We start from the raw sequence: 144,179 nt of genomic DNA, 5'->3' as shown, positions 1-144,179 counted from the left end.
AACCATCTGGACAGCTCTCGCGTTGGCTCGAGATCCTCCAGGACTTTGCGTTCACTGTCATTTACCGCAAGGGGATTCAACACGGGAACGCCGACGGGTTGTCGCGACTGCCGAACAATGGGCGCTGTGCTTGTTTTTTGGGTGCGGGGCGTTGTAGGCAGCCTGACGGGGTACCGCCCCCATCCCTTGCGGCCGCGGCCGGGGATGGGGTCGGGGACCACGGGGCTCCCTCCACGCAAGTTCCGCAGGACGCATTGCTGGGCCTCGGGTTGGACGACTGGGGACGTCTTCAGATGGAAGACGTCTCCCTCCTCAAATTGAGACGCCGCGCTAGGGATGCCGAGGGTCACAGGGGGCAGGGGGGCCCCGTATCATATGTCATCCGGGAAGGCGTCCTCATGCATTGGGATGGGGGGTCCCAATCCCACACATTGGTGGTGCCCACCTCCCTGCGGGGGCGACTTGTGTGGGAAACCCACAGTCGCCTCTTGCACTTGGGTGTTCAGAAAACACTAGCTAAAATCCAATTGGAATTTTTCTGGCCGGGCATGGCAAACGATGTGGCTGACCTTGTGCAAGGTTGCACAGAATGTGCACGGCGGAAACCACCTGCTAGGCCGTCCTGCCCGCCGCTCCAATCCATTAAAGTTTCCCGGGTCAATGAGATCGTCGCATTGGATATTTTGGGTCCGTTTCCCGCTACTCCTCGGGGTAATAAGTACCTTTTGGTTGGGGTCGAATATTTTACCCGATGGGCCATGGCCTGGCCACTCCCCAACCAGTCTGCAGCAGCCATTACAGAGGCCTTTTTCCAGGGCTACGTCCTGGACAAGGGTGCTCCCGAACGCCTGCTGACCGACCAAGGGAAAAATTTCTCTTCCACCCTGTTGCGGGATGTGTGCAACCTGCTAGGGACACACAAAATTCGCACCTCGCCATATCACCCCCAGACTGACGGTATGGTCGAGCGATTACATAGGACACTTACCTCCATGCTAAGCCACCAGGTGTCTGAGTCACAGACTGATTGGGATCTCCACATACCTGGTGTCTTGGCCGCCTATAGAATGGCGCCCCATGCTGCCACGGGGTACTCGCCATTCTATCTAATGTATGGTAGGGAGGTTTGCCCCCCAATCGACGTACAATTGCACATTAAACAGCCCGCACCTAAGGCTAAGATTGCCGACCACATCCGTGCTAATGTGCGTCGTCTCGTAGATGCCCGGGAGGCTGCTCAAAATAACTCAGAAGCCCGTCAGCTTGCCAACGAGCGGTTGCGGAATCTCCGCACATCCCGCCACGTTTGGGTAGAAGGGGACCGCGCCTGGCTCCACTGCCCGCAGGTACCATTGGCTACTTCCTCAAAACTGCTTAAGCCTTGGAGAGGGCCGGTTGTTATTATTCGCGTTCTCCGCCCGCAGTGTGTCAGGATCCAGCATGGCAAGCGACGTTGGTTCGTGCACCCGTCACGTCTAAAACCTTACATTCAACCCTACACACCTCCTTCACATCTCCGGGGCCGAGAGCGCGACATGTCTGACGAGTCGCGCCGCGATGATGCTGCTTCTAACTCTCGGGCAGGTCCCGCTGCCCCGCCCTCAGGTGCCTTGGGAATGAAATCCGCCACGGCCGACCCAGCGGGAACAAGCTTGCCCGCGGGATCAGCGACCCAGGACACAAGCGCAACAGCGGGTCGTCGGTCCCCTCCTGCCTCCGTCGCGACCGATGGACCTGCCACTCGGACTCGCTCAAAACTCAAACGATTTTCATGACCCCCGCCCACGAACTCTCGTCCCAACGCGACGCCACTCACTTTTCCATCATGTATAGTGGGCGATTGGGGCGTGCGTTCATCCTGCATATATGTGTTTATACAGTGTTGTTCTGCATCGGTGACCACAGGAGGGGGAGAGGCGCTTTCTTCTCATTTTTTTTTCTTGATTTGTCACACACTCATTCTGATGGTTAACAAATAATTTCTTGTACAATTGTATTTTTTTTGACAGCCGGGTCGGCTGGAGGCTACGTAGAGGGGGGTAATGTAGTGACATAAGAAGGGAGGGGCTGCTGGGGGCTCTGGGTTCCCAGGTGGGTCCAGACGCTTAAGCCTCTGGGCGCCAGGCGTTGAGTTCCCAGGGGGTCCAGACGCTTAATCCCCTTGGCGCCGCCAAAGGGGGGGGCTGTGTGTGCTCTGTGGGATATCTGGGGGCGCACACGGCCCCACCCCTCGTTGTACCAGGCATAAAAGGAGAGCTCCCTGGACGATCGGGGCCCAGTTGTAACTCAAGACCCAAGACCCACGACCAGCCATCTGAAGACCCGGGGATGCTGTGAGAGCCAGCGCTGGGACTCTGGAACTCCCGACTCTACGACCTTGTGAGGGCGAGTTCCGGAGCGTAGCCAGAGTAGAGTATCTAGGCTGTGTAGCTAGGCTGTGTACCTAGGCTGTAACAGAGTATCAGGACTGTTGGACTGTTGGACTGTTGGACTGTTGGAGTGTTGTATTGTAATAAAGAAGTTACCTCTACAAGTGTCTCCGGAACCTGTTACACTGGCATTAGTGGCACATGAATTTAACTTTCAAGTGGTTAAGCTTTACTAATCCGTGGAGGTTAGGATTATGATTATTGCAGTGAGATTAGCTTAGGCAATGTCTTAATGGCCCACTTATACAGACGGCATCTGAGGACGAGGAGGCTCATGGGACAACCTGCATATGTTTATTAACTGCAACGCCATTCGTAGGACAACCAATTAGGAGTACTGTACAGTTATTTGCATACTTTTTTTCTTCATATTTAAGACCTCGTGTAGAGAAGGATATTTTATATGGCTGTATTCAGAATGAGGACCGTGGAAATTATCAATCTCTGGGCACTCGAGCGCGAGAGTGAGAGCTGTATGGTAATCCTAGAGCCTCGGGGCAATATTTGCAATTTTGATGTCCTAATGGAAAGCCACTGTGTGCACTTTAGCATTAAATAACATGATCACTCTCATCATGGACAGAGCTTTAGTTTTACACTCTGACCCTAGGCTATAGCTGCATTTCTAAATAAATGGCTGAATAGAATATATGGGCATACCACGGATAAAATAACTTTTTACATTTCAGCTTTGGGGCATAACAATGACCTCATAAATTTGTGTATAGTAATTGAAAAAGTGTCTGAGGCAATGTTCTTGACTGTATGTTGTTTTGTATACTGCACAACGGGTCACCAGTAACCACCGTGTCTATAAATTACATCTTGCCCATGGGGCAAACCGCTTATTTTTGGTGCTATCCACGAATTCCCAAAGGTGTAGCATTTAAGCATTTCAAGTAGTGGTTAGCGCTGCGCTGCACTACAAACCCGGCGACCCGGGTTTCATTCCCACTCACGGCCAACACCAGTGACGATTATCTCAACCGGTCCTGGGCCTCCCCTATGTCGACTCAACCGCAAATGAGTACCTGGTACAATGTCTAAAAATCGGCACTAGGTACTGGCGGAGCCAGTGGGGGGGGGGTGGTAGCACGTGCCCCCCCAATGATCCGATCGAAATCCCTAATTTCGATCGAATCATTGGGGTTTATTAGTAATAGATCGGCATTTTGCGACCCCCACTGCCACTGTTTATTATTATGTGCCAGGGATTATATGAGATGATAGGACAATAGTCTGAGTCCATAATTGGCAATACGTAACGGCAAAGCAGTTATAAGTGACTCACAGAATTGTGCGCAGTTGCGTATACAGTACACGACTTCCCTGAAGGCATTCACCTTCAGTGAGCGCGATGGCGATCACACACGGCTCGATTTCGACCGTCGATCGATGGCTGCGCCATCGCCACACACGCGTCGAATAAAAAGCAAGGGACAAGTCTTTACTTACTTACAACTCCTATCATTTTTCATTGCTGGAGGGGTTGCCCCCCCTACCTGAAAATCCTGGCTCCGCCATTGCCACTAGGGAAACAAAGGCGGCCAGGCGTGGTGTTGGTCACCCACCCCCTCCCATGTTGTCTCGGCCTTCATTGGTGCTCATCAACAACACTAGCTCCTAGAGTCTGTTAAGGCTATACGGGGGATCTTTGTCCTTGTGGCATGCGTGCGTGGCATACGCTAGAGCAGGGGTTGGCAACCTGCTGCTCTTTGGCTGCCCCTGTGCGGGCAGTTTTTATTTTTTAAACTGAATTTACTTTATTCGGCTCTTTTTAACACTCTAAAGCATGGGCCGGCAAACCTGCGGCTCTGGAGCCGCATGCCAGCGGCTCTTTAAGTACCGCCGTTGCTTCGTGACATCATTATTTATTTAGGGACCACCACCGTCTCCCGTATTTGCATTTGCATTGTGCGGCTCTTGAAATATTTAGTTGTTTTTTTGTTACCGGCGAAGATATTACCAACCCCCCTGCACTAGAGCAGTGGTCGTCGATCCCACCAAAACATTTGATTTCAAATTTTCGATTTCAAAATAAAATGATTTTTTTTACTTCTGCCTACGAAACGTTCGAAAAGTTTCATTCGCAGGCGTTATGAAAGTGGATAGCTTTAAGTATTCTTAGGTTTTCTCGGTAAAGTCACGTAGGTAAAACATTAAAATTAATAAAAGTAAAATAAAATAAAAATCACGACGTTTCGGAGGCAACACAAGCTTCCGTCTTCAGGTGGAACCGTCAAAGCCACGACAGCTGTATCAAGTAAATGAGAGATTACAAGAGCTACCACTCCGTATATATAATGGTTGGAGAGGGGGGAAGGGCCAAGTACGGCACACTTTTTATTAATATGGTAAGGTGAGGCTTAAGAGGCTGAGCCTTTGTTATGGAGAGGTACGGTTTGTGACTAAGCCTGGCCTACATAACAATAGTGTGAAAAAAGAAACAACTACACATGGTAAACAAGCCTGGCTGTCTATCAATAACCTGTAATAGTTGTCTGTCAAGTAAGATGGTCCAAATAAGTGTAGTTAAATCTTTTTTGCATGGTTAATCACATCTTTCCAATGATTACTCAGTTTGTAACCATCATCACGGTTGAAATTATGTCTGTGTTTGTATATTTGTATGGCTTCGTGTACAAACCTTTGATGGTAGCCAGGAGGTTTGCAGAGAACCTTGGTCTCGGAAAAGACAATTTCATGAGAGCCCACCGAGTTGTAGCAATGATCGGCAACGGCCGAAGAATCAGTTCTGCCGTGTTTCAGATCTGACTTGTGCTCGCGGACACGATCAGTAACATGACGTTTCGTTTCTCCAATGTAGCAATCACCACAACTGCAACTCAATTTGTAGACTCCAGGATACTGTAAGTCAGGAACGACATCCTTCACAGATGGAATTAGATCACGGATTTTATGCACTGTACTGAATCGGACTTGGATCTTATGTTTGTTTAGAATTTTGGAGATCTTTTTGGTCACTACTTGAAACCTGATTCCCACCACCACCCATCTCAAAAGAATGCTCTCATCAAAACGCTATACCACAGAGCTCATGGCATTTCTGACCAACACCACCTGGCCAGTGAATTAAGACATGTATATCGGGCCCTCGGGATGAATGGATACTCTGACCGCACCATCCGCCAAGCTGTTTCTCCCACCATACAGAAACAGCCACATGAAACTCCGATCAAAACTATCACGTTGCCATACATAGCAGGCGTGACCAAAAATATCTCCAAAATTCTAAACAAACATAAGATCCAAGTCCGATGCAGTACAGTACATAAAATCCGTGATCTAATTCCATCTGTTAAATATGTCATTCCTGACTTACAATACCCTGGAGTCTACAAACTGAGTTGCAGCTGTGGTGATTGCTACATTGGAGAAACGAAACGTCATATCTCTGATCGTGTCCGCGAGCACAAGTCAGATCTGAAACACGGCAAAACTGATTCTTCCACTGTTGCCGATCATTGCTACAATGCTGTGGGCTCTCATGAAATTGTCTTTTCCGAGACCAAGGTGCTCCGCAAACCTCCTGGCTACCATCAAAGGTTTGTGCACGAAGCCATCCAAATATACAAACACAGACATAATTTCAACCGTGATGATGGGTACAAACTTAGTAATCATTGGAAATATGTTATTAACCATGCAAAAAATATTTAACTACACATATTTGGACCATCTTATTTGACAGGCACTATTCTTCAGTTACCGAATAGTTTCTTCTTCTTTTTTTACACACTGGTTTTCCTGCTTTAAGTTTTACCACACATATTTGGCAAATCTAGAATTAATCCCAGCAATGTAGCAAAGTGCTGTTTCATCTACATAACAAAGGCTCAGTCCCATTCACAGCAGCTGCACCTTTACATCAGCCGCACCTTAACAACTCTTGGAACCTCCCAGTTCAACCAGTCTACACAAAAAAAGGCTCATTCCTAGAAGTGGTTTCAGCCGCACCACCTCTACATAACAAAGGCTCAGTCCCATTTACAGCAACCGCACCTTTACATCAGCCGCACCTTAACAACTCTTGGAACCTCCCATTTCAACCAGTCTACACAACAAAGGCTCATTCCTAGCAACGTGCTTCAGCCGCACCGACCCTCACAATAATAATAGGGGCCTGCCTTGGCTCCTCCCACCCTCAACCAGCATATATACAAGGACTGTTTTCTTGGAATTTTTCTAACTTGATACAGCAATCGTGCTGTGACGGTTCCACCTGAAGACGGAAGCTTGTGTTGCCTCCGAAACGTCGTGAATTTTATTTTATTTTTATTTTACTGTTATTAATTTAAATTTAAATTTTTTACCTACGTGACTTTACCGAAAAAAACCTAAGAATATGTGTGTTACAGAGCAAACAATTTCAGTTAACCACGTTTTGCTGGTGCTTTGCAACCAGTTTCTTCAGGCGATTGCCAGAATTTTGAAGATTTCCTGTTTTCGATCATAAACGGGGTTTGGTGATGTCATCTCTGTGAAAGGACCCAGGGGGTTAATTTCAGACTCAGAATATTTATTTATACTGGAGGAATCACAAATGTACAGTAAAATGTATTTGATTTAATCGCCTTTACCTTTAAGCGATCTAACCCACACACAAACGTTTACCGTGAATAATATTGGTCAGGAAAGCCTACGCGTTAGATGCCCGTCGAATGAATACTTTTATCTACCAACCAGAAAAAACATCCTTCTCTTGATATCTAACCAAGTTTATAAAGGAGATTGAGGGGGAAAGAAAACAGTGGTGATCTCTGCCTGTGCCGTCTGTGAGGTTCAAGCGTGCATATTAGGCCGCTGTACATGAGCTGTATCGTTCAGTTTCGTTCCAACAAACGGGGCACTACTTTTTCTTTTGCTCAATATGTTCAAAGTTAATAAAAGGTATCCAAGCAAAAAGTTCTCCACGCATTATCCTGCAGTTAATGAGAAAAGTGTAATTTATTGGCGCACTATATTGACTGCGTATTGAGACATATAAAACTGTTGAGCTAGATTTTCAACCAATCAGCATCAAAAATGTAAGTAGGTCTGAGCCAAAATTAAGCCAATATCACTATGCACATGTAAACATGGAGGACGTAAGCAGTACAGCTTCATCTGATAGCGGCGATCAAGCTCGATTAAGGTGAGTTCCACACAGCCATGTCCTTTATGGCAGTGATAGGCAAACGTTTCAAAGAAGCAGGACTACAGGATATGCTGATTGAATCAAATGTGGTAGCTGTTGGTTCAATAAATGGAGTCATTAGTGGACATCACTACAACCGTAGCATTCGTGCACACAAACTCATATTTGAGGCAATGCATATCTTGCGGTTGAGGTCATTTCTTCAGTCCCTTCCTGAGCAACAGCACACTCGTTACATATCAGCCATGGCAGATCTAGTACGAGAGTACAAGTCTGAGGCAGGATTTTCATCTAACTCAGTGTCTGACATATTATCAGATATGCTGTCCTGCTATGATAGATATGTACATGAGATGAACTCCGTTATTCCCACCTTTGGACTTTGGAGCTCATACATTGAAATGGTTCAACTGTTACTGAGTTTCATTAGAGCAACCAGAGACTCTGACTGGAGCCTTCACTTAGCAACAGTGAGACGTATGCTGGCATGGTATTTTGCATATGACCGCCAAAATTATGCAAGGTACCTATCAGCATATTGGGTCGAGATGATCAATCTTCCAAAGACTCATCCACACTGCTATGAAGAAGTTACTGCAAAAGGAAACTGGACAGTACAGCGTAAGGATGCTAAAAGGTTATCATCCATAGCTTGTGACCAAGCAATAGAACAAACCTGCAACCGTGATTCAAAGACCAAAGGCGGCATAACTGGAATAACATTGAACAGAGGTGCCGTCCAGTGATGGATACTGTCTCATCCTGAACGTTCTGCAATCACAAGGCAGTGTGAAATGATGGCTGGAATGCAACATGAAGAGAGGGGTCATAAAGAGTTGGATGCAACAAGAATTGCAAAAGACAATGCTGCTGTTATATCTTTGGTTTCAGCGGTTGAGTCTATGATCAATCCCTTCCTGCCTCGTGAAGATCTTGTATGTATGAGCTCTGGTGTTGTTGCTACAAAGACTGTCAGAGATGACATACAAAGTGCTTGTGATAAAGGTGAAACAGCTCTGAAAATTTTCATCCAAGATCGAGTCCAGTCATTAAAAACAGACTTCTTCTCTCCAATAAAGTCATTGAAGCTCACAACGTTTGGGGATCAAATGAAGAAATCATCCAAGACAAAAGATGGAAATCAAGTCATTCTAAAAAATGACAGGAGACTCTTTGCACGACTGTTAATGATAAGTCAATCCTGGTCTGTAAACTTGAAAGAGATTCTGACATATTCACTTGGCAATATCTCATCCCCGCTAGCAAGCACTGATGGTTCATTAGCCAAAACAAATAAGGCTGCTCGTCTAGCTTGTTTAGAATCAAAGAACAAGGACTGTCATGTGAACAAGACTGTTGGTGATAATGGTGCCCTACTGATAGATGGCATGGCATGACATTGAATATACCAGACACATTTGGTGAGCTTGCTGATGATCTTCTTCAACTTATGATTAAGATGGGTAGAAAGTTCAGTTGTCCAAGGGTCGATTTTGTCATTGATCGCTACCCGGCAGTGAGCATCAAAAATGCTGAACGATCAAGACGTGCTGTTGCTGGACAACAATTACTGCAAATATACAGCATCAAGCAGAAGACTCCAAGTCAGTGGACCAAGTTTCTAGCCAGTGGTGAAAATAAAGAAGCCTTAACAGACTTTCTCTTTGAGACATGGAGAACTGTGCCTTTACAAGCAGCTGGAAAAGACATAGCTATCTTTGTGGCACACAGAAATGTATGTCATCAACTCACTCTTAAAGATGGCATTATGTCTGTCAAAGAGGTAGAATCTTTGACTTGTGACCATGAAGAAGCTGACACGAGGCTCCTACTTCATGCAAAACATGACTGGAGTGAACTTTATAATAAAATAATCATCCAGAGTCCTGACACGATGTTGCTATCATTTCACTTTCAATAATGGCTAAGCTTCCCTCAGCAAAGATGTACTTCTGACAGGAACAAAAGACAGGCAAAGAATGTTAGATCTCCAGGCTATTGGTTCTGCTTTGGGTCCTTCACTAACAGAGGCACTGATAGGACTACACACATTCATTGGCTGTGACTCATCTAGTTCCTTTTATGGGAAAGGAAAAGAGAAACCACTAAATATAGTGTCTGGAAATGCAGAGTACATCAGTGCATTTGTTGCTCTTGGGAGGCAATTTGAAATGGACAGCACCACATTTGTGACCATAGAACGTTTTGTGTGTGAGCTGTATGGAGAAAAGGTATCAGATGTTAATTTGGCCAGATACAATAGGTTCTGTGTCCAGGCCTCTTCCGAACAGGCATTACCTCCTACAAAAGATGCACTTACAGAGCACTTCAAGCGTGCTAACTACCAAGCTGCAATCCACAGGAGAGCATTGGATCCTTTTATAAATGATCCCAGTCCAGACGGCTTTGGATGTATTGTCAAGTATGGTGATCTCATCATATCATGGATGACTTAAGATCCAGCTCCTCAACAGATTTTGGGGTCAATCCACTGTGGGTGTAAGTCTGGTACTTGTACAGGTGGAAGGTGCTCATGCCACAAGGCTGGCCTGGCCTGCACTGACCTATGTAAATATGTTCATTGTGACAATGTGAGATTAACTGAGGATATTGTTTCATGTGAATCTGATAGTGAGGACAGTGATCTTGATATTTAGTGATGTGTATATGATAATAAAATTAATATAGGACATATATATGTAATATAAATCAATCAAAATTAAATCTTGTTTACAATAATCATTCCTGTGAATATGTACATGTAGTGCAGTTACTGCTCGTGTATGCGAATTGACAATTCACCATAAAATGTGTTATTTTGAAAAGTGTTTTTTTATATATTATATTTTGGCTTAATTCTATTTGTTATTCAGATTTTACCTCAAATATTACCTTTGAATTGGAACAACATAATGAGAAGTAATTGGGATGTTAATGCTACAGTAGAAGTTTTCTTGATAATCTTATCATGTTTACTGTGCATAGATAGCAACTTCAGGTATATCACACATTTCAAACTGGTTTATTTTGTACTTCAAGGGGTAATTCTGCATTTTTGGGTTTATATGATAAACAGATTTGAAAGTGCAAAATTCCCTATGGTTTCCCTTTTTTTCAAAATGGGCACCTTTAGCATCATTTTTCACAAAAACTGCAAGGTTGTGTGCGGAGAACTTGTTCCTAAGGAATCTCTATATATTTCTGATGTTAAATGTAAAAAAGTAGGTAGTGCCCCACTTGGTGGAACGAAACCCTATTTCTAGGCCTCTTTTAGGCTACCGACAGCGGCCTATATGTGTTTGTCTGCACACATTTTGTCACGACCTCTTTTATGGCCGCTCGATGTTTTTGGGGTTTTGGGCGTGTGCTCGGCAACTAAAATGAGGTGTGTCCGTCAGATGATCTTAAATGTTGACGGCATAGTGCTTCCTTTTCGATGTGGCTCTTGTGGATCTCGGGATACGGTTTCTCAGATGCAGGCCTGGGGGCCTCTGTAGAGGCCACAACAATCCCAAATTTATACCTGGGTGATGTACATAGGTATGTATGTTGAACTTCTTTCACAACGTACGTAGCCAACCGTGCTAATCAGAGGTGCGGATGATGCTGAGATCCCAGTTTTTTTTCCAATGAAATACAGTTTATGATAAGAATTTGTTTGACACGTAGGCTTTCGCGACCAACATTCATAATATAAGTTTTTGGGTTAGGTCGCATAAATATAAATGTTGTTTCGTTAACCTGCCACCACCGAACACAGACAACCAGTAACGGTTGTCATGTAAACAAAACGTGCCAATTCTTTATTTTCCAGAATTATGGTGATGCTGGATGTAATTACCGGCGGAACATTACAGTAGTCAAGTGGTAAATGTTGTGGATTTACTCTCCAATACACCGGTGTGCTGAACTAGTAACTAATTGGCACGTTTGTTTATGTGACAAACCTTACTGGCTGTGTCGGGTGGTGGTGAGTTAATGACACATTTATACTTGTGTGATCTAACCCAAAAACCTTTATTATGGATATTAATTGGTTCCACAAAAACTGTCGTTAATTAAAATTATCGTAAATTGAATGTAGGAATTTCACGTTAAAAGGCTTAATTTGTTCCAAGATGATCAGAAGTTGATTTTTTTCACTTTAAAAAGCACATTAACCATTGAAAAGCGAGCAGCCAGTTGCTCTTAAAATGCTCATAGAAGTCCACTTAGGAGCGCTCGAGTAATATCGCAAACAAGGCCGTTAATCTAAAATGTATCGTTCATAAAGACAATGGGACCCTATCAAGTGTGTATGCTGTGAATAGTGACATCCATTACATGTGAACGGATTTCAGTTTGTAGAGCGGAGCATCCCCAACCGTGGGATTCCGCAAGGTCTTACTTATGTCGACAAATACTTCAGAAAAGACACCTTAAATGCAACGTGCCCTTCTATTTATATTACTCTTGTACTCTGAATCTAGTTAATTAGCTTTCCACTTTTCTGGGTTTTTGTGCACAGTATAATCTGTTCTCCTATAACTCTGCGTGTTGTTTTCATGACGCGAATTATATATAACGTGATCAAGTGACCGGAACTACGTCGTGTGAGTCGGAATAAGCAGTCTCACGGCTGCCTCGGCGTAGCATCGCACAAAACACTGGGATGCTGCTAGATGCTTCTAGATGCTACCCACGCACCTCAGTCTTTGTTCGGCCTGCGTACGCATGTCACAAGTTATCGCGGACTGTTGCTTTACCCTATATTGTATATTATTTATGATAACACGATTTTTCCATAACGCGGTGTTCTTCAGGAACGCAATTACTATCACTGCCACGTTATAGGAGAACAACAAAGACTGTGTTAGGAGTACGTAACAATGACAAACGGAAGCGCTTTCGACCCTGCTGCTCTAGGTCAGTGGCACGATGTACAACACGGGGCGGCACATGACGCTACGCTTGGACAAGGACCACCTCGTGAATATCTCTGGAGGCCCCATCGTCTATGGCAACCGCTTGGAGGAGATCCGACTCCATTTTGGCAGCAAGGATGGACAAGGCTCAGAGCACATGCTGAACGGACAGGCGTTTGCAGGAGAGGCAAGTGCAACATCGACGATCGCGACAGTGCCATCATTAATTTAATTACGATTCCAGATGAAGGTGCGGTAGACTCTCGATTAATCTGCGTGCCATTTTTCCGATTTGCAGATTAACCACGCACACCTGAAATTTTGACGTAAATTAATTACTCATGGAATTTCCCATCAGCCCAAATTAATAATCTAAACACAGTTATACATTGTTTTTCTTGGAAATGTTTATTCCAAGTCACGTGCTTAAACCAAAGAAATAAGTGCTCTGGTTAATTCGAAATCCACGTGATCGCCTCTATAGTACAGTAGAGCAGGAAAGTGTTGTCACTGAGTACGTGCTTTGATCGGTCTATACGTTTTTGGCAGAGAGATCCATGGAAAATGGTTATTTTTTTGTATTATCCGCAATTTTGAATTATCTGCAGCCATCCTCCCCGTTATTAGTGCAGATTAATCGATAGTCTACTGTATCTTAATTCCCACTTTCTGCCTTTTCTGATATCAGACGTGCACAATTGCAATCCATGTCCCTTCCCTTCCCTCATCTCCCTCCCTTCCCTCGCCAGCAATCGTCTCCCTTCCCTCGTCTCATCAGTTGACCGCTTGGTCACACTTTGAAGTGTGTGCCCCCTTTCTCAATAACTAAATTAAGTCCCACCCATTGAAATCTGTTCCAGAAGTCCAAATAATATTGTGTGAGTGGCAGTGGTGGATTTTTTTTATCGCTTTTCCACGTGTTTTTTACATTCTTCGCGTGTTTGTCTCACCAAGTGGTTATCCTGCAGTGTTAAGTATTAAACTGATTAGCACGGTTGGCTATGTATGGTGCGAAAGAAGTTCAGCATACACACACATTAAAAGTACCTGCTCGTGTAAAGTTTCACCCTCTGTTATCCTTGCACGTTGCAACGGTGGCGGTGAATTGCGAGGCACTGACACTCGGTTGCTTTTTCTAGGTGCAGCTAATTCACTACAACCACGAGCTCTACACAAACGTGTCGGACGCAGCCCGCAACCCAGCAGGACTCACCATCGTCACCATTTTTATGAAGGTCATTGTTACTTCATTTTTTATCGAAATTTTTTTTGCAGAAATGACTAACAGTCTTATTGCTCGTCTTCGTTGTTGTTGTTATAGATTATGTATATTCTACCCTACCATGAGTTTCATGTCCATCACAAATGGGTAGAAATATTTGTGCAAATAAACGTGACCAGTGCTCATTGCAGCACGTTACACCAAGAGGCTGTCCCTCCACCACAGAGTTTGTAGATCAAGCGAGCACCAACTGGACCATGTGACCCACTGTTATCAGGCAGAGCAATGCACTTTAAAACTTTACTAGAGAAGCTATACAAACTACAATTTAAACTTTTTATTTTACCAGGTAAGGCCCACTGAGCTGTATACTGTAGCTCTTTTTCATAAGATCTGGCTATCACAAATGATAGCTGGGCTGATCATCACGTGGGCTGATCATCACGTGAAAATGTATAGCAGCCAAATCCTCTAAATGCATGTTTCTGGATGTGGGGGAAAAAACCCAGAAGATCCGGAGGAAAATACACGTGACCACAGGGAGAGAGAGAAAGAGACAAGCAAAACTCCAAATATACACTAGGCATCAGTCGGGATTGAACTCACGTCCTCCTGTATACCAGGTGATAGAGTTAATAATTCGCCACCGTGGGCAGTGATGGGCAACCCAGACTATAGTCAGTGGGGCCACATGAGCAGCCCTCCTGCACCTCAGTGGGCCGCAGGCTTGGCATCGTGCATTGTGCACTCGTCACGACCCCACGCATTTCAGTTTCATTTTTCAGTTTCATTTATTTGGTATAGCCCTGTGAGCCATTCAGCTCTTGAATTGGGTGCAACCGCAACAAACAAAAACATGAACAAGAAAACATCTTAAAGTGACTATGTACAAACAGAAAAATCCAGGAAAAAACTGCAAAATCTTCCAGAAAAAAGCACCATACACCAACGCTGTGCAAAAATCCCAGTGGGATGCAAGTCAAACAACAACAACCACAAGACAACTTAGATTAAAGCCATAATTCTAACTCCGTACCTCAACAAACAAACATGGCCAAACCAAAAAACTTTTAGAACTCACCAAAATAAAGCCATAAGCAATGTAACAGTGATCATAGCAACTTTGACCGAAATTTCACAATAAACGACATAAACAACATGTACCACTAAACCCTGTAGCCATAAATTTCGATTTAAAGCTTTCGTGACTGCAGGGATTCATCTTCTTGGTTCTTTCGGTAAAGTCACGTAGAAGGGAAGTAATAAAATAAAAAAATAAAAACATAATAAAATAATTCTCATGACGTTTCGGCCACAACGCAAGCAGCCGTCCTGTAGCCATAGCTGGCTGCATGAGTCACTCCACAACAGCAGGAGCATCAGTAGGAGTATCACATTTTTTCAAATGCACCTTTAAAGATCAGCACACTAAATCAAAACACAATATCATACGTTGCAGCGGTCATCCGGAACGAAAACATTTTATTTTAGGACACTGAATAGCAGTGGTAGCTCGGGGTGTACAACTCCTCTAGAGCAGTTTTGAGTGAAGATCTCATAGGTAGTTATTCAAGTTGCAGTTTATTGGCAATTGCATTCCAGACCCTGGTGCCTCAATAGCAAAGGCCCTTCCTTCCTCCAGTATTTGTATGGCAATAAGGAATGTGAAGCTGATAAATGAGCGAAGAACTTAGGTCACATTTGTTCTTCGAAACAGAGAGGAGATCCAGCAGGTAGTCTGCGGATTTTTTTGTAAGTACATCGTGAATAAATAAGATCTGGTGCACAAGCCGTCGAACATTAAGAGATGTTAAGTTTGACCCAATGTGGAGATCACAGTGGTGAGTCCTATATGGGCAGCTCAATGCAAATCTTAAGGCCGAGTGATAATTGAGTCAAGCTTCTTCAGTACAGTGCTTGGGGCTGATTTGTATACGATGTCACAGTAATCAAGTAGAGGCAGTATGGTAGCTTTTATCAATTCCAAACAGAACATAGGGGGGAAGCAGTGCTTGTGTCGATACAGAAAACCAATTTTTATTTTTTGTCTTTTACCAATATAATCAATGTGATCTTCAAATTTCAGTTTTGAATCCAGGATGACCCCAAGATACTTATAGATCTTGACTTATTTAAAGAATGTAATGGTGGAAAAATAACTTCCTGCCTTGGTTTTGGAGGTATTCAGGACTAGTTCAAGAGCAACTAGCTGATGTTGTAGTTTCTTGAAATTACCCTGGAGCTTAGCAATCACGTCATCCAGAGAGCGGCCAGCAGTAATCAGTATTGTGTCATCTGCAAAAAGATTTACCCTGGAATTATCCAGGTCAGTGCCCAAGTCATTGATATAAAGAGAGAACAAGAGGGGGCCGAGGATGGAACCCTGTGGAATCCCTTTTGTTATCTTAACATTGTTTGACCTCCAACCATCTGTGAATACAGTTTGGGTGCAAGAAAAGAGGTAATTTTTTAACCATTCTACTGCGTATTTGGAGAAACCGAGGCAACTTAGTTTATTAAGCAGGGTGTTGTGGTCGACTGTATCAAAGGCTTTGGACAAGTCAAGAAAAAGACTGGTGCAGTACTGCTTATTATCAAGGCTACTGTAAATGTGATTCAGAGAGTCTAATGCAGCAGATGTGGTGCTGTATTTTTTTTGGAACCCAGATTGTTTTAGATGTGAGCAAGGCCACCATGAGGGGCTGCAAGGGCCACAGGTTACCCACACCACTACTTCAGAGCCACCATCAAAAATACATGTGTAATGGGTTCCGGAGACACTTGTAGAGGGCACGTCTTTATTTCCACACACCACGTACTTATACACTTAATTCCCAGCCTATTCACAAAGGTCTTCTACACAGCCTATCTACGTAGTGTGCCTAGCCTCGTCTACGTTCCCAGGTCCTCCGGCTATGATTACCCTAGGGGAGGCTACCTGACCCGACCCAGCCAAGGTGCGGGTCTAGACCACTAGCTTCCTCAGACCTCGCCCTTTCAAGGGCGTCGGGCCGGTAGTCCCAGAGTCTCACCACTCGCCCGCACAGCGCCCCATCCCTTACAAGGACAGCGGGGCGAGGGGGTCCAGGATCTTAAGCTGGCTGGTCTTCTTGCTTCGGTCTGCGACTGGTCCCGAGCTACTGGGGAGGTCCCCCTTTATGCACCTTGCTATCGAGGGGCAGGGCTGCATGGGATCTTGGAACCCCCGCAGCCCCCCCCCCCCGCTCTTGGGCTGGGCAATGCAGCCCTTTCCCCTGGCGGTATGAGGTACCGCCCTTGATGGGCCCTGTCCACCATTGCAGGTAAGTGCGGCCCATCTATGGTGCTACACATGCGTGACCTCATGGGGGGGTCAACATGGAAATTGGGTACTCTGTGAGTGGCAGATCTTTCGCATCAGTCAAACATGTATGGGCAGTCATCGACTTATGAACACAATTAGTTCCTGAGACCCGTCCGTAAGTCGGAACACAGTAATTTACCGTATTTAAATGCCCACAAACACACACACAAGCACTCAATCCTAGCATGAGGTAGGTGCGAGTTGGTTCGTAAGTGCAGTTGTTAATAAGTGCGGGTGTTCGTAGGTCAGGTGTTCGTAAGTCCAGGTGTTCGTAAGTGCGGGTGTTCATAAGTGTGGGCGTTCGTAAGTGTGGGCGTTCGTAAATCGGGCGACCGCAAGTTCAGGCGTTCGTAAGTCGGGTCTTCGTAAGTCGATGACTACATGTACAGTGACTGCCCTCACCACAAGGAAGGGGAGACAGGGATGACAGGTGGGACAGAGGGGCGAAGGATCAATTCCACAGACTCGCACGGCCCTTGGGTTATTGAGACAATAAATTGAGACATTCTGGGCCATTCATAGGATCTCCTCCAGAGCCGATGTGACATCGCACCTGTATGTGCATGTTGAGGCAGCACGTGAACTGGTAGAATTTTTCAATTGTGCCTTTAGCTCCTTCACAGTTTTTACACAGTGGGAGATGCCAACTCTGCCTGAAATGGCAAAAGTGTTGGCTGCAAATTTTTTTCATATATATATAAACTAAATTATAATAATCTGTTGTACCACAATAGCTGGAAGATCTAGGAGAAGGGAGTGATGGTGAGGTGCGGTGGTGTCAATAATATTAACTTCCCGACCTAATACGCACCAACTTCTTAAGAATACATATTCACTTCGTTAAGGAGTGAGGCAAAATAATGTTAAACTTCTCAAATCTTGTACATTAAGCGAAGGACTAATGCTATCGATGGAGAAGTAATGATTCAAACATTTTAATGGCATGGAAATCTTCTACGAGTACTACTACTGTTTTATTTACCAGGTAAAGCCCTCTGCGCCATTAACTCCTGTTCAGTGGTGACCTGGCCACACATCGTAGTGGCTTTACCATCATCATCATCACTCGTGGGAATTTATAGCAGCAGCCAAATAATCCAAGCATTTGGAGGGCAAACACTGGAGGAGCCTAGAAAAAAATCCACGTGACCACGGGGAGAGAGAACACGGCAACTCCAGATGTACAACGGGCATCATCAGGGTCAGGATCGAACCCATGACCTCCCGCGTAGCAGCCGAGGGAGATGACATCTTATCTCGCCACCACGGGGCAAACATCGCGATCCCCTTCCTTGTGCCCGCCAACCTCCCCTCACGAGTCAATCTCACGCCCTACCCACTCGTCGCAGCTCCACAGTTCAACTTGAGAGGTTTGTTTTGGTATTCATGAGCAGCGTGGCATGACTTCAAAATGTCAATTATTGAAGCTACTTCGGATGCGAGCTGCCATGCGTTCCCCCCCCCCCCCCAACTTTGCTGACGTGCAGGTGTCGGAGACTACTAACCGGTTTTTGGACAGACTGCTCAACCGAGACACCATAACAAGAATCGCATACAAAAGTAAGGGGCTCTTAATTGTCTGTTGTGTGGGAGAAAAATATACCAACATTGGACCTTTCCATTAAAATGTATTATTATTATTTATTTATTCTGCTTGTTTACAGGTGATTTACAAACTCCGCACAGAGAGTCGCCCAAGTTGGGAATTAAACCCAAGGCGTACTTGCTGTGATGCACAAGTGTTATCAATGTGCCATCCCCCACAAGTGTTATCAATGCGCCAACCTCATTGCCCAATGTTTGCATTCAATATTCCCCATTCAAAGTAAACTAAACTATAAACTATTTTCATTTTATCAGGTAAGGCCCACTGAGCTATGTAGCTCTTTTTCAGAAGTGACCTGGCCACAAACGATTGCTCAACGAAGTGGCTGATCATCATGTTGACATTTTAAAAGCCAAATACTCTAAACGCATGTTTATAAATGTGGAGGGAAACCCCGTTGGACCCGGAGAAAAATCCACACAACCACAGGGAGAGAGAGACGCAAACTCCAAATATACAGCAGGTGTCAGGGTAGGGATCGAACCCACGACCTCCTGTATACCAGGCGAGGTAGTTAACATCTCTCCATCGTAAAACACAATGTGCTAGGACAGGAGGAACCAAATATGTGCTGGGCATTATATGGGAGTGTTACATTTTTTAAGAGTGCTCAAGTTTGATTCGTGATTGTGGAGCAAATAACCTCTTTTTCACATTCCTGTAATCCACAATTTCTGTTAACCATGGCCTGCATCTAGCTGTAGAAAATCCTACTATCCACGAAACGATTCCTCCTATCACATACGTTTATCTGCAGGTAAGACTGCGTTATCCCGAAGTGGTCATTAACAGTAGAAGTCATTCAGTGAATTCCTCCGATTATCCATGGGTATGAAGTGCACCAGGAAGTGGGTGTTGTGGTAATTACATAAATGCTGTAATAATATTGCAGGTGATGTATTGATGCTGGTGATGATGCATGAATAATTACGAAGATGACGATGATGCTCATTGGATTAATAATTATGATAATGATGGATTGGTGAAGATGATGATGATGATAGGTGGACTAATGATGACAATGAAATTGCCAACAATAATGATGCCCTAGACCAGGGGTCGGTAACCAAAATAATAACAAAAGCCTTTTTTTGTTGAATTCGGTCAACAAAAACCCAATATTTCAAGAGCTGCAATGCAACGTGAATACGAGATGGTGGTCCATAATAAATAAGTTCAACGAAGCAGCGGTCCTTAAAGAGCTGCCGTATGCGCCTCCGGAGCCGCAGGTTTGCCGACCCCTGGCATAGACGAAGGTTGTTATACAATGAGGGAAAAAAGTATTTTATCCCCTGCTGATTTTGTACGTTTGCCCACTGACGAAAAAATGATCAGTCTATAATTTGAATGGTAGGTTTTTTTGAACAGTGAGAGACAAAATAACAACAACAAAATCCAGAAAAACGCATGTCAAAAATGTTATAAATTGATTTGCATTTTAATGAGAGAAATAAGTATTTGACCCCCTCTCAATCAGAAAGATTTCTGGGTCCCAGGTGTCTTTTATACAGGTAACAAGCTGAGATTAGGAGCACTCCCTTTAAGAGTGTGCTCCTAATCTGAGCTCGTTACCTGTGTAATAAGAGACTTGACCACGATCTCTGGCTCAGTGTCCTTTATTCGGTCCGTACTGCATTCCCACACGGCTGTCTCTCTTATTCTCTCAGTGCTGGTTCCGATGTCCACTCCAGTCACCATCAGCAGCCCCACTGCTGTTCTTGTCGCTCTTGCAGCCCCACAGCAGCTCCGCTGCTGTAATCTCACACAGCTCCCTTGGCTGTTCCTGCTGCAGCTCCACTCTCCTCTCTGCTACTCCGCAGCTCTGACAGCCTCGTGCTGTCTCGCCTCCTCGTCGCTCCTGCGACTCTTGGCAGCCACCCCGCTGCCTCTCACACCCAGCCTTACTGCCTATCCTATCTGCAGCTTACACCTCCCAGTAGCTCCCTACTGTTCCCGGGGTTGGCTCCCGCTTCGACGGTGCCCCCTCGGCTCGTACGCCCGCGTGGCCCCACACCTTTCCATTCACACCCCGACTGCCCTCTCTTTCCGGTTTACCCGCTTAAAGACCCCAACCTTTCACCCACGTCACCTGGCTCCGCCTCCTCGTGACGTCACATCCGGAAGGTCGCTTTCGCCCGCATTACACCACCCTCCCCCATAGAAAAAACCCAGCCGACCTCGGCTGAACAATACCAAAGCGTAATGCGGTGAACCGACCTTCCCCCTTAAAGGACACTAAGCATGCAATATAACAACAAGAACAACAACACAAGTAACATCGACGAACGTACGAAAGCATGCGATAAATACGACGGCAAGAACAAGAACAATAACAACATACAATCAACGAAACGTAAGCGATTTGGAACGAGTGCGGGTCGCCGGCCCGTCCCGGACGGTCGGCGGCCCACTTGTAGAACGGGGACGCGATGGAACACGAGGAATGACAGGGGGTAATTCCCCTGCTGCGATTGGAAGTCCACCGACGTCTCGTGTCCCTGACGAATCAGTCTTGGTCGTGTTCCGCGAATGCGCCTGCAGCGGGGTCGGAAGGGTCGCAGGGCTCGAAGGTCCCGCAGCCCTGGCAGGCGCCCTCCGAACAGGCCCACTCCTCCCCCGCGGTGTCACGGTCGGCCTGTCTGGAACAGGTACGACAGGCGCTCTAGCAAGATCAATGGACGCAGGCGGGGAAGAGTCAGAGTCAGCAGCAACAGACCCCGGCAAGGCAACATTGGGAGATGACGCATCACGTAGGGGAGCAACATATGGTTTTAACCGCGACGTATGAACAAACCAACGGCGAGACCCAATCTGAACGCGCGCCGACTGTGGATTGGGAACCTCAATGAGGCGCACAGGACCATGCCAAGGTTTGTGCAATTTAGGAGAGGTCCCCGGCCGCACCTGCGGGCAATGGAGCCAGGCCAGGTCTCCCACCTTCCAGGGGCACTCCCCCTCAGACCGCCGAGCATACCGCTCGTTCCGGGCCTGGGCTTTGGCCGTAGCCACGCGGGCGTTTTCCCGCGCCTCCGTAACCCGGCGAACCGTGTCCTGAATGTATTCAGGGAGTGGTTTACGAGGTCCCTTCACCCCAGTACCCAATTGCACATCCACCGGAGGCACGTTTTCCCGACCATACATAAGGTAAAACGGCGAATACCCTGTAGCCGCATGGGGCGTCATCCTGTACGCCGAAAGCACTCCGGGGATGTGCAGATCCCAATCTGATTGCTGTTCACTCACAGTATGGCAAAGCATGGCAGACAATGTCCTGTTCAGCCGCTCAACCATACCATCCGTCTGCGGATGGTATGGAGATGTCCGTATTTTCTTAGTCCCAAGGTCTGCGCACACTTCAGCCAATAATTTAGAAGAGAAATTTCGGCCCTGGTCCGTGAGGAGTCTCTCAGGCGCCCCCTTGTCCATAATGTACCCAAACAAAAAGGCGTCGGTGATGGCCGCGGCCGACTGATTGGGCAACGGCCAGGCCATCGGCCAACGGGAGAGATACTCAACCCCTACCAGCAAATATTTATTTCCCCTCGCCGATGGTGGGAAGGGTCCCAATATGTCCAGTGCCACCAATTCATTGACTCGAGACACCTGCATCGACTGGAGAGGCGGCACGTAAGGATGTTTAGGCGGCTTACGCCGGGCGCATTCAGGGCACGCGCGCACGTGCCCTACGACATCTGTCGCCATGCCGTGCCAAAAATAATGACGTTGTAACGTCAACAAAGTCTTCTGCACCCCTAAATGCAATAGTGTGTCACAATGGAGAGTTCTAATCAACTCAAATCGCAAGGACGTTGGTACCACCACACGCCAGCTTTCCTGGAACCTTTCTTGCCACATAAGCAGACCATCTCGGAGAGCGGTTCGCGGCCCCACAGCCGAACTCGGACTCCCATTGTCCCTCATAGACCGCTTCCGCATGGACAACAACGACTCGTCCATCATCTGTTCCCGAATCCAGACAGACCGCGGCAGATTCAAAACCCCGTCAGTCGGTCCCGGTTCCATCGGAGTATCCGACTTCCCGACGGCCAACGTAAGCGGCTGAGGGGGGTTCAGAATCGGCGAACACCTATGCGTCCCCGACGCACATTTACAAGGGGCGCGCCCTGGTAATTTGGAAAGTGCGTCAGCGTTCGCATGGCGCACTCCCTTCCGATGTTGAATTTGGAAGGAAAATTCCTGCAGCGTGTCCAACCAACGTGCCCACTGTCCCGATGGCTGGTCCATTTTGAGTGCATATTGCAAGGCCGCATGATCCGTACGCACAATAAACGAACGACCGTAAAGGTACGGTCGAAATTGGCGTAGGAAAAAAACAACCGCCAAAAGTTTTCTACGAGTGACACAGTAGCGTGTTTCCGCAGGCGATAAGACTCGGCTACCATACGCCACGACGCGCTCTACGCCCCCTTTAGACTGTGATAATACCGCCCCAATACCTGTGTCACTCGCGTCCGTATCAAGAATGAAAGGGCGATTAAAATCGGGATAATCCAATGTCGGGGCCGTAGCCAATAGATCACGCAGACTCCGAAAGGCCGCCTCTTCCGGCTCTCCCCAAACAAATTTCCGTCCTTTACCCGTAAGGAGATGCAAGGGCCTCGCAATCGTCGCAAACCCCGGCACAAATCTTCGGTAATACGAGGCAAATCCCAAAAACCGCCGAACATCCCCCACGGAGGCCGGAGTCGGCCAATCTCGGACGCACGCCGTCTTTTCCGGATCCGTGGACACCCCCTCTGCACTCACAATGTGCCCCAAATAACGGACGGACCGTTGCAGTAGGTGGCATTTCTTTGGTTTGAATTTCAAATTGGCAGAGCGCATCCTCGTGAACACTGTCTCCAGCCGCGTTAAATGTTCCTCGAATGTGCGGCTGAACACAATAATATCGTCCAAATATATAAGACACGTCTCCCACTGCAACCCCGTCAAAACGAGCTCCATCAACCTTTGAAACGTAGCAGGGGCCGCATTCAATCCCATCGGGAGGCAGTTGAATTGAAATAACCCCTGCGGCGTACGGAATGCGGTTTTCTCCCGTGAGGACTCGTCAAGGGGAAGCTGCCAAAATCCCGAAGAGAGGTCCAGTGTGGAAAAGAACTTAGCCCCCGACAATGCGTCAAGGGAGTCGTCCATACGCGGCAGGGGGTACGCATCTGCCACCGATATCTTATTCAATTTCCGGAAATCAACACAAAATCGCAAGTTGCCATCCTTTTTCTTAACCAAGACCACAGGAGCGCCCCATGGGCTGTTAGATGGCGATATAATGTCCGCAGCCAACATGTCTTCCACCGCCCCCCGAACGTGTTCTCGCTCCGCTGGACTCATCCGATGCGAATTTAACCGAATAGGGGCAGCGTCGCCCGTCTCAATGTGATGGGAAAGCAACGATGTGCGTCCCAAATCCAAATCGTCGGAGCTGAACACATCCGAATACGTCAGCAACAATTTACGCAGCGCATCACGTTGCCCCACGGACAGGGAAGAATTTTCGTCACATAAGGTAGCGATCCAACGATTATCCGAACCCCTTGGCTCGGAAACACCAGCGACCACTCCCCGGCGATGCGGACAATCGTGCGTCGCAAACGCCGTAGTGGCATGTGCCACAACCGTACCGGCCGGAACACGGATGTTTTCCACCCCCGCATTAAGCACCTGTAAAACCGGTAATTGATCCGGCCGGACGATGGTCTGTGCCCCAACTAACGCCAACCCTGTTGTTATCGTGGCGGATGGCGACAACAAGACCCCTACTGCTCCTAGCCGATTGGGCAGGGGCTTCCGATACCGCAAGGGTATAAGCATCTGTGAACCAGGTGGGATGTCCACAGATGCGACGGACAGCGCCTGCACCTGTACGGCCGAAGCAGGTCGCCCCCAGGGCGACGGCAGAAACGAGATTCGACGGCCCCCCGGCAATTCAATACAATTCTCATTGATTTTAATCAAAATGGGCATCTTAGCCAAAAAATCCGTGCCTAGTAAGCAAGGAACCGCCAAAGATCTCGATATTAACACAACGCCCGAAGCCGACACATCCCCTATAGATATCTTAGCATCCACCTGGCCCACGATACCCATACTACCCCCGTTCGCAGCGACGCAAGACCCATAAACCGGACGCACAGCCCCCGGCGGAATGCCCAACAGATGGAAAATGACATCCGATATAATAGTCGCAGACGCTCCCGAGTCGACCAAAATGCGCACGTCCACACCTTGTATAGACCCCGGTACAGTGGACGAACCCGTAGCGGCCGCGACAACTCTCCGTGCCAATTTGCGCCACTGCGTAACTGAATGACAAGGCCCCGTCGATGGCCTTTCTTTAACAACAACAATAGGATCGCGCAACAAAGGTGGTGGGTGAGGTGTAAAGCCTTGCCGAGTGTCTGGTGCGTGCCGACATGCCTGTTTCGGAGGTTCCTTGGTCGGCTTGTCCGGTGTTGTGGGCTCCTGCTGCGGCGGACCCGGGAAGCGGGCCCAGCAATCCTTGGCGTAATGGCCCCTACGGCCGCAGCGGAAGCAATCGGCCTCGTTGCGCCGAAGCGCAGGTCTTGCATCCCGGCGGCCCCGTTCCGATGGCGTAGCGCGCGGCCCCGGCCTTCCGCGTCCCGACCATGGAGAGGAGGCGGCCGTCAGCTCCCGAGGACCCCGCTCATCCGGCACATAGATCGCCCTTGTGGGGTCCCACCCCATCGCGCCTCCTTCCTTGACGGGCCCACCCGTCCATGCCGCCACTTGCTTCCAGCGACGGAGATTAAACTGCGCATCCAGACACTTTGCTGCCGCCCGGGACGTGAGCTTCTCATGCCCACACACAGGCATGGGGATCCCCAGATCCCGAGACAGCTCCAGCATTTTTCCCAATATGAGAGGCTCGAGCAGATCCTGTGGCGTGTCAGGATATGCTGCCATGGCCAGCTCCAACACCGCACCCCTGAACGCCACGGGCGATTCTTCGGGTGCTCGTTGTCGTTGAGCGAATCGCCGATGCGCGTCGTCAGGTGGCTCATAGGCGTCGGCCATTTCCTCAAAAACTCCACATAAAGTCTTCTTCTTATCGGCCGTTATGGAACGGAAAAATCGAACAGATTCGTCGTCCAGTAGAGTCGGCAACACTTCCAAAGCCTCCGCATCGGTCCATCTTGCTGAACGAACCGCCGCCAAAAATCGGCAGGCGAAAGCGCTCCAATCGCCCCCGATAGAGAATTCCTTAACTGTAGTAAGGTGGCGACTCCGACTCCTCTTTACGCCGTCTTCCAATGATGGTTGTTCTGGAGGCAAATTCAAAATGGCGTCGGCCCGCGGCGTGGCCAAGATGGCGGTTTGGCGCCGCGGAGCGCGCAAGATGGCGTCTTCTTGCCGCGTGGCCAATGGCGGCGGCAGGGCAGGCAACGTGGCGGCCCGTGGAGCACCTTCTCGTTCCGTCGTCGTCCTTGGCGTAACGAGGTGACATAGATGCGCCAGGACGTCCTTGAGTGTCTCCAGTTGTTCTGCCACCTGTTGCCATCTTTGATCAGCGTCCGATGTTGTTGACGGACCCGCCATCGCGCCGACATCTTCCACGCCCGTCCCCGTGCTCGCCTCAGCAGGGCTCTCCTCCACCACCCCAGCAGAATCCGTGGTCGGAGGGAATTCGTCGTCGTCGGACGAAGAAGCCGATGCTGGCGCCGGAGGAATTTTCTTCCTTACTTGCTTAGACATGCCGTTTCACTTCTGACACCAGTGTAATAAGAGACTTGACCACGATCTCTGGCTCAGTGTCCTTTATTCGGTCCGTACTGCATTCCCACACGGCTGTCTCTCTTATTCTCTCAGTGCTGGTTCCGATGTCCACTCCAGTCACCATCAGCAGCCCCGCTGCTGTTCTTGTCGCTCTTGCAGCCCCACAGCAGCTCCGCTGCTGTAATCTCACACAGCTCCCTTGGCTGTTCCTGCTGCAGCTCCACTCTCCTCTCTGCTACTCCGCAGCTCTGACAGCCTCGTGCTGTCTCGCCTCCTCGTCGCTCCTGCGACTCTTGGCAGCCACCTCGCTGCCTCTCACACCCAGCCTTACTGCCTATCCTATCTGCAGCTTACACCTCCCAGTAGCTCCCTACTGTTCCCGGGGTTGGCTCCCGCTTCGACGGTGCCCCCTCGGCTCGTACGCCCGCGTGGCCCCACACCTTTCCATTCACACCCCGACTGCCCTCTCTTTCCGGTTTACCCGCTTAAAGACCCCAACCTTTCACCCACGTCACCTGGCTCCGCCTCCTCGTGACGTCACATCCGGAAGGTCGCTTTCGCCCGCATTACACCTGTATAAAAGACACCTGTTCACAGAAGCAATCAATCAATCAGATTCCAAACTCTCCACCATGGCCAAGACCAAAGAGCTCTCAAAGGATGTCAGGGACAAGATTGTAGACCTGCACAAGGCTGGAATGGGCTACAAGACCATCGCCAAGCAGCTTGGTGAGAAGGTGACAACAGTTGGTGCGATTATTCGCAAATGGAAGAAACACAAAAGAACTGTCAATCTCCCTCGGCCTGGGGCTCCATGCAAGATCTCACCTCGTGGAGTTGCAATGATCATGAGAACGGTAAGGAATCAGCTCATAACTACACGGGAGGATCTTGTCAATGATCTCAAGGCAGCTGGGACCATAGTCACCAAGAAAACAGTTAAGGACTGAAATCCTGCAGTGCCCGCAAGGTCCCCCTGCTCAAGAAAGAAAATATACATGCCCGTCTGAAGTTTGCCAATGAACATCTAAATGATTCAGAGGACAACTGGGTGAAAGTGTTGTGGTCAGATGAGACCAAAATGGAGCTCTTTGGCATCAACTCAACTCGCCGTGTTTGGAGGAGGAGGAATGCTGCCTATGACCCAAAGAACACCATCCCCACCGTCAAACATGGAGGTGGAAACATTGTGCTTTGGGGGTGTTTTTCTGCTAAGGGGACAGGACAACTTAACCGCATCAAAGGGACGATGGACGGGGCCATGTACCGTCAACTCTTGGGTGAGAACCTCCTTCCCTCAGCCAGGGCATTGAAAATGGGTCGTGGATGGGTATTCCAGCATGACAATGACCCAAAACACACGGCCAAGGCAACAAAGGAGTGGCTCAAGAAGAAGCACATTAAGGTCCTGGAGTGGCCTAGCCAGTCTCCAGACCTTAATCCCATAGAAAATATGTGGAGGGAGCTGAAGGTTCGAGTTGCCAAACGTCAGCCTCGAAACCTTAATGACTTGGAGAAGATCTGCAAAGAGGAGTGGGACAAAATCCCTCCTGAGATGTGTGCAAACCTGGTGGCCAACTACAAGAAACGTCTGACCTCTGTGATTGCCAACAAGGGTTTTGCCACCAAGTACTAAGTCATGTTTTGCAGAGGGGTCAAATACTTATTTCCCTCATTAAAATGCAAATCAATTTATAAAAATGTTGACATGCGTACTTCTGGATTTTGTTGTTGTTATTCTGTCTCTCACTGTTCAAATAAACCTATCATTACAATTATGGACTGATCATTTCTTTGTCAGTGGGCAAACGTACAAAATGAGCAGGGGATCAAATACTTTTTCCCCTCACTGTAGTGTTGCTGCTACTACTACATGGTCTGGGCGCTCATTCAGCATGGACAATGTTTTTGAACGTGCAGGTGGGATGACTACGGTGGAGATGGAGCCGCAATATAGATTTAATGAGCACATTTTGTATTTGTGCCACTCGTATAACATGAGGGCTATTGGTGTGAAGGTGCCGTGCTTTACGCTTCATACATTTTACAGGACATTTCCGAATTGAGGTCGATGCACCAAAGTGGCTGACCGTGAAAAATCGCAGAGAGTGAGCCGGCAACAAGTACCCCCCGCGTAGATTGAATAATATTGTCAGGGCTTATTAGTGAAATGTTTACACGGTATATAAAACTGCAATCGTGGCTTGATGCATCAATCATCGCTTTTTTCAAAAGGATGATAAAGCCAACATAATAAATGATAGACCCATTATCCTCTTATCACATGTGTATATTTAAATCGCTGACGAAGATCAATGGAAACACAATAATGAACAAATTAGAGGCCACTGTTTGTGCAAAAAAAACACGTACAATGTAGGCGGTATTGACCAACAATCCGGGATTCTGAAAAATTGCCTGAAAATTACTCAGTTGGGATCATACAGCACCAGCAACATCACCCCCTACTGTTAAAACCTGGCACGACCCTCCTGAAAAATAGCCTTGAGAAACCAGCGAGGCTTTTCTGGGTAAAAACGCGAAATTATAATAAACACCTCTCTGAATCAACGTGAAAATGTGGATATTTCCGCAAGGGTTCATGCAAATAAGTATGATTGTAATTAAGTCGATTCTGTGAAAGTGGGGTGAGTGTTTGCATACAAGAGAGAGCTGAAGGTGTCTGGATCAGGTGTGCATCTGAGCGCGTGGTCACAATAAGTTGCTTCGGTAGACAAAATCATTAAAATGCACCAACACTAGTCACTGAACTATTTTTCCAGGTAAGGCCCACTGAGCTGTATAGCTCTTTTTCAGAAGCGACTTGGCCATGAATGATAGCTCAACGAAGCGGCTCACCATGTGGAAATTTATAGCAGCCCAAATACTCTAAACGCACGTTGATTCTAAATGTTGCGTAAAAGTGCAATTCTGCTAGTGCAGATAAGAGGTTACTCACAGGGATCTCAGAATTAGTTTTGTGGTATCTCCATCCACAGGCCGTTCTCAATAATGGGGTGATGCACTTGGTCTCTGAAAGTTCCAAGCTGAATTGTTTTTGTCTCCTGACACCGACTCATCGAACATTGTTGCATTTTATTTCAGATGACGCCTACCTGCTTCAGGGTCTATCTGTCGAAGAACTCTACCCAGATACGTCAAGCTACATCACATACGAAGGATCCATGACGACGCCACCCTGCTATGAGACCGTCACCTGGATCGTCATGAACAAACCAGTGTATATCACTCACCTGCAGGTCAGTGACACTGTGTACTTCTGTCTTGCTTAGGTCAGTTGACAGATCTATCTCACAATTTCCATGTACATATTATACACATTTTTATTGTCCTTAAAATGGTTTGGAATAACTCGGACAAATGTAAGGGGCACAGAAAATCAAATTATGTCAGGACAATGTTCAATAAACCACTTGCATAGCCTTTGCTTAATGCCAAAGAGTTCTGAATGGGTTGTGTGCATTGATTGATTTAGGCCACTGTTAGGCATGTTGAACAAGGCTGCCCAGCGCTCATTTTGAGCACTTTAGCTGCACTTAACAATGATAAATATTTCGCTGTTTTAAATTAAATAACAAAAAAATTGATATCCAACAACTGACCCAAAGTGTATTTCTCAACACTCGCTGAAGTCAGTTGGCTATACTGTAATAGCGTCAACATTTAGCTCCAAGCAGCAAAGCTAACTAAACTTGGGACAACGTAAGTTAATTGACTTACTCTGTAAGTAAATGTTGTGGGTTTGCTCTGCAACACACCGGTGTGCTGAACTCGCAACCAATTGGCACGTTTTGTTTACGTGACAAACCTTACTAATTGGCTGTGTCAGGTGGTGGCGGGTTTAACAACACATTTATATTCACGCGATCTAACCCAAAACCCTCTATTATGGATAATATAATATTGGTCATGAAAGCCTACTACATGTTAAACTACTCCATTGGGATTACATACAGTAGAGTTTTACCCTAGCATTGCGCTATAATGGCACAAATACATGGAATTCATTCCATGGAATCCCATATAATTTCACGGTAAACTTATTAAATTATCATAAAATAACTTAGTTTGAAATACACATACAATACGGATTATGATTCCTATGGTTAGTGAATTAACACAACAGTATGAAAAATAAGAATAGGTTTTACCATTTCTGGCAATAAAACAGGGGGTGTTAAGATGTGCAAACACCCATTTGCAAGGAATCAAGTCTGCATTAACCACACGCACTTGTGATGAACGTGCAAACAAAAATGCTCTGATAATTAATGAATATATGCAGTTTTTGGAACTGATTAGCCTACACCAGAGACATCCTTCTTTGGGAAGGCTAAAAAAGGTCCCATGATATAAATAACAACAATATTTCAGGATGCTGAAAAGAGAGGCGGGATATGACGAGGCATATTTCTTATCCCCCCGTTCTCCCCGTGTCCCCCTGGGTCACCCTTGGGAAAGCGTTGTTTTAGCTCTCTGGGCCTCTCCTACCCTGGCTGAGCAAAAACAAACAAACTCAACTCCACGAAAACAAAATGGGCAAAAGCACATCGCTCCACGTAATTTGCATTTCTTTGCATTTCACGGTTTAGGGACCTAGAAAAAAATGTTACAGACCTGATTTAAAAAAAAAATGTATCGACATGCAATGGACTTCCCTTAGCCTTTGAGCTGTAAAGAAGGGTCATTGCCGAAACATCGCCAGAGTTATTGACGTGTTGAGGTTTTAGCTTTTGTTGTTATTTGTGCTCCACTTCCAACGCAATCTCACCGAATAATTTGTTGAATTAATCATTTAGTTACTACTTCAGCCCACCGGGTTGTTGGCGCGTTTTGTTTACGTGACAAACCTTATTGGCTGTGTCGGGTGGTGAAGGGTTATGACCAGAGGTGAGACAAAGTCATTGTTATGCAAGTCCAAGTCGAGTCGCAAGTCATCAAATTCATGACTCGAGTCTGACTCGAGTCCAAGTCACATGACTCGAGTCCACATCTCATAGGTGGGACAAAGTCATTGTTATGCAAGTCCAAGTCGAGTCGCAAGTCATCAAATTCATGACTCGAGTCTGACTCGAGTCCAAGTCACATGACTCGAGTCCACACCTCTGGTTATGACACATTTATACTTACGCGATCTAACCCAAAAACCTTGATGACTAATATTGGTCACAAAAGCCTACGTGTTAAAACTGAATTCATCAAGATGAGATTTGAGCCCTTTCACTTTATTCAAGTAGCAATGTATTTCAAACCCATATGTGGCTCTGCACGTTTATCTGATGGAGTATTTTTGAAGTGAAATGGTTAGCATAATGGGACCTTAGGAGTGCTTACACCCAGAGGATATTGAGTGATGAGGCACATCCGCCCTTCCCTCAGACCAGTACCCCCACCAATGATAACATTTGCGGGATGCGCGTCCACTGACTTCAGCAGTACATCATTGACACTTTAGCAGTCAGATGTTTAGAATTGTAAAATCCATTGTGTGTTCACCTCTTTTATACAGATGCATTCCCTTCGACTACTTAGCCAAAACCTTCCATCCCAGATCTTTCTGAGTATGCACGACAATTTCAGGCCAACTCAAACGCTCAGTAGCAGATGCGTCCGCACCAACATCAACTTCAACTTTTCTGGCAGAGACTGCCCCAACAAGAAACCGCAAAAGCTGAAGTACAGAGGTGAGTTGGACAAAACGCATCTTTAACTGTCACCACTTGATGGAGGAGGATTTCTATATTTCACAAGCACAACTTACTGCACGTCCATATGATAGTGTGTTTACAATATATCAAAATACAATGACAGGGAATGTATTGATATATATAGGAGCATAGGTCAAAAACACCTCAATGTCGTTAACGTTGGAATGTGACCACAAGATGGCAGTGCGGCAATGAATTTAATCAATCAGCCAATTCGTTACTAGTGTAGGACTGTTACTGACGCGAGTACTTCTTTGTCTTTCTCGTTCCTTTTATTCCGCATATAGTTCACATCTCCGACAGCATCGTTCAATGTTCCTCCGTTCGCTCGCTCCGCTTCGCTCCGCTTCGCTCGCTTTCTCTCTCTAAACTCAGGTCCGATACTCTGCTGCTCGCTACGCTGTACTCGCTCCGTCCTTGCTACTCTGTCCGTACTCTATATCCACTGCTACCTTATACTATACTCTCTTATTCACTGCTACCTTATACTATCCACTCCTATTCACTGCTACCTTATACTATACTCTCTTATTCACTGCTACCTTATACTATACTCTCTGTTGCTCCGTCTCTGTCCCAGGCACTGTCTCCAGCTCCAACTCAAACACTCTCCAAGCCTTCCGTTTCTCCGCTACGCTCTGCCTTTATCCCCGAACCAATCAGCCAATTAATTATGTCATCCCCCGCTTCGCTACTCGCCCCCAGGCCCCCAGCCTCACGTGATGTCACGTGATGTTGTTTTCGTAGACACTTACTCTCTCGACCAATCACCGGCCTGCGTCCTCAGTTACGCTTAAAACCTGTGGCGTCTCTTAATGACCTCCCCCCTTAATTGGCGCAACAACAACTCTATGTCCTCAGTTGCCCCCCACTGTCCGTTGCAAGCTCGCTCCGCAACCAACCGCGTGGCGTGTGTCATCTCAGGTCCTACACTAGTGTAGTGAGCGACGTCCGACACACGTCTAATAGAAGGCTTCTTATTTATTAAGAGCACACTGGGCGATATACTTCGTAACGCAGCTACACCTAGGCTGTCCAAACACGCAGCCCATCTCTGTCCTGCGCTACGCTGGCTGATTGACGAGCGTAGCGGTGGCGACAGAGCTGGTCTTGCAAAACAGCTACGTGGTCGAAGACAAAGAGATGACGACGGCAGCGACGCAACCAGGACCCAGACCCCACATGAACAGCCCCGAAGCTCTGGTTCGGTGCTCCGTATATCTGCCTGGCATGGTCAAGCTCCACCTCTGGCCACGCCCCCTCTCTAGAACCCGGGTTGGTTCCCAGAGCGTCTCGACTGAATCTACCCTTCACCGTTACCCCAGATACACCCCTTCATAATAAGGTATTATGTAATGCAGCTCTAAGCGGAATTACCCCTATAGGCCAGCAGGTGTCACCCTGTCATTACATTAGTACAGCGCATACCGGTGTGTTGGAGAGTTATGTAAAAGTTCCACCATAAAGCAACGATACAGCTTAATTAATTTCCAACCGCCATTCTATAATTCAAAAGTGTTCAATGCCATGTGTGAGTCAGAAGCTTGTGTTGACTTTCACTCCAGCAATATCGGAGAACCCTGTAATTCCGCACTTTTAAATAAAAATCCCAGAACAGGAGGCTGAAGTTGAGAATATTGTAATATATTGTGAATACACAACCAAGTGTACACACAGTATATTGACGATCTTATATTGATGTCTAATCACTTTATTTAAACACGTTTTCTCCTTGCTCACATGCATGCCCATCAATGGTCCAACTTAAGCAGTGATTAAAACCCACACTTAAACATGAGTAGGTGTTCTTATTCTTACACTTAACATGTGGATGTTCTCCAGGATTATTATCAGAACCATGTTATTGAGTTGATGAATATGCTGCAATAATCTGTAATTGTTGTGTTCATTTGCTTACTGCAGTTTTAAGCACATTCAACATTTACTATATTATAAAAAAACACACAAATTTACTATTTTTAATGTTTAAAGATATTCTCTGTCAGCCAGTCGGGTACATTGAGCAGCGAATTGGATAATTCTTCATCGTGCGTAACAATAATGTGAAACGTTGGCTAAATGTGGTACCTATCGAGGAAACGTGAGCAAATAATGTTCATGGAATCCATTATCCGCATGCGTTTTATCCAATTTGCGGATTAACCATACACACCTGAGATTTTGACGTAAATGAATAACTCATGGATATTTCCCTTAAGCCCAAATTAATAATCTTAAAACAGTTAAAGTTATTCTTAGAAATGTTTATTACAAGTCACGTGCTTAAACCGAACAAATATGTGCTCCAGTTAATCCGAAATACATGTGATCGCCTCTACAGTACAGTCGTTGCATAACAGTGAGTATAGTTTGATTGATGACTGGTGGCTGGCCCTGCTGCTGTCCACTTAGTGGGCCGAGTCATCTGTGCTAGAGCAGCAAAGTGCTATCACTGAGCACACGCATCATCAATCAATCGTTAGTATTCGTTCTAAATTGAAAGAGCAAGAATCGAAATTGTCAGTTTTGCTTAAAAAACCACTAATGTATAACTATATTAGTGGTTTATGGCATAGAGATCCGCAGAAAATTGATATTTATTTCATTATCCGCGATTATGAATTATCTGCGGCTGTCCTCCCCGTCATTATCGTGGATAATCGAGTCTACTGTACGTTGTACTTTAATATAACATTTGCATACTCTGCTCTGAATGTTGTAAGGTGCACAACTGTAAATCGGTTATACGATTGTAACGTAATATTACTTAAAGTTGTTCTCTTCCTCTTTTTTTAGTCAATGAAATTATTTTGAAATAAGAAGAAACTATTCAACACTCGCGGTGCACAAAAAATCCGTCCATACTTTTTTTTGCAAGGTGTACATTGGAGAATATTGAGAACGAGGGTGCACAACATTTTGATAATCACTTATATTCTTAATTCTGGAATCCACAACGGCTGGGGGGGCGGAGGGGGGGCGGAGGGGGAGCGGCGCTTCCCCACATGGCAACATCATCACGGCACTTGTGTGTCGCCCGGCCGTGTCGCCCGGCCGCGTTACCAAGCCGCGTTACCCGTCCGCGTTACCCGGTTTTGTTACCCAGTTGTTACCCGGTTGTGTTACCTGGCCGTGTTACCCAGCTGTGTTACCTGGTTGTTTCCCGGCTGTGTTACCAGGCTGTTACTCCGCTATGTTACCAGACTGTGTTACCCGGTTTTGTTTACTCGGCTGTGTTACACAGTTGTAATACCCAGCCGTGTTACGTGGCCGCGTTACCCGGTGAGAGCGATCGCGTTCGCAATTGGTGACATTCTGATGCTTTCCAGGCACAGTAAATTAAATGACCAAAATGAATGTTAAATTTAATTCTAATCTATAATTGTACCGTACTACTGTTGTATGTCTTTATACTCATGTTTATGCAAAGTAGATTATTAATTTCCCATGCCCAATTTAGGAAACCCATTGTTTTAGTGATTGCTAAAATGGAAAGTGAAGAATATATCTCTATATTGGCTGGTTTATAAGTATTGAAGTCATAAAATAACTGTATATAGTGCATTGGGATGCTACAGTTTATCCCTGGTTTGCGTACGTGCCAAGTTATGGCATGACGGTGAATGTGTTCAGGCCGTACGTGTAGTGTACATGAAAAAAACTAAGATTTTTGTATGCGTAGCAGAAGCAAAATTGCTCATCCTTCTCGTTTAAGCCTCTCAAAACGTTGCGGTGAATTCGCTGAAACAAATTGCTATGGTCCCTTTTTCAAGAAGGGGGGCGGAAAAAGGCTCTTTGCTCCAGTTAAGTGAGCTCTTTGCGTGGCTGCGGTAGCTTTTAGGAGATGAGTTAAGTGCTGAACATGCCCCAACTCAACACATCAACCAGGTGGCCGGACATAAGCGCAAACTGAAACAAATCAGAGACAAATGTCATTTTAGCAGTGGTGGCTCATGGCTCCAGTTTGACAAGGAATCAAACTCCGCTTAAGGCATTTTCCAAACTCCGGTTGAAACACAGGCAGGACTCTTCGGTCACTTGAGTACTGTGATGGCAACGTCATGCCAGTGGATTGAGTCAATCAACATTGATTGGACAAAAAACATTAAATGAGGTAACCTGCCGGTAAAAATATTTGAAGACTCAGAGGCTTTTGTTACAATAAAAAATTGTTAATCATGAAGTGGTATTTTCTCCAAGGGCAACCACACGTTGCCCTTCTCTTCCGATCGCCAATACAATCCACCCGCACGCATTACCATCGAGGACTGGGACTCCCTGGCAGAGAGTCTGTTTCCTGAAAAAAACAACTGAAGTCATAAGCTGTGTATACTGTAGCCAATTGTGATTTAAATGGTTGTATGAATGCAGACTTGTAGTGAGTTCATGACAAGCTCTGCGAGTTCGGGATGGGGCGGTTTCAGAATCAGAATCTATATTTATAGTGCAGGAGGAATCCAATCCAATGAGCTATAAAATTATTTTTCACAGATGTCCAGTAGGAGGCAAGGGGAGAGAAAGTTACAACAAACTATGCAAAACACAATAGGAGTACAAAATATAGGAAAGGTAAGCAAATCACACAAAAATAAAAATAAACTAAAATTAACTATTTTTCTTTTATCAGGGACAGCCCTCTGAACTATCAGCTTATTTTTCCGAACCGACCTGGCTATCATAAATGATGGCTCAATTGAGTGGCTTATCACGAATGGCATGTGTTCCGTTTCCCGACTCGGGTGCCCGAGAATGACGGAAATTCGAAGTGCGTGGAGTTACGTAAGATACCTGGAAATTACTCATTTAGGGATTATACGCAACATCGCCCGCTCCCCCCTGCTGCAAAATCTGGCAGGACTCTCCTGAAAAAAAGAGTCTTGAGACTCCGTGAGACTTTCCCGGTTAAACAAGTAGTATAATCTTGATTTGAAGCTTTTGTGACTGCAGGAATCCATACTCTTTTGTTCTTTCGGTAAAGTCACGTAGATAGAAAATTATTAATAGATCACGACGTTTTGATCGCAACACAAGCGACCGTCTTCAGGTGAGAGAGAGAAAGCTACTCTTCTTCTTCCTAGCGTTGTTCCCGCTGTGGCGCAGGGTCCGCTTTTCGGCATTGTCTTCTCCATTTGGCTCGGTCCAGGGCATCTTCAGGGGATGCGTTGACCGTCTTTATGTCTTCCTTTATTCGATCCATCCATCGCTTCTTCGGACGTCCGCGTGGACGGCGGCCCTCTGGCTCAATACGCATGGCAGTCTTGGCCACTGATGACTCTTCACTTCGCATCACATGGCCGTACCACCGAAGCCTTGCCTCGAGCATCTTGTCCGCAATGGGGGCCACACCAAGTCGCTTCCGAACGTCTTCGTTCATGACACGATCCCATCGAGTGAGTCCGAGGCTCCATCTAAGCATCCTCATCTCCATGGTGTGGAGAGCTTGTTCGTGTACAGTTGTGGTTGGTGAGCACTCGGATCCATAGAGTGCCACCGGTCGGACGATGGTCTTGTAAATTTTTCCCTTCAGCCTATCCGGCATTTTCCGATCACAGAGAGAGAAAGCTACTGAAACAAGGTATTATGTAGGCTTGAGATGGGTGCAGCCTCACGGTAAGAGGGCGGGGCTAGAGATGGTCTGCCTGAGGCTGTGGAAGTGGCTATTGTACGTATTTCTGACAACTTAGGAATTAGGCTTCATGGCGAGAAGGTTATGCATCAGTGTTATTAGTTGGTGACCCTTTTTTGCTCTCATGGCAGCCAGGGTCAGGATGGGCTCCGTGATCATTATTAGTACTGTAGCATTGAACAAAAGTGTCCCTTGTTAACACCCTTGAAGTGGTGACTTTACCTAGTAGAAGCGCGTTCACCCACTTGTTGCAGAGGCCCATGGATCAAACCCAGCAGGCCACCCTGGTTAATAATTTCGGGAGTTGTATGGATGTTGAAGATACACACAATCGACAGGAAGTACAAGTACAATGGCCGTGCATAATTTGCATGCATAATGCACGATCATTACATATAAATAAACCAAAGGTCAATGGATAACCCATAGTCATTTAGATGCATTCATTAATCCCCCCCCCCCCTGGTTCTGTTTGTGACAAACCTTAATAATTGGCTGTGTCGGGTGGTGGCGGGTTTAACGACACATATTTACATGATCTAACCTAAAAAATCTGTGTTAAGTAGATTAATAAATCGACTTGGGGTAATCAGTGTCGTGCGTCGAAAGTGTTGGGTTTGTGCTGGGGTCGGCAATCGTGCGAGGCCTGGGTGATGGTGCAACTTTACCAAATAAAATAAAAAATACTCGCTAATTTCTTAACTGAGAAACTATGACAATCGTCACCCCTTCCTGCGAAAACTTATCAGTTGGAGACTCGGTGAGGCTCTCCTGGGTTAACAATTAATAATACGTAATAATAATGATCAGTATAATATTAATTAGCTATGAGGACTTCAGGATATACTAAGTGTGAGAACAACTTTTCCAAACAAATTGGTGAGTTGAAATGTATACCATTTCAATTAAATAGGTTTATCTTTACGTGATACATTCAAATATGAAATAAAAAAAACTAGAATTTTCTGGATGATATTTAATTCTCTATTTCAGAACAGGCTCTTTCCTGAAGAGCACTGGGTTGAGTGTCGTTTCGTGTATTTACAGCCACCACATCTTCCTTAAGGTGAAACACAGCTGTATATGAGATTATAGAAAGGTTATTAAGCTTCTTATTAAAAAAAAAACATTGTAATATCCATAATAGAAGTTATTGGGTTAGATCGCGTAAATATAAATGTGTCGTTAAACCCACCACCACCATCTGACACAGCCAATTGGTAAGGTTTGTGTGCTAAACTTGTAACGAATTGGCATGTTTTGTTGACATGACAAACCTTACTAATTGGCTGTTGGGTGGTGGGGGGTTTAAGGACACGTTTATATTTACGTGATCTAACCCAACAAAAACCTCTATGGATAATATTGATTGCGAAAACCTACTACTACTATGTGTTAAACCATCGTAATGTGTAAACACAATGAAAGTATTAGGCTGGAAATTTTGTTTATTTTATACTAAAAATGTTATTATCCAGTGTCTAACACCATACCACATAATTCACTTTTGTGTACACAAATAGCACAATGTGCGTGCCATTTACATTGACCGAAAGAGTTGACATGCTTCTAAGGGTATGAAAAAGACAAAGATCCCCCGTGTAGCCTTCACAGACTTGGGACAAGTGCTGTTAGCGAGCACCTGTTAAGGCCGGCACGGCACATGAGAGGGTGGGTGGCAAACACCACGCCCGAACGACGATGTTTACACACTGCACCAGGTACTCATTTGAGGCTCAGGATCGGTTCAGATAATCGTCACTGGTGTTAGCCGTGAGCGGGAATTGAAAGTCGAGTCACCGGAGTCGTAGCGCAGCGCGCTGACCGCTACACTACCGCTCCCCACGATGATGCACATTGTGTCACATGCATGGTGCAATATTAAGATAAGATTTTGTGCATCCTTACACTACAATTACGTTCGTGCAGGCAAAGCTCCATCTGCAAATCAATCAACGCAGGACAGACGTGGGTCACACACACGTGCGCTAAGGGCCCCCATTCATCGTGGACAAATGCTCCCTCTGAAAAATGTTGATATCAGCATCAGTGGCAATGGGGCAAATTGTCACGTTGATATGTTGCAGCCATTCCGTTAATATGTAAATCTGAACCCCTTTTAACTTTCTCATGGAGATGTGTGGGACAGATATAGCAAAAGTGCAAAGATCTTCCTCAACTCTTGGCACAATTAGCCACATTGAAATATGCTTCTGTGATGTGTTAAAATTACTATAACTAGTTACATCTTAGTTGATGGAATGAAGCATATTTGATTAAACTGATGATAAATAGATAACATATTGAGGAAAGATTTCTGACCAGGCAAATCAAGAGATCTAGAACTCAAACGGTACTGTTCTGTCTAGGAAGTAGCATTTACTGGTGGAGTTAACAAGACCCATTCATCACCCATGCCGCTGAAAGACTCCAAACAATTCTACATTTGACTAGCTAGCTCCTGGGGTCACTATTAAACCTGAATAATCACCATTCCAAATGAGTTAAACTGCACAAGTAGAATTATTCATTCCATGTTTGTGTTTGGCATCGCACATTGCTGCAGGCGAGGTTGCATGCATGCCCATCCTACTCTCGAAACAGACTTGCAGCAGCAGTGAAGACGTTTATTGACCATTGATAGCTTGTTGTAATGCCGATAAATATCGGCATTACTCTTATAATCTTATCTGGAAATTCGAAGGGGTCCGTGAGTTGCACTAATGGTCCCCATGATTAGCAGGATGTGGGTTTGACCAAAAGGGGGTAAACCCCTTTTTATTCGGGTTGCCAGCTATGACCGAAGCTACTTCAGGAGATAGTTTTTCCCAACATAACGTGACATATGCCATTATGCTGTCAAGGGAAAGAAAAACGCAATCAGATGACACCCGTTGTGTTTTTACCAACGAATGAACGTCCGTACGAATTATGTGCATTCATCGCATTAATTCATTTTCTTATTATATCGCACATTTTTTGTTCAATAGTCACCGGGAGACCGATGCCAATTTCTCCAAGAGATTCCTAGGACGATGCCGGTGGTGGGTTGGCAACCCCCGAGTTGTGATGCTGCTTCGTTGGCTACGGTATACAAAAGCACAAGCAACGCACCCATGGCACGCTCGTCAGTAACACCGCCCTAAAGAAGAGAAAATACAGGCGGACCTCGCTTTATTGCGCTTCGCTATAATTGCGTTTTTTAAATGTCGGATCTAAAATAAATGTCGCATCTCAAGATTCTCAACTTAGCAAGAGAATAAGATTCGATGAATAATTACGTACATACAGTACATCATTTACAACCTGATTGGCTTATCATCATCTGTAACTCTCGCATTTTTGCATGTGAACTTAGCGAGTCAGTCGGCATAATTTCAATTTTTCTATTTATTTACTTACATGGTTTATTTAGGCATACTGTAGCTGCATTGCACGTTGACTAGTGTAGTTTAAACATGTTTTAAGGCTTTTATATGCATTCGCAAGTGAAAAAAAGCATGTGACTCGCTTTATTGCTATTTTCGGTTTATTGCGGTGCTCTGGTCCCTATGGAGCAATTACACCGAGGTACGCCTGTATACAAAGGCGACATTTCCGGCAATGGCTCTTCATAGCATCTGCGTATTCAGTTTCCCATCTTCGGGGCGCGTGTTATTAACGAAAGTGTCGAGTTTTGGCTAAAAGAGATCTCTGTACTTATATACTGTGTAGTGGGTATGGACAGCTAAAAAATGTATAACGCCCGTGATTAAGAATAACTCAAAAGTTTAATGTAATTATTGTGTTGATTGAAAACTGAATATACTTTGAACAAAAAATCTACATTATGTAAAACTGCAGGGTTTCAGTTAAATAAATATTTTAAGTGAGGTATGTTTTACCCTTTTTGCAGTCGTATTGGTTTGTGTTAAGATGTAGCAGGTCTGTTGTGGCCCGAGTTTATTACGGTAGTTAAGATGTTGTTCTTCACATATCTGTTCTGCAAGTCATCCTGTGTATTTGTCTTCTTACTACCACCTTTCTGAACTTACAACCACATTTTTAAATGTCATAAATATAATTTATCGTGTTATTTTTTGTATTTCACAAGTGATATCAAAATAAATTTTAAAAACAGGTACATTTTAAGAAATGTCATTGTGCACTGACACTACTTTCCAGTATTTTATTGTAAATATATTACTTCTTAGTTAAGTGGTTTCAGAGGTTAAAAGGAACAAAAAATCCCACAGCCATCAAGAGGAAATTACATTAAATTTTAGATTTTTGAAGGTGTGGTGCATTGTGATAAAGCTGTGAATTATGTTCTCCAATAAATGCGACTGAAATAAAACTGTGTGACTTGGAAGTTGTCATGCGAGTACACTGAATGTTTTAATTGGAGACCTGTTTAAACGTCTGTAGTGAGCACGTGTGTTGTTGCAGTGTAAACGTGGATTGTATCGCTATATATTGACTCTACAATGTAACATACACGTGTATTTTTGTTCCTATAATTGTGTTAAACATACGAATTGCATAATATAATTTCCCAAGGCATTGGCTAATTCACTTGTCTATGATGGTCCCTAATTAAGTTTTGTCTGGACGGGTAGACCACGTGGACTCTCGCTAAATCCAGGTACTGTTCATCACGAAATTAAACCAAGTTCGACACCTAAAATCACATTTATCTTTTGACCTTGTAAGTACAATACTTATTTTATGTTTTATTTTTATTATTTTATTACTTCCCTTCTACGTGACTTTACCGAAAGAACCAAGAAGAAGTACAATACTGTACCTTAAAAACAAATCATGGCAAATAGGTTGGAAATAATACATATATAATTCATTGCCGTATAATATATTTATCCAGGAAAGCCCGAGTCTCTAGACACATTATATTCGGATGCAAAAGTGGAATATTTGATCAAATGCATATGTTGTGGCATGTTAGAGGCATCTGGTCGAATTAAGTACAATTCTGTACATTATTTTCCGATGGGCTGGAATTTGAGCCAGGATTCAACACCCCATCCCGGCGCGCCTCGGCCAGTCGGAGCCAGACATTTCAGCACATCAACATCATCAGTAGAGGCGGCGGTGCCCTCTCCGTGCTGCGTCTCAATTTCATTGTTAGAGACAACACGGCTCAGCAATTTGCCTCCTTCACACGTCTGTCCATCCAGATATAATATGAAAGTATCCGTTAACTCATCGGCGTCACGGCAGTGCCGTAATGTCAACGCCATTGAGGTCCAACGCGACCACACTCCGGAGCAGTCGGTCTCGAGCTACAACAAACAACACGAGCAAACTCCGTGTTTGTCATTCAGTGCCTCGCATCCAGACGCGTTAAGGCTCCCAGACCCCTAATAACTCGCCTTGTCCGAACCTGAGCGTCAGATCCACAAAACATTTCCTAAACGCAGTTATTTTTTTAATAACAATCCTTTATATCCTTCGTCTTAAAGTCGCGTTCCTACAGACCCATAACGCTACATCCCAACGTAGTTGTAAACAATGTAATTAACACATCTCACCCCCGTGTAGCCTTAGCAGACTGTTGAGGGAAATGCTGTTAGTGAGCACCTATGAAAGGCGGCACGGCACACAGATGGCCAACACTACGCCTGGCCGCCTTTGTATCCCCAGTGGCGATGTTTACACAGGCCGAGTCGACCGGGGTGGGGGGCAGGACGAGGTTCTGATAATCGTCACTCGGGCAATTGACCTCGGGTCGCCGGCTTCGTAGCGCAGCACCGCGCTAACCGCTGCACCACCACATTGCAGCACTGTCCCCAGGCAAGATGGCCGCCCGCCCCCACGTGACTCGGCGCGCGTGACTGACGCAGCCAGCACGTGGTGCCACTCACCCAGGGCCGCGTGGAGTCGTGCCGTCCCTGCTTACGGACTCGCTGCCGCGTAAGTCTCTGGGCCTTCCGTGTACAGCGTCTGTTGGTCTCTTGTGGGTCTGTGTGCGAGTGTGAATCTGGGTTGCTGTGTGCGTGAGTGGGTATCTGTGTGAGTGAGTCTGGGTATCTGTGTCAGTGAGTCTCTGGGTATCTGTGTGAGTCTAGGTATCTGTGTGAGTCAGTCTCTAGATATCTGTGTGAGTGAGTCTCTGGGTATCTGTTTGAGTGAGTCTAGGTGTCTGTGTGAGGAGGTATCTGCGTGAGTGAGTCTCTGGGTATCTGTTTTTTCGTGTTTGTTGTCCTTGTTGTCCTTGCCCCGCACCTCCCGATTAGCACGGTTGGCTACGCACTGTGCAAAAGAAGTTCAACGTACATAGACTCACACAGAGACCCATAGGCTACTTACAAGGATACCTATAGACTAGATTTAAAGTTTTCGTGACTGCAAGGATCCATACTCTTTGGTTATTTCGGTAAAGTCACGTAGGTGAAAAAATAAAAATAATAAGAATAAAAAAAAAATTGAAATAACTACATTAAATCACGACGTTTCGGAAGCAACACAAGCTTCCGTCATCAGGTGGGACAACCACAGCAAGAAAGAACAATTACTTTAGTGGACAAAGACAGCTGTTTGTGACAAGCTATTATAAGAGGTACTAGCGGGAAGTACCCGGCGTTGCCCGGGCGAAAAATATACTGTACTTCAAAACTTCTCTTAAAAACCTTACATATACATACACAGATACTAAGGTATTGTGAAAGCCCGGTGGGCCGTTTGTCCATTTCTCCACCAATAAAATTATAAGAGGCTTGCACAAGTCCAAAAAGTTATAGAAAGTGTGGGGTAAATAGTTGATGTAGAAGGTTTCCGAAAATTGTGGACCCCCCCCCTCCCTCAAAAAATATATTTACCCCCGCGTAGGTATATATACCTACACACCCTACATACAACAGAAGAAGTAGTATCTATTGACTCTGTAGTTGTATCTACTGACTGTTCAGTAGTATCTGCTGAGCCAGTAGTAGCTACTGACTGTGTAGTAGTATTTAGTGACTGTAGTAACTACTGGGCCTACAGCAGTATCTACCGACTCAATAGTAGTAACTACTAACTCTATAGCAGTATCTACTCACTCTATAGTAGTATCTACTGACTCGAGTAGCTACTCACCATAGTAGGATGTACTGGCTGTATAGTAGTATATACTGACTGTAGCAGTATTGACTGACTGTAGTGATATATACTGACTTTTAGTATCTACTAACTCTATATAGCAGTATCTACCAACTCGATAGCAGTATCTACTATCACTACAGCAGTGCATACCGACTGAGGTACCTGCTTTCACTACAGCAGTGCATACTGACTGGTGGTTCATGCTATGATTACAGCAGTGCATACTGCTGTGGTGGTACCTGCTATGATTACAGGAGTGCATACTGACTGTGGTGGTACCTGCTATGATTACAGCAGTGCATACTGCTGTGGTGGTACCTACTATGATTACAGCAGTGCATATTGTGGTGGTACCTGCTATAATTACAGCAGTGTATACTGCAGTGGTGGTACCTACTATGATTACAGCAGTACATATTGTGGTGGTACCTGCTATGATTACAGCAGTACATATTGTGGTGGTACCTGCTATGATTACAGCAGTGCATACTGTGGTGGTACGTGCTATGATTACAGGAGTGCATACTGCTGTGGTGGTTCCTGCTATGATTACAGCAGTGCATACTGTGGTGGAACCTGCTTTCACTACAGCAGTGCATACTCGGTGGTACCTGCTATGATTACAGCAGTGGATACTGACTGTGGTGGTATCCTATGACTACCGCTGTGCATACTGACTGTGGTGGTACCTGCTATGATTACAGCAGTACATACTGCGGTGGTGGCTCCTGCTATGATTACAGCAGTGCATACTGTGGTGGAACCTGCTTTCACTACAGCAGTGCATACTGTGGTGGTACCTGCTATGATTACAGCAGTGCATACTGACTGGTGGTACCTGCTATGATTACAGCAGTGGATACTGACTGTGGTGGTATCCTATGACTACCGCTGTGCATACTGACCGTGGTGGTTCCTGCTATGATTACAGCAGTGCATACGGACTGTGGTGATAGCTGCTATGATTACAGCAGTGCATACTGACTGGTGGTACATGCTATGATTACAGCAGTGGATACTGACTGTGGTGGTATCCTATGACTACCGCTGTGCATACTGACTGTGGTGGTACCTGCTATGATTACAGCAGTGCATACTGACTGTGGTGGTTCCTACTATGAATACAGCAGTGCATACAGACTGTGGTGGTACCTGCTATGATTACAGCAGTGCATACTGTTGTGGTGGTACCTGCTATTACAGCAGTGCATACTGCTGTGGTGGTACCTGCTGTTAATACAGCAGTGCATATTGCTGTGGTGATACCTGCTATGATTACAGCAGTACATATTGTGGTGGGACCTGCTATGGTTACAGCAGTGCATAATGCTGTGGTGGTACCTGCTATGATTACAGCAGTACATATTGTGGTGGTACCTGCTATGATTACAGCAGCGCATATTGACTGCTGGTCCCTGCTATGATTTTAGCAGTGCATACTGCTGTGGTGGTACCTGCTATGGTTACAGCAGTGCATACTGACTGTGGTGGTACCTGCTATGATTACAGCAGTGCATACTGCTGTGGTGGTACCTGCTATGATTACAGCAGTGCATACTGTGGTGGTACCTGCTTTCACTACAGCAGTGCATGATGACTGTGGTGGTACCTGCTATCACTACAGCAATGCATATCGACTGGCGGTACCTGCTATGAATATAGCAGTGCATATGACTGTGGTTGTATCTGCTATGATTACAGCAGTGCATATTGTGGTGGTACCTGCTATGATTACAGCAGTGTATACTGCCGTGGTGGTACCTGCTATGATTACAGCAGTGCATACTGCTGTGGTGGTTCCTGCTTTCACTACAGCAGTGCATACCGACTGTGGTGGTACCTGCTATGATTACAGCAGTTAATACTGACTGTGGTGGTACCTGCTATGATTACAGCAGTGCATACTGCTGTGGTGGTACATGCTATTACAGCAGTGCATACTGCTGTGGTGGTACCTGCTATGATTATATCAGTGCATATTGTTGTGGTACCTGCTATGATTACAGCAGTGCATACTGACTGTGCTGGTACCTGCTATGATTACAGCAGTGCATAATGCTGTGGTGGTACCTGCTATGATTACAGCAGTGCATACTGTGGTGGTACCTGCTATGATTACAGCAGTGCATACTGCTGTGGTGGTACCTGCTCTGATTACAGCAGTGAATACCGACTGGTGGTACCTGCTATGATTACAGCAGTGCATAATGTTGTGGTGGTACCTGCTATTACAGCAGTGCATACTGCTGTGGTGGTACCTGCTGTTAATACAGCAGTGCATATTGCTGTGGTGATACCTGCTATGATTACAGCAGTGCATACTGCTGTGGTGGTACCTGCTATAATTACAGCATTACATCTTATGATGGTACCTCCTATGATTACAGCAGTGCATACTGCTGTGGTGGTACCTGCAATGATTACAGCAGTACATATTGTGGTGGTACCTGCTATGATTACAGCAGGACATATTGTGGTGGTACATGCTATGATTACAGCAGTGCATATTGACTGTGCTGCTACCTGCTATGATTACAGCAGTGCATAATGCTGTGGTGGTACCTGCTATGATTACAGCAGTGCATACCGACTGTGGTGGTACCTGCTATCACTACAGCAGTGCATACCGACTGGCGGTACCTGCTATGATTACAACAGTGCATAATGCTGTGGTGGTACCTGCTATGATTACAGCAATGCATATTGTGGTGGTACCTGCGATGATTACTGCAGTGCATACTGCTGTGGTTGTACCTGCTATGATTACAGCAATGCATATTGTGGTCATAACTGCTATGATTACAGCAGTACATATTGTGGTGGTACCTGCTATGATTGCAGCAGTGCATATTGACTGTGCTGGTCCCTGCTATTATTTGAGCAGTGCATACTGCTGTGGTGGTACCTGCTATGATTACAGCTGTGCATACTGACTGTGGTGGTACCTGCTATCACTACAGCAATGCATATCGACTGGCGGTACCTGCTATGATTACAGCAGTGCATATGACTGTGGTTGTACCTGCTATGATTACAGCAGTGCATATTGTGGCGGTACCTGCTATGATTACAGCAGTGTATACTGCTGTGGTGGTTCCTGCTTTCACTACAGCAGTGCATACCGACTGTGGTGGTACCTGCTATGATTACAGCAGTGCATACTGCTGTGGTGGTACAAGATATTACAGCAGTGCATACTGCTGTGGTGGTACCTGCTATGATTACAGCAGTGAATACCGACTGTGGTGGTACCTGCTATGATTACAGCGGTGCATACTGCTGTGGTGGTACCTGCTTTCACTACAGCAGTGCATACTGACTGTGGTGGTACCTGCTATGATTACAGCAGTGCATACTGTTGTGGTGGTACCTGCTATGATTACAGCAGTGCATACTGACTGTGCTGGTACCTGCTATGATTACAGCAGTGCATAATGCTGTGGTGGTACCTGCTATGATTACAGCAGTGCATACTGTGGTGGTACCTGCTATGATTACAGCAGTGCATATTGTGGTGGTACCTGCTACGATTGCAGCAGTGCATATTGACTGTGCTGGTCCCTGCTATTATTTGAGCAGTGCATACTGCTGTGGTGGTACCTGCTATGATTACAGCAGTGCATACTGACTGTGGTGGTACCTGCTATCACTACAGCAATGCATATCGACTGGCGGTACCTGCTATGATTACAGCAGTGCATATGACTGTGGTTGTACCTGCTATGATTACAGCAGTGCATATTGTGGCGGTACCTGCTATGATTACAGCAGTGTATACTGCTGTGGTGGTTCCTGCTTTCACTACAGCAGTGCATACCGACTGTGGTGGTACCTGCTATGATTACAGCAGTTCATACTGACTGTGGTGGTACCTGCTATGATTACAGCAGTGCATACTGCTGTGGTGGTACAAGCTATTACAGCAGTGCATACTGCTGTGGTGGTACCTGCTATGATTACAGCAGTGAATACCGACTGTGGTGGTACCTGCTATGATTACAGCAGTGCATACTGCTGTGGTGGTACCTGCTTTCACTACAGCAGTGCATACTGACTGTGGTGGTACCTGCTATGATTACAGCAGTGCATACTGTTGTGGTGGTACCTGCTATGATTACAGCAGTGCATACTGACTGTGCTGGTACCTGCTATGATTACAGCAGTGCATAATGCTGTGGTGGTACCTGCTATGATTACAGCAGTGCATACTGTGGTGGTACCTGCTATGATTACAGCAGTGCATACTGCTGTGGTGGTACCTGCTATGATTACAGCAGTGAATACCGACTGTGGTGGTACCTGCTATGATTAGAGCAGTGCATACTGCTGTGGTGGTACCTGCTTTCACTACAGCAGTGCATACTGACTGGTGGTACCTGCTATGATTACAGCAGTGCATTCTTTTGTGGTGGTACCTGCTATGATTACAGCAGTGTATACTGCTGTGGTGGTACCTGCTATGATTACAGCAGTGCATACTGCTGTGGTGGTTCCTGCTTTCACTACAGCAGTGCATACCGACTGTGGTGGTACCTGCTATGATTACAGCAGTTCATACTGACTGTGGTGGTACCTGCTATGATTACAGCAGTGCATACTGCTGTGGTGGTACATGCGAATACAGCAGTGCATACTGCTGTGGTGATACCTACTATGATTACAGCAGTGCATATTGTTGTGGTACCTGCTATGATTACAGCAGTGCATACTGACTGTGCTGGTACCTGCTATGATTACAGCAGTGCATAATGCTGTGGTGGTACTTGCTATGATTACAGCAGTGCATACTGTGGTGGTACCTGCTATGATTACAGCAGTGCATACTGCTGTGGTGGTACCTGCTATGATTACTGCAGTGAATACCGACTGTGGTGGTACCTGCTATGATTACAGCAGTGCATACTGCTGTGGTGGTACCTTCTTTTACTACAGCAGTGCATACTGACTGTAGTGGTACCTGCTATGATTACAGCAGTGCATACCGACTGTGGTGGTACCTGCTATGATTACATCAGTGCATACTGTTGTGGTGGTACCTGCTATTACAGCAGTGTATACTGCTGTGGTGGTACCTGCTGTTAATACAGCAGTGCATATTGCTGTGGTGATACCTGCTATGATTACAGCAGTGCATACTGCTGTGGTGGTACCTGCTATAATTACAGCATTACATCTTATGATGGTACCTCCTATGATTACAGCAGTGCATACTGCTGTGGTGGTACCTGCTATGATTACAGCAGTGCATACTGCTGTGGTGGTACCTGCTATGATTACAGCAGTACATATTGTGGTGGTACCTGCTATGATTACAGCAGTACATATTGTGGTGGTACATACTATGATTACAGCAGTGCATATTGACTGTGCTGCTACCTGCTATGATTACAGCAGTGCATAATGTTGTGGTGGTACCTGCTATGATTACAGCAGTGCATACCGACTGTGGTGGTACCTGCTATCACTACAGCAGTGCATACCGACTGGCAGTACCTGCTATGATTACAACAGTGCATAATGCTGTGGTGGTACCTGCTATGATTACAGCAATGCATATTGTGGTGGTACCTGCGATGATTACTGCAGTGCATACTGCTGTGGTTGTACCTGCTATGATTACAGCAATGCATATTGTGGTCATAACTGCTATTATTACAGCAGTACATATTGTGGTGGTACCTGCTATGATTACAGCAGTGCATATTGACTGTGCTGGTCCCTGCTATCATTTGAGCAGTGCATACTGCTGTGGTGGTACCTGCTATGATTACAGCAGTGCATACTGACTGTGGTGGTACCTGCTATGATTACAGCAGTGCATACTGCTCTGGTGGTACCTGCTATGATTACAGCAGTGCATATTGTGGTGGTACCTGCTTTCACTACAGCAGTGCATGATGACTGTGGTGGTACCTGCTATCACTACAGCAATGCATATTGACTGGCGGTACCTACTATGATTACAGCAGTGCATATGACTGTGGTTGTACCTGCTATGATTACAGCAGTGCATATTGTGGCGGTACCTGCTATGATTACAGCAGTGTATACTGCCGTGGTGGTACCTGATATGATTACAGCAGTGCATACTGCTGTGGTGGTTCCTGCTTTCACTACAGCAGTGCATACCGACTGTGGTGGTACCTGCTATCACTACAGCAGTGCATACCGACTGGCAGTACCTGCTATGATTACAACAGTGCATAATGCTGTGGTGGTACCTGCTATGATTACAGCAATGCATATTGTGGTGGTACCTGCGATGATTACTGCAGTGCATACTGCTGTGGTTGTACCTGCTATGATTACAGCAATGCATATTGTGGTCATAACTGCTATTATTACAGCAGTACATATTGTGGTGGTACCTGCTATGATTACAGCAGTGCATATTGACTGTGCTGGTCCCTGCTATCATTTGAGCAGTGCATACTGCTGTGGTGGTACCTGCTATGATTACAGCAGTGCATACTGACTGTGGTGGTACCTGCTATGATTACAGCAGTGCATACTGCTCTGGTGGTACCTGCTATGATTACAGCAGTGCATATTGTGGTGGTACCTGCTTTCACTACAGCAGTGCATGATGACTGTGGTGGTACCTGCTATCACTACAGCAATGCATATTGACTGGCGGTACCTACTATGATTACAGCAGTGCATATGACTGTGGTTGTACCTGCTATGATTACAGCAGTGCATATTGTGGCGGTACCTGCTATGATTACAGCAGTGTATACTGCCGTGGTGGTACCTGATATGATTACAGCAGTGCATACTGCTGTGGTGGTTCCTGCTTTCACTACAGCAGTGCATACCGACTGTGGTGGTACCTGCTATGATTACAGCAGTTCATACTGACTGTGGTGTTACCTGCTATGATTACAGCAGTGCATGCTGCTGTGGTGGTACATGCTATTGCAGCAGTGCATACTGCTGTGGTGGTACCTGCTATGATTACAGCAGTGCATATTGTTGTGGTACCTGCTATGATTACAGCAGTGCATACTGACTGTGCTGGTACCTGCTATGATTACAGCAGTGCATAATGCTGTGGTGGTACCTGCTATGATTACAGCAGTGCATAATGCTGTGGTGGTACCTGCTATGATTACAGCAGTGCATACTGTGGTGGTACCTGCTATGATTACAGCAGTGCATACTGTGGTGGTACCTGCTATGATTACAGCAGTGCATACTGCTGTGTTGGTACCTGCTTTCACTACAGCAGTGCATACTGACTGTGGTGGTACCTGCTATGATTACAGCAGTGCATACCGACTGTGGTGGTACCTGCTATGATTACAGCAGTGCATACTTTTGTGGTGGTACCTGCTATTACAGCAGTGCATACTGCTGTGGTGGTACCTGCTGTTAATACAGCAGTGCATATTGCTGTGGTGTTACCTGCTATAATTACAGCATTACATCTTATGATGGTACCTCATATGATTACAGCAGTGCATACTGCTGTGGTGGTACCTGCTATGATTACAGCAGTGCATACTCACTGTGGTGGTACCTGCTATGATTACAGCAGTGCATACTGCTCTGGTGGTACCTGCTATGATTACAGCAGTACATATTGTGGTGGTACCTGCTATGATTACAGCAGTACATATTGTGGTGGTACATGATATGATTATAGCAGTGCATATTGACTGTGCTGCTACCTGCTATGATTGCAGTGCATACTGCTGTGGTGGTACCTGCTATGATTACAGCAGTGCATATTGTTGTTGTACCTGCTATGATTACAGCAGTGCATACTGACTGTGCTGGTACCTGCTATGATTACAGCAGTGCATAATGCTGTGGTGGTACCTGCTATGATTACAGCAGTGCATACTGTGGTGGTACCTGCTTTCACTACAGCAGTGCATGATGACTGTGGTGGTACCTGCTATCACTACAGCAATGCATATCGACTGGCGGTACCTGCTATGAATACAGCAGTGCATATGACTGTGGTTGTACCTGCTATGATTACAGCAGTGCATATTGTGGTGGTACCTGCTATGATTACAGCAGTGTATACTGCCGTGGTGGTACCTGCTATGATTACAGCAGTGCATACTGCTGTGGTGGTTCCTGCTTTCACTACAGCAGTGCATACCGACTGTGGTGGTACCTGCTATGATTACAGCAGTGCATATTGTGGTGGTACCTGCTATGATTGCAGCAGTGCATATTGACTGTGCTGGTCCCTGCTATTATTTGAGCAGTGCATACTGCTGTGGTGGTACCTGCTATGATTACAGCAGTGCATACTGACTGTGGTGGTACCTGCTATCACTACAGCAATGCATATCGACTGGCGGTACCTGCTATGATTACAGCAGTGCATATGACTGTGGTTGTACCTGCTATGATTACAGCAGTGCATATTGTGGCGGTACCTGCTATGATTACAGCAGTGTATACTGCTGTGGTGGTTCCTGCTTTCACTACAGCAGTGCATACCGACTGTGGTGGTACCTGCTATGATTACAGCAGTTCATACTGACTGTGGTGGTACCTGCTATGATTACAGCAGTGCATACTGCTGTGGTGGTACAAGCTATTACAGCAGTGCATACTGCTGTGGTGGTACCTGCTATGATTACAGCAGTGAATACCGACTGTGGTGGTACCTGCTATGATTACAGCAGTGCATACTGCTGTGGTGGTACCTGCTTTCACTACAGCAGTGCATACTGACTGTGGTGGTACCTGCTATGATTACAGCAGTGCATACTGTTGTGGTGGTACCTGCTATGATTACAGCAGTGCATACTGACTGTGCTGGTACCTGCTATGATTACAGCAGTGCATAATGCTGTGGTGGTACCTGCTATGATTACAGCAGTGCATACTGTGGTGGTACCTGCTATGATTACAGCAGTGCATACTGCTGTGGTGGTACCTGCTATGATTACAGCAGTGAATACCGACTGTGGTGGTACCTGCTATGATTAGAGCAGTGCATACTGCTGTGGTGGTACCTGCTTTCACTACAGCAGTGCATACTGACTGGTGGTACCTGCTATGATTACAGCAGTGCATTCTTTTGTGGTGGTACCTGCTATGATTACAGCAGTGTATACTGCTGTGGTGGTACCTGCTATGATTACAGCAGTGCATACTGCTGTGGTGGTTCCTGCTTTCACTACAGCAGTGCATACCGACTGTGGTGGTACCTGCTATGATTACAGCAGTTCATACTGACTGTGGTGGTACCTGCTATGATTACAGCAGTGCATACTGCTGTGGTGGTACATGCGAATACAGCAGTGCATACTGCTGTGGTGATACCTACTATGATTACAGCAGTGCATATTGTTGTGGTACCTGCTATGATTACAGCAGTGCATACTGACTGTGCTGGTACCTGCTATGATTACAGCAGTGCATAATGCTGTGGTGGTACTTGCTATGATTACAGCAGTGCATACTGTGGTGGTACCTGCTATGATTACAGCAGTGCATACTGCTGTGGTGGTACCTGCTATGATTACTGCAGTGAATACCGACTGTGGTGGTACCTGCTATGATTACAGCAGTGCATACTGCTGTGGTGGTACCTTCTTTTACTACAGCAGTGCATACTGACTGTAGTGGTACCTGCTATGATTACAGCAGTGCATACCGACTCTGGTGGTACCTGCTATGATTACATCAGTGCATACTGTTGTGGTGGTACCTGCTATTACAGCAGTGTATACTGCTGTGGTGGTACCTGCTGTTAATACAGCAGTGCATATTGCTGTGGTGATACCTGCTATGATTACAGCAGTGCATACTGCTGTGGTGGTACCTGCTATAATTACAGCATTACATCTTATGATGGTACCTCCTATGATTACAGCAGTGCATACTGCTGTGGTGGTACCTGCTATGATTACAGCAGTGCATACTGCTGTGGTGGTACCTGCTATGATTACAGCAGTACATATTGTGGTGGTACCTGCTATGATTACAGCAGTACATATTGTGGTGGTACATACTATGATTACAGCAGTGCATATTGACTGTGCTGCTACCTGCTATGATTACAGCAGTGCATAATGTTGTGGTGGTACCTGCTATGATTACAGCAGTGCATACCGACTGTGGTGGTACCTGCTATCACTACAGCAGTGCATACCGACTGGCAGTACCTGCTATGATTACAACAGTGCATAATGCTGTGGTGGTACCTGCTATGATTACAGCAATGCATATTGTGGTGGTACCTGCGATGATTACTGCAGTGCATACTGCTGTGGTTGTACCTGCTATGATTACAGCAATGCATATTGTGGTCATAACTGCTATTATTACAGCAGTACATATTGTGGTGGTACCTGCTATGATTACAGCAGTGCATATTGACTGTGCTGGTCCCTGCTATGATTTGAGCAGTGCATACTGCTGTGGTGGTACCTGCTATGATTACAGCAGTGCATACTGACTGTGGTGGTACCTGCTATGATTACAGCAGTGCATACTGCTCTGGTGGTACCTGCTATGATTACAGCAGTGCATATTGTGGTGGTACCTGCTTTCACTACAGCAGTGCATGATGACTGTGGTGGTACCTGCTATCACTACAGCAATGCATATTGACTGGCGGTACCTACTATGATTACAGCAGTGCATATGACTGTGGTTGTACCTGCTATGATTACAGCAGTGCATATTGTGGCGGTACCTGCTATGATTACAGCAGTGTATACTGCCGTGGTGGTACCTGATATGATTACAGCAGTGCATACTGCTGTGGTGGTTCCTGCTTTCACTACAGCAGTGCATACCGACTGTGGTGGTACCTGCTATGATTACAGCAGTTCATACTGACTGTGGTGTTACCTGCTATGATTACAGCAGTGCATGCTGCTGTGGTGGTGCATGCTATTGCAGCAGTGCATACTGCTGTGGTGGTACCTGCTATGATTACAGCAGTGCATATTGTTGTGGTACCTGCTATGATTACAGCAGTGCATACTGACTGTGCTGGTACCTGCTATGATTACAGCAGTGCATAATGCTGTGGTGGTACCTGCTATGATTACAGCAGTGCATAATGCTGTGGTGGTACCTGCTATGATTACAGCAGTGCATACTGTGGTGGTACCTGCTATGATTACAGCAGTGCATACTGTGGTGGTACCTGCTATGATTACAGCAGTGCATACTGCTGTGTTGGTACCTGCTTTCACTACAGCAGTGCATACTGACTGTGGTGGTACCTGCTATGATTACAGCAGTGCATACCGACTGTGGTGGTACCTGCTATGATTACAGCAGTGCATACTTTTGTGGTGGTACCTGCTATTACAGCAGTGCATACTGCTGTGGTGGTACCTGCTGTTAATACAGCAGTGCATATTGCTGTGGTGTTACCTGCTATAATTACAGCATTACATCTTATGATGGTACCTCATATGATTACAGCAGTGCATACTGCTGTGGTGGTACCTGCTATGATTACAGCAGTGCATACTCACTGTGGTGGTACCTGCTATGATTACAGCAGTGCATACTGCTCTGGTGGTACCTGCTATGATTACAGCAGTACATATTGTGGTGGTACCTGCTATGATTACAGCAGTACATATTGTGGTGGTACATGATATGATTATAGCAGTGCATATTGACTGTGCTGCTACCTGCTATGATTGCAGTGCATACTGCTGTGGTGGTACCTGCTATGATTACAGCAGTGCATATTGTTGTGGTACCTGCTATGATTACAGCAGTGCATACTGACTGTGCTGGTACCTGCTATGATTACAGCAGTGCATAATGCTGTGGTGGTACCTGCTATGATTACAGCAGTGCATACTGTGGTGGTACCTGCTTTCACTACAGCAGTGCATGATGACTGTGGTGGTACCTGCTATCACTACAGCAATGCATATCGACTGGCGGTACCTGCTATGAATACAGCAGTGCATATGACTGTGGTTGTACCTGCTATGATTACAGCAGTGCATATTGTGGTGGTACCTGCTATGATTACAGCAGTGTATACTGCCGTGGTGGTACCTGCTATGATTACAGCAGTGCATACTGCTGTGGTGGTTCCTGCTTTCACTACAGCAGTGCATACCGACTGTGGTGGTACCTGCTATGATTACAGCAGTGCATATTGTGGTGGTACCTGCTATGATTGCAGCAGTGCATATTGACTGTGCTGGTCCCTGCTATTATTTGAGCAGTGCATACTGCTGTGGTGGTACCTGCTATGATTACAGCAGTGCATACTGACTGTGGTGGTACCTGCTATCACTACAGCAATGCATATCGACTGGCGGTACCTGCTATGATTACAGCAGTGCATATGACTGTGGTTGTACCTGCTATGATTACAGCAGTGCATATTGTGGCGGTACCTGCTATGATTACAGCAGTGTATACTGCTGTGGTGGTTCCTGCTTTCACTACAGCAGTGCATACCGACTGTGGTGGTACCTGCTATGATTACAGCAGTTCATACTGACTGTGGTGGTACCTGCTATGATTACAGCAGTGCATACTGCTGTGGTGGTACAAGCTATTACAGCAGTGCATACTGCTGTGGTGGTACCTGCTATGATTACAGCAGTGAATACCGACTGTGGTGGTACCTGCTATGATTACAGCAGTGCATACTGCTGTGGTGGTACCTGCTTTCACTACAGCAGTGCATACTGACTGTGGTGGTACCTGCTATGATTACAGCAGTGCATACTGTTGTGGTGGTACCTGCTATGATTACAGCAGTGCATACTGACTGTGCTGGTACCTGCTATGATTACAGCAGTGCATAATGCTGTGGTGGTACCTGCTATGATTACAGCAGTGCATACTGTGGTGGTACCTGCTATGATTACAGCAGTGCATACTGCTGTGGTGGTACCTGCTATGATTACAGCAGTGAATACCGACTGTGGTGGTACCTGCTATGATTAGAGCAGTGCATACTGCTGTGGTGGTACCTGCTTTCACTACAGCAGTGCATACTGACTGGTGGTACCTGCTATGATTACAGCAGTGCATTCTTTTGTGGTGGTACCTGCTATGATTACAGCAGTGTATACTGCTGTGGTGGTACCTGCTATGATTACAGCAGTGCATACTGCTGTGGTGGTTCCTGCTTTCACTACAGCAGTGCATACCGACTGTGGTGGTACCTGCTATGATTACAGCAGTTCATACTGACTGTGGTGGTACCTGCTATGATTACAGCAGTGCATACTGCTGTGGTGGTACATGCGAATACAGCAGTGCATACTGCTGTGGTGATACCTACTATGATTACAGCAGTGCATATTGTTGTGGTACCTGCTATGATTACAGCAGTGCATACTGACTGTGCTGGTACCTGCTATGATTACAGCAGTGCATAATGCTGTGGTGGTACTTGCTATGATTACAGCAGTGCATACTGTGGTGGTACCTGCTATGATTACAGCAGTGCATACTGCTGTGGTGGTACCTGCTATGATTACTGCAGTGAATACCGACTGTGGTGGTACCTGCTATGATTACAGCAGTGCATACTGCTGTGGTGGTACCTTCTTTTACTACAGCAGTGCATACTGACTGTAGTGGTACCTGCTATGATTACAGCAGTGCATACCGACTGTGGTGGTACCTGCTATGATTACATCAGTGCATACTGTTGTGGTGGTACCTGCTATTACAGCAGTGTATACTGCTGTGGTGGTACCTGCTGTTAATACAGCAGTGCATATTGCTGTGGTGATACCTGCTATGATTACAGCAGTGCATACTGCTGTGGTGGTACCTGCTATAATTACAGCATTACATCTTATGATGGTACCTCCTATGATTACAGCAGTGCATACTGCTGTGGTGGTACCTGCTATGATTACAGCAGTGCATACTGCTGTGGTGGTACCTGCTATGATTACAGCAGTACATATTGTGGTGGTACCTGCTATGATTACAGCAGTACATATTGTGGTGGTACATACTATGATTACAGCAGTGCATATTGACTGTGCTGCTACCTGCTATGATTACAGCAGTGCATAATGTTGTGGTGGTACCTGCTATGATTACAGCAGTGCATACCGACTGTGGTGGTACCTGCTATCACTACAGCAGTGCATACCGACTGGCAGTACCTGCTATGATTACAACAGTGCATAATGCTGTGGTGGTACCTGCTATGATTACAGCAATGCATATTGTGGTGGTACCTGCGATGATTACTGCAGTGCATACTGCTGTGGTTGTACCTGCTATGATTACAGCAATGCATATTGTGGTCATAACTGCTATTATTACAGCAGTACATATTGTGGTGGTACCTGCTATGATTACAGCAGTGCATATTGACTGTGCTGGTCCCTGCTATGATTTGAGCAGTGCATACTGCTGTGGTGGTACCTGCTATGATTACAGCAGTGCATACTGACTGTGGTGGTACCTGCTATGATTACAGCAGTGCATACTGCTCTGGTGGTACCTGCTATGATTACAGCAGTGCATATTGTGGTGGTACCTGCTTTCACTACAGCAGTGCATGATGACTGTGGTGGTACCTGCTATCACTACAGCAATGCATATTGACTGGCGGTACCTACTATGATTACAGCAGTGCATATGACTGTGGTTGTACCTGCTATGATTACAGCAGTGCATATTGTGGCGGTACCTGCTATGATTACAGCAGTGTATACTGCCGTGGTGGTACCTGATATGATTACAGCAGTGCATACTGCTGTGGTGGTTCCTGCTTTCACTACAGCAGTGCATACCGACTGTGGTGGTACCTGCTATGATTACAGCAGTTCATACTGACTGTGGTGTTACCTGCTATGATTACAGCAGTGCATGCTGCTGTGGTGGTACATGCTATTGCAGCAGTGCATACTGCTGTGGTGGTACCTGCTATGATTACAGCAGTGCATATTGTTGTGGTACCTGCTATGATTACAGCAGTGCATACTGACTGTGCTGGTACCTGCTATGATTACAGCAGTGCATAATGCTGTGGTGGTACCTGCTATGATTACAGCAGTGCATAATGCTGTGGTGGTACCTGCTATGATTACAGCAGTGCATACTGTGGTGGTACCTGCTATGATTACAGCAGTGCATACTGTGGTGGTACCTGCTATGATTACAGCAGTGCATACTGCTGTGTTGGTACCTGCTTTCACTACAGCAGTGCATACTGACTGTGGTGGTACCTGCTATGATTACAGCAGTGCATACCGACTGTGGTGGTACCTGCTATGATTACAGCAGTGCATACTTTTGTGGTGGTACCTGCTATTACAGCAGTGCATACTGCTGTGGTGGTACCTGCTGTTAATACAGCAGTGCATATTGCTGTGGTGTTACCTGCTATAATTACAGCATTACATCTTATGATGGTACCTCATATGATTACAGCAGTGCATACTGCTGTGGTGGTACCTGCTATGATTACAGCAGTGCATACTCACTGTGGTGGTACCTGCTATGATTACAGCAGTGCATACTGCTCTGGTGGTACCTGCTATGATTACAGCAGTACATATTGTGGTGGTACCTGCTATGATTACAGCAGTACATATTGTGGTGGTACATGATATGATTATAGCAGTGCATATTGACTGTGCTGCTACCTGCTATGATTGCAGTGCATACTGCTGTGGTGGTACCTGCTATGATTACAGCAGTGCATATTGTTGTGGTACCTGCTATGATTACAGCAGTGCATACTGACTGTGCTGGTACCTGCTATGATTACAGCAGTGCATAATGCTGTGGTGGTACCTGCTATGATTACAGCAGTGCATACTGTGGTGGTACCTGCTTTCACTACAGCAGTGCATGATGACTGTGGTGGTACCTGCTATCACTACAGCAATGCATATCGACTGGCGGTACCTGCTATGAATACAGCAGTGCATATGACTGTGGTTGTACCTGCTATGATTACAGCAGTGCATATTGTGGTGGTACCTGCTATGATTACAGCAGTGTATACTGCCGTGGTGGTACCTGCTATGATTACAGCAGTGCATACTGCTGTGGTGGTTCCTGCTTTCACTACAGCAGTGCATACCGACTGTGGTGGTACCTGCTATGATTACAGCAGTTCATACTGACTGTGGTGGTACCTGCTATGATTACAGCAGTGCATAATGCTGTGGTGGTACCTGCTATGATTACAGCAGTGCATACTGTGGTGGTACCTGCTATGATTACAGCAGTGCATACTGTGGTGGTACCTGCTATGATTGCAGCAGTGCATACTGCTGTGTTGGTACCTGCTTTCACTACAGCAGTGCATACTGACTGTGGTGGTACCTGCTATGATTACAGCAGTGCATACCGACTGTGGTGGTACCTGCTATGATTACAGCAGTGCATACTTTTGTGGTGGTACCTGCTATTACAGCAGTGCATACTGCTGTGGTGGTACCTGCTGTTAATACAGCAGTGCATATTGCTGTGGTGATACCTGCTATGATTACAGCAGTGCATACTGCTGTGGTGGTACCTGCTATAATTACAGCATTACATCTTATGATGGTACCTCCTATCATTACAGCAGTGCATACTGCTGTGGTGGTACCTGCTATGATTACAGCAGTGCATACTCACTGTGGTGTACCTGCTATGATTACAGCAGTGCATACTGCTCTGGTGGTACCTGCTATGATTACAGCAGTACATATTGTGGTGGTACCTGCTATGATTACAGCAGTACATATTGTGGTGGTACATGATATGATTACAGCAGTGCATATTGACTGTGCTGCTACCTGCTATGATTACAGCAGTGCATAATGCTGTGGTGGTACCTGCTATGATTACAGCAGTGCATACCGACTGTGGTGGTACCTGCTATCACTACAGCAGTGCATACCGACTGGTGGTACCTGCTATGATTACAACAGTGCATAATGCTGTGGTGGTACCTGCTATGATTACAGCAATGCATATTGTGGTGGTACCTGCGATGATTACTGCAGTGCATACTGCTGTGGTTGTACCTGCTATGATTACAGCAATGCATATTGTGGTCATAACTGCTATGATTACAGCAGTACATATTGTGGTGGTACCTGCTATGATTACAGAAGTGCATATTGACTGTGCTGGTCCCTGCTATGATTTGAGCAGTGCATACTGCTGTGGTGGTACCTGCCATGATTACAGCAGTGCATACTGACTGTGGTGGTACCTGCTATGATTACAGCAGTGCATACTGCTCTGGTGGTACCTGCTATGATTACAGCAGTGAATATTGTGGTGGTACCTGCTTTCACTACAGCAGTGCATGATGACTGTGGTGGTACCTGCTATCACTACAGAAATGCATATCAACTGGCGGTGCCTGCTATGATTACAGCAGTGCATATGACTGTGGTTGTACCTGCTATGATTACAGCAGTGCATATTGTGGTGGTACCTGCTATGATTACAGCAGTGTATACTGCCGTGGTGGTTCCTGATATGATTACAGCAGTGCATACTGCTGTGATGGTTCCTGCTTTCACTACAGCAGTGCATACCGAATGTGGTGGTACCTGCTATGATTACAGCAGTTCATACTGACTGTGGTGGTACCTGCTATGATTACAGCAGTGCATAATGCTGTGGTGGTTCCTGCTATGATTACAGCAGTGCATACTGTGGTGGTACCTGCTATGATTACAGCAGTGCATACTGTGGTGGTACCTGCTATGATTGCAGCAGTGCATACTGCTGTGTTGGTACCTGCTTTCACTACAGCAGTGCATACTGACTGTGGTGGTACCTGCTATGATTACAGCAGTGCATACCGACTGTGGTGGTACCTGCTATGATTACAGCAGTGCATACTTTTGTGGTGGTACCTGCTATTACAGCAGTGCATACTGCTGTGGTGGTACCTGCTGTTAATACAGCAGTGCATATTGCTGTGGTGATACCTGCTATGATTACAGCAGTGCATACTGCTGTGGTGGTACCTGCTATAATTACAGCATTACATCTTATGATGGTACCTCCTATCATTACAGCAGTGCATACTGCTGTGGTGGTACCTGCTATGATTACAGCAGTGCATACTCACTGTGGTGGTACCTGCTATGATTACAGCAGTGCATACTGCTCTGGTGGTACCTGCTATGATTACAGCAGTACATATTGTGGTGGTACCTGCTATGATTACAGCAGTACATATTGTGGTGGTACATGATATGATTACAGCAGTGCATATTGACTGTGCTGCTACCTGCTATGATTACAGCAGTGCATAATGCTGTGGTGGTACCTGCTATGATTACAGCAGTGCATACCGACTGTGGTGGTACCTGCTATCACTACAGCAGTGCATACCGACTGGTGGTACCTGCTATGATTACAACAGTGCATAATGCTGTGGTGGTACCTGCTATGATTACAGCAATGCATATTGTGGTGGTACCTGCGATGATTACTGCAGTGCATACTGCTGTGGTTGTACCTGCTATGATTACAGCAATGCATATTGTGGTCATAACTGCTATGATTACAGCAGTACATATTGTGGTGGTACCTGCTATGATTACAGAAGTGCATATTGACTGTGCTGGTCCCTGCTATGATTTGAGCAGTGCATACTGCTGTGGTGGTACCTGCCATGATTACAGCAGTGCATACTGACTGTGGTGGTACCTGCTATGATTACAGCAGTGCATACTGCTCTGGTGGTACCTGCTATGATTACAGCAGTGAATATTGTGGTGGTACCTGCTTTCACTACAGCAGTGCATGATGACTGTGGTGGTACCTGCTATCACTACAGAAATGCATATCAACTGGCGGTACCTGCTATGATTACAGCAGTGCATATGACTGTGGTTGTACCTGCTATGATTACAGCAGTGCATATTGTGGTGGTACCTGCTATGATTACAGCAGTGTATACTGCCGTGGTGGTTCCTGATATGATTACAGCAGTGCATACTGCTGTGATGGTTCCTGCTTTCACTACAGCAGTGCATACCGAATGTGGTGGTACCTGCTATGATTACAGCAGTTCATACTGACTGTGGTGGTACCTGCTATGATTACAGCAGTGCATACTGCAATAATTGAGGACTTAGTCCAACATGGATTGAATTATGATGTACTTGCGCTGGTTAGGCATTGCCTCACCAACACTTTTTTTTACCTGGAATGGCACCTTCTACAAACAGAATGAGGGTACCCCTATGGGCTCCCCCTTGTCACCAGTTATAGCCAACATGTTCATGGAAAAGTTTGAATCAGACGCCATCCAGACATCCACCCTGCGTCCTTCCTTGTGGAAGAGGTATGTGGACGACACTTTCGTCATCTGGCCACATGGCCTCCCAGCATTGAACCACTTCTTGGACCACATCAATTCTAGACACCCATCCATCAGATTCACCATGGAAGTGGAGAAAGACGGTAAACTACCATTCTTGGATATTCTGTTTGAGAGGAGGCCTGACGGATCCTTGGGACATTCTGTCTACAGGAAAGCCACCCACACAGATTCCTACTTGAAACCGGATTCCCACCACCACCCTTCTCAAAAGAATTCTCTCATCAAAACGCTATACCACAGAGCCCATGGCATTGCTGACCAACACCACCTGGCCGGTGAATTAAGACATGTACATCGGGCCCTCAGGATGAACGGATACTCTGACCGCACTATCCGCCAAGCTGTCTCTCCCACCATACAGAAGCAGCCACATGAAACTGTGACCAAAACTATCACGTTGCCATACATAGCAGGCGTAACCAAAAAGATCTCCAAAATTCTAAACAAACATAAGATCCAAGTCCGATTCAGTACAGTGCATAAAATCCGTGATTTGATTCCATCTGTGAAGGATGTCGTTCCTGACTTACAGTATCCTGGAGTCTACAAATTGAGTTGCATTTGTGGTGATTGCTACATTGGAGAAACGAAACGTCATGTTTCTGATTGTGTCCGCGAGCACAAGTCAGATCTGAAACATGGCAGAACTGATTCTTCGGCCGTTGCCGATCATTGCTACAACTCGGTGGGCTCTCATGAAATTGTATTTTCTGAGACAAGGTTCTCTGCAAACCTCCTGGCTACCATCAAAGGTTTGTACACGAAGCCATACAAATATACAAACACAGACATAATTTCAACCGTGATGACGGTTACAAACTGAGTAATCATTAGAAAGATGTGATTAACCATGCAAAAAAGATTTAACTACACTTATTTGCCAATCTTATTTGACAGACAACCATTACTGTTTTTACCATGTTTAGTGGTGGTCTTCTTGTTACAGGTTGAGTCACAAACCGCACCTCTCCATAACAAAGGCTCAGCCTTTGTTATGCAGTCTATTCTTAGTCTCAAGCCTCACCTTTCCATATTAATAATAAGTATGCGGCCCTTGCCCCACCACCTTCTCCAACCATTATATAAACGCAGTGGTAACTCCTGCAATCTCTCATTTACTTGATACAGCTGTCGTGGCTGTGACGGTACCACCTGAAGACGGAAGCTTGTGTTGCCTCCGAAACGTCGTGATTTATTTATTTATTTTTATTTTACTTTTTAATGTTTTTACCTACGTGACTTTACCGAAAAAACCTAAGAATATGAATCATTGCAGTCACGAAAGCTTCAAATCTAGAATGCATACTGCTGTGGTGGTACATGCTATTACAGCAGTGCATACTGCTGTGGTGGGACCTGCTATGATTACAGCAGTGCATATTGTTGTGGTACCTGCTATGATTACAGCAGTGCATACTGACTGTGCTGGTACCTGCTATGATTACAGCAGTGCATAATGCTGTGGTGGTACCTGCTATGATTACAGCAGTGCATCCTGTGGTGGTACCTGCTATGATTACAGCAGTGCATACTGCTGTGGTGGTACCTGCTATGATTACAGCAGTGCATACCAACTGTGGTGGTACCTGCTATGATTACAGCAGTGCATACTGCTGTAGTGGTACCTGCTTTCACTACAGCAGTGCAATCCGACTGTGGTGGTACCTGCTATGATTACAGCAGTGCATACTGCTGTGGTAGTAACTGCTTTCACTACAGCAGTGCATACCGACTGTGGTGGTACCTGCTATGATTACAGCAGTGCATACTGACTTTGGTGGTACCTGCTATGATTACAGCAGTGCATACTGCTGTGGTGGTACCTAATATGATTACAGCAGTGCATATTGTGGGCGTACCTGCTATGATTACAGCAGGGTATATTGTGGTAGTACCTGCTATGATTACAGCAGTGCATACTGCTGTGGTGATACCTGCTATGACTACAGCAGTACATATTGTGGTGGTACCTGCTATGATTACAGCAGTGCATAGTGACTGTGCTGGTACCTGCTATGATTACAGCAGTGCATATTGTGGTGGTTGCTGCTATGATTACAGCAGTGCATACTGCTGTGGTGGTACCTTCGATTACAGCAGTGCATACTGCTGTGGTGGTACCTGCTATGATTACAGCAGTGCATATTGTTGTGGTACCTGCTATGATTACAGCAGTGCATACTGACTGTGCTGGTACCTGCTATGATTACAGTAGTGCATAATGCTGTGGTGGTACCTGCTATGATTACAGCAGTGCATACTGTGGTGGTACCTGCTATGATTACAGCAGTGCATACTGATGTGGTGGTACCTGCTATGATTACAGCAGTGCATACCGACTGTGGTGGTACCTGCTATGATTACAGCAGTGCATACTGCTGTGGTGGTACCTGCTTTCACTACATCAGTGCATACCGACTGTGGTGGTACCTGCTATGATTACAGCAGTGCATACTGACTGTGTTGGTACCTGCTATGATTACAGCAGTGCATAATGCTGTGGTGGTACCTGCCAGAGGTGTGGACTCGAGTCATGTGACTTGGACTCGAGTCAGACTCGAGTCATGAATTTGATGACTTGCGACTCGACTTGGACTTGCATAACAATGACTTTGTCCCACCTATGAGATGTGGACTCGAGTCATGTGACTTGGACTCGAGTCAGACTCGAGTCATGAATTTGATGACTTGCGACTCGACTTGGACTTGCATAACAATGACTTTGTCCCACCTCTGGTACCTGCTATGATTACAGCAGTGCATACTGTGGTGGTACCTGCTATGATTACAGCAGTGCATACTGCTTTGGTGGTACCTGCTATGATTACAGCAGTGCAATCCAACTGTGGTGGTACCTGCTATGATTACAGCAGTGCATACTGCTGTGGTAGTAACTGCTTTCACTACAGCAGTGCATACCGACTGTGGTGGTACCTGCTATGATTACAGCAGTGCATACTGACTTTGGTGGTACCTGCTATGATTACAGCAGTGCATACTGCTGTGGTGGTACCTACTATGATTACAGCAGTGCATATTGTGGGCGTACCTGCTATGATTACAGCAGGGTATATTGTGGTAGTACCTGCTATGATTACAGCAGTGCATACTGCTGTGGTGATACCTGCTATGATTACAGCAGTACATATTGTGGTGGTACCTGCTATGATTACAGCAGTGCATAGTGACTGTGCTGGTACCTGCTATGATTACAGCAGTGCATATTGTGGTGGTACCTGCTATGATTACAGCAGTGCATACTGCTGTGGTGGTACCTGGTATGATTACAGCCGTGCAAATTGTGGTGGTCCCTGCTATGATTACAGCAGTGGATACCGACTGGTGGTACCTGCTATCACTACAGTAGTACATCCTGACACTATCTTATACAGAAAAAGCTCATTTGTGAATATGTTTGTCTGTTAGAAATGTTTAGCATACCGTGATGGCGGGGAGGAGGCCGTGATGGCGTGGAGGATGCCGTGATACTCACTCATTTTACACTGACTCACTTGCACATCATACACTGACTCACTCACACATAGACTGACTCACTCACACATCATACACTGACTCACTCATCATACGCTGACTCACTCACACATCATACACTCACTCACACAACCACTGAGCCATTCACTCATCATACACTAATTCACTCATCATACACTCACTCATCATACGCTGACTCACTCATCATACGCTGACTCACTCATCATACGCTGACTCACTCACACATCATACACTCACTCACACAACCACTGAGCCATTCACTCATCATACACTAATTCACTCATCATACACTCACTCATCATACGCTGACTCACTCATCATACGCTGACTCACTCATCATACGCTGTCTCACTCATCATATGCTGACTCACTCATCATATGCTGACTCACTCATCATATGCTGACTCACTCGTCATACGCTGACTCACTCACACATCATACACTCACTCACAACCACCAACCCATTCACACATAATTCACTAATTCACTCATCATACACTCATTCATCATACGCTGACTCACTCATCATACGCTGACTCACTCACACATCATACACTCACTCACACTACCACTGACTCACTCATACATCATACACAGGGAGTGTCATGCTGCCAGCTATGGCTGCAAGTTTGGTCGTACATGTCATGTATATCGTTTATTGTTAAATTGAAAATCACAGTTCCTATGATTACTCTTGTTACATTGTTTTTTTCACTTTATTTTGGTGATATAGAAAACATATGCTTAATCTATCTTATGGTTATTGTTTGACTTGCATCACACTGGGATTTGAGCACACAGCGTTGTAATATATTTTTTGTAAGATTTGCTGGTTTATCCAGGATGTTTCTGTTGCGCGTCGTCGCTTCAAGACAATTCTAAAGTAATCTAAACCTTTGATTCCTTTACGCGATTTAAATAATCGATTCTTGGCATGCTCGGGTTTAATTTTATTTGAGTTTTATTCTCATTTGTATGTTATGTTTTTAAGTTTTAAGAAGTTTTAAAATATATTTTCCCCCGGGCAACGCTGGGTATTTCCCGCCAGTAGCAGTATATATCGACTCTATAGCACAAAGTACTCACCTGACAGAGAGGCCTAGCCCCGTTCAGAGCCCCCGGCCTCGCCTAGATTGTCCAGCCGGGCGAGGCTGGGGGCTGGGCCGCTACCCCCCTACCCTCCACGCTACAATAATCCTGTCTAGGCGCTATACTTTTAGTTTCTAACGACCCTATAATGGTAAGTGCACACATTGGGTGCGGGGGGGGGGAGAGAAGAGGTTGTGACACTGTGATGAATTTACATCAGCGTTGCGTGTAAATTCGTGTGCATTTTGAACGGGAATGAGAAATCCCCCCCACCCTCCACCGATGGCGCGTGTGCGTTGCCATGGGCAACTCCCCTGCAGCTTGGGCGGCAAAAGTAAATAAATGAATAAAGATGAATCGCACAAAAACGTTACGGATGAGAAAACTGAATAGCCTATTCCCACCGCGGGGCTCGGGGCGTGCTGCCCGGCAAATTTGTTTCTACGTGTACCCCACGGTCCGAGCGCCAAATCCCTCACAAGTGAGCGTACGCAGAGGGACAGACGGACAGACAGACAAAGAATGCCTTTTATAGGTAAAGAAAGGGGGGGGGGGAGGAGCCAGGGAGGAGAGATGCAGGGGGCGGGGGTGTGGAGTAGGGGGGGAGAGTGAGGCTCCTGTTGAGACACGGCTGGTAAGACACAATGCTGGGGCTGGGTATTTCAGGTTAGCGATTTGTCGTATTCTCTGACTATATAGCAAACTAGCTTTACTACCCGACTTTGCCCGAGACTTGGATTCTTGTCTTGGATTAATAGACGGCCTACGCGGAGGGTGGGGGGGGGATGCGTGACGTCAGCAGGCACACTGCGTCACGCTGCCGCATGCGGGTGACATCACAGATGTGACGTCACCGCTCACTTGCCACGCAATATATTATATCCATGATTGCGCCCCCCCTCCCCCCCCCCCCCCCCCCAAATACAAAAGTCTATTTTTTTTACTTTTAGCATTGTGTACAGTCTGGAAGCTACCGACATGCCAAATTTCAAGTTAGTAGCATTTTGGGAAGTTTGCTAAACGATTTAGGCAACACGGGAAGGGAATGACGTGAGTGCTGAAAATTGTCGTGTTCCCTTACAAATTCCAGACAGCATAAGCTGTGCAAATTTAATGACGTCAGAGCTAAACGTTCCAGAGTTTTTGCTGCTTCACACAAACAGACGTATTTTCTGCTTTATATTTGTAATATGAGGATGCACCCGGGGGGTAACTGGGCGATGGTGATAGGCTCTGCCGGCCTCAGCCCGCAGCCAATGGGACGTCGAGCCAGGGGCGTAGCCCTGTGGCTGCATAGCATCATCTGGAAGGTTTCAGGGGTGAGGCTTATGATTGGCTGCGTGGTATCACGTGGGCCAGGTGTTATAAGGGGTGGAGAGAGACAGCTCGGGGTCAGTGTGGAGAGGGGCTGAAGAGAGACCACGTCTGTGCCTTCGGCACGCCAACGGCCATGTGGCAGGCCGGAGGCTGTCTCCCACATGCCGTCAGCCAGCGGTGTGAGGGAGCGAGGAAGCGAGCGAACGCCACGCTCAAGGAACGGGAGTAACGGGGAAAAAGGAACCCAGCGTGTGAGGGATCTGTGTAATGAAGAACGAACAAAGAAAAGACAAAAGACACGATATCGTCCGGAGCGGATTTATTACATTGGTGTCAGAAGTGACTTTTGAGACCGCTTGGGCCAAGAACAACGATGTCCAGGCACCTCAAGAAAAAGAACCCACCGGACCCGCCTTCGGACGACGACAACGACTCCCTTGACCAGAGCTTGCTGCATCAGGGGGCGACGGCCCCGCTTGCGGCGACCGCTGCTGCGCTGGGCGCCGCGCTGCACGGAGAGGCCGGCGCGGATGCGACTCCGGCTGCAGACGAGGGTTGGCGGCGGATGGCAGAGCAGATTGAATCTCTCCTCGTGGTGCTGCTGAGCCTCGTCACGTTGGTCACGTTATCTGCTGCCCCGGGACGGCCTCGGGATGCGATGCCGAGTGTGGACGACCAGGGCCTCCTACGGGGGGTCTCGGATGAGACGGCCGCCATTACGCCCGCCACGTGGAGTGAGCCCGCCATCTTGGGCGCGGTCACAGCCACGCCGCCTGTGGCCGCCATTTTGGTAGAGCCGCGTGCTGCGCGGGTGGCGGGAGCGGGCACGCCCAAAGACGACAACGGTGGCCGCAGCCATCGCCTCCCCAACATCAAGGAATTTGTCACCGGTGGTGACTGGAGCGCCTTTACTTGGCGGTTTGAGTCCGCTTTTCGATCTGTACGGTGGATGGAGGCAGAGGCATTGGACGCTTTGCCTACACTGCTGGACGACGTGTCGTTGGCAGTGTTCCTCTCCATCCCTGCCGACAAAAAGAAGATGCTGAAGGACGCGTTCACTGAGATGGCGGAGGTTTATGAGCCGCCGTCGGCCGCTCACAGGAAATTTATGCAGCGGCGTCGGGGCCCCAACAAAACGCCTCTTGCGTATCGCGGCGCGCTGTTGGCGCTCGCGATGCCCTTCCCCCCGATTCCTCCGCTGACCTTCTCGATCCTCTCATCCTTACGAGTGTAGGGGTGTTAGAGAGAGAGCCCGTTATGCATGGCAGCTTATGGCAAACAAACACAGTGGGCGGGGCTACGTGAGTGCACGGGGAGGTGCTCTCTCAGCGGGGGGTTGGGTATAAAAGGGGATGTATCGGAGGGCTCGGGGTTCTTGTTAAGCTAACCAGTGAAGACTGAAGACGTCTTAGCTAGAGCCCTGGACTCCCCTGGTTCGCCGTCCTTATCAGGGTCGAACAGGACCGAGCCAGCGGCGTGGTCCCGAGATCCAGAGCCGGTGCTCTTGTCAGCGCTGGTCTGGGACTCAGGGTACCGGGCCCGACTTACCAGTGTCGGGCCAGATAGCCTCCCCTAGCCCGTTAGAGGAGAACTAGGAGGCAGGCTAGGAAGTAGCTAGCGCGTGTATCCCCAGCTAGCCGGGTGAGGGGGCCGACACCCCCTCTAGTGTTGTATGCCAGAACCGTGCTGTGTGAATAAAACCCGTGTGCCTCCAACTCCGGCGTCCAAGAGTCATGAACTCTATTACACGAGGATGGTCGAACTGTCGCAAGAAATGGGCATCTCGCTGCCCGTGTGTGGCCATGGGCCGCTGACTTCCCACTGGGCAGCTCGATGTCTGGACGCCAAGTTCAACTTGTGCCGTTGGGAGCAGATGGCTACGTCGACGGGGACCCGGACAAGGACGGCGAACTGCTGGGATGGGCCCCGTCTCGTGTCGTTCACATTCCGGACGGGTCCAGCGACGACAACTTGGCGACCGCCGCTCCTCATTGGGTGCCGCAGCGCCGGCCGGGGATGCGACGCGACGGTGCCGGGATGCCGCGGGCCGGTGCCGAGGCGGCCGGCCGTCAGGCAGCCGCGACGTGCTTCAAGTGTGGCCGCTTGGGCCACTTCGCTCGAGATTGTCGGCGCCGTTCCCGTCCTTCGCTGCCTCCGTCGACTCTCCCTCCATCCTCTCTCCCAAAGGCGGATCGCCATTCTGCTTGGGCAAGTCGGCATGCATCAGACACCTGGCATATTCCGACACCTCATGCATCCCTTCACACCCCGGAGGGCCTATCTGATGATAATTGTGGACACGTAGATTCGGCACCGCGCACTATTACCCAGTGGAAAAAATTGGCTCGGTGGGTGATTTCGTCGGGGTCTTCTACGGTGCCGGGCACCATTCAAGGGGTGGACGTTTGTATTTTGGTGGACACCGGAGCGTCGGCCACCATAATTTCCGATGTTATTTTTCACCTGCTGTCCATCCCTGCTTCGCAGGTTCAGCCGGCTTTTGATGCATGTATTGCCGCTAATGGGGGTAGCATGGGTATCATTGGAAGGGTGGAGGTCCATCTTGCCATAGGAAACATTGCCGCGTCAGGTTCGGTCCTTATCTCGCGGTCATTGGCGGTTCCCTGTCTGTTGGGCACCGATTTACTTCGTCGGATGCCTGTTAAGATCCTTGTGGATCAGGGCTGTTTGGAAATGCCTGAAGGACGTAAACTGTGGTTCCTACCGTCCCTGTTGGGCCGTCCACCTCCAGAACACGCCATTCACGCGCTTGCCGATGTCGCGGTAGAGATCCCTCCTGGTACGCAGATGCTCATCCCATTGTGTTACCGTAAACGGTTGGAGGTTGCGGATGGGACAGCAGGTGTTTTGCTATCCCCGTCGAATTCCTTGGCTAAGGCTTTCTCTCTTGTCGCGGCTCAAACCATTGTTCAGGCCGGACAAGCCCCATTCTTGCAAGTCTTGAATGGGGGCCCGGAACGGGTAGTCGTTCCGGTAGGTGCGGTTTTGACCCATGCCACTAGCGCCTTTACTGGCCTTGATGGGGACCGCCTGCATGGGTTGGCTGCTGGCGTATCTCGTACCGCTGATTCGGACGATAGATGGATCGCTGAATTGTGCCGGGAGAATTCGTCCCTGTCCCTTCCGCAGCGTGACGCGCTGCGTTCACTGCTGTCGCAGTACGCGGACGTCTTCAGCAAAGATGATTTTGATTTGGGTCGTACCTCGCTCTTGTCACACCACATTGACACTGGTGCGGCAGGCCCGATACGTATGAACCCACACCGCATGAGTCCTGCGGAAAGGGAGCACTTGCGTGGCGTAGTGGACGACATGCTAGCGGCTGACATATCGCCGTCCAACAGCCCTTGGGGCGCCCCGGTTGTGTTAGTTAAAAAGGACGGCGGACTTCGGTTCTGCGTTGATTTTTGCCGGTTGAACAAAATATCCGTGGCAAATGCTTACCCCCTGCCGCGGATGGACGATTCTTTGGATGCCTTGTCGGGGGCTAAATTTTTCTCTACCCTGGACCTCTCGTCGGGATTTTGGCAGCTTCCCCTCGATGATGCGTCGAAGCCAAAAATGGCGTTTCCGACGCCTCAAGGCTTGTTCGAATTTAACCGCTTCCCCATGGGCTTGAATGCCGTGCCCGCGACGTTCCAACGCCTGATGGAGTTGGTATTGGCAGGACTGCAGTGCGATGTGTGCCTCATATACTTAGACGACGTTATTGTCTTTAATCGCACTTTCGAAGAAAACCATCTCAAGTTTAAGCCTAAGAAGTGCCATTTATTCCAGCATTCTGTCCATTACCTCGGCTATATTGTCAGCTCTGGCGGTGTCTCCACTGACCCGGACAAGACTTCTTGTGTCCATGAGTGGCCGACGCCCACTTCCGTAGGTGACGTGCGACGGTTCATTGGCTTTGCGTCTTATTATCGTAAGTTCGTTAAAAATTTTGCCACGCTGGCAAAGCATCTGCATGTCTTGACGGGCAATAATCAGAGGTTCAAATGGGGATCAGAGGAGGAACTGGCCTTCCAGTCCCTACGGGATCGATTGGCTACTGCACCGACGCTTGACTACCCGGATTTCTCGCAGCCTTTCATCCTTGACACAGACGCTAGCGACACCGGCATCGGTGCTGTTCTGTCTCAACGTAAAAACGGCATTGAACGAGTTGTGGCGTATGGCAGCAGGGTTTTATCCTTCGTTATTGCATCACTCGCCGGGAGTTGCTTGCGATCGTCCATTTTGTTCGCCAGTACCGGCCCTATCTTTACGGTAGAAAATTAATCATGCACACTGACCAGATGGCCGACGCCTCGTTGGCTCCTCTGCGAGATTGGGCCAGAGGGTTGGGATCTCATTCGTCCTGCGGGAACTCGCAGCTGATTACCAACCGGGATGGGTTACTTATGTGTAGAGACTGCTTGTTGGGCCGTTCGTGGCTTGTCGTGCCGACATCACTCCATCATGATCTTATCCGCGCGCTGCATGCCGACAAGTTGATGCGTCTCGGTGTGCAGAAAACCTTGCTCACGATGCAGAGGGATTTCTTTTGCCCGGTATGACGGCGGATGTTATCAAGGCTATCCAGGCATGCCAGGAATGTGCGAGGCGGAAACCGCCGCATGAGAAATATATTCTGCCCTTGAAATCGATCGAAGTATCGCGGATTAAGGAGCTAGTTGCTCTGGATATCCTTGGGCCGTTCACCCCTTCAGCTAGGGGTAACAAATTCCTCTTGGATGGAGTTGAATATTTTTCTCGCTGGCTGATGGCCTGGCCCCTGCCCAACCAATCGGCTTCGTCCATCACCGAAGCATTCCTGAATGGCTACGTGATGGACAAAGGTGCTCCGGAAAGGTTACTCATGGACCAGGGCCGTAACGTCTCCTCTAAATTGCTCCGAGATGTGTGCACAGCTTTGGGCACAAAGAAAATTTGCACTTCCCCTTTCCACCCGCAGACGGATGGAATGGTGGAACGGTTTAACCGTACCTTGTCGGCCAGGCTTTGTCACACGGTGAGTGAAAAGCAGACCGATTGGGACTTGCACATACCTGGCGTTCTGTCTGCCTACCGCATGGTCCCGCACGCTTCTACGGGATACTCGCCATTTTTCCTTATGTACGGGCGGGAGAACGTGCCTCCCATTGAAGTGCAACTGGCTACGGCCGCAAAGGAACCTGCCCTGTCCTTGCCTGAACACGTCCGGGAGTCGCTTCGCCGTGTCACGGAGGCACGGGAGGCCGCCAGGCTCGCTACGGCCCGGACACAGGCCCGGAACGAGCGATATGCTCGTCAGTTGCGACGCGACATGCCATGGGCTGTGGGCGACGCGGCTTGACTCCATTGTCTGCAGGTGCCTGTGGGTACATCCCCTAAACTGCACAGGCCTTGGCAAGGGCCCGTTAAATTGCTAGAAGTTTGCAATCCCCAATGTATTCGCATCCAGTCGGGGTTGCGTCGCTGGTATGTACACTCGTGTGAGTTCAAACTTCACCCTGGCGTGCGAGTTCAAACTTCACCCTGGCGTGTGAGTTCAAACTTCACCCTGGCATGTGAGTTCAAACTATACCTTTGCGTGTGAGTTCACACTACACCCTGGCATGTGAGTTCAAACTACACCCTGGTGTGTGAGTTCACACTTCACCTTGACGTGTGAGTTCAAACTACACCCTGGCGTGTGAGTTCAAACATCACCTGGCGAGTGAGTTGAAACTACACCCTGACTTGAGTTCAAACTTCACCCTGGCGTGTGAGTTGAAACCACACCCTGGCGTGTGAGTTAAAACTTCACCCTGGCGTGTGAGTTAAAACTTCACCCTGGCGTGTGAGTTCAAACTTCACCCTGGCGTGTGAGTTGAAACTACACCCTGACGTGAGTTCAAACTACACCCTGGTGTGTGAGTTGAAACTACACCCTGACGTGAGTTCAAACTTCACCCTGGCGTGTGAGTTCAAACTTCACCCTGGCATGTGAGTCGAAAATACACCGTGGCGTGTGAGTTCAAACTTCACCCTGGCGTGAGTTCAAACTTCACCCTGGTGTGAGTTCAAACTACACCCTGGCGTGTGAGTTCAAACTACACCTTGGCGTGATGGTTCAAACTACACCTGGCGTGTGAGTTGAAACTACACCCTGGCGTGTGAGTTAAAACTTCACCCTGGTGTGTGAGTTCAAACTTCACCCTGGTGTGTAAGTTCAAACTACACCCTGGTGTGTGAATTCAAACTACACCCTGGTTTTTGAGTTCACACTTCACCCTGGTGTGTGAGTTCAAACTACATCCTGGTCTGTGAGTTCAAACTACACCCTGGCGTGTGAGTTGAAACTTCACCCTGGCGTATGAGTTAAAACTTCACCCTGGTGTGTGAGTTCAAACTTCACCCTGGCGTGTGAGTTGAAATTACACCCTGGCGTGTGAGTTCAAACTACACCCTGGTGTGTGAGTTCAAACTTCACCCTGACGTGAGTTCAAACTTCACCCTGGCGTGTGAGTTGAAAATACACCGTGGCGTGTGAGTTCAAACTTCACCCTGGCATGAGTTCAAACTTCACCCTGGTGTGTGAGTTCAAACTACACCCTGGCGTGTGAGTTGAAACTACACCTTGGCGTGTTGGTTCAAACTACACCTGGCGTGTGAGTTCAAACTACACCCTGGTCTGTGAGTTCAAACTACACCCTGGCGTGTGAGTTGAAACTTCACCCTGGCGTGTGAGTTAAAACTTCACCCTGGTGTGTGAGTTCAAAATTCACCCTGGCGTGTGAGTTGAAATTACACCCTGGCGTGTGAGTTCAAACTACACCCTGGTGTGTGAGTTCAAACTTCACCCTGGTGTGTGAATTCAAACTTCACCCTGGCGTGTGAGTTAAAACTTTACTCTGGCGTGTGTTGAAACTTCACCCTGGCGTGTGAGTTGAAACTACACCCTGGCGTGTGAGTTGAAACTTCACCCTGGTGTGTGAGTTCAAACTTCACCCTGGCGTGTGAATTCAAACTTCACCCTGACGTCAGTTCAAACTACACCCTTGTGGGTGAGTTCACACTACACCCTGGCGTGTGAGTTGAAACTACACCCTGGCGTGTGAGTTGAAACTTCACCCTTGCGTGTGAGTTCACACTACACCCTGGCGTGTGAGTTCAAACTTCACCCTGGCGTGTAAGTTGAAACTACACCCTGGTGTGTGAGTTCACACTTCACCCTGGCATGTGAGTTCAAACATCACCTGGCGTGTGAGTTGAAACCACACCCTGGCGTGTGAGTTCAAACTTCACCCTGGCGTGTGAGTTCAAACTTCACCCTGGCGTGTGAGTTCAAACTACACCCTTGCGTGTGAGTTCACACTACACCCTGGCATGTGAGTTCAAACTTCACCCTGGCGTGTGAGTTGAAACTACACCTGGCGTGTGAGTTGAAACTTCAGCCTGGCGTGTGAGCTGAAAATACACCCTGGTGTGTGAGTTGAAACTACACCTTGGCGTGTAAGTTCAAACTTCACCCTGGCGTGAGTTGAAACTACACCCTGACGTGAATTAAAACTACACCCTGGTGTGTGAGTTCAAACTTCACCCTGGCGTGTAAGTTGAAACTACACCCTGGTGTGTGAGCTCACACTTCAACCTGGCTTGTGAGTTCAAAATACACCCTGGCGTGTGAGTTCAAACTACACCCTGGCGTGTGAGTTCAAACATCACCTGGCGAGTGAGTTGAAACTACACCCTGACTTGAGTTCAAACCACACCCTGGCGTGTGAGTTGAAACCACACCCTGGCGTGTGAGTTCAAACTTCACCCTGGCGTGTGAGTTCAAACTTCACCCTGGCGTGTGAGTTCAAACTACACCCTTGCGTGTGAGTTGAAACTACACCTGGCGTGTGAGTTGAAACTTCACCCTGGCGTGTGAGTTGAAACTATACCCTGGCGTGTGAGTTCAAACTTCACCCTGGCGTGTGAGTTCAAACTACACCCTGACGTGAATTAAAACTTCACCTTGGCGTGTGAGTTGAAACTATACCTGGCATGTGAGTTCAAACTACACCTGGCATGTGAGTTCAAACTACACCTGGCAAGTGAGTTGTTGTATATGTCGGGTTTTGAAAAATTTATAACAAAATAATAAAAATTAAATGAAGATTTGAAAAATGCATGATTATTATAAATTGCGCTAATTAGGGAGATTATCGCATTAGTTTTTGCATTAGTTATGCGATTGTATGTGATGATGCTAATGTGGGCAGTTATGATAATTAGGCTTAGCTTCGTTGTCTAGGGTCGTATTATCAATCGGGATAATGCAATTATTCACACTTTAACATTTACTGATTGTCTTAGTGTGTTGATGTCAGGTCTCCAAATTCAAATCTCAACGCAGGATACAGTTCTTTTAAGTAAGATTATTACGCATGAACTCAGGAAGGAAGCACTCAGACTCTTCTGTGTTAAACAATTTTAATTATTAAAAAAACGTAACACTCTAATATGCGAACGCTCATGCTTGGAATTATCCACAGTATCATCGGGGAAATTTCCCTCAGTGAGCAGTACATTTAACCATCAATGATTGCGTTGTTTCACTAGGCAACCGAACAATTGATTAATTCCTCCTAGTAACGTGAGCATAGACGGCGATAGGGAAAGTGCTTGAAACATGTGTAATAAACGACTGGACCACGATGTCTGGCTCAGTGTCCTTTATTCGGTTCGTGCTGTACACCCACACGGCTGTCTTTACTCTGTAGCTTCTCCACGGTGCTGACTCCAATGTCGGCCCGATCCACAACAGCAGCCCCGCTGCTGTTTCTCTCACACAGCCCCCCTTGGCTGTACTCGCTGCAACTCCTCTCTCTCCACAGCTCTGACAGCCTCGTGCTGTCTCCCTCTCTCCCTCCGCAGCTCTGACAGCCTCGTGCTGTCTCTCTCTCTCTCCGCAGCTCCTCCTGGCAGCCACACCGCTGCCTCTAACACGCAGCCCTTCTGGCTGTCTCCTCTGCAGCTGCACACCACTCCGCAGCTTCCTCTTGTCTTCGGGGTTGGCTCCCGATGGCCGTCGGTGCCCCCCCCTCTTCTCACTCGCCCGCGTGGCCTCACTCTTTTCCGCTCACACCCCGACTGCCTTCCCCTTCCGGTTTACCCGCTTAAGGACCCGAACCTTCCACCCACGTCACATGACTCCACCCCCCGTGACGTCACATCCGGAAGGTCGCTTACGCCCGCATTACACCACCCTCCCCCGTAGAAAAATCCCAGCCGACCTCGGCTGACCAATAGCAAATCGTAATGCGGCGAACCGAGCTTCCCCCCCTAAAGGACACTAAGCATACAATGTAACAGCAAGAACAACAACAACAACGCAATTAACATCAACGAACGTACAAAAAGCATGCAATAAATACAACTGTAAGAAAAAAAATAACAAGACAGCAACAATCAACGAAACGTAAGCGATTTCGAACGTGTGCGGGTCGCCGGCCCGTCCCGGACGGTCGGCGGCCCACTCGCAGAACGGGAACGCGATGAAAGTCGAGGAATGACAGGGGGTAATCCCCCTGTCGCAGCTGGAAGTCCACCGACGTCCCGTGTCCCGAAAGAGTTAGTCTTGGGCTTGTCCTGTGACCGTGCCCGCAGCTGGGTCGGAAGGGCTGCAGGGCTCGAAGGTCCCGCAGACCCGGCAGGCGTCCTCCGAGCAGGGCCCCTCGTCCCCCGCAATGTCACGGCCGGCCTGTCTGGAACAGGTACGACAGGCGCTCTAGCAAGATCAATGGACGCAGGCAGGGGAGAGTCAGCAGCAACAGACCCCGGCAAGGCAACATTGGGGGATGACGCATCATGTAAGGGAGCAACATATGGTTTCAAGCGCGACGTATGCACAACCCAGCGACGAGACCCAATCTGGACGCGTGCTGACTGTGGGTTGGGAACCGCAATGAGGCGTACGGGACCATGCCAGGGTTTGTGCAATTTCGGCGAGGTCCCCGGACGTACCTGTGGACAATGAAGCCATGCTAGGTCCCCAACCTTCCAAGGGCACTCCCCCTCAGACCGTCGCGCATATCGCTCGTTCCGGGCCTGGGCTTTGGCCGTAGCCACGCGGGCATTCTCCCGCGCCTCCGTGACTCGGCGAACCGTGTCCTGAATGTATTCAGGAAGTGGTTTACGAGGTCCCTTCATCCCAGTTCCCAATTGCACATCCACCGGCGGCACGTTTTCCCGACCATACATAAGGTAAAACGGCGAATATCCTGTAGCCGCATGAGGCGTCATCCTGTACGCCGAAAGCACCCCGGGGATGTGCAGATCCCAATCTGATTGTTGTTCACTCACGGTATGGCAAAGCATGGCAGACAATGTCCTGTTCAGCCGTTCAACCATACCATCTGTCTGCGGATGGTATGGGGATGTCCTTACTTTCTTAGTCCCAAGGCCCGCGCACACTTCCGCCAATAATTTAGAAGAGAAATTCCTGCCCTGGTCCGTGAGGAGTCTCTCAGGCGCCCCCTTATCCATAATATACCCAAACAAAAAGGCGTCGGTAATGGCCGCGGCCGACTGATCGGGCAACGGCCAGGCCATCGGCCAACGGGAGAGGTACTCAACCCCTACCAGCAAATATTTATTACCCCTCGCCGATGGTGGAAAAGGTCCCAATATGTCCAGTGCCACCAATTCATTGACTCGAGACACCTGAATCGACTGGAGAGGCGGCACGTAAGGATGTTTCGGCGGCTTACGTCGTGCACACGCAGGGCACGCGCGCACGTGCCCTACGACATCCGTCGCCATGCCGTGCCAAAAATAATGACGTTGCAACGTCAACAAGGTCTTCTGCACCCCTAAATGTAAGAGAGTGTCACAATGGAGGGTTCTAATCAACTCGAATCGCAAAGACGTTGGTACCACCAGGCGCCAACGTTCCTGGAACCCCTCCCGCCACATAAGCAGACCATCTCGGAGAGCGGTTTGCGGCCCCATAGCCGTACTCGGACTCCCATTGTCCCTAGCAGACCGCTTCCGCAAGGACACCAATGACTCATCCATCATCTGTTCCCGGATCCAGACAGACCGCGGCAGATTCAAAACCCCGTCAGCCGGTCCCGGTTCCATCGGAGTGTCCGACTTCTCGACGGCCAACGTAAGCGGCTGAGGGGGGTTTGGAATCGGCGAACACCTATGCGTCCCCGACTCACATTTACAAGGGGCGCGCCGCGGTAATCTGGAAAGTGCGTCAGCGTTCGCATGGCGCACTCCCTTCCGATGTTGAATTTGGAAGGAAAATTCCTGTAGCGTGTCCAACCAACGTGCCAACTGTCCGGATGGCTGGTCAATTTTAAGGGCATATTGCAAGGCCGCATGATCCGTACGCACAATAAAAGAACGACCGTAGAGGTATGGTCGAAATTGCCGTAGGAAAAAAACAACCGCCAATAGTTCTCTGCGAGTGACACAGTAGCGGGTTTCCGCAGGAGACAAGACTCGGCTACCATACGCCACGACACGCTCTACACCCCCTTTAGACTGTGATAACACCGCCCCAATACCTGTGTCACTCGCGTCCGTATCAAGAATGAATGGGTGATCGAAATCGGGATAATCCAATGTTGGGGCCGTGGCCAATAGATCACGCAGACTCCGAAAGGCCGCCTCCTCCGGCTGTCCCCAAACAAACTTCCGTCCTTTACCCGTAAGGAGATGCAAGGGCCTCGCAATCGTCGCAAAACCCGGCACAAATCTTCGGTAATACGAGGCAAATCCCAAAAACCGCCGAACATCCCCCACGGTGGCCGGAGTCGGCCAATCCCGGACGCACGCCGTCTTTTCCGGATCCGTGGACACTCCCTCAGCACTCACAATGTGCCCCAAATAGCGGACGGACCGTTGCAGTAGGTGACATTTCTTTGGTTTGAATTTCAATTTGGCAGAACGCATCCTCGTGAACACTGTCTCCAGCCGCGTCAAATGTTCATCAAATGTGCGGCTGAAGACAATAATATCGTCCAAATATATAAGACACGTCTCCCACTGCAACCCCGTCAAAACGAGCTCCATCAATCTTTGAAATGTAGCAGGGGCCGCATTCAATCCCATCGGGAGACAGTTGAATTGAAATAACCCCTGCGGCGTACGGAATGCGGTTTTCTCCCGTGAGGACTCGTCAAGGGGAAGCTGCCAAAATCCCGAAGAGAGGTCCAGTGTGGAAAAGAACTTAGCCCCCGACAATGCGTCGAGGGAGTCATCCATACGCGGCAGGGGGTACGCATCTGCCACCGATATCTTATTCAATTTGCGGAAATCAACACAAAATCGCAATTTGCCATCCTTCTTCTTAACCAAGACGACTGGAGCGCCCCATGGGCTGTTAGATGGCGATATAATGTCCGCAGCCAACATGTCTTCCACTGCCCCCCGTACGTGTTCTCGCTCCGCAGGACTCATCCGATGCGAATTTAATCGAATAGGGGCAGCATCGCCCGTCTCAATGTGATGGTAAAGCAACGAAGTGCGGCCCAAATCCAAATCATCGGAGCTGAACACATCGGAATATGTCAACAACAATTTACGCAGCGCACCACGTTGCTCCATGGACAGGGAAGAATTTCCGTCACATAAATGAGCAACCCAACGATCATCCGAACTCCTTGGCTCGGAAACCCCAGCAACAACTCCCCGGCTATGTGGACAATCATGGGTCGCAAACGCCGTAGTGGCATGTGCCACAACCGTACCGGCCGGGACACGGACGTTTTCTCCCCCCGCATTAAGCACCTGTAAAAACGGTAATTGATCCGGCCGGACGATGGTCTGTGCCCCCACTAACGCCAACCCGGTTGTTATCGTGGCGGACGGTGACAACAAGACCCCTACTGCTCCTAGCCGATCAGGCAGGGGCTTCCGATACCGCAAGGGTATAAGCATCTGTGTACCAGGTGGGATGTCCACAGATGCGACGGACAGCGCCTGCACTTGTACGGCCGAAGCAGGTCGCCCCCAGGGCGACGGCAGAAACGAGATTTGACGGCCCCCCGGCAGTTCAATACAATTCTCATTGATTTTGATCAAAATGGGCATCTTAGCCAAAAAATCGGTGCCTAACAAACAAGGAACCGCCAAAGATCTCGATATCAACACAACACCCGAGGCCGACACATCCCCAATAGATATCTTAGCATCCACCTGACCCACGATACCCATGCTACCCCCGTTCGCAGCGACGCACGACCCATAAACCGGACGCACAGCCCCCGGCGGGATGCCCAACAGATGGAAAATGACATCCGAAATAATAGTCGCAGACGCGCCGGAGTCGACCAAAATGCGTACGTCCACCCCTTGTATAGACCCCGGTACAGTGGACGAGCCCGTAGCGGCCGCGACGACTCTCCGTGCCAACTTGCGCCACTGCGTGACCGAGCGACAAGGCCCCGTCGAAGGGCATGCTTTAACCACAACGTTAGGATGGCGCAACGACGGTGATGGGTGAGGTGTAAAGCCTTGCCGAGTGTCTGGTGCGTGCCGACATGCCTGTTTCGGAGGATCTTTAGCCGACTTGACCGGTGCCGAGGCCTCCTGCTGCGGCGGAGCCGGGAAGCGGGCCCAGCAGTCTCTGGCGTAGTGGCCCCTACGCCCGCAGCGGAAACATTCGGCCTCGTTGCGCCGAAGCGCAGGCCTCGCCTCCTGACGGCCCCGTTCTGGTAGCGCCGCGCGCGGTCTCGGCCCGCCGCGTCCCGTCCATGGAGCGGAGGCGGCCGTCAGTTGTTGAGGGCCCCGGTCATCCGGAACATAGACAGCCTGCGCAGGGTTCCACCCCAGCGCATCCCCTTCTTTGACGGGCCCCCCCGTCCACGCCGTCACTTGTTTCCAGCGACGGAGGTTGAATTGCGCATCGAGACACTTAGCAGCCGTCCGGGAAGTTAGCTTCTCATGCCCACACACAGGCATGGGGATCCCTAGATCCCGAGACAGCTCCAACATTTTCCCTAATATGAGAGGCTCGAGCAGGTCCTGTGGCGTCTCAGGATAAGCTGCCATGGCCAGCTCCAGCACCGCACCCCTGAACGCCACGGGCGACTCCTCTGGTGCTCGTTGTCGTTGAGCGAATCGCCGATGCGCATCATCTGGTGGCTCATAAGCATCGGCCATTTCTTGAAAAACACCACATAAAGTTGCCTTCTTATCGGTCGTTATGGAACGGAAGAATCGGACAGATTCGTCGTCCAGGAGAGTCGGCAACACCTCCAAAGCCTCCGCATCGGTCCATCTTGCTGTGCGTACCGCCGCCAAGAAGCGGCAGGCGAACGCGCTCCAGTCCCCACCGACGGAAAATTCTTTAACCGTTGTAAGGTGGCGACTCCGACTCCTCTTCCCGCCGTCTTCCAATGGTGGTGGTCGTGATGGCAAATTCAAAATGGCGTCGGCCCGCGGCGTGGCCAAGATGGCGGTTTGGCGCCACGGAGCGCGCAAAATGGCGGCCTCTTGCCGCGTGGGCAATGGCGGCGGCAGGACAGGCAACGTGGCGGCCCGCGGAGCACCAATTGCATCATCCATCGTCCCTGGCGCGACGAGATGGCATAGATGCGCCAGGACGTCCTTAAGTGCCTCCAGTTGTACCGCCATCGCTTGCCATCGTTGATCCGCGTCTGATGATGTCGACGGACCCGCCACCGCGCCAACATCCTCCACTCCCGTTCCCGTGGTCGCCTCAGCCGGGCTCTCCTCCACCACCCCAACAGGATCCGTGGTTGGAGGGAGTTCGTCGTCGTCGGACGAAGAAGCCGATGCAGGCGCCGGATTAACTTTCTTCCTCACTTGTTTCGACATGCCGTTGCACTTCCGACACCAGTGTAATAAACGACTGGACCACGATGTCTGGCTCAGTGTCCTTTATTCGGTTCGTGCTGTACACCCACACGGCTGTCTTTACTCTGTAGCTTCTCCACGGTGCTGACTCCAATGTCGGCCCGATCCACAACAGCAGCCCCGCTGCTGTTTCTCTCACACAGCCCCCCTTGGCTGTACTCGCTGCAACTCCTCTCTCTCCACAGCTCTGACAGCCTCGTGCTGTCTCCCTCTCTCCCTCCGCAGCTCTGACAGCCTCGTGCTGTCTCTCTCTCTCTCCGCAGCTCCTCCTGGCAGCCACACCGCTGCCTCTAACACGCAGCCCTTCTGGCTGTCTCCTCTGCAGCTGCACACCACTCCGCAGCTTCCTCTTGTCTTCGGGGTTGGCTCCCGATGGCCGTCGGTGCCCCCCCCTCTTCTCACTCGCCCGCGTGGCCTCACTCTTTTCCGCTCACACCCCGACTGCCTTCCCCTTCCGGTTTACCCGCTTAAGGACCCGAACCTTCCACCCACGTCACATGACTCCACCCCCCGTGACGTCACATCCGGAAGGTCGCTTACGCCCGCATTACACATGCATGCAACGATATTCATACGAAAGGCAATAAAAGCAAATTATTATACCCCAAAGGCAAAAGTATACGTCAATAGATTTATCGGCAAGGTTATATAATTAATTAAATGTTTTGACACAATGGTGTGCGGCGGGGGCTAAGCTTCAATTAATTAGTGGGCAAGATAAGGTGTTCAAAAGAAAGGTCTAACACAATATTCTCCCTGTGAGCGTGTAGATTCGTAACGAAGGTTTCAAAAGTTTAGTCTGCATCGATGAATCTATTGGTAATTTAAAGCGATTAAAAATTAAAAAATTAGTATAATAAAAAAATAGCAATTAATGTACTTATAAACGACTGTATTCTTATCACTCAATGAGCAGCGATGCCTTCACGACCAGCTGATGGTTCATGCACTCTTATAATTAGTCTTCTTATGATTGGCTCAGGTTGGTTCCATTGTGTGGGTGTGTTGGATTGTCTCCTTGGTAAATTATTGTGTTAGTCCGGGGATGTATATGTGTGCGTGTGTGGTTTTGATTCCCTGGGTCAATTCTTTGCGTCGAGCAGACGCCGGCGGTGAGTATTGGTGTGTGAATGCGGGCGTATCATATGAACGACTTCGGAGCTCCCTCTCGCACGTGACGTTCTGTTGTTAGCTGCCGGCTCTCCCCATTGCCGGATGAGTTGTGTCGGCACGATGCTTATCCTTGAAGATGCTCGGTCGCTCGTGTCGCTTGTCCGCTGGCAAGTTGACACCTTGCTCGGTAGCCCTGGCGGCGCGGCTCCGGGTTCTCTGGCGATGAACGATGCTCTCGTTCGCTGAGTAGGCACCAATGTCTGATGGAGCTGGTTCTCTGTGATGCTGGCTGGGTCGATGTTTGGTGCTTTCTGCCCTTTCTCGAGGGCAATGGCTGGAATACTCGTCAGCTCCACTCGCACTGCAGCGGCTCGGTGGAGCGGGTACTCAGGGCAGGGTAGCTTTTGAGCGATACCTCGTCGGTCAGCGCCAAATTTGCGCTGGATAACACATCGCTACTCCGCGAGCCTCGCCATCCTGGTTGCTGGAGTCTTCTTCCTCTGGATTCTTCTTCTGCTGGCAAGCTTCTGAAATGTATGGGCCGAGTTTCTGATTATATCTGAATTCTCTCCCCTCCCTGCGTCTCTTGCGAGGAGGAAAAAAAAGACAGATGCTAACTCTGTTCTGCTCTTTCCCCGCGGCCACGCCTGATTGCCCCCCTCCCCTCTTCCTTTGGTGACCCTGAGCGGGCTGTTTTCCGTCAAGTTTATGATTGTTTGCATCCCCCCCCTCCTTCTTAGTGTTTGTTATCTCGAGGCCAGACACCCTTCATACGTATTTATGGCTGCCATGTGTTTGTGTCGAATTGTTGGAAGACAAAGGTGGCCGGGGAGGCTTTGGTTCCATGGAATACATATTATGTGGTCTTGTGAGTGTGGGATTTATTCCTTGTACCTCTTATGAGTTACCCCCGGTCTAATATCGTGGTTATTATTCGGTTCATGTTTAATCAATATTCATAATGCTCCTCGTTACGTCATTATTTTGAGGGTTTTGCCAAGCTTTGTTATAAGTCTGTCTCCAGGGATTGGTGTTTTATTTTGAGTTATAATTTGATACTGGAGGAATGGCTTTAGTTTGGACTTAAGTTTCCGTGATGGCAGGGGTTCGTGTACTTTGGTTCATTTGGTGAAGTTACATAGATAGAAAGATACCGTACAAAAATAATATATGAGTTTAATAAGGGTGAAATAAAATGAGTAACAATGATAAAACCACTGATATAGACTGCCAGCCTATAACGTTGATTTGTTCTTTTTGCTGAGTTTCAAATTTTTATTGTTAAAGAAGATGCGAGTTGTAATGTTGTTTGTCTCTGCTCTGTGCGTGTGTCTTTTTCTGGCTCTGCATGATCATGAGAACGGTGAGGAATCAGCCCAGAACTACACGGGAGGATCTTGTCAATGATCTCAAGGCAGCTGGGACCATAGTCACCAAGAAAACAGTTGGTAACACACTACGCCGTGAAGGACTGACATCCTGCAGTGCCCGCAAGGTCCCCCTGCTCAAGAAAGCACATATACATGCCTGTCTGAAGTTTGCCAATGAACATCTGAATGATTCAGAGGACAACTGGGTGAAAGTGTTGTGGTCAGATGAGACCAAAATGGAGCTCTTTGGCATCAACTCAACTCGCCGTGTTTGGAGGAGGAGGAATGCTGCCTATGACCCCAAGAACACCATCCCCACCGTAAAACATGGAGGTGGAAACATTATGCTTTGGGGGTGTTTTTCTGCTAAGGGGACCTGACAACTTCACCGCATCAAAGGGACGATGGACGGGGCCATGTACCGTCAAATCTTGGGTGAGAACCTCCTTCCCTCAGCCAGGGCATTGAAAATGGGTCGTGGATGGGTATTCCAGCATTACAATGACGCAAAACACACGGCCAAGGCAACAAAGGAGTGGCTCAAGAAGAAGCACATTAAGATCCTGGAGTGGCCTAGCCAGTCTCCAGATCTTAATCCCATAGAAAATTTGTGGAGGGAGCTGAAGGTTCGAGTTGCCAAACGTCAGTCTCGAAACCTTAATGACTTGGAGAAGATCTGCAAAGAGGAGTGGGACAAAATCCCTCCTGAGATGTGTGCAAACCTGGTGGCCAACTACAAGAAACGTCTGACATCTGTGATTGCCAACAAGGGTTTTGCCACCAAGTACTAAGTCATGTTTTGCAGAGGGATCAAATACTTATTTCCTTCATTAAAATGCAAATCAATTTATAAAATTTTTGACATGCGTTTTTCTGGATTTTTTTTGTTGTTATTCTGTCTCTCACTGTTCAAATAAACCTACCATTAAAATTATAGACTGATCATGTCTTTGTCAGTGGGCAAACGTACAAAATCAGCAGGGGATCAAATACTTTTTTCCCTCACTGTAATGAAGGCCGACACGGCACACAAGAGGTGGGTGGCCAGCACCATGCCCGGCTGCCTTTGTCACCGTAGTGGCGATGTTTTACATACCGCACCAGGTACTTATTTGAGCACCAGTTCAGATAATGGTCACTGGTATTGGTCGTAAGTGGGAATGGAACTCGGGTCACTGGGTTCGTAGTGCAGTGCGCTAACCACTACACTACCACACAAATGCACACACACAGGAAGTACATGGACTCTTATTACAATGAAGAGGGAAAAAAAACATTCAATGCCATTGATGTGCCTGTGATGGCCGATCTTTGCTAATAATCAAAAGTTTCCCACCAGTGAAGCAGTGTGTTCAGGTGCTGAAGGCAACACCTGTGTAGTGAGTCCAACTGAGTCGCAGACGTTATCTTGGGATCAACACCATTCATTCCGAATTAACACACAACACAACACAATCTACACTCGGGTCTCGAATGCCCATCTAACCACGCTATGGCAGAACTAGACACGGTTCGCTATCCCGGTCCAGACCACATGCTGGGTCCCGGACCGCGTGGCTAGAGGCTTCTTCTCCCCGACGTGGATCTTCACAACACCAACACTTCAAGAACCTCGAGCTCCTCACGGAGCTCTCCTTATATGCTCCCGGGCTGGGGCTGGCTCCGCCCTTAGCTCCGCCCACCTTCCAGGCCTCTCGAGCTCCTTCTCGAAGGTTCCCGAGAGCTCCTTTGGACCACGTGACCGCCCCACGGCCCCCGTCCACCGGTGCCCCAACTCCAGTATCGTCCGGTCACGTGACGGCAGGTCAGCCAGAATATTATGCCCCAAAGTAACCCTTGCTGGCTGACACACCTCCCCGGGAGCCGGCACAGCACGCTGCTCGCGGTGCCTCCGCACTAACCAGCGCTCACCCAACCACCGCTAGTGTTAGTACTGCATCTCGTAACCCGGGCTGCCCATAATGGCAACACATTACCGTCCGTGGTTTCGCAAGCCCCGGCACCATACAGTGACAAGTACAGTCACTACTCCTGTAAAACCTCAACTGGGGTTCCACTGCTTAGCATCCACATTTCATGAACTGCATGGAAAGCGAGGCATAATCTCCTAGTCTCAGCCTGGCCCTGCCCTAGTTCCACGCCTGTTTGCCGCAAACCACCGGCTGGGATTAAAATCAGATCGGTGGGGAAAAAACGTTGTGCACGGTGCAACCTATTTTGATGAAGAGCAACAAAATGTTTGAAGAGTTTTTGCCAGTGTTGTTACGCGAATGCGAAACCATTGCTAAAGAGATACACACCCATTTTTTATACATTTACATCGTAGCTTCGTTCACCTTTAAATACACAGTGGGCTACCACGTTTTTTATGACATTGTTTTTAAGTGATCCATTATGTTTTGGCGACGATTCTAATCTAATCAATTTAAGATAACATAATTTAGTATATGTTTCTAAATCTTCTGACAGATTTGACAAATGTCAAGCGTGTGTGCGCGCTCGTGTGTGCGTGCATTTGTGCCGTGTGCACACGCGCACGTATGCCGTGTGTGCACACGTTTGTGCCTTATGTGCGCTCGTTTGTGCCGTGTGTGCATGCGTTTGTGCCATGTGTGCTTACGTTTGTGCCGTGTGTACATGCCGTGTACAGGCGTTTGTGCCGTGTGTGCGCGCGTTTGTGTCGTGGGTTTGCAGGTGCCCTGCAGTGAAGTATTACTGCCCCTCCAAATGGACATCTACACAGAGCAGCAGGGCTCCCTGGAGGCTCTTTTGGCGTTGGCTGAGCCTCTCGGCGGGGAGCAGTGCAGTTCACAGGTCTACACAGCAGCACCAACAACAACACTCTCAGTCAGGGCTCTCAACCACATTAATTTACTGCTTTAAATAGTCCGTGAGCCCAGACCAGATATTTTACTTGTTGGTACCGCCTGTGGTGGCATCACTTTTGTGGTTTCAATTTATTCCTGGCCAAAAAAGAACGAGTTATAACTATGTGAAATGCAACTCAACTCCATGTGGGTAGATGGCTTCATATTCGTTCCATGCAGTAGATCATTGATAATTATTTGGCGGCTTCGGAGGAAAGGGGGCGCAGGATTTTCAAAATCGTCGGATGATCACTAATCATTATTATTTAAAATAGATAATTTTTTTGCATTCTTGCATGCTATGTGGTGGATATGTTTTTAGTGTTTTAAATTTGTTTGCGATATGAAATTGGCATAAATAAACACAATTAGACAAAAATAAATATTCTACTGTAATACATGACCGTATTTACTGTACCATACTACACTCCAATCTGAAAGACTCTGCATGGGGTGATGTACGCAGTACAGTAGTACTACCACTATGCTCTTGTTTCAACCAATCGTGTTTGACGATCGCCAGACTGATGAGAACGCCGAATTACACAACGCAACTTTTCGCCAGTTCGCACCGTGTATAGTATAGTCTGTTGTTATTACTATCGTTATTAGTCATGAAAGATGTATATATGTGCAGTATTTTCATTGTTTAAGTTGTATCTGGTGTATAATGTACTGTATATAATATTTAACACTGAAATCAAGCATAGGTAATTTTTTTTTGTCATGCACACGGTGCTGATTGCCGGACTGGTTACAGCCTTTGAAGCGGTTTTGCCGGTTTTGCCGGATCGGCCCGAGACTGCCAGATAATGTTGGAAGCAGGATAATCACACCGGATAATGGATGATCAACTGTAATTTGTTATTGCTTTGGGTTAGGGTCCATCAAAAATGTTTTGAAGAGTTGAGATATGAAATGGTAAAGTAATAACGAGACCTTAAACGCCGTGTCACCTGACATTCCCAGGGGCAGGGGCCCGTGGAAGGCGAGAGAAAGCCAACGAGCACCAAAGGCCGGATCCAAGTGAGAGAAGAGGTGAGCTCCTTCGAGAGCATGGCGGTTCACGCTCCTCAAGCGGAGGACTTTGGAGAGGGGAAGGGCGCAGCTCTGGGCGCCCTTGGGGGATGGGAGGAGGAAGAAGATGATGACGGCGATGATGTGGTGGGTCCAGAGGGGCCTGGGGGGAGCGGTGACCAAGATGAGCCCCTGGTATGTTTTTTACACAGATGAAGCGTCGGAAATGCACCGTATACCGTCCGTATATACACTTACCTGCAGTTGCAGGCACAGGCCCATAGGGGGTGCCACCCTGAGCTGGGGAAGGTCGGAGAGAGCCAGACCGTTGAGGGGCCGGGTTCTCCCCCCCCAGACCCCAAGTGAGGGGCTGGGAGGGTTCTTCCAGAGTCCCCTGGAAGGTTCCAGAGAGGGGGCGGTACCAGGGGCGGGGAGTCCCCGGACCCTGGGACCCCAGGATCCGACGTCCTTGTAAGGGCCGGGCCGAGCTCAGACCAGTGGTCAGGACCCGTACCTTGGCTGGGTCGGGTCAGTTTGCCTCCCCTAGGGCACAGATAGCCAGAGGGCTGAGAGCCAGGTTAACCCAGTGTCAGGGCACACTAGCCCGGAGGCCGTACCTCCCTAGATAGTGGGAGTTAAGGGGAGTCTTGTTAAAGTTTATAAATAAACCGTGTTGCCTCTAAGACAACGTCTCCAGTCTCCGTGGAACCCACTACACCTAACTAAAACAGCTTCTGTTGGTTAATTTTGTTAAGGTGACACGTTATTTAAAAAAAAGAATATATTCTCATTACATTTGTAGGGGTTTTTAAGAGAGTCAAAATATTTCAATTTCATTCGGCAAGTAATTTTTTCATAGGTCCGTTTTTCATACGCTGAAAGATAATGCCCAGTAATTTTGATTACTTATTTGTCCGATATGCACTCTCACTTTTCGTGCATGGGTTTTTAACTTTACATATTTGTACTGGCTCATTGGCAACCGAGTGCAAATTTATAGCAATTTGTCAATAAGACTGTGACCTTAAAATAAAAATAAACTAATTGGTGACGTTTCAGGAAGAAGCTCATCTTCATAGCACATGACGTGTTGTTATGTTAATTTTGCTTATGTATCTCTGGCAATGCAGTATCGCCAAATAATTTGTGTATCTTTATAACACAGGGGGTTGGATAAACATGTGTCTGATAACCTTCATGTGATTATGCTGGAGGATAGATTGTCAGAATGCAGCTTTGCACCACTTTTACCCTTTTTCACTAGACAATCCAAGCTCATCAGCATGGGGCCATTACGGTATGCTTGGTTTTTCCACAGGTTATTTAACGAGCCTAGCCAGGACCAAACAATGCTAAGCCATCTGAATCTAGCTCAATACCAAGCCAGGCCAGGTGATTGGCTAATAATTGTGTTAATGCGTCTGATATCACACCTAGAGTGTTTATGAATGCGTATAGCTTTTTGTGTCACATGGATGTCCTCTTGCTCCGACACTTAACATTTTTTGACTGTGAAATTCGAGAAGTTTGCCGAAACTATACCAGTGGAACTTTCATCTGGTACATACACAGTGGAAGGCTGATTGATTGATGACCGGGTGCGGTCAAGGGAAGGCTCCTTACTGGTCAGCCATGTTAGTTGATGATCTTGTAATTGCTGCTCACTCTGAAAAGGAGTTGGCGACTGCTGCTGAACCTGGAGCATGCCACTAAAAGATGAAGCCTTTCCATCTGTCCCACCAAAACAAAGCACCTGCCTTGGTATTTTATGTCCATCAAATACTCTACACCCTCATATCTCCAACTTGAGCATGGGTTAATTGGGGAAAGAATGGAGAGTTTCCATACCTGGACAGTGTCTGCTTATGACCAGCTCCAGTTTGGTAGCAGTACCACTCTGAATCAATCGAGCGGCATCTTTTCAACAACTGCGTAATGCTGTGTGGAAGTTATCTGACTTACTGCTGCATGAGAAGCTCTGGGTCTTCTCTGCCACAGCTATGCGCCCTCCCTTCTCTACGCTTGCAAAACGTGGACATTCAGGTTGATCTCCCTACGATGCATCTTGAGATTAACCAGACCGGATTGTGCGCGGAGATCACAGATTCTTGAAAGATTTGGACACAGTCCCATCACCGGTGAGCTCTGGCAGGCAAAACTACGTTGGCTGGGTCATGTCACTCACATGCCCTCTTTGGACGGATAGAGGGGGCTAAACAGGTGCGACATGGGCTAGATAAGAGATGGACTGATGTTGGGACAGGAGTATGTAGAGCTGAGTGTACCTGCTGAAGACTGGTACTAGCGGTGTCAAAATCGGCCTCTGTGGGGGAGGCTCGTGAAAGACGCTGCTGGGCAATTGGAGGCAGTCGCCGTCCAACAACAGTGGAGGGCAGAGGAGCGACGCTGACAATGAGTGGAGCGATTAAAACGTCGAAAATTGGCAAAGTGGGGAACAGACGGTGCATCTGCCAGTCATCTAAGTCAACCCATAACAACACCTGGGTCTTTCCCATGACTTCCTTTCTGCCGGTGATCCTTTCACTCTTGACTTGGCCTAAAAGTGCATCTTGCTTGGCGCAAGCACTGTGGTGATTTCATCGGCACTTGGTAGCAAATGGCGACTGTTGTGTGTGAGTGTGTACTATGTATGCACTGTGTGTGTAAGCATATCTCCCTTCATGTGAGTTTGTGTGGGTGTGTAATTGTGTGTGGTCCCCGTGCCGTATGGTGAGTGGTGGTGTAGCGGTTAGCGCGCCGCGCTATGAACCTGGCGACCCGGTTCGATTCCTGCTCATGGTCAACACCAGCAACGATTATCTGAACCGGTTCTGGGCCTCCCCTAGGTCGACTCAGCCTAAAATGAGTACCTGGTGCGGTCTGTAAAAACATCGCCACTGAGGACACAAAGGCGGTCGGGCGTGGTGCTGGCGATCCACCCCCTCGTATATCGTGACGGCCTTCATAGGTGCTTGCTAACACCACTTGCCCCTACAGTCTGTTAAGGCGAAACGGGGGGTCTTTGTCTTTATCTTTGTCTTTGTGGGGAGTGGTAGTGCAATGGTTAGCTCGCCGTGCTACCAACCCGGCGACCAGAGTTCCACTCCCGCGCCCGATCAACACCAGCGACGATTATCTGAATGGGGAGATAAAGGCAGCCGGGCATGGTGCTGGCCACTCGCCCCCTCCTTCGTGTGCCGTGCCAGCCTTCATAGGCGTTGCTCGCTAACAGCATTTTCCCCAAAAGTATCTTGAGGCTATACAGGGGATCTTTGTCTTGTGCATGCGTGCCCCCTGTGTGTGTGCGTGTGTGCAATTGTGGTTACTCGTTGAGCCCCTTCCGACACGCAAGCCAGCATCAGGACTCAAGATAAGTAAAAAAAAAAATCTATATTTGTGACTTTTATTTACTATTCAGTATATAATTTTTTTTACAATTTTACATGCAAATGTACAATATTCCTTATGAGTTTAGCAAAGCTTACATTTTCAAAAGACTGATCTATGGACATTTAAAGACATTACATTACTGTATAGCATTCCGACTTGTGAATCGTTTGACTTCCGAATGGGTCCCAGTAACTAAACGTGTCCGTAAGTCGATGACTGTCTACCTCGACATGCGAATATTTGAGATACACTTTTTCAGTCCGGGAGACCCTTGAATATCGCAGGTTTATCATTCTCAGTTTCGACTTATTTCGGATAACCTCGTTTCAGAAAGTAGTAAACTTAATGCATCACTCCTTTTACATCACAAATGGAAATGGACATTTATCCATCGAAACATCCATATATCTCACTTTCGATCACCACTCTAAAACGGTTCTTGATTGGGTGGCAACCCAGTCATGTTCAACAACACAAACCCATTCCGATAATGTCACAAGATTGGCAACGCCACAGTTCCTCCGATCATGTTTAACTGATGTTCTTAACTAGTAAAAAGCAGTAAGTAACCTGCTTGACACAACATCATCAGAAATGACAAATGGCGAATTACAGTATCACTAATCTGGCTAAGGAGGAATCTAAGAAACTTGGCTTTCCATAAGAGGTTTTTTTGGGGGTTAGATCGTTTAAATATAAATGTGTCGTTAAACCCGCCACCACCCGACACAACTAGTATCTAACTGGCAAAACGTGCCAGTTTGTTACTAGTTCAGCACACAGGTTGTGTGTTGGAGAGTAAACCCACAACAACATTTACCATTCGAGTACCCCTGTGGCTTGCTTTTCTGTACCCAAACGCCTTTAATTTTTAACTGAACAATTCTTACTGTGGTTACAAATCGCAATTTGACCCAAGTTGGCAATTCTAAATGTTGTGCGTGCTCGAGTTGTGTTGTGTGGGGGCCGACGCCCGCCTCCTCGCTCCCTGTGAGCGAGCGCCTCTCACCGGGCCCCCACCGATCGGGTGATTGGCCCCCTCGCGCCAGCGCCCTCTCTGAGGGACATAGCTAATTAGCTGGCTCACCACCTCCCGGGGTTATCTCATACACGCCCACGTACATCACAAAAGCGAACGCGGTGGCGTGCACGCACGCGCCCCTGCAGACGCGTATTTCCCACACACGCGCGGAACCACGCGTGCCCCTACAGGCGCTTATTTCGCACGCGCGCATAAACACGCGAGCGTCGACGAGCGGTTTTAATTTTACCCCTCCTCTGCGTGCACGCGCGTGCCCCTGCAGGCGCTCATTTTACACAAAGGCTAGCGTTAAAGCGGCTGAATTAATATTCGCGCGTGCCTCCAGGTGGTTAAGCCCTAATCCGCTGCACACCAAGGCTAGTGCTAAAGGGCTGCATGAATTTGCGCGCACGCCTCGCCATCAGTGCTATTGTTGCGTGTGTTCCCGCACCCTAATGCGGCGTACCGCAGCACGACCGCACCCATGCCTGCAGCGATCTCCTCTCAGCACGCACGCACATGCTGCAGCTCCACACTCACTCTCTCGCGCACACCGTCTCCCCGTGCAGTCACACCACACGCAAATCACAGACACCATGCCGAGGTTCTACCCACACACACAGAAATCACACTGCACCGATCCTCTGAACTAAAGTTCATTAACGGCGCAAATACACCCTACCTGGAGGGGGAATATTTCGCAAGAAGGGCTTAGCCTGACTCTGCCTACGAATCCAGTCACTCAAGCGTTCTACCACGTACATCGAAGCTGGATTCACGGCATCGCATGGATGCTGTGAGAGTCGGAAGGAGAAGGACGAGCGAAAACCTCACCTATCACTGCCTCGTAGCAGCACTCGCTGGCATCACACGGATGCTGCGAGCGGCTCGAGGAGGCAGGACGGCAGGGAGTGGGTCTTGACGGCCCGGAGGTTGAAGCCAACTGCCCCAAATCGTCCCGGGCTACTCTTTTTATATCCTTAACTTCAAAGGCCCGGGGTGCCATTGTACCGCGCAGCCAATCATGCGCTTACCCGCGCCGCCGTCCCTTTCCCTGTGACCGGCAGGCGGCGGCCACCCATTGTCCTTTTGTCTCTTGTGTCCTTGCTAAATGTTCCGTCCTTCGTTCTCCCCTCCGAGTTGTACCTCATTGCGGTTGGCCCAGGGAACCTTTTCTTTCTGTGCCCATACAATTTTAAGCCAATTTAAGGGCACCGCAATGTAACCTGTCCTGTGAGGGTCAGACAATCTCCTGGCACCGGGAAACCGTGGAACTCTCGGTCTAGGGGCCCTTCGGATTAAAACCCGATGTGCCAGGCAATCCCCCGCCAGGACACTACGTGGGTGCGCTGCGTGCAGGTGTATGTTTAGTGTGGGGGCCGGGAGGGAATCGCGGCGCTTGCGGAGTTGCTCCGCGGTTGTGGCACCACAGTTGTACTTAGTCAGCGAGGCATTGTTCGTGTTGTTGAAAGCCTTTCCAGTATTTTTGCATTGGCTGGCTGTTACCATGGCGGCGCTTCCTGTCGTCAATAGCGTTCTTGATCACAAGACCCGCTCGCCACCCTGCCCCCCCACTTTCCAGCCTATGTAACCGAGCACAATAACGATGTTTAGCCCTCCCTGTACAATTGTACTTTGCATTACTTAAAATGCTATTTTTTTTTTTAAATGCTGACAGCGCAGTTTTGTGTGAAAGCGAGTGCAGTCACTGATTTATATATGTATTTGTTTTACATTACTAATCTCAACCATTTGCAGCAGTTCGAGAACTTCCTCAATTAATTATTATTGGCGGTGTCGCCATTATTATGGGGCCTGCGGTGTCTGTCCCGATTTCCCTCGTGTGTGTGACTTGGCACACTGATGCGGCCAGCATTTCTCTTTCATTGCTAAAGTGTAACTGATAACAGGTCAAATTCTCAGCCCACTACCGATAAAATGATGACTCCGCACGTGCACCCTGACAGAGAAAAAAGCTAATGGAATGTGCATATCTGTAGACAAGGCACATTTACACAAATAAGGAGACTTATTTTAACACTCGTTCATAAAATCTGTCTTTGCCAGGCAAGCTTTTAATAGAATATAATAATTAGCCTGATGTGATTTTTTACAATTTGTATCTATGATCAGACCACTAACAACTAGTCCAAATTAGTTTTAATTTTTCAAAAAAATTTTTTGACTTGATTCGACTTCTTATATTTAAAGACGTACCCATCGGAAAACCACTCAATTTAAAGATTGTTCTTTTTTATTAGAAATAACAAAATATTATGAAATTAATACTCTTCGAGGGGAAGCTCTCCTATCTTTTACCGTATTCAAATTATTCAGATTTGAAGATCATAAAATGCTTATTTTTTTTCGTTCAAAACCACTTGAATCGGAAATATCTCAATCAATAAAAGATAAAACCCAATAGTTCTCGCTTTGATTTTATTTGCTGTTTAGTGCTCTATAAAACGAAAAAAAACCACAATCTTATATTTTGAACGGTTTCTGAATGACACTCAGAAACATGTTTATGGGGCACTTAAAATCTAGGTTTGGAGGCCTTAAAATGATAAATCTCGGATTTTCAGATGTTTTCCTGTTGTTTTTGTCCTAAAAGCTATGTACCAAATCTCAGGTTTCTACCTTGTCGGGAAGTACCCTAGTGGTTTTAAAGACGTAAGTTCTTTATATATTTGTTTTATTTCCTGAAAATAGCCAAATAGCAAGTCGAGATGTTAACTACCTCGCCTGGTATACAAGAGGTCGTGGGTTGGATCCCGACTCTGACACCTGTATAGTTGGAGTTTGCATGTTCTCCCCGTGGTTGCGTGGATTTTTCTCCGGGTCGTTCGGTTTTTTGCTCTGCATTTAGAATCAAAATCAAGCATTTATAGTATTTAGCTGTTGTAATTTTCCACATGATAAGCCATTTTGTTGAGCTATCATTTGTGCACAGGTAGCTTCTGAAAAAAAGCTGCATAGCTTAGAGGGCCTTACCCGATAACATATGAATAAAATAGTAATATAAATTAAAAACGAAACCTGAACAAGCCTCTCACCAAGCTGGAATTGATACCATGACAGCTGATGTGTTCAGCTGTTGACTGCTCAAGCCTGTAGAGAGGCATTATCCCAGGGTGTTTCACTGCCCTGCAACTTTGCTTTGGTCCATTTGACGTCGATTTCTTCACCAACAAGGGACAACCATCGGCTCGTGAAGTTCTGCTCGCGCTTTCTGCAGCACCATAGGCACTAGCGGTAAATGTTTCCCGTGATGCAGTGGACCAGAGGCAAACGGTATGCCGTCCTGCCAGAGCCTCTTATCCTCAAGGTCATAGCCAAGATCAGGACGGACAGAGCATTCGTGTCGCTGATTGCCACTCACTAGTAGCAGAAACTGTGTTTTTTAAAATCTCCGACATGCAAGACCTACTATGGCAGTAGGCATTACTGTTGTCAGCGTGGGAGAACCTTTTGCAGCAGCAGAGCCCTCATATCCTGATGCCGAGCTTTTGCAGCTGACTGCACGGATGTTGACAGGAGTGAGACTTGCATCAGGAGTTCTCTGAACATGAGCAGACACTCTTCTTGAGGTCTTAGGAGGCACTCGATGGGTTGAGGGCCGATTACATTTAAAGTTTTAGTGGAGGTCATTAGCAAGGCGTGACTTGTGATGCGTTATTGTCCAAAAACCCTAAGCTTTGTAGGATGCCTCCATAAGGGCAGTTGGCTTGGCAGCATAGCAGGAAAGGCCTGTCCCGCCTCCAGCATTCCAGATTTTGCACAGTTTGCTAAATGTAAGGAAAAAAGGAGACCCCAGTGGGTGGCGACATTTACGTAAACAAATTTCGCTTTGTGCCTTGGTAGAAACGTATTTTCAAGTCGATGCCAACCATCCACAGGATATCCACCCATCCATTTCCTACGACAGGCTGCTAATCTTTAGGCCTGGTATGCAAGAGGTCGTGGGTTCGATCCTGACCCTGATAATGCCTGATGTATTATTTGGAGTTTTCGTGTCTCCCTCACCGTGGTCGCGTGTTTTTTTCTCCAGGTCCACCGGTTTTTCCCCTCCACAATTATAATCAACGACATGCGTTTAAAGTATTTGGTGCTGGTGTAAATTTCAACGTGATATGCCACTTCGTTGGGCCATCATTTGTGGCTAGCTCGATTCTAAAAAAAAGGTTTTTTTTTATCTCACTTGGCCTTAGCTGGTAAAATTAAAAGTTTTTACTTTCTTACACTTGGGAAATGTTGCACTGTGTTGTTCTGGGTGTCGACCTTTCCCTCACCTCCCTCTCCTTAATATGTTTGCACTACGTTTTTAGAGGTATTATTCTTGAGTGAATATTTCCTCTTCCTTTAAATATTGCTCAGTTCGTAATTTCGTGAGGCCATATGCAAAATGTACGGAATAAAGAGGAATCCTGTGCATTGTGGTATTGACCCAAAACATTTTTTTTCACAAAGGTGCAAAACTAAATTTCTAATTTTAATATTTTTGTCCTACAATTAATTCACGTTTTACCATTATGTTTCCACATGTTCTGTAATGACATTGTCACTTTACAGTTAAAATGTATGTTTTAATTCCCAGACACAAAACGTAGCCAAGTTAAGTAAAAAAAACTAATTTAACGCAACAGGATCGTTGTAGGCATTGGTGATTGGCCTAAGAACCCAGTTAAATTGGAAGCGGCTGCCTGGATTCTAACCCAGGGTCTCAGTCGTGTTGGTTCAGCTCCTCCTCTGGCCGATGTTTCACGAGGCCACGTAGGGACACGGCTTATTTAAATGCCACAGAGTGCATGCTGGTCCTGCGCATGCAGCCCTGAAAAATAGCCCAGTCACTGGGTATGTAATTAAGTACCGGGTAAATTTTTTTATTTATGAACCCCAATTTGAAATGAAAGGGCTGGATTTTGTGAATGGAAATGCAGTGCGACTAAGTTAAGTTGCTGTCAGTAAAAACAAATCTGAGTAGTGCAACAACATGCTGTGAATCATGCTCGACAGAACCATGAGGCATAATTATTCCCAATACAAATCAAGTTGTTTTCACGTGACTCAAACAAGAAAAGTAAGAGTTTGTTTACAATTGCAAAACAATGTATTTCGTTAGAGTTAAAGATCAGCATCATTGTGCTTTAATATTAACCTGGTATAATTGGCTACAGTACCAGTTGAGTGGATTTTCAAGAAAGCCTGAATCGCACCACCTCGTGCCTTTACCAGCGGGGATTGAGACAATGGTCGGAAGGGCCACGTGGTGTAGACCCCTTGCTGACGGTGAAGCCTGGCACCGGGGTTCCCCCCCCCCATCACCTCCTTCCCTCTCCCCCCACCCGCTCCATCCCTCCGCCATCACCTCCATCCCCCCCTCTCACATCACCTCCTCCCCCTCTCACATCACCTCCCCCCCCATCCCCTTCATCCCCCCTCCATCACTTCCCCCCCATCACCTCCCCCCAATCCCCTCCATCCCTCCCCCATCTTCCCCCATCACCTCCCCCACTCGTCCTGCCGCCTCGTCGCTGTCTCTCACGGGCTCACTGAGGCACAAACCACAACACGACACCAGCACCGGTGACCCTCCCGAGACGCCATGCCAGGACGCGGGCTACAGTGAGTATTGGTTTATATTGTTGGAGAGTAAACAATGTTTGAGCTTGCATCTCATATCATGCCTAAGCAACAAAAAAAACATTGCCGATTTATTTAAATATCATTTTCATCTGCATTCAGAATCGGGCATAAATATATTCGATACGTTTTGTCACAATACAATATCTTAACATATCAGTTGCATGCTTTAATGTTATTGACAGAAAACGTATACTTTAAATGTTCTCAAGGTATATGTAAATTGAGATTCAGTTGTAAGAGTTTCCATATTATTTTTATTACCATATTTAGTACCCGTGTGTGTATGTGTGCACGTACCTGTGTGTTGCAGCAAGCCCTCGCGGTGGCCTGAGACTTCAAGACGTTGCTTCACTGACCTCGTGTTCTCTATCGTGCTGCTATTTCAGAGCACAAGCACGAGTTTAGAAATGACGCCGACAACTGCGATAGCCCAATCGGACGTTGCCTGTCCGGCACACTGCAGGTGCCTACTTCCTCAGAGGCACACGAGCTGCCTCGATGCCAGACTCAGTGAAGTTCCACAAAATGTGCCCTCGAACACCTCCCAATTCGACCTGCAGGGAAACCAGCTCCGCACTTTGCCAACCAACGCTTTCCGAAATTTGTCCGTGCTCAAGTCGTTGCACCTCATCGACTGCGAGTTATCGATTGTGAAACCTGGTGCCTTCAATGGCCTCTCCGAGCTGACGTATCTCTACCTGCAAAACAACAGTTTGAAGAGCCTCCAGGTAGGATTATTTGATGGACTTGTCAGCGTTACGTACCTCTACCTCGACTATAACCAACTGGATAGCATCTGTTCAGGTACTACCTCATATTTTTCATTTATTACATCATCGTATGCCATTATCAATCCACTGCTGGATGAAGGCCTAACCCAAGCCCTCCGCTACCTCACATATTGCAATGCAACACTCCACCCAGCACCTGTAAATGAATTGATATAATCACTCCAGGTCCTCATTGACATACTCCCGGACGCACCAGATACCTTCACTGACACTCCATTGTTATTGGAGTGGGTGTAGCGGTGGCGAGATGTTAACTGCCTCGCCTGGTATACAGGAGGCCGTAGGTTCGATCCCGATCCCGACCCTGACGCCTGCTGTATATTTGGAGTTTGCATGTCTCTTTACCCATGGTCGCGTGGATTTTTCTCCGGGTCCTCCGGTTTTTCCCTCCACATTTAGAATCAGTATGCGTTTAGAGTATTTGGCTGCTATACATTTCCACACGATAAGCCACTTCGTTGAGCTATCATTTGTGGCCAGGTCGCTTTTGAAAAAGAGCTACATAGCTCAGTGGGCCTTACCTGGTAAAATAAAAATAGGTAAAATAAAAAAAAATATTATTGACCATTGTCCATTGTCCATTTTACTTTCATGCGACATGTCCTGCCCAAGCCTGATGACTTTTTATGAACAGGTTTGATAATGTTATTAACCTTCGTATCTTCTCTCATCTATGTGCTGATCTTTTTCTCTCAAATGTCATTCTAAGAGTGCAACTCTCCATGCTTCTTTGCACACTTATCAGCTTCTGTTCTATATTTTTAATGCCATAATAATGAATAATGTCATATCGCGTGTATGCACCGATTAAATATGTTCTTCTTTAGGTACACTGCTATATCACTTTTAATTATCAAGTTCCACTTTGCAAAAGTTAGGGTTACATTTAATAATGATTTGCTTTTGTCACAGACGTGGTTATGATAAATTGTGCTGGCCACCCACCCACTCATGTAACACAGTGCCAGCGTTCATAGGTGCTCACTAACAGCACTTGCCCTAACAGTCTGTTCAGGCCACCTCCACTATCCCCACGGGGAACCAGGTCTTCGGGTAGGAAACATACCATGAAATGGCAGTGGTTAATAACCCCTCGTTGGGAGTGATCCAGCACTTCAAGGTCACCAAGTCGCCACTGGTGTTGCCAATGAGAGGCGTTTTCCCATGCCTGGACGTTGTGGTATTGGATTTGCTGGTGGTGTTGCACCTTATTTCTTTCTCTAACTGGGAAAATATCATCCTTCTTGTTGTTCATGCTCTTTGTGCCTATAATCTTTTACTAGAAAGTTTTATTTTTGTTCTTTGCATTGTCACGTTAAATTGACCCCTAGCCACGGATGAAACGGATACTGAGAGCGAGCCTGTTATTAATGTAATAAATTAACACCTTGTACTCGCAGCATTGCTCACCTGTTCTGCCATTTAAATGGCTCAGCATAATACCTAATACTGTACCAGTCAATGGAATTGAAGGGCTAATCGGTGAACAGCCACCTGATGGGCCGCGGGTGTGAATAAGAACACAACACCCACAGGGTTTTTGAAGTGTAAACAGGTCGTGGAAAAAAGCTGAGAATGGGGGCCTTGGTGGATATAAGGGAAGAGGTGGCCATGAATCAAGGTCTTCGGTGATCTCTATATGTGTGTGGTATGTGTTGAATAAACAACTGTCGGAATACTTCACCCGTGTGTGCTTGGACCCCTTCTGTTAAGTTGTCACGCAAGTAAGCTGTCTCATAGTTTCATTATGAATACAAGTCATCTGGTGTTTGTGTAATATTGTAAATTATGGCGGGAGACCACTTGACGGGTAGCACACTTTATTAACACTTTTCCTTGCCACAATAACACGTGTGGTCACTACAGCTCACGCTACACGTTCCATCCGGCTACACACACACGGGCTCTCCAGCCCCGTAGCTTCCAGGGGAACTTACAGACCCACCCCAGCTTGGGTATGGATCACGACCACTGGGTCCCGCAACCCGGCCCTCACACGGACGTCCGGCCGCGGGTCCCAAGGTCCCGCCTCTGAGCCACACAGGGTCCCGGCCCTTACAAGGACAGCGGGACTAGGGGTCTCAGGGCCCTATCTCTTCCTCCTCCGTCTTCCGTCTTCACTGGTTACCAACTCCCCGAGCGCCCGCGCGCATCGCCTTTTATAGTCCTCCGCTCCCGAGGGGACGGAGCCTATGCGGACCGCGATGTGAGCACCCACTCTAGTTGACCAATCACCACGCGCTGCCACACGATCCCTTTTTCCCAGCGCGTGTCACCACCACATAACCAATCACCCCGCGCTGCCACACGATCCCTCACTGTCAGCGTGCGTCACCAATACACAGCCAATCACCACGCGCTGCCACACGATCCCTACTGCCAGCGCGTATCACCACTACATTTGCATAAAGTCGTTGCTTGTTTGAATTGTACTGTTATTTAGTTAATGAATCTACTTTTTATGACACATGCTTCACAGGTATTTTCTCCCCAATGAAGAAGTTAACTGGCCTCTACATTCGCTACAACCACCTGACTTGGCTCGCAGACCACACTTTCCAGGGTCTTACTTCTCTGCAGTGGCTCTACCTGAACGACAACTCCATCTCAAATATATCGAAATATGCCTTTCATGGCCTACAAGGTCTGCGTCGTCTCACCCTCGATGGGAACAACCTGACGACCCCTCCGTCGGACGCGATTCGTGTTTTGGACAACCTGAACTTGCTTCGACTCAGCAGGAACCCCGTGCCATCGCTGAAAAACAACTGGCTGGCCCGCGGCATTCGCGGCCTCACCCACCTCCATCTGGACGAGATGGGCTTGACCAGCTTGGGCGTCCGAGCTTTTGCTCGCCTGCGCCGCCTGCGGGTGCTCACGTTGCGCAACAACCGACTGACCTCGCTGCGCTCGATACTGTCGCTCAAGTCGCTCGCGACCGTGGGTCTCAGTGGCAACCCGTGGCTGTGCGACTGCCGCCTCATTGAGCTGTGGACGTGGCTCGTGAGTCGGGCATACGGAACTCCTGGGGAGGTGATTTGTCGCAACCCTCCAGCACTCCAAGGGACGTATCTTGCCCTCACCAAGGTAACTTCAGCACTCTCACTACCTAACCTCCCCCGCCGCACACCAAACGCGATTTATTACGGAACTGGGGACAGCCAAAGAGCTGAATGAGACTCACGAACATTACATAGCTGTCAACCCATACGGTTTACCCCTATTCCCGTACAGGGAAATTGAGTTTTAAGGTTCATACGGCGTCCAGCCGTTTCAATACGGCACTTTTTTTTTGTCTATTTGTGTCTCTCCCTTGTCTGGGGACTTTGTAGGATGAAGTTGAGATTTATAAGGGGCACGGGTGACGAATAAGGTCTGAATTTGTAATAAAGTCGGCACTGATAAGGGGTTGATCGGTATGACAATTGAATTTATTACAAGACTGGGAACAGCCAAAAAGCTAAATAAGACTTCTAATAATTAGTTTAATTTCGTTCTGGCTGTTAGCAGTATTTAGCTCCGGGTCAGAGCATTAGAATGTGTTTTCCCTGGGTTGTGTTGGAACAGAATTCGCTAACTTTTGAGAATGTGTAATGTGTTAATATAAAGTAATTAAATATGTATCTACAAGGTAACTCTTGAACCAGAGGCACAGTTTTACGAAATGTCTTAAGTTCAACAAGTTATCGATTTGTTGGCATTGTTGGAAGCAGAGATATTGGCACAATTTCATCATACATTCTATAAGGAACTTTCACCAAGATATAAATTGGAGCAAAGAAACGTTGTTTTTTAATAATATTTCACGTGGCTAATATACCAAATGACTCCTTACGTAAAGGATTATGGAGTATGTGAACTCTATGAGAGGGATAGCACGCATTAAACGACATTGTTATGTTGAGATAATAATATATGTAACTAGCAGGAACCCGGGGTACTACCGAGGTACAAGGATGGCGAATATGTTTTATCATTTGGAATTTATGTTTTAGATATTTTAATATTTTAGTATCTTAATGCTTTTTTCATTTTAATATAAAATGTCTGTGTTGCGTGACGTCATCACCGTCCCCCCTTCTCACCGACTCACTCCAATCGTTATCACACCTCTCCCTCCTCCCTCGTGTCGTGTGACGTCACCACCCCTCTCCTCCACCTCAGCACCCCGAGTCTCGTCACCTGCGCTGACACATACTCGCGTTGTGGTACCCTATACTTCTACTCCGCTGCTACCCTATACTTATTCTTCTACTCCACTGCTACCCTCTACTTCTTCTACTCCACTGCTACTCTATACTTCTTCTCAGATCTTCTTCTGCTCCGACCGTCTCCGTCCACCTCCCAGCACAACTCCCCGTCTCGCTCTGACGCTCCCGTATTTATCCCCGTCCCTATTCATTTCCAATTAATTAACTGGCGCCCCCCCAACGCCCCGCGCCCCCGGCCCCCGCCGCCACCTGTCCCCATTCCCAGACTTAAAGGCGCCACCTTGTCCCTGACAACAACAACCGGCCAATCACTGCCCTACATCTATAATTGCCTAACGGGCCGTCTCCGTCTCACCCGTTGTCCCCCATCAACACCAGCATGTCCCGATACGACCCCACTGTTCCCAACCCGCACGTGTTTACAATTACCCCTCTTGGTGCGGGTTAAACCACTACACGTATGTTAAATATGTATTTCATAAGTGCTCACTAACACGCTCCAACTATGAACATAAAATCACCATTTCAGTGCCGAGCACTCAGGAGCTTGGCTAATGCATAAAAATAGCATTTTGTTTTTATATTAATGTAATTAAATGTAATTAGTACTTCTAGGTGGAGGGGGGGTCACGAAATAGCAAACGCCAGTGAGTTACAAAAGGGTCATGAGATTAGCCCACGTTTGTTCATTTAAGAGCGTACAACAACGCAGGCAAGCACCACATAACTGGACAGCCCGTGTGTACCATCGTATGCGAGCTATCTCCGACTCCTGCCTTTAGTTGGAGAAGATACAAATTTGAGGGGCAGGAAATGAAGTGTGTCGGTGACCATTTATATACATTTAGAAAACAGATTTAATGTAAGTCCTAAAATCTAATCTAGATTTGAAGCTAAAATCTAGTTTATTCACAGAGTGGTCACTGACATTAGATCCCATACCAGAACCTAGTCGGAGGCGGGAAAATAACGATAACTCCAACTCAATGTAAAGCTTTCGTGACTGCAGGGATTCATCTTCTTGGTTCTTTCGGTAAAGTCACGTAGATGGGAAGTAATAAAATAATAAAAATAAAACAGAATAAAATAATTTCTACGACGTATCGGCTACAATGCAAGCAGCCGTCTTCAGGTGAAGAATGAAACACTGCCAAGCTTGGAGACTGACGCCATCCAGACTGCCACTCTACGCCCGACCTTATGGAAGAGGTACGTAGATGACACTTTTGTCATCTGGCCACATGGCCGGCCTACTCTAGACCAATTCCTCGACCACATCAATTCCATACACCCAGCCATCAGATTCACCATGGAAGTCGAAAAAGATGGCAAGCTACCCTTTTTGGATGTCCTAATGAAAAGGAGACCTGATGGTTCAATGAGCCATTCTGTCTACAGGAAAGCCACCCATACGGATGCTTACCTAAAACCGGATTCCCACCACCATCCATCCATCCCAGAAGAACTCCCTCATCAAGACTATACCATAGAGCCCAATGCATCTCCGACCAGGAACACATTGCCAGTGAACTCAAACACGTACGCCAAGCTCTTAAGGCTAATGGTTACTCCAACTCAATCCGCAAAGCCATCACTCCAACCATCAAGAAGGATCCTGTTGAGGAGCCTTTCAAAACCATCACCTTACCCTACATTGCTGGGGTCACAAAAAAGATCTCCAAAATCCTGATTAAACACAAGATCCAGATCCGATTCAACACAGTACATAAAATCCGTGATCTGGTCCCGTCTGTAAAAGACGTGGTTCCAGACATACAGTACCCTGGCGTCTACAAACTAAGTTGCCTCTGTGGTAGCAGTTACATTGGAGAAACCAAACGACATGTCTCGGACCGCATCCGTGAACATAAAGCAGACCTGAAACACGGTAGGACAAACACCTCAGCCGTGGCAGATCACTGTTACAATTCAGTGGGCTCACATGACATTGACTTCTCCAAGACAGAGGTTCTCTGCAAGCCATCTGGCTACCATGAGAGATTCGTTCATGAGGCGATCCACATATACAAACACAGAGGCAATTTCAACCGAGAAGATGGATTCTGGCTCAGCAATCATTGGAAGGACGTAATAAACCATTTCGGATCTTAACTGATTGTTGTTCACGTTTACGGTGACTTTCAGACCGCAGTCCACTCACTGGCATTGACTGTGTATCTTGTGTTCTCCACAGGGAATGCATTATTGGTCCGCTGCGGGTCTCCTTCCTACGCTCTCTCATTGACATGTTTCATTGCTTCTACATACTATTAACATTCCCTCCCTTTGTTAATGCTACCCCCTACCCCCTCCCTTTGATGCTGCTAATCCTGCATAATGCATGGGCATAATATGACTTTGAAACCCCCCCGCCCACCTCCTACGCATTTCCCATGAATATGCTAAATTTCTCTTGATATGCACATTCTTTTGTCAAGGCGCTCTTCTTCCACCTCCAACCCAGCTTATATATAAGCTCCAAGCTTGGCAGTGTCTCATTCTTCACCTGAAGATGGCTACTTGCGTTGTAGCCGAAACGTCGTGAGAATTATTTTATTATGTTTTATTTTTATTATTTCATTACTTCCCTTCTACGTGACTTTACCGAAAGAACCAAGAAGATGAATCCCTGCAGTCACCAAAGCTTTAAATCGACAATTAAACCACGTCATGTTTGAACTGCTGTGATTTTCACTCACCCACCCGTGCTGTTTAAAAAAAAAATACGAGTTTACTAATTCAAAATTAAACTTGATTTGAAGCTTTCGTGACTGCAGGAATTGCTCTTTGGTTCTTTCGGTAAAGTCACATGACTTTGCCCCCACCCGTCCCTGCACACCACAAACCCTCCCCCCTCTCCCCCGTGAACTCCTGCCGCCACGACAGCTCAATCATTGGAAGGACGTGATAAACCACGTCAAGTTTAACTGCTGTGATTTTCACTCACCCACCTGTACTGTTTTCGTTTACTAATTCAAGTTCATTGACATGCTAATGTCTCCAGCCCCCACCCGTCCCTGCACGCCACAAACCCTACCCCCTCTCCCCGTGAACTCCTGCAGCCACGACTCTACACCCACCCCCCCTCCCGTGCCTATATAAAGCCACAACAGCAGATAATTATTTCTCATCTGATGACGGATGCTTGTGTTGCGACTGAAACGTCGTGTTCTTTTATAATTTTTTCTATCTACGTGACTTTGATAAAACATTGTTTGGTAAAAAGTTTTTCCGTATTTTCTGCTCCACGTTTTTGGAATATCCTTGCCACACTCATCTACATCTTGGTTCCTTACCCCTCACTACCCGACTGTCCGAGGAGGTGAAAACACAGAGCATACTTGCACTTGTACCTAACGTTACTCTTTCGCCTCTTGGTTCCACGTGTTTGCACTGGAGTTTTTTTTTCGATTTGAGTGCGTTCATGTCACTGTTAGACTAAAGTCTAGAGCTTACTTACACCTGTACATAAGTGTGTATGTATGTTGAGCTTCTTTCGCACCATGCCTAGTCAACCGTGCTAATCTGAGGTGCGATTAGCATGGTTGGCTACATTAGTACCTAACTTTTCTGGCGCCTCTTGCTGTTTTACTACATTTGCACTAGTTTTCTTTGTATTCGCATGTGTTTCATTTACAAACTTCAAATACCTAGTTGATTACATTTATAATAAATGCACAATGTAATGCATTCGCTAAGTTCCCCGAGTGCTGGGCACTGGGTGGTGTTCTAATGTTCGAAGTCGGAGCGTGTCTGTGACCAATGTAAGAATAAATGCACCCCTCATTGTCAGCTCACTGTTCATTGAGCGCCTCCCCACACGAAGTGGGTTATGGGAGTTATTTGACCATGCTTGACCATGCTGGTCAGTGACACCAAGTGCCAGTGATATGAGCCGTTTTTCCTCGTCTAAGTGTGTCAAGTGCAAGCATCACTGCTCCGCAATACTTTATCTATGGAGAATTAAAATAAGACGCTAAATAACGAATTTGCATATCCTATTTAGTAAGCTATCAGTTGACATATTTGTTCTTGTGATATTTGCAGCTGCAGATTCTCACCTGCCCTGCATTTGAGAACGAAACTGCAGCTACAGAAATATCCCATTTCAATGAAGCCTCAACACTCTACCAAACTACAGGAGGCCCACGCGCTACAGTGACATCACGAACTCAAGGCTGGAAATCGATCAACCACACCACCTCCCAGAGACTTCGGAGACCTACCCTTCCTACCCTTCCTGCCCATCCGACCGATGTGCACGCTTCCACGGTGTATGCGATTTCCCTCCATCATCACAAAACAAATGTTTGCGGTTTGTATCGTTAAACGGCTGAAAGAGTTGTTGTTGGAAGCACTCTTGCGTTATTTTAAAATTGCACGCTGCATGCATTGTACACCTTTTACTCTGTTGTCGTGGTGAACTGTGCAGTATAAAATCAACAGGCAAGAAGAGTGTTTATCCACGTGAAAATACCATTTTGACCCATAAGCCCCTTGGCCTGCACCATTGCATTGTTTTTATGTTAGTGCATTTTTGGTCGACCTGGGTAATTCTTGAAGATGAGGCTCAAACCTGATTTCGTGAGTTCTCACCCCTTTAAATACAAACTTTAAACAAAAAAATCTTCAATGGTGAAACAACCCCCGATATGTTTATACGTGTATTTTACACACTCAAAGATGTAATCCCACAAAGTAATACACGACACAGAATAATATTTATTTATGGTGAGGAATCCGATCTTTTTTACAGATGTCTAGTAGTTTCACAGATTTCCAGTAGATATCTGAACACACACCGATGAACATTTACAAGAGGCACAGGTTTGTGGCCAACAACTCTCAACAACGTGTTACATTGACCAGCTGCTCAAACTGTTAAAAACCGCGAATATACTTATTAAACTTGGTGAATGTTTTGTTGTGCTACAGAGAACACCTAAAATTAGTTTAAAAATATGCCACGGTGGTAATTGTGTTATATACAGTTTAATCTCACCACATGTATAGTATATCATATTCTATCGCAAAAAACGCTAATCTCAGCACCTGTGCACCTGCTCGTCTGAAATGCCCAGAATGTTCTCATGAGAATTCGCAATAGAACCAAAAACAAACCCCAAATAACGACATCTTGACTTCTACACCCCTGAGTGTGAGAGAGCGCATGAAGGGATGGTCATTGTCGACTGCGACGATTAACCACCCACATTCTATATCACGAGCATCCTTTATATCCATTATTAGGGAAACATCTGGTGATTGTCTATTTTTGTATCACGACAAAATTAATGAGACATTGGAAACTGATAACTCGCAAGCTTGCATTATCGCGTGATTTATATATATATTTGCATTATTCAGGACAGAAGCTGTGGAGACTCTGGAGCCGTGCAGATCCTCTGAGATCCAGCACGTTAGGGTGGAGGTGTATCCAAGATCGGTGAAACTGGAGTGGGAGTCACTGTCACCAGATCCTTGGGCAGAATTCCAGGCATGGACAGTGGACGATTTTTTGTTCAACCTTGCGTTGAAATCTTGTGTGCCATTACACCTTTGTGTCTTGTTGTTATATATTGATGACAGAAATGTGGTGCAGCTGCTGCTGCGTGTTGTACCGGTACAAACGTTGCTGTGCATGCCCACTGCTGCTGTTGCATGTGTGCTTCTGCTGCATCTAATCTCAAGCACTTTGTATTATACAGCTGAGTCACAATATTTTCACTATTACATTTCTACTCACTGGAAACATTTATCTCGACATTTCAATAGTGTCTGTATCTCCCAAACGGTACGTCAGAGGAAAAAAATGAATCGTAACAAAAATATGTATCTTACTGAGGACATAACCAGACAATTATTGGTTTCGTAATTTCAAACATTTTTGACATCTGCACTTTCCAAAAAGTGCAAGTCTGCTACTATCACGTGATGACGTCATTGGAATGTGCATTCTCAAACCAGATGCAATGCTTAAAAAAAAGGGTGCTTGCAAGTATGATGGCGAGTATCATTAGGAAACGTGCAGCATCTTTTCTTACAGATTTCGGCATTTTGTTAGATTTCATATGACGTGCAATGCATTTGGTTGCAGTAATGGAGAATGTGCCAAAAGTATGAATTTTTTTCATACTATTTCCCCATTCGGATCCTGCCACAAACATCATTTGCTGCCTACATATATAGGTCCATTTTAACAGAAGTTTGCTGGAGTTCAATCATAACCGCATCTCTTCCTCATTCTCAGTATCATCAAATGTACAATGCTTTCTCATCCAGAATGTTAGTTTTAATGTTGCCTGAGATGCATTACAAGTGAGAGGGTGACACCAATTAAGTTATATCCAATGCAAATGCGTGGGGAGTGCTGGTCTTGATTTATTCCAACTCCTCATTGGCTGTTTACCTTTTCTGGTCTACGGAGTCGGGATAGAAGGATGGTGGCTTTGAGCAACAATTGGTAATGAAGTCAGACGTAGCCAAACCTGACAAAGTAAAACTATTAATTTTATATGTCGATATTTCTGTATGGACTTTTCAATGTTTTGAATTTGCTTCATTTATATTCCTCTGTCATGAATCTGATGTATTTAATTCAATGAATTGCACAATCTCACTGTACCTACTGCAAATCATTCTGTCTCATGCAACGAGTGATTTTTGTGAATTATTTATGTCTAGGTTTACGTTACCGAGGGAGAAAAACACACCAATATGGAGGTGCAAGGAGGGCTCACCCACCTTGAAGTCTCCAATCTAATCCCAGCGACAATGTACACCTTATGCATCATCCCATTCAGTGATCAGGTACCTGTTTTGAGTATTGTGAACAGTTTGTATCGTACAGTGTAACAGATGTGAGCAGTGTTAAGATCAGCTTGCAATTGGAAACAAGCTAGTTAAACTCCTGGTTGGCATACTTAATTTGGAGCTTTCGTGACTGCAGGAATTACTCTTTGGTTCTTTCGGTAAAGTCACGTATAAAGAGAAAATAATAAATTAAATACTACCATACGACGTTTCGATTGCAACACAAGCAATCATCATCAGGTATAAATGAAATAGAAACACAAATCTAGTATACTTAGAAATGTAATGTGATACAACAGAGAGTCAGATAACAGAACAGCCAACACCCTACCTGGTTGATTACGTTCCTCCTGAGAATGCTAAATTTGAGAGATAAAACACAGAACCAGAGACATATAGACAGACATATAAGTGGAGACAGATATCACAGATATACATAGGCACACAGAGAAACCACGCCTCTGTGTCGAGGCCTTAAATAGAGAGAGGGGGCGGGGGCGGAGAGAGAGGGAGGGGTTAGAGAAATTAGCATGTCAATGAGTGGCACGCTGAAAAGGTTGTAAAAATGAGGAGACAGGGAAAGAGGCACTCTGAATTAAATAACCTAGCAAAATTTCGAAATGTAATGCAACACAGAAAGTCGGTCAACACACAACGCATAGACTGGTTGATTACGTTTTTCAAAGATTGCTAAGTTAGAAGTTAAGTGTGACATTTTTAAAGAGAGACAAGACGCAAACAAGAAGAACAGACAAGCAGAGCGGGAGAGGGACAACAGCTGAGACAACAGAGAGAGCAGAACATAAGAACGACAAAACGAGTGGAGACAGAGAAAGTACACTAAATCAAATAAACCTAGCAAAATTTCGAAATATAATGCAATGCAACACAGAGGGTCGGTCAACACACAATTAACGCATAGTCTGGTTGATTACGTTCTTCCAAAGATTGCTAAATTAGAAGTTAAGTGTGAAATTTGAAAGACACAGACACGAAGACCAATACACAAGCAGAGAGAGACAACAAAAATCCAGAGAGAGAGAAAAAAACTTAAAACTTCCCCGTAGAAGTGGTTCATACTTAATTTGGAGCTTTCGTGACTGCAGGAATTACTCTTTGGTTCTTTTAGATGTTAAGTGTGAAATTTTTAAAGAGAGACAAGACGCAAACACGTGACTTTGTCTTTCAAATTTCACACTTAACTTCTAATTTAGCAATCTTTGGAAGAACGTAATCAACCAGGCTATGCGTTAATTGTGTGTTGACCGACCCTCTGTGTGTTGCATTACATTTCGAAATTTTGCTAGGTTTATTTGATTTAGTGTACTTTCTCTGTCTCCACTCGTTTTGTCGTTCTTATGTTCTGCTCTCTCTGTTGTCTCGGCTGTTGTCCCTCTCCCTCTCTGCTTGTCTGTTCTTCTTGTTTGCGTCTTGTCTCTCTTAAAAAATTTCACGCAACTTCTAACTTAGCAATCTTTGAAAAACGTAATCAACCAGTCTATGCGTTAATTGTGTGTTGACCGACTTTCTGTGTTGCATTACATTACATTTCGAAATTTTGCTAGGTTATTTAACTCAGTGTGCCTCTCTCCCAGTCTCCTCATTTTTACCTTTTCAGCGTGCCACTCATTGACATGCTAATTTCTCTAACCCCTCCCTCTCTCTCCGCCCCCGCCCCCTCTCTCTATTTAAGGCCTCGACACAGAGGCGTGGTTTCTCTGTGTGCCTATGTATCTCTGTGATATCTGTCTCCACTTATATGTCTGTCTATATGTCTCTGGTTCTGTGTTTTATCTCTCAAATTTAGCATTCTCAGGAAGAACGTAATCAACCAGGTAGGGTGTTGGCTGTTATGTTATCCCACTCTCTGTTGTATTACATTACATTTCTAAGTATACTAGATTTGTGTTTCTATTTCATTTATACCTGATGATGATTGCTTGTGTTGCAATCGAAACGTCGTATGCTAGTATTTAATTTATTATTTTATCTTTATACGTGACTTTACCGAAAGAACCAAAGAGTAATTCCTGGTTGGCAGTTGACGCACCCCATCATCCCTCTGGAGTCGATTACCACGTTGTGGCAAGCCAACAGTGGCTTTCCCATGCATAGACTCGCCCCCTTCATAGGAATGTGGAATTTCTAAAACTGGCTTAGGGCTGTAAAGATTGGGTCATTTGAGCAGGAAATATCGCTGTCTTTTTTTACATCATAGGTTTATATTTCAGTCAGTGTAAAATATATCTCAAAACATCCGATGATATATTTATCTGTTAAAAGGCAGTGTTAATACACGGAATTATATTTTAATTTATGTGCTCAACTGTAACCTTCCGACGGAGCGAATGTTGATTGGGGGGCTTCAGAGAGTCTTGGTTTCTGGAGCGCAGTGTGGAGGAAAATATAGATGAGACGGGAGAAGTAGGCAGGGGTGAGCCCATGGTGAATCTAGAAGATGGTGAATGTGACACTAAAATTGACCTGAGTATGGATTTGGAAGCAGTGGAGGGATTGGAGATTATTTTATGCAGATGGAATTTTGTATCATCTGGAGTTTGTAGACGAGAGATATGGTGAGGCCCTAGAGGAGAAAGTTGCAGTAGACAGGTTCGGGATGTAATAAATGCATTGATGAGGGTCTTGGCTGCAGCTGGGGTAAGGATATAGCATATGTAGGAGATGTTGGGTAGGATGGAGATAGGTCCTGAAGAATTGAGATATTGGTGCATATGGCAGCACTTTATAGATATTGTAGTTGGTTATATTTTCAGTCACAATACATTATAATTGATTATAAATGTACATAAAGTGTGGCTTACTTTTATTACATAATAGATATAATATTGGAAGTGGCAGAGTGCTTCTTGTATTTGGTTGGATTATATATTTTTCAAGTCATTTTTTAAATGACATGCAAACCGACACTCATTGAAAAGCTAATTGATTGTTCGTGCAAAGGTACCTTCTGTTGGTCTGGGGCTTAATGTATGAACAGTGATGTTTATACTCATATTACCCAAAGTAATCCTTTAGAGGGGTTTTTTTAGGTTAAATCGCGTAAATATAAATTTGTCGTTAAATCTGCTCCCATCTGACACAGCCAATTAGTAAGGTTTGTCACGTAAACAAAACGTGCTGATTAGTTAATAGTTCAGCACACACCGTTTGTGTTTTGGAGAGTGAACCCATAACAATTACAATTTGAGTACCATGATATTTCACCGGTAATTACAACAACCAGCTTCATCAGGCAACAGCCAGAATTGTAGAGAAATTCTCCTCCTGTTTCGGTCTATATTTATATTAACACGATCTAACCCAAACAAACCTCTATTATGGATAATATTAGTAGCAAAAGCCTATGTGTTACACATAGTAACATCACTCGTTACTGGCAGACTATTTCCATCTGCAAAACATAGCACATTCATAAGAAATGGAACAAATATCAAATTAATGTACAAACTTATGGTCTACAATTTATAATTGTAAACGTTTGTAGGTGTTTTAGATTTTCACAATGCTAAGTTATTTGTTTGAGCATTGGAATATTAGACCTTGTAACCGCAGCCTGCATAGAAGGAATCATGTTTGTTTTTTTACTTGTGCGCAGATAAGGAAGTGCCTGGATCCTGCAAGCTCCCAGTGCCGGACAGTTTTCACGGACAGGGAATACTCGCATTTCCCCAACGCTGCGGCTGCACTTCTGGGCTTACTGCTGTTCTTCCTGCTGGTGCTCACACTGGTGCTGTGCCGAAGACGATGCCTCCACGCCGTCCAGTTCCAGCGCCACTTCGACGAAGACAGCCTCACTATGGAGCATTCAGCCGTGCACTCACCTGACGTTGAGATCATCGGCGAGGAGTTCACCGCCAGAATGGAGGACAGAAAAAACGTGTTCACTCAGGTCAACAAAGCATCTGTGTTCAAATGATTATTTCCTCAGTTCAGTGGTTCTTAACCATATTATTAGGTTTTTTCAGTAAAGTCACGTAGGTAAAAAATTTAAATTCATAAAAGTAAAATAAAAATAAATAAAAATCACGACGTTTCGGAGGCAACACAAGCTTTCGTCTCCAGGTGGAACCGTCACAGCACGATTGCTGTATCAATAAGAGAAATTCCAAGAAAACCGTCCATGTATATATACTGGTTGAGGGTGGGAGGAGCCAAGGCAAGCCCCTGGATATTATTATTATTATTGTGAAGTTGGTGCGGCTAAAGCCGCTGCTAGGAATGAGCCTTTGTTGTGTAGACTGGTTGAACTGGGAGGTTCCAAGAGTTGTTAAGGTGCGGCTGATGTAAATGGGACTGAGCCTTTGTTATGTAGATGAAACAGCACTTTGCTACGTTGCTGGGATTAATTATAAATTTGCCAAATATGTGTGGTAAAACTTAAAGTAAGAAAACCAGTGTGTGAAAAAAGAAGAAGAAACTATATGGTAACTGAAGAATAGTGCCTGTCAAATAAGATGGTCCAAATATGTGTAGTTAAATCTTTTGTGTGTAGTTAAATCTTTTTAAATCAAAAAATATTTAACTAAATCTAGAATTAATCCCAGCAACGTAGTAAAGTGCTGTTTCATCTAACATAACAAAGGCTCAGTCCCATTCACAGCAGCCGCACCTTTACATCAGCCGCACCTTAACAACTCTTGGAACCTCCCAGTTCAACCAGTCTACACAACAAAGGCTCATTCCTAGCCGCACCAACTTCACAATAATATTAATATCCAGGGGCCTGCCTTGGCTCCTCCCACCCTCAACCAGTATATATACATGGACGGTTTTCTTGGAATTTCTCTTATTGATACAGCAATCGTGCTGTGACGGTTCCACCTGAAGACGGAAGCTTGTGTTGCCTCCGAAACGTCGTGATTTTAATTTTATTTTACTTTTATTCATTTAAATTTTTATTTTTTACCTACGTGACTTTACTGAAAAAACCCAAGAATATGAATTCTTGCAGTCACGAAAGCTTCAAATCTAGAAGTTCTTAACCATTACTGCAGCCATGCACCCCTTTGGTTCTCAATCGTTAAAAAACATTATGTTAATAAATACATAGGTTTGATGAGACAAAGTAGTTGTACTTACGTGCCCGTGCTTCATATGTGTTTCGATGATTTACCTTCTAAAAGAATCGGGCCATGTCTCGCACCCCCAGAAAGGGAAATATTGCACCTCCAGGGGGTGCGTCCCCCCCAGGTTAAGAACCACTGCCTTAGTTCAGGGCCATCGCTTATATACAATGTCTTATAAAACGTGATGGTCCAGATATTTCAAATCTTCTGATTCGTAAAGAGTTCAGTTATGCTTTTGAAAGAGCAATTTACCGACATCTTTCCAAAACCTTTGGAGTTTCTAGATCCCAAAGTTTGTCATGAAAAGTAAATCAGTACCAATGATATAAAGCGAAATTCAATCCATTTTGTTGCATTTAATGTTAAATAATTAGTTTTTATCATTACACACAGTTATTAGATGTTTTGTTGTGATTGTAATTCAAAGTAATTTTATGAGAAACTGTATATATACAGTGTAACAATGTAGTGGAATGAGAGCACTAACCACCATCCTTGAGTTCACCTTCTGACTGAAAATAGGCAATTTGGAAACCACAATAATGTACATCACTGTACACCACAATACTGTACATCACCATATTGTACTGTACATCACTGTTTCAAAGACAGGATATTTTCCATCAAATATATGTGTGAAAAATGTTTAAAACTACACTTTAAAAAAAATCTAAAGTTAAAAGTATATTCACAATGAGTTTGCGTTTAAATAAATAAAATTCCCACAGAAGATGTTATCCTTTGTGTACGTACAATGTTTTTGTTTGGAGGTGTTTCCAAAAATATTCTTTGGATCATGACGAGCATTACATGAACACTTTGTGGCCGATTCATAAATTACTTACAACTTTGTGGAAGTCCACCGCAATAATGAAGACCATCCGATGTTATTTGGTCACAAGCAGTTTGCATTTTATTGTAGAGTACAACAAAATCACTAACGTGCACTTACCATGCAGGTTGGTGCGTGTTGTAGAAGGGGTAGAGGCCAGAACTGGTTCAGACACCACTACGCTACTCATGTTGATTGTGGCCAGGTATTCAACTGAAGTCCACGGTGCAGTACGCAAACCGCATGTTCCACTGCTACACCCTATTATATGTGGATCCCGTATAAGTCCCAATTATTACACTGTACAATGCCATCGGTGTGTAGGGTAAGTCTATAACAGAAATATAAAGGTGCACCAATAAAATGTCTCACTTTTCATGCGAATTTCCTACTCCTGATGGAAGGGTTTCCGTTAGAGCGAGCTCTCGACTAAACAGTGGCTCACAACGGAGGGTACGCGGACCCCTGGGGGTTACATGGCAATGTCCCATGGGGTATGTGAGGTAATTTATAAACTTGTGAAATATCCATGAGAGTCATTGGTGAATAATCACGTATGAATCTGCCATAACCGGTGCTGAACTCTGCTGGATACACAATCCAGAACCGATGCTGGACTCTGCTATCTACACCAAATACAGAACTGATGCAGACCTCTCCATTTGCTACTATATGCTTGTTGTGTATTAGTTAAGGGGTTGTGTGTTGCTCAACGCCTACTAATAGGTAACTATTCAAATACCAATTTTAAAAAGCTTCGGGTATTTTTTTGTTACATTAAACTAGCAGCCCGCACATCCTTTGGACCTGACCTGGGCGTTCGTCCCTCCCTCCACCCATGGCTGCGGACCACGTGTCAAGCGACTCCGAGTGTCTTCATCAACAGCAGCAGCAGCGGGTGCAGGGGTGGCATCCCCTGCCAACCCTCCCCCTGCAATGACAATTCTTTAAAAATGTAAGTTATTAAAACGTCACGTGTCTAATTTCATTATTTTTTCTGAATCTTTTTAAAATCAATGGATATGCACCTAAAATCACTGACATTAGCAACCGCTTGAATCAATGGCTATTACAATCAACAATCGCTCCAATGATCAAGATCATATTTGATACACCTCCTGGACCCTCCTGGACTCTGGGCCCTCCTGGACTCTGCTAGACCCTGAACCCTCCTGGACCCTGTTGCGGGGAACTGGGGGAATTATGTTACCTTCCAGAATGTTCCAGAAGGAAGGCGTGGCTACGGCGAAGCAAGCCACGAACGAGTATATAAGCCAGAGCTCTCAGAGCTCTGGCTCAGTTATCTACAAGCTGAAGACTGAAAAAACATGGGCTGGAGAATAGGACCCTGGACCCCAAGTTCCGCTGTCCTTCTCAGGGCCGGAGCCCAGTGAGGCCAGTGATCAGGACCCACGAACGAGGAGGGTCGGGTCAGATAGCCTCCCCTAGGTCCCAGCCGGAGGACGATAGGGTACGGGTTACCCAGTGATAGGTCCCGTATAGTCCAGAGGCCATACCTCCCCAGGTATCGGTTAAAGGACCGATATACCCTTTGTGTTAAGGACCGTGTCGAAAAGACAATAAATATCGTGTTGCCTCATAAGAAGTTTATTCGTCAATATATACAACACTACACTAATTTACTTTTTGAACCTTCTAATGCACTCCGGTCAGAGCTGTCATTATTACCCAATTACAATGCCATTTCGAATCACGTGGTTTCATTTGCATGCGCTACAAGCACGCGCTGTTTTCGTCGCTGATGGTGTTTTTATAGTCGCTGATTTTGTCAAATTTTCTGGTGTCATGGACAATGCACCTGCTCACCCTCCCGGCTTGGAGGAAGAGTTGTCAGGGGCGTTTTTCTTTATCACTTTAAAGTTCCTGCCCCCCAATACGACTCCTCTCATCCAGCCCATGGACCAACAGGTAATTTCCAACTTTAAAAAACTCTACACGAAAGCCCTTTTTCAAAGGTGTTTTGAGGTCACCTCTTATACACAGTTAACACTTAGAGAGTTTTGGAAGAACCACTTTAACATTTTCCACGCTCTAAATCTCATTGACAAAGCCAGGGTGGAAGTGTCTTCCAGGACAATTAACTCTGCCTGGAGGAAGTTGTGGCCAGACTGTGTAGCAGAGAGGGACTTTGAAGGCTTTGAAATTGAGCCTGAGACTGCGCCTGTGGTCGAGAATATTGTTTCTTTAGGCAAGTCCATGGGCTTGGAAGTTGATGATGAAGATGTTGAAGAGTTGGTGGAGGACCATGACACAGCACTGACGACAGAGGAACTCCAACACCTTCACGATGAGCAGCAACAGATAGCAAAAGAGGACGTCTTCAGAGGAGGAGGAGGGAAGGGATCCTGCCCTAGTTCATTGACGAAGGAAATGATGGCAAAATGGGCTGAGTTACACAATTTTGTAGCCAGCAGAGCAGGCAATTTTTATGATAATGCATTGAGTCATTTCAGAAACATCTTAAAACGGAGGCAGAAACAATCCTCTCTTGATCAATTTTTTGTAAAAAGGCCCTCAAGTGAATCACAGTTAGTGCTAGAAAAAAGGCAAAGAAAAGAAAGAACCCCAGAAGGGCAGTTACCCAACGTTTTTATGGAGGGGGACTCCCCTTCCAAGCAACACTGACACCTCCTCCCCTCCTCACCACCTTCCACTCAAGCCATCCACTCTCCTTACTACAGGTAAAGTGAAGTTCAATGTTCATTCATTCTATTAATTATAACTGTGTTTCTTATTTTTTGTATGCTTTTATGTACTGTACTGTATTTTAATATTGTAAACTTTGTAAAAATAGCCCATAATAGGAGCATCCTTGGGTGGGGAACCAATTAATGCTATTTCCATTCATTCTTATGGGGAAAATTGATTCGGTGTTCGAACAAATCGGTGTTCGAACACGGTTTTGGAACGAATTAAGTTCGATCTCCGAGGTACCACTGTATTTTTCACACTGGTGATTGTATAGTATAGATGCGCACTGGGTTACCGAGCATCCTCTCTTTCAGGACTGTACTACGTTACTATCCACTATCCCACTTGTAGTAGAAGTTACAACTACTAATAGAATATCTGCTCCCCTCCTACATACATCTCCATCTCATTCCTGTCCTGGGTTGGGAATTTATCTTAATTTGACATTTTAATGCAGCTACTATTAGTAAGTTATGTGCCATGTTATGAACCACCATCACATCTATTTGCTTCGATTTAAGAACTTTCGATTTACGTTCTGGGTTTCAGGAACACATCCTGGGCATAAACCGGGGTATTCCTGTAATTTAAGTGAAATATTAAAAAATAATTGATTCATACACACATGATTCAGTGTAAGTTCGCTGAGAATAAATATCGATTTTGATGGACACGTCAATGCGGAGCTACACGCTGAGTAAACATCAGTGTGGGGCTCTTGGAATCGCTCTATGAATGTTCGTGTAGCATGAGCTACAAAATTATCACCACGTCCCCTGGATGCGGAAACCCCAACACGTGCTCACCTCTTCAATCGTCACCGATAAGTACAACCAATTTCGAGAGATGGCAATGGCTTATGGAGGCCTTTATCCAGCTCTGAATTGAGCATACCTGATGGTGATGATTTCTCCATTAACCATCGTGGAGTATGTTAACAAACACAGATTACACTGGTAAACACACTTTTTCTGGCATAAGGTATTCCAACGGTTTTAATGAAATTTTGGGGTGCTGATTCTAAATCTGGCATCAGTTTTTGTCTATCACATCAGGTTTTTGAGATATCAAATATTGCATTTTCAATAAAAACTGCAGAAGAAAAATATTAAATAAATGTGGATATCTACATAAAATGATATTATAAACACACTATACTAAAAATACAGCACCATATTTTAACACTAAAGCAGTCACTGACTCGCAACAACTTGCAATCATAAGTGACAGAGTTAATTTCGGGTAAAATCAATGAAAATGGGGTATGCCGATAGCATAAAAATGAAATGTGATAGAGCAAATCTGAGATCAGATTTGGAATTAGCACCCTGAAATTAGTCTAAAACAGCTGCAAAAGTCCAGGCCAGAATTTTTTGTTGTTGTTGACCAGTGTTATATATCCATAGAATGTATTCCATTATTTAAGCAGGCAGTGATAATGATGGGAATGATTTAGCGCCCTTCTTGTACACCGGGGCATCTCAGAGCGTTTTACATCAGGGACTGTCCGAGCTGCAGAGCGAGCTGACCGCATCCAAAACAACTAACAATGACACCCTGCGTGAGGTAACACTCCCAGCCGGTTTCCACGGCCGCTGGGAGCTCGGGCTCTACTGTCCCCGTAGGGGCCCAGGTCTGACCATGACACAGCACTAGGGGCTTGGCTGTTGTCACCACGTGACTTGAGTGGTGAGGCTGTGTAGCGTCTGACCATCTGATCCCCTCCCTGTCCTGGCATGGGAAGTGATCTTAATTTGATCTTTAATGCAGCTTTTTGGGTTATTTAATCCATATATGTAAGATTATATTGGTGTTATATTGGCTTCTATGCATGGTGGCCGCCCATCCAAGCACTGTCCAAGTTCAACCATGCTTTCCTTCCCAGATCTGAGACGAATAGGTGTATTCCGGGTCATTTGGTCATAGGTGGTGTATGGACATCTGTGAAAAAGAGCTTTATAGCTCATTACATTCCTCAATTATAATTGAAGATTCCGGTCCTGTGTGTGTTGTTATATCCGTATGTTCTAAAATGACCGCATGCAGTTGTTAAAATGCTTTTCCATATTGCTCTGCCGCCGTTTGACTGTGGCCCATGCAGCTCATTGATAGGAATTGGCAGCTAGAATCTCTGCAGACAGAGATTCAGTGGTACCAATGTGTGGTGGCGGAGCTGCACGCCGAGCTGGAGCCCTGCCGTGACAACGTGCAGAATGCACACTCACAGCAGCAGCATCTGCAGAGCGAGGCGGAGGTGAGCGCACAGCACTCGCGCGTGTCACACACACACACACATGGCTAATGCTGCTGATGGTGAATGGTCTAACCATCTCCTTGAGCCATCATGGGCCCTGTTTACAAATGCATTGTCTATCCATACAGTGAGGGGAAAAAGTATTTGATCCCCTGCTGATTTTGTACGTTTGCCCACTGACAAAGAAATGATCAGTCTATAATTTTAATGGTAGGTTTATTTGAACAGTGAGAGACAGAATAACAACAAAATCCAGAAAAACGCATGTCAAAAATGTTATAAATTGATTTGCATTTTAATGAGGAAAATAAGTATTTGACCCCTCTGCAAAACATGACTTAGTACTTGGTGGCAAAACCCTTGTTGGCAATCACAGAGGTCAGACGTTTCTTGTAGTTGGCCACCAGGTTTTCACACATCTGAGGAGGGATTTTGTCCCACTCTTCTTTGCAGATCTTCTCCAAGTCATTAAGGTTTCGAGGCTGACGTTTGGCAACTCGAACCTTCAGCTCCCTCCACAGATTTTTTATGGGATTAAGGTCTGGAGACTGGCTAGGCCACTCCAGGACCTTAATGTGCTTCTTCTTGAGCCACTACTTTGTTGCCTTGGCCATGTGTTTTGGGTCATTCTCATGCTGGAATACCCATCCACGACCCATTTTCAATGCCCTGGCTGAGGGAAGGAGGTTCTCACCCAAGATTTGACGGTACATGGCCCCGTCCATCGCCCCTTTAATGCGGTGAAGTTGTCCTGTCCCCTTAGCAGAAAAACACCCCCCAAAGCATAATGTTTCCACCTCCATGTTTGACGGTGGGGATGGTGTTCTTGGCGTCATAGGCAGCATTCCTCCTCCTCCAAACACGGCGAGTTGAGTTGATGCCAAAGAGCTCCATTTTGGTCTCATCTGACCACAACACTTCACCCAGTTGTCCTCTGAATCAATCAGATGTTCATTGACAAACTTCAGACGGGCATGTATATGTGCTTTCTTGAGCAGGGGGACCTTGCGGGCGCTGCAGGATTGCAGTCCTTCACGGCGTAGTGTGTTACCAACTGTTTTCTTGGTGACTATGGTCCCAGCTGCCTTGAGATCATTGACAAGATCCTCCCGTGTAGTTCTGGGCTGATTCCTCACCGTTCTCATGATCATTACAACTCCACGAGGTGAGATCTTGCATGGAGCCCCAGGCCGAGGGAGATTGACAGTTCTTTTGTGTTTCTTCCATTTGCGAATAATCGCACCAACTGTTGTCACCTTCTCACCAAACTGCTTGGCGATGGTCTTGTAGCCCATTCCAGCCTTGTGTAGGTCGACAATCTTGTCCCTGACATCCTTGAAGAGCTCTTTGGTCTTGGCCATGGTGGAGAGTTTGGAATCTTATTGATTGATTGCTTCTGTGAACAGGTGTCTTTTATATAGGTAACAAGCTGAGATTAGGAGCACTCCCTTTAAGAGTGTGCTCCTAATCTCAGCTCGTTACCTGTATAAAAGACACCTGGGAGCCAGAAATCTTTCTGATTGAGAGGGGGTCAAATACTTATTTCCCTCATTAAAATGCAAATCAATTTATAACATTTTTGACATGCGTTTTTCTTGATTTTGTTGTTATTCTGTCTCTCACTGTTCAAATAAACCTACCAAAATTATAGACTGATCATTTCTTTGTCAGTGGGCAAACGTACACAATCAGCAGGGGATCAAATACTTTTTTCCCTCACTGTATGTAGTGTAGTAGAACGACACTACTGTGTTGGCTCGGTATGGGGGCTGTAGGCGGGTGTCACGGAGGTCGTGTCAGGCCGTGACACTCTGTGTGAACCCAACTGGACACGTGACTGGATAAAGGGGGGGCAGGGGCCCCAGGGGGGTCACGTGGTTGAGGGCTCGGGCCTTCCCGAAGGATCAGGAAGGGGGCGTGGCCTGGGGTAGAGCCGGCCACGCCGGAGTGGTTATAAGCGAGGTGTCAACGGAGATCTAGGCTGTTCTGTGCTGTTCTGCTGGGTCAACTCTGGGATGAAGCCACCATCTGCGATCCTCGGTCTCCGGTCCATATATGTAGTATCCCTGTGTGTTAGCTAAGTTAGGAATGGTGGTTACCACCCTATGTCGTTATCCTGTTAATGTTAAGAGTTACCCATTGTGTTTAGCTAATAAATAGTGTTGCCTCCAAAGCCCAGTGTGCGCCGTAATTTAACCCACTACATTATTGCTTTAGACAGTGATGACGATGAGAATGATTTAGTGCCCTCCTGTACAGCGGGGCATCTCATCTCAACACGTTTGAAAGGTCACCCCCAGTGACAGATGTCCCTGTGGGTACAAGGTGACTCAGCACCTGGCCTGCAATCGAGCATTTGTCTGCCAGTAGGGGGTGCTGATTGTTGCGTATAATCCCAGTTGAGCTGGTGGTGTTGTATATATAGACCTTTTTCCAAAATTTATATTAAGAATAATTCTGCCAATTTTTTTTTATCAATCGCGGTGTCGCTTGGGGCAAAAGGGGGTGATGCTAACCCCCCTCCCCTCACACAGCAGCTACCTTTCACATTCGGGACCAGGCAGCCGGAGATAAGCCATAAAGGTAATTTTAAAAAACCAAAAACAAAAGATAAGGGGGGGGGGGGGGGTTTGCTAATGAGATTCTGGGGAATCTCAACATGACTTCAAAAAGCCCCCTCAAAAGAGTACAGACAGTAGGCGCCACGATTTAAAAAAATAGATTTTTCGTTTCTCTTAATACAACGGTTAAAGTTCAGAACTTCGCGACATGAATAAGTCGACATCATAGTCTGCCAACACACCCAAATTAAAAACCAGACTGCAGTCACATTGGTGGCCTTGAATTATCACTTACCTCATTTTATTCTCATTCACCTCACATATTGTTTCTTATTGTATCTTGCTATCTACGTGACTTTACCGAAAGAACCAAATAATTTAATCTGGATAAACATAAACCAAATAATAATTATGAAGTATTAGACCGAGGGTCATCCAGAAGAATAAAAAAAGGCGAAACAGTCAATCACACATAACCAAGATAAAATGTATCCCATAGAGAGAGAGCCTCCCAACCGCCTTTGTCTCCCAGCAGCACGGGATAGAAAACATTTGCATACGCATGCAGAGGGCATCTCCCCTTAAAAATTAAAAACAGGACCCTGCGGGGTGAGCTGGTAGGAACCAATAACCAAAGAATATAAACATAATGTATTATTACACTTGTTTAGCCAGGAAAGCCCCACTGAGTCTAAAGGTTTTTGTAGGGTCCTGCCAGTAGGGGGCGATGTTGCTACACCTAATCAGACGATCCGAAGGGAGATTTTGAGGCCTAGTTGTAGGCTTTAGGCCTAGCTGTAGGCTTTAGGGCGCTGTGAGTTAATTTTTAATTTAAATGTTTTATTTATTAATGTATAATTTAAATGTTATAATTATTAATGTAAAAGCTTTAAATGTAAATGTTTCTATTTTAAAACATGAGGGAATGTAACATTGTTAAACATTAACTCCCTTTCACACACGCGGGGGTACGATACGAAGGGAGACTTTGAGGCCTAGTTCTAGGCTTTAGGCCTAGCTGTAGGCTTTAGGGCGCTGTGAGTTTTTTTTATTTAATTTCAAAGTTTTAATTAAAAGCTATCTCAGGGAATTATAAGGGAAGGTTACACGTGTTTAGCCAGGAAAGCCTCATTAATTTAAATGTTTTAATTAAAAGCTATCTAAGGGAATTATAAGGGAATGTTACACTTGTTTAGCCAGGAAAGCCTCACAGAGTCTAAAGGTTTTTGTAGGGTCATGCCAAGTGTTTTCAGTAGGGGGCGATGTTGCTACACGTAATCGGACATCGGACGGACGGACGGATGATATAATCTATTGTAGGCTGGTCCACTTCGTTCCTACCAGTATCAAACACCATGAAGGAACTCTAAACCACGAAGGAAGTACTGTAAACACTGCTACAAACATACCTTGAGTCACAGAATCAGAACTACAAAAGTGGTACGGTATCAAGCTATAAGAGGTAAAATAATATTTTTTCCTAACGGTACAAGAGAAACGACTTTAAAGGCCAGTGCCCCTCTCTGTGAGAGAGAAGAAAATGTAACACCCCACCGCGAGAGAATAGGTGAGGGTGGGGATGCCACCAGACAGGGGGAATCCCTCCCTCCAGAGAAATTATTACAAAGTTGAAAAACTAGAAAAACACAAGGGCAATTTGGAGCATCCGTTTTCCACAGATGAAAATGTGGCTTGAGGAGATGGGCAGGAACCAGGCGAGGGTGAGACTTAACAGATTGCCTAATAAATCAGGACATACACAAACACACACACACGTACCCCGGTTGAACAACTGCCCCCACAGCAAAGAGCAAAATCAAAGGGATTCCAGTCCTTTGTGAGAAGGCGAGCCGAGGGGAGAGAATTTCACTTAAAAACAGAGACATGACCCATACATTGCTACTATTGCAAGTGACAGAAGAGCTGCAAGCGACAGAGGAGTACTGCGACGGGCAGACTCCGGGGCATGGCCTCGAGATCAACAATGGCTGTTGTGTCTCGCAGAGAAGAGGGGCGAGGTGATGCTCGGTGCTGAGTTTGGCATGGACCGACAGAGTATCGCTGAAAATTTTATTCTACATTTATCCTGACGTTTTGAGTCGCTTGCAAAGTCAAGGATTGCGATAAGTTGTATTGTACTAAGCTTTCACAGTTGTTTAAGAGGTGTGCGAATACAATTTACACATTTTGAGAGTGAGTGCCAGCTCCCACGAGCAGCTGTAGCCCGAGAGAAAGAGTGACGAGCAACGACAAGCAATCAACCGGGAGAAAGGGCGGAAAGCGCCAAGCATCGGCCAAGCCAGTATCGCAGATAACCAGCTGCACGCGCAACCGGGCATCGCCAGACAGCACGGAGCCGGAGAGAGAGCGCAGTAGCGCCACCAGCGCCACCGAGCAAGGATGTCAGCTGCCAGCGCACAAGCTGCGAGCGCTGTCGAGCACCTTCAAAGACAAGCGTCGTGCCGTCTCAGCTCATCCAGCAGGGGAAAGAGCCTGACCAGCCGCCCGTGAGGAAGAGGAAAGCGCCAGCGAGAGCGCTGTGGGTTCGACCCACACACACCGACCAGCACCAGCTGGGAACCAAGACAAGAGTGAGGAACGGCGACCAGCGGACGAGCTGCGGGCGCTATCTGACGACGGAATCATCGCGCACCGCCGACGGCGAGCGTCGTGCCAACTCTCTCTTCATCCAGCAGTGGACAAGAAGCTACAGCTGCCGCCGAGCGAGAGAGAGCGAGGAAGCTGTGTGTATGACCCTCCCCCATACTCACACACTCAACGCATCGACCGACGTCTGCTTAACACAACAGAGTTGAACAAGACAAACCACCAACATGCACATAACGCACATAACGCACATATCGGGAATAATAAGAAGACTAATGATAAGAGTGCGTCAACTATTAGCTGATGATGAAGAAATTGTTGCCCATTGATTTACATGGATACGGTCGTTTAGAAGTATTTTAGTCGTTCGTTTTGTTAATTGCCTATTACCAATTAATTAATTGATGAAACTAAACGTTTAGAAACCTACGTTACGAATCTACACTCACAGGGAGACTTATCGTGTTAAAATCTTTCTTTTGATCACAGAATCTTGCCCGTGAATTTGTTGAAGCCTTTTAGTCAATTGATAAGCATTTGCTGAAGCAGGCACACTGCCACACACCATTGTTCCAAGATATTTCGTTAATTGCGTAATCTTACCAATTAATTCATTCAGGTCTTCTTTTGCCTTCGGGACATGTTTCTTTATTGCCGTTCGTATGAATATCGTCACATTCATTTTTAAGGACTTTTTCCTATCGCCGTATATGCTCGCCTTTACGCTGAGGAATTAACCGATTGTTCTGTTACCCAGTTTAACAAACGTAATCATTGAGGGTTAAATGTACGGATCAATGAGGAGAACATCTCCAGGAGTACTGTGTTGACAATTCCAAGAATAAGAGTTCGCATATTAGAATGCTATGGGTTTTTTTATATTAGAGATTAAAGTTGCTTAACACAGAAGTGTCTGAGTGGTGCCTTCCTAAGTTCATGTATACTAATATTAATTGAGAACTGTATCCTGCGGTGAGATTTGAATTTGGAGACCTGACATAAAAATACTAAGATGTAATCAGTAAACGTTAAAGGGAAAATAATTGTATTATCCTGCTTGATAATACAGGCCTAGACAACAAAGCCGAGCTTTATGTCGCACAATTACATCACACTTGTATAACTTCATACAATTCATTGTATTATCCCGATAGATAATACGACCCTAGACAACGAGGCAGAGCCTAATTATCATAACGGCACGTCTTAGCATAATTGCGTAGATTTGCATAACACACCTTCCTAATTATCATAATGTATGCACATTATGACTGCCATTTTTATCGGTTCACTATATGGCAGGCCTCCTAAAACTGTGCATATCTACAAACTATACAGACTAGCTTAGTTTGTAGACACCGCCAGGATTAGTTTGTAGAATAAATGTAAATCATCTATAGAGCCCCATTGTTTCATTGATTTACGCTCGCTAACGAAGCAACGACACCAGGAGGTGACGCTGCTTTGTCTGGAAGATGCCCTCAAGGGACAGATGCATCATAGAACTGCGGAACTCGTCGAGTTCCCACTTGAGTATCGAGAAGTCCGACTCGACCGCCGTCGTGTTGGCGAGCACCGATGCCAACCCGCCGCTGAAAGCGCGGAGGTTGTCAAAACCACTCGGCAGCACATCCCACGCGTCGTTGAATGTCGTCGTGTTGGTGTGCTTGTTGATGGCGTCGTGAATGATCGTGTCCTCCTTGTAGAGCTTGACCAGTTGGCGATGCTCCTCCTCGACCATGTCGACCTTCACAGCTGACCAGAATTTTGTAACATGCACGCGACGCACTGCCAGCACGTCCTTCACGAACACACCAGGACGCATCTTCACGAGCTGAGCGTGCATCACGGGCGCCGCATCCTGGTCGAGAGCTCGATTGGCGTCGTTACGCTCTGCTTTGACGTCGTTGAGACCCGCGATCAGCGTCATCGCATATATCGAGATCTCCTTGACGATCCTTGTCTTGTCGACCTCATTGAGACCCTCGTAGCTCTCCTGCGCAAACGATCCCTGGTCCTCAATGTGGGCAATGATCGCGGCAGACGCGATGCGCATCGACTGATCATGATACGACACGTACGCCTCATCATGATTGTTGACGCCATCAACAATCTCAACACTGAACAAAACGGTGAGCGACCCGATAAGCGACTGAATATGCTCCTCCTGCTGCTCGATGAGCAGCGACTGGCTCTGGAGCTGGACGATAGTGACGTTGATGGCGTCAATGGCGGGCGCGAGCGCGTAGGTAAGAACCCACCAATCGGCGGTGGGCAGCTTCGCGGGGTTGTTCTCAGTAGTGTACTCGATCAATGCTTGGCGGTACTGCTTGTAGAACTTGAGCACGTTCCCGAGATTGGCCCATCGGTTAGCCTTCCTGGGGCACTTGACCTTCATCTTGATGATCAGGTTGTTTTGGGCGCGGAGGTACACCGAAAAGTCGTACGCGATCTTCACCCAGCTGCCATCGAAGACGCACTCGGCGAATTTCTTGACCACAATATCGATCTGATGAGGCGGACACCAGATTCGAATGACGTCGTTCTCGGCCTCCTTCACAATGAGCGTCACCAGCCCCCCGTGACGCCCAGTCATCGTATTCTCGCCATCCGATGAAAAGCCGATCAGCTTGGCGCGCCAGTTGGGGTACAGCGCGTCGAGGAACTTGACGAGCATGCGGAAGATGTTCTGAGCAGTGTGACGCTCGAACATAGGGATCGCGACCAGGTGCAGATTGACGAGGAAGCCGCGGTAACAAACGCGGGTGCGCAGGTCGAAGAACGACTGGCCGCGGTGAGTACTGCCGTCGCCAGCCAGAGAGAAGGCCCACACCGATGGATCGTCGATTATCCTGGCGATCATCTGCAGCCCGACGGCCACCAGAACACGGACTGACTGTGCGACGATGAGGTCGTTCATGCCCTGCAGCTTCAGCTTGTTGGTGCGGATCCCGGCATGATCGATGGCAGCAGCCGTTTGATGGAACGACATGCCGACACCGACGTTGTCCATGGCGAGCTCGAAGCGCATCTCGTTCTTGATTGTTGCCGTGTACGTATACGTCCCCGTCTCGATGTTCACTTTCTTGACGAACAGCTTCATCGCGTTGACCTTCTCCTTGGCCTTCTTGGTGGCCTTCTTGGCGATGGCTGCGGCCGCGTCCTCGTCGTCGTTGTCGTCGCCGCTGTCCTCGTCGTCATCGCGAAAGAACAAGTCCCCGATAATTGTCTCAATGATGCTGTTCTGCATCACGTAGTCGATCGACGCGGTCGACAGGTCCATGTAGTTGTGGAGCGTGTTGGTGCGCTTGGCCATGCCGTTGAAGTAGCTCTTCTTCTCATCGGGCGACAGCGTCTGGTAGAGCATCCACGATTCCTTGTGCTGCCCTTCAAGATGGTGGCGGTACTGATGCGGCAGGAACGGCTTCGTGAAGTACTTGATGTCGGTGCGGTTCTTGCGCTTGCGGCCCGAGTCGCCCGTCACCTCGACCACATCACGGCCTTGGTGAACACAGAACAAGCAACGACAGGACTGCACGCCATTGGCCTCCGTCGTGATGAGCTCCATCCCATACTGAAGGGTGTGTGAGGATTGGAACGGCGTCGCCACTTTCTTCCCTCCCATGTTGCTGCAGCTGCAATGCTCGGTATAACGATGCGGTACGTCTTGCCGCGGATTACGCAACTGCGCACTCCGCGCACTCACTAGTTTGTAGACGCAGCCAGGCTTAGTTTGTAGATATGTGGCGCTATTTATAGCGAATCTACAGTTTTAGGAGGCCTGCTATATGGTAGTCATATAGTGTAGTGTATACCCAGTTACTTAATGTCAATAGCTCAGCTTATTGGAGAGTATATTGAGTACATTGATTATATTGATGTAGTTTATATTTAGTTCCTTCACATCGGTTTATTGTATGATAGTTGGGTAGTTGCAGTTCTTTAACGTCAATATACTAAATTCCTCTGTTGATATGTAAACTCTGACTTCCGTGGCCAGTTACATGCTAATTACTCACATTAACATCATGCGAATCTCCCAGTTACATGCTAATTTCTCACTTTCCATCATGCTAATATCTCACATTATCATAGCTACTTCTATGCTAAATTCCCCTGTTGATATGTAAACTCCTTTGTCAAGGCGCTCTGCTCCTCCCACCCAGCTTAAATACGCTGCCAAGCTTAGCAGAGTTCATTGGAGCGCTGTCTTTCCGACAGCTGTTTCTTCACCTGAGGACGGCTGCTTGTGTTTTGGCCGAAACGTCGTGAGAATTGTATTTTATTGTTGTATGTTTATTATTTTATTATTTCCCTTCTACGTGACTTTACCGAAAGAACCAATAAGAGTATACACCACCATCATGCCATCATAAACACACCACCATCTAACATCGCACCACTGTGTCGATACTCAGTCTATTTTGAGGCGTATAGTTGTTATTGATGTTACGTGCAGGCGCGGTACACGCGCGCGACCTCGGCGTCCGTGTCGAGCACGCGCGCACTCGCCACCAGACAACAAAGACAAAGGTCCCCCGTATAGGCTTCAAACAGACTGTTGGGGCAAGTGGTGTTAGCGAGCGCCTATGCAGGCCGGCACGGCACACGAGGAAGCGGGTGACCAACACCACGCCCGGCCACCTTTGTCTCCCTAGTGGCGATGTTTATACAGCACTGGGCACTCATTTGAGGCTGAGTCGACCTAGGGGGGCCCAGGACCGTTTACAATAATCGTCACTCGGGAAATCGGTCGCCGGCTTCGTCGCACAGCACCGCGCTAACCGGTGCACCACCGCTCCCCCGCTATTACAGTGCAGCACTATCCCCAGGCAAGATGGCCGCCCGCCTCACGTGACTCGGCGCGCGCACTCAGCACGTGGTGTCACCCAGGGCACGCGGTCTCGCGCCGCCGCCCCTGCTCACGGAGTCGCTGCCGCGTGAGTCTCTGGGACTCTCGAGTCCAGCGTCTGTCGGTGTCTTGGGTCTCTGTGTGCGAGTCGCTGGCTATCTGCAAGGGTCTCTTGTGGCTCTTTGTGCGAGTCACTTGCTATCTGTAAGGGTCTCTGGGCCCGTGAGTCTCTGGGCCTGGTGCAATAAACAAAAAAATGGAGCCTGCCAATATCTCCACCACGTGGCGTGGCACTGCAGCCGCTCCCCGCTCGTGTGGGCCCGTGCAGTTGCACCGCCTGCACACGCGGTAGTAGACGCGGCCACTGGTGGTGTCCGGTGTACCGCGTGCTCGTCGTTTTCTGTACTGTATTGTCATTTCCCGAACAGGAAAATAAAGGTAATTGTTTATAGCACATTACAGGGTTATAGCACAATACAGTTTTGTTTAGATCGCGTGTAATAGTTTTTTGGGGGTAAAAATGTACGCGATATAACCCACAAAACCTGTATTATGGCTGATATTGGTCGCGAAAGCCTACGCGTTGAACTGTTTATAAGCAGTCTGCATGCGCGTGCGTCTTGCTCCGTACACTCCGATTAGCACCGTTGGCCACGTCGAAAGAAGTTCAACACAGTAAAGGTTGTTTTACTTGCTACATCCGTAAAAGAAGCAGATGACGGCAAAATTAACAACTAAAGTCTCGTGTAAGGCAGTGGCGCTTACTAACAGACACGCCTTGAGTTCAGGCATCTTCACGTTGCGTCTCGTTGAGACGCAACGTGAAGATGCCTGAAGGGAATTAAATTTCTGACGGGGAGAATCGGCGGAAACTCGAATCTGAACCATTTCTGGGGGCCTCCCATAGGTCAGCTCGGCCTTAAATGAGTACCCAGTTCGCTGTGGACTCGGGAGGCAAAGACGGCTGTGATGCTGCTTACACGACCACTAACACAGCACGCTGTTGACCTTCATATAAGCTATCTCGCTTCCCTTGATGTTCAGAGCTTAAAGTAGCGAATTGAGTCCCCGAAAGAATATCTGAGCTGGCCATAAAATAAGCGGACAGACCTGTTCTTCACCTGAGGACGGCTGCTTGCGTTGTGGCCGAAACGTCGTGAGAATTGTATTTTATTATGTTTAAATTTTATTATCTCCCTTCTACGTGACTTTACCGAAAGAACCAAGAAGAAAAACAAACTCCGAATATTTTTTTTACACTTCCCGTCGTCAACACGCACCATTGTGTAATTTCAAGCAGCATTGTTTAACACAAGCAGGTAAGAATTGTTTCAATTCCACCAGGTAAATGAGTTGCTAGATGTACTGTTAATGTATTAAGTTAATCGGTTAAATGTATTAATCTAATGGATTAATTAATAATATAAGTACTGTAATTACTATTGTCGAAGCTTAATCCTGCCCTTCCCCCTCAGCCCAGAGTTGCATCACCACTCACTGCTGGCCTAAACCAGCCCGCGCCTGGAGCAGAGCACGTGTCGAGCACGTGGTGAGGATGTCGTGGTCGTTGCTGAACACCGGCACCGCGGGGATGCACTCGCGCTCCTGCAGATGCTGCTTCCGAAACTACACCCTGGCATGTGAGTTCCAACTACACCCTGGCATGTGGGTTCCAACTACACCCTGGCATGTGGGTTCAAACTACACCCTGGCGTGAGTTCAAACTACACCCTGGCGTGTGAATGTAATATAAGACACCTGCAGCTTGCAAGCGTTGACTTTGAATGTTTCTGCAAAGGTAAATAAGTCATCAAAGCCTGTGCTGTTGGTTGCACACACCGCGCCATTGCTTCCTTCCATTTGCCAGAACCCTCAATGTCTATGCCTGCTATCTGTTAGTCATTTTCCTTTGTGTCAACCCTGGGGTGCTACTTCCAGTGATTGAAAAAAGCAGCAGCCAACAGTGACAAGTGGCTGCTAAAATTGGTAACACTTTGGCAAATGAAAAACATTGGCCTCGAGTTACCCAATAGGGGTGCAATGGTTTCGAGATGTTAACTACCTCGCCTGATATACAGAAGGTTGTGGGTTCGATCCCGACTCTGACGCCGGTATATTTGTAGTTTGCATGTCTCTCTCCCATGGTCGCATGGAATTTTCTTCGGGTCCTCCATTTTTTCCCTCCACATTTATTAATATGCGTTTATAGTATTTGGGCTTGACTTAAAGCTTTCGTGACTGCAGGAATTCATATTCTTTGGGTCTTTTGGTAAAGCCACGTAGATAGAAAAAATAATACAAATAATAACAATAACACGACGTTTCGATCTGATTACGATTGCTTGTGTTGCGATCGAAACGTCGTGGTATTGTTATTTTATTTTTTATTATTTTTACTAATTACGTGGATATACCGAAGACCCAAAGAATATGAATAGTATTTGGGCTGTTATACATTTCCACATAAGCCACTTTGTTGAGCAATCATTTGTGATAGCCAGGTCGCTTCTGAAAAAGAGCCACATAGCTCAGTGGACCTTACCTGGTAAAATGAAAATCGTTAGTTTTTAAATCCTTTATATTAAGTTCGCTTGCTTGCGTGCTTGCATGCTTGCTTGCTTACGACCGTGCAAATCTTTCGGTCGTCTTTTAACCCACTTCCCGTGATCCAATCGAGCTGACATTTTGCACACAGACTCGTTGTGCGTGACAATTAATTTTCGTGAAAATTTTTTTCCAAAATTTTACACTGTTTAGGGGAAAAATTTTAAATATTTAATTACCAATAGCTTAATGGTGGCAGACAATCATCTGACCCATAGGTGGCAGCCATCTCAAGCCAGAGGACGAGAGGACTCTAGCCGCCCGTTTCATGGTATACGCAAATGTTGACTAACCACATGGCATGAAATCCCTGCCCCCACGCTGTACAATAGAGACTATTTATAGAGCAGTTAAATTGAAGCCGCCAGGTTCTTGAAAGTGGTAAAACGGGTCAACGCTAGTGCCCTCGGGAATATACGGGGCATGTCAAGAGGACATTCTTGAAGAGTTTTAGTGAGTTTTAGTTTCTCTTGCGTATTCATAGTGTAAACAAACTTCAATTTTCACTTTCGTCGTCGTATTTTTGGCCAATATGTGAATTGTGGATCAAATGTGAATCGACTTTCCTTATATTTAATGTAAAATACCAATGTGATAAAAATGAAACTCTTACTCAAGAAAAACAGAAATGAATAATAAAATAAAACCGATGCCACGCATATAAAGGATTTATAGTGAAAAACTTTGTTTTTACGGGTTCATTTTTTTCGTTTCCAATTGAACCTTATGGCAGGACCTGAATAAACGGAAATCAAAATCGTAATTAATTTATTTTTGGCGACTTCGTCCCACCGTCCGACCGCGCACATACATGCTGCAACCCACCTGGCATGGATCATTCTGTTGTCATGTCGTCCAAGCGCAGCGAGGACGAATGCGCAGAAGAAACAAAACTTTTAAACTTTGATTAGCGCATCGTGTCGAGCTCGTCGAGAGGAATAGTGCCGCATCGTTCGCCTTCAACAGACTTAAAATGACTTCGCAACGCAGTTTATGCGAGAGCCGGGGGTTTATGGGACCCCGGGGTCCCCGCCATAAGGTTCAATTGGTGCAGCCAATAATGTTTTACAGTGGTTGACACGTAATTTGTGTGTCCTTTTCTTTACAGCAGTCCTCATGTGGCCACATGCCATAGGAAGTGACGTTGCATTCCCACTCCTTGCCTTAAACCCTATAGCCTTAACCCCGAATCCTCACAGGAAAACTGAAAAACGTTTGCATACCTTAATCCTCGATTATCCACGTGCGGTTTTTCTTGATTTGCGGATTAACTGCGCACTTGAGATTTTGGCATAAATTAATAACTCATGGATTTTGCCTTTAGCCCAAATTAATGATTTAAAAACAGTTATCTATTGATATTGTTGGATATATTTATTACAAGTCACGTGCTTAAACCGAACAAATATGTTGCTCCAGGTTGATCCGAAATCCACGTGATCGTCTCTAAAGTACAGTAGTTGCATATCTTTACAACAGTGGGTGGAGTTTGATTGATGTTGATTGGCGTGGCTCTGCTGCTGTCCACTTAGTGGGCGGAGTAATCTGCGCGGAAGCAATGAAGTGTTATCACTGCGCACGCGCATCATCGATCGGTTGATTCTTTACTACAAATTGTTATTTCGTAAACAAACTCATCTTTCTTAACTTAAACATAAGTTATATCTATATTCGTGCTTTTTGGCATGGAGATGCGCGGAAATTTTATATTTTTTATATTGCCCGCGATTTTGAATTATCCGCGGCCATCCTCCCCGTCATTAGCACGGATAATAGATAGTCTACTGTACTTTATTAGCTGAATTCCAAACAAAATCCTGAATGAATAACAATCAGGTCTTTGATTGAAACTAAAAACCTGCAAGGACAGTAATTCCAGACTCGATTTTCACCCCCTTAATCTGCAATGATGACGAGGCATCGCCACTTTAAAATGGGAAAATGCCGACACTGTCTTTGCACGTCAAGGTGCTGTCGTAGCACTTCGTCCATGCCTTCGTTGAGATTTTAAAGTTATCCGTTTCCCAGTGGAGCCTGGGGCACCAAACAGCCGCCCCTACCTGCTGGTGTGCGGACACGTCTTCTGTGGAGCATGCTTGCAGGACAAAGGCACACACGCAGGCTGCGAGTTTGCATGCCCCACCTGCAAGGTACCGCTATTACAATTGTACGGCCACGTATGTATGGTTGTGTGCACGCGTGTGTTCGAGTGTATGTACTGGTGTGTCCGTGTACATCTGCCTGCATGTATATGATAGCACTGGTCAACAAAAAAAAAAATTCTCGCCTGGACTTTTGCAGCTGTTTTAGACTAATTTCAGGGTGCTGATTCCAAATCTGATCTCAGATTTACTCTATCACATCTCATTTTTAAATCCTTTATATTAAGTTCGCTTGCTTGCTTACGACCGTGCAAATCTTTCGGTCGTTTTTTAACCCACTTCCCGTGATCCAATCGAGCTGAGATTTTCTACACAGACTCGTTGTGCGTGACAATTAATGTTCGTGAAAAATGTTTTCCAAAATTTTACACTTTTTAGGACGAAAATATATTTAATTACCAATTGCTTAATGGTGCAATGCAATCATCTGACCCATAGGTGGCAGCCATTTCAAGCCAGAGGACGAGAGGACTCTAGCCGCCCATTTCATGATGACGCAAATGTTGACTAACCACATGGCATGAAATCCCTGCCCCCACGTTGTACAGTGGAGACTATTTATAGAGCAGTTAAATTGAAGCCGCCAGGTTCTTGAAAGTGGTAAAACGGGTCAACGCTAGTGCCCTCGGGAATATACGGGGCATGTCAAGAGGTGATCTTTCATTTTTAAATCCTTTATATTAACTTCACTTGCTTGCTTGCTTACTCAAGAAAAACAGAAATGAATAATAAAATGAAACCGATGCCACGCATATAAAGGATTTATAGTGAAAAACTTAGTTTTTACGGGTTAATTTTTTATGCTATCGGCATACCCCATTTTCATTGATTTTACCCGAAATTAACTCTGTCACTTATGATTGCAAGTTGTTGCGAGTCAGTGACTGCTTTAGTGTTAAAATATGGTGCTGTATTTTTAGGATAGTGTGTTTATAATATCATTTTATGTAGATATCCACATTTATTTAATATTTTTATTCTGCAGTTTTTATTGAAAATGCAATATTTGATATCTCAAAAACCTGATGTGATAGACAAAAACTGATGCCAGATTTGGAATCAGCACCCCAAAATTGCATTACAACCGTTGGAATACCTTATGTCAGAAAAAGTGTTGACCAATGTAGTGTAGCGGTTAGTGTGCTGCGCTACGAACCCGGCGAGCCGAGTTCGATTTCCGCTCACGGACGCCAACACCAGTGACGATTATCTGAACTGGTCTTGGGTCTCCCCTAGGTTGACTCAGCCTCAAATGAGTACCTGGTGCAGTGTGTAAACACCCCACTAGGGAGACAAAGGCGGCCGAGCGTGATGTTAGCCACCCACCCCCTCATATGCTGTACCGGCATTCATAGATGCTATTTGTTAAAAGCACTTGCCCCAAACAGTCTCTTAAGGCTCAATGGGGGATCTTTGTCTTTTGTACGTGAACGTGTCATCAAAACGCCTCTGCTAGTTTCGTGTGAAGCCCCCAGTGGCATCACTGGGCACTTCTGCAGTGGAAAAAACAACCTGCAAATATGAGCCAAAGAGACTGACTAACTCTGTGTGTCTCCAATTACATACATCCAGAGTAATTTGTTTACGATTAAAACTAAGTTTTGCGGGAATGGACAAATAGCTTTGGCAAGTGACTAGAATGGATGGATGCGAGTCAACTAGATAAGATGGCGTTTGCGTCTGTCTGTCTGATTCGCAGCGACGATTTTTACTCACTCGATACCATGCTTGCAATAGTTTCCTTGTATTTGGCAAGCAATCAGAGAGGGAGAAACGGTGACACCATCTCTTTGTACGCTCTCACTTTTAGAAGGGTCTACTGCTTGACATTGTAAGGTTAAACTACCAAGCTATCAGTTTAAAACGTAGCAGGCTATCGCGACAAATATCCATAATAGAGGTTTTTGGGTTAGATGGCGTAAATAGAAATGTGTCACGTAAACAAAACAAGCCAATTAGGGACTAGTACAGCACACCAGTGTGTTGGAGAGTAAAGGTGTATTAAAATACAGGAAAATCTGTTGTTATCTGGCACACTACCATCTGGAATGCTCTTAACTAGCCAGCATCTGTCGTAGACGGCAATGCGAATCTTCCTTCACGTACAGACAGTCCCCGGGTTGCGGAAGACCCGACTTATGAAAATCCGACCTTATGGAAATGCTTCAATAAATCATGTAACAAAATTCAATATGCAAACATTAATGCACTGTATACTATTTACAGTGTAGTTTTACATTCCGTTATATGTGTATAGTGGTGTTATAAGTTTGTTTTGGTGTTATAAGTGTGTAGTTATAAGTGTGACTCTTGAGTGAAGTGGGTGTGCGTCATGTGCTGCCTTAACCCAATGTTGTCTCACTGTACTGTACTACTGTACACTGTGCTTCTCTACAATAAACTTAGAGAATGCTCTACAACTGACTGGTGAGTACCTCTGTAAAAAGCAGATATTATTTCTTACATCATAGTTAAAATGTAGGCTTAGTTTCTTTCTTGAAAAGTTGTATGCACTTGTAAAATGTTGTGAACCATAAGTATAACCAGATATCATGGATTCCGGATACTGATATTTTCCTGTAGACAGCTGCGTCAACTACACCACTGCCGATTAAACCACTAACTTTAAATGTGGGCCCATTTTGGATGAATGTGGAGTTTCTCCACCATTGGCTAAGAACTGGCAGTAGAGGAGGGTGGGGTGAGCATTATCCCGTACTCAGATACCGCAATCGCTTGAAAACAAGTCAGAGGTTTACATTTTTTAAAAAGAAGTTGAGAGAGCCGGGAGAGCTGTGCACATCTCGGATTGGTTGAGAAAAGAACGCTCACAAGTTGTTTTCATAATGGTGTTGGTCTGGTATTGCACTGCTGATTGCCCCCCCCACCCCATGTGGTGCAGATGGTGACCAGGATTCCTGGAGCCGGTGGCTTGTCTCAGCTGCCCCTGGATTACTATTCACTTGGAGTTGTGGCCGCATACAACTACTTGTGCGGTGGTGTCCCACGGTAAAAAATAATTACAAAAACTGGTTCAACTGGCCAAACGTCCCCGATGTAGCAGCACCCACCTGAAAAACAAGTCTTGAGGATTTGCGAGCTAAAGGAAGAGGATAGTTCCTCACTTGCACAGCATCTTCAGATGCTGTCGCTGGTCGATGTTTTGATGTTGTGGCAAATGGCATAAGAAATAGGGCCACATTCCCATCCTGCAGAACCTATCGTATTCCCAAAACACCTCACTTTCTCCCTGACTCTTTTGATTTCTGAAAGAGCCATGCCACTTTTTCTGAGCCATTTAACCTTTTAACAATTCAACCACTAAAAACTCGGTGATTTTTGTGTACCGACGCTACAGATTAATAAAAAAAATAAAAGTGGTTTACACTTGCTAAGTGGTGGTAATTTCAGGTTCTAGTGTGATCTGATCCTTCTAAGCCCTTAACATTTTCATATTCTTTTGGTCTTTCGGTAAAGTCACGTAGATAGGTTCAAAGAAAATCTATCTACGTGACTTTAACGAAAGACACAAAGAATAAGAATTCCTGCAGTCACTAAACCCTTATCATTTGCCTGGGAAGTTTTGGATCACACGGAATCATCAGGATGGGAATATGAAAGGATGGGAATTAATCATCAGGATGGGAATGCTGCCATTGTTTTGTGCGTAGAACCGTCATTGAGCAGACGGGAGTGACCCAGTTACTCTGTTTTCGTATATTTTCTGTTACTTTCAACCGAGTTAATATCAAGTAAGTCTACAACAAGAGGAGATTAATCATGAGTGAAAGGAGAATTGAATATCTCGGAGTGTGTGGCAGTGTACATGTTAACGTTTCTGTGCAGTGGCTGGCACAGGGTGATGTTTTTATTATAAATGTGCTCATATATAAAATACAGAGGCGTACTGTGCGCACGCGCGCTCGTGACCCTCTGGAGTTGTTGCGCCCACCACGTCTCCTCCCTTTGTGCCACTCGCCGTTTCCTGCCCCCACCTCCACGCCTCTCAGGTCTAAACAAAACCTTGGTGGGAGCCAAGGGAAGTTGCGCCAGCCCTTGCTCACGGATGGAGGAGCTCTCATGGAGACCCGCGGGATTCCGGACGATGTCCACTTGAATCTGACCAGTACGCGTAGTGGGGGAAGGGAAGTGACACGTCACCACGTTTGACGTCCAGAGTTGTCAATGCACGTCTATATAGATGTGGTCGAATGAAAAATACATGGGAAGCTTTTTTACGTGTTTTATTATGATTTTGTCTTGCAAAACAATTCAATCTCTAATTGATTTTGTTATGGCTAGTACGGTTACCATTGTAACCCCACCAAATCATGCATAGCTGCTTCACTCATAATTCTCAAAACCTAAATTTCATAAGAGGCTCTGACAATACAGTAGAACATTGATTATAATCGATAATCGATGTTCCACTGTTGTATTGTCGCCGCTGCTGTTCTTGTTGGCTGCGTTTCAGCTGGAAAGGAGAGGCGCTGTGCCGAATGCGATCGGCAGAAAGCCATCCTGTCCTGCAAGCACTGCCAAGAGGACTTTTGCGACTCTTGCTTTAAGAAGGTAATCGCTGTGTAATTATGAAATGTGCTTTATTCGCGTAGGCTTTTGCTTCCAATATTATCTGGAAAAAACAAAAAACCTCTAATGGATCAAATGTACTGGGTGCACTTATTGCCTCTCGGAGCAATCTACTTGGGTATAAACGCTCCAGAGTGAGTGTGCCTAACACCTCATTTGCACTATAAATCCTCCTCATACGCATGTTTTGTCATGTCAAATCCAAAAACCTGATATTTTCTCTCACTTCTAAAGAGCATCATACAAACTTAAAACAAACACTGGCCACTACTTGTACAACAATCAAAATGTGTGAGGGCACACGTGACATCTCGATGGAATACAGTACAAGGCGCCATCCACTGTTTTTGTATTTTATTCAATTGTGGCAAACATTGCACAAGGCTTGTTGAAAATCGGACCACCTTCACAGACGAGAAACAGCCAAAGTTGTCTGTCGCCTGATGAGGCTGGTTGTTGTAATTACTGGCGAAAACGTTATGGTTACTCGAATTGTAAATGTCGTTAAACCCGCCACCACCACGCGACAGCCAATTAGTAAGGTTTGTCACGTAAACAAAACGTGCCAATTAGTTACTAGTTCAGCACACCGGTGTGTTGGAGAGTAAACCCACAACATTTACGAGTCGAGTACTGTGACGTTTCACCGGTAATTACAACAACCAGCCTCATCAGCGAGTGGTGGCGGGTTTAACGAAACGTTTATATTCATGCAATCTAAGCCTAGAAAAATCCTCAGGGATAATATTGGTTGT

The 144,179-nt window shown here is 46.5% G+C and overlaps 3 protein-coding genes across 4 annotated transcripts in view; all 3 read left to right on the top strand.

Moving 5' to 3' along the window:
* LOC144934485 (uncharacterized) overlaps positions 1-2,555 on the top strand; it is a 6,581-nt gene extending 4,026 nt beyond the window's left edge. Inside the window, exon 2 of the mRNA XM_078860297.1 lies at positions 1,606-2,555. Coding sequence (XP_078716423.1) covers positions 1,606-1,620 — 15 coding nt within the window. The 3' untranslated portion in view covers positions 1,621-2,555. The remainder of the gene's footprint in view (positions 1-1,605) is intronic.
* The window catches only part of LOC144934491 (carbonic anhydrase-related protein 10-like), a 429,201-nt gene extending 393,871 nt beyond the window's left edge, over positions 1-35,330 (top strand). For both annotated transcript variants that reach the window (XM_078860319.1, XM_078860310.1), the window contains 6 exons: positions 12,493-12,678; positions 13,631-13,726; positions 18,544-18,616; positions 29,523-29,677; positions 31,948-32,122; positions 34,943-35,330. In XM_078860319.1, the coding sequence (XP_078716445.1) occupies positions 12,493-12,678; positions 13,631-13,726; positions 18,544-18,616; positions 29,523-29,677; positions 31,948-32,122; positions 34,943-34,965 (708 nt within the window). In that variant the 3' untranslated portion in view covers positions 34,966-35,330. The remainder of the gene's footprint in view (positions 1-12,492; positions 12,679-13,630; positions 13,727-18,543; positions 18,617-29,522; positions 29,678-31,947; positions 32,123-34,942) is intronic.
* A 36,565-nt stretch (positions 35,331-71,895) lies between these two features.
* On the top strand, positions 71,896-117,223 carry LOC144935354 (uncharacterized). The gene is made up of 11 exons (XM_078862345.1): positions 71,896-72,270; positions 73,213-73,443; positions 73,615-73,740; positions 90,102-90,221; positions 91,244-91,486; positions 101,735-102,152; positions 104,619-105,226; positions 110,398-110,624; positions 111,718-111,847; positions 113,035-113,160; positions 116,780-117,223. Exons 1-11 carry the CDS (start codon positions 71,896-71,898, stop codon positions 117,098-117,100), a joined length of 2,925 nt encoding a protein of 974 aa, XP_078718471.1. The 3' UTR covers positions 117,101-117,223.
* The last annotated feature ends 26,956 nt before the right edge of the window (positions 117,224-144,179 follow it).

The sequence above is a fragment of the Lampetra fluviatilis genome, chromosome 1 (genome assembly GCF_964198595.1).
Source record: "Lampetra fluviatilis chromosome 1, kcLamFluv1.1, whole genome shotgun sequence".
NCBI lineage: Eukaryota > Metazoa > Chordata > Hyperoartia > Petromyzontiformes > Petromyzontidae > Lampetra > Lampetra fluviatilis.
This window is presented reverse-complemented; position numbering and strand designations above follow the sequence as displayed.

Bases quoted from the DNA above. Each gene is read 5' to 3' on its own strand.
- LOC144935354 (XM_078862345.1), top strand. From the start codon at position 71,896: ATGTCTGGACGCCAAGTTCAACTTGTGCCGTTGGGAGCAGATGGCTAC. The intron at 73,741-90,101 runs GTATTGGCAGGA...GTGGGTTTGCAG, and splicing joins TCCAACGCCTGATGGAGTTG to GTGCCCTGCAGTGAAGTATT. The intron at 90,222-91,243 runs GTCTACACAGCA...TGACATTCCCAG, and splicing joins GGGAGCAGTGCAGTTCACAG to GGGCAGGGGCCCGTGGAAGG.